Genomic DNA, 144,179 nt, shown 5'->3' on the forward strand with positions numbered 1-144,179 from the left:
CGACAATGGGATAATCTACTAATATCCCATCGACATAGGCTGCAACCCTTGGGCAATGCTTCTCAGCATGCTTGAACCAGTCATCACCAACTCGCGCAATACCCAAAGGTTCTACGATATACCCGGTACGCAGGATCTTTCTAAATTCCTTGCATACTCCTGGGGAAAGCTTAATAAGCTGTAAAAGGTTCACATCCGGCTTGAGTTCGCAAAGAGAGCTCGCCAAATCGAATTCATGATATTCGGTAGAGTTCGCTTTTCACGCCAAACCATCCGCTCTTTAGGTCGTCGTCGCTGAACCGGCTTTATTGCCTCTTTTTTAACATTCACCTTCTTCCTTGGTGGGTCTTTATCCATCTTAACATCGGCTTTACTCTCCACGGGCTTCAGAGGTCCCCCTTCCATGGCAGGATCCAGGACTTGTGTTCCTTTGTCGCCCTGTTTAGGGTTTCTGTCGATAGGCTTATCCTTGTCAGCCTCTCTACCCTTTTGACCTCTTGTAAGGACAGCTCGCAGATTACAGGTTTCAGCGTCATAAATGCGCACAGCCTCAATCAAACTAACCCCACTACCACTAGGCAGCTCCTCCACTATAGTCTTTCGTCATTGGAGTATCTGCTTAGGCCCGTCTTCTCGCTGGGAATCATTTCCTTGCGCACGATGATTAACAGGCCCTGGTTGCCGGTTCCCTCGCTGGAGGGAACTAATCTTACTCCAGCAAGTGGCTGCTAAATGGCTGGATTTTCCACAAATGTCGCACTTGACATTTGGACAATTTCGTGGATAATGTTGCCCACCACACCATTTGCAGCTAAACCTCAAAGCTGCACCCTCATCCGGGTATCTACTTCCTATCAAATTTTGTTGTTTTTTAAGGAAGTTGACATCAACGGCTATTTGTCGATACTGCTCCGTAATCATGTCGGTATAATGCTTCATCATGTCCTTAACCTCGCCAAGAACATTGGAAGCACTCGACTCGTAGCCTTGATCATTACCCTGTCGTTCCATCGGCCTAACAATTCGATTAGGCACTGGTTGTTGAACCACAGGCATGGTATTAGGATTAACTGGCTGGCCTCCACCATTTGGAGCCATTTGACTGCTCGTAGGCATCGACATGCTAGGGGGAGCTGGTAATAAAGGCACATTCTGCATCATGTTCCCTCTCCCGTTAGGATTAGCCATCTCTATCCCTTGGCTACTACTGCCATTGGCCGTCGCCATATTATTTCCCAATGCTAGACCCATATTCGAATTGCCTCGAGAAGCATAGGCTGCTTGTAGTTGGGATTCCACTTCTTGTGCTCGTGTAATGGCAGTATCTATATCCCCCAAAGGGACACTACTCAACTGCAACTGGATATTAAAGTCCAAACCATGCAGAAAATATTGCAATTGGGCAGTTGCAAGGATAGGAATAGAGGTGTCCAATTTACGGAAAACCTCTTTTAGTTTATTCGCATAAGCACGAATATCCTCGTGTGGTGCTTGGCGGGTCACGTTGAGTACATGCAACCAATATTGCCCACCCCTTTCAGGGGCAAAATCCCTTCGAAAAGCTCCATAAAATGCATCAATATTCAATATAGTTCCAGCTTCTAAACCATGATACCATATGGCAGCTCTTCCTTTGAGAGTCATATTGAAGAACATCATTAAATGTCCTTCTTCTTGGATGCGACAGTTAAACATCAGCTTTTGAAACTCCCTGATGTGGAGTTCCGCATCTTCCTCAACTAGCCCATTAAAAATGGGTAGCGGCTAACCTAGAGCCGGCAAATCCGTAGTTCCCGTAGGAATTGCAATAGGCTACGCCATGACAGAAATTGGATTTGCACTAGGAATAGGGGACGATGGGGTTACACCTCCCGCCCTTGATGTAGGCTGGCTTATGGAAGGAAGGGGAGCACTAGAGCTTCCACCTTCTCCTAACTTACTGCTTGTGGCACCAAGACCACTAGATCCACTCCCTCGTAAGGGTTCAGCACCACTACGCTTAGGGGAATACCTCCTAAAAATTTCAGCATGTCGCCTAGCTCTTTCGTCTCTCTCTTGTTTTTGGATTTCTGCTAGACGATGCTTATCGATGAATAACGGGTCAATCTGAGTATCCTTTGGCATAAACTGCTAACTGGTCCCTAGACAACCAGGATTCGAGGACCACCACTTCTAAGTGGCTCCCGGCAGACGCACCACTGATGGGGCCTAAAACGGGCTGGCACTGGCTCATGCACTAGCCGGACCTCTATCATGCGCTCAACAACCCCACGGCCTCGCGGCCAGGAGCATGGATGACACATACATCATCTTCCTAAACATATTGCGTTTGTATCATGTCTCGTAGTCCAACTCTAACCCAATTAACACTCCTTAGAGGGAGTCCCTAGCACATTGCCAAATAGCACGAAGTACAAAAATAGGAGGTCCTCCCACGGCTGACTGCCGCTACCTCACTGCGACTCTCCTACATCTTGGGGATTGGCCCCTCGATGCGTCGCTAAACATATATAACACAATATCGCACACATTTCCACTCAAGGTACCGATTGATCGTATCCAGGATTGTATCTTACCTCACTTTCTTTCCCCTTAGACCCAATGCCTAGCCTACAGCTTGGACAACCTTACTCACTCAACGTTGGTCATATTCCTCTAGAAAGCAATTGCCATGTATCCAGGAGGTATTGTCTGACACCTTTTATCATTTTATGCTTCATGCAAATTGTGAATGTGCACGTGCTCAAACGATTAAGAAAATTAGCATTTGTGTTTAGTGTAAAAGTATTATTTCAATGATTTTAACTATCGCTCGTATGCAGCGTTGCATGAACCTAGCACCGAGAAACCCTCGTGCTACTAGGTTCTTAATTTAAATTAACGATGATCTAAATGGTATGCATAAAAACCAGCAAGCTTTTCATCATTTCATTCAGCATTTAAACACATTTTATACACTCTACCCCCTCACCCGTTTAGGTTGTGCATCGTGCATAGGTTTAGGGTTCATTTCCATGTTTTTATTGTATAAAAAGCCATAAAAACTCACTAAAACATAAAGGTAGGGCTGTACTGAGGCTAAACCTCATATTTCAGACCCCCCATACATCCACAAACATGAATCTTATTTTTCCTTAATTTTTGGCACTCAAAATCCATTTTTTTCCTATTTTTTCCCTATTTTACCTATTTTTCTTGTATTTTTATGCAATATTAAATGACTGAAAATAAAAAATGAGTTGTGGGCTGTGGCCCTTAGGTTCATTTGCAGAAAAAACACAAGTTTAGTTTGTGTGTCTTATTATATTTTCCATTTAAATTTAAAAAACACCCACTTTTCCCATATTTCACGTATTTTACGAGTTTTACACTATTAAAATTCATCCACAACACTTATGATTTTTTGATTTTTTGAGTATAAACAATTGAAAGACATTGCAGACAACATTATAATGCATAATCATCCCATGGGAACAAGTATTCATGAAGCACATTGCATAAAACATCAATTTCCTTTGTAAAAATGGGATTACCGTTCTTTGCGGGTTGCGGGTTTTTATTTGCCATATCTCGGGACTGATTTCCAGCCACCATTAATGCTCATGACAGTCCACAATCAGCAATCTTCCTTCCTCTTGAACCACGAAGCAATCCGGTCTTCATTGGACAAGCATCCGTCATTCATCCTTCTTCTTCTTCTTCACGACATGAATCTGCCTTTAGGGGAGAGAGAGAGGAGAGAGAAAGACTGAAATCAGAATTCTTCATAGAGACCACCATTTGACGAGCGAGAGGCGGCGATATGATCAGTAGGGAGAAGGTAGACAAGGCCAATAATCATTTGCATTGGTTGTGTGCCGTAGGCAAGTTGCCTCCTCCCATCCCATGGCGTGATTTTTGGTGCCATCTGTTCCTCACGTTTTTTCATCTCTCTCATCCCACGATTCCTCATTTGCATGTCTTTTGGTTGGGGGGGTTAAATTTCCCCCAAAGGGCACCCCCTTTTGGTCCATGTTGTGGCCACCCTTTTAAATCTTGACCATTTCTTGGCCATTTCCCCGTCCGGACTCGAAATTGAGGTCCGAAAAATCCTGGGCGTCCGGTTTGGCATCCCGCATTGGCCGGTAACTCTTGTCGACCCACACGACTATCTGAAAAATTATGAAAAATCAACAAGTGTCGCTCGGGCGCCTTTAAAGCACTTTGGCGCTTAAAATCGTCCTAGATCGAGCCGCTGCCTTCGATGTTGAATAATTTTCCCTTGATATTCATAATTTTTAGCTATTTTTAAGCACTTGGAGATATTGTCTGACACATTTTATCATTTTATGCTTCATGCAAATTGTGAATGTCCATGTGCTCAAACAATTAAGAAAATCATCATTTGTGTTTAGTGCAAAAGCATTCTTTCAATGATTTTAAGTATCGCTTGTATGCGGCGTTGCATGAACCTAGCACCGAGAAACCCTCGTGCTACTAGGTTCTTAATTTAAATTAACGATCGATCTAAATGGTATGCATAAAAACTAGCAAGCTTTTCATCATTTCATTCAGCATTTAAACACCTTTTATACACTCTACCCCCTCACCCGTTTAGGTTGTGCATCGTGCATAGGTTTAGGGTTCATTTCCATGTTTTTATCGCATAAAAAGCCAAAAAAACTCACTAAAACATAAAGGTAGGGCTGAACTTAGGCTAAACCTCATACTTCAGACCCCCCATACATCCACAAACATGAATCTTATTTTTCCTTAATTTTCGGCACTCAAAATCTATTTTTTCCCTATTTTCCCTATTTTTCTTGTATTTTTTTGCAATATTAAATGACTGAAAATACAAAATGAGTTGTGGGCTGTGGCCCTTAGGTTCATTTGCAGAAAAATTACAAGTTTAGTTGGTGTGTCTTATTATATTTTCCATTTATATCTCAAAAACATCCACTTTTCCCATATTTCACGTATTTTATTGGTTTTACACTATTAATTTCATCCACAACACTTATGATTTTCTGATTTTCTGAGCATAAACAGTTGAAAGACATTGCAAACAACATTATAATGCATAATCATCCCATGGGAACAAGTATTCATGAAGCACATTGCATAAAACATCAATTTCCTTTGTAAAAATGGAATTACTGTTCTTTGCGGGTTGCAGGTTTTTATTTGCCATATCTCGGGACTGATTTACAGCCACCATTAATCCTCATGACAGTCCACAATCAGCAATCTTCCTTCCTCTTGAACCACGAAGCAATCCGGTCTTCATTGGACAAGCATCCGTCATCCATCCTTCTTCTTCTTCTTCACCACATGAATCTGCCTTTAGGGGAGAGAGAGAGGAGAGAGAAAGACTGAAATCAGAATTCTTCATAGAGACCACCATTTGATGGGTGAGAGGTGGCGATATGATTAGCAGGGAGAAGGTAGACAAGGCCAATGATCATTTGCATAGGTTGTGTGCAGCAGGCAAGTTGCCTCCTCCCATCCCATGGCGTGATTTTCGACGCCATTTGTTCCTCACATTTCTTCATCTCTCTCATCCCATGATTCCTCATTTGCATACCTTTTGGTTGGGGGGGTTAAAATTCCCCCAAAGGGCACCCCCCCTTTGGTCCATGTTGTGGCCACCCTTTCAAATCTTGACCATTTCTTGGCCATTTCCCCGTCCGGACTTGAAATTGAGCTCTGAAAAATCCTGGACGTCCAGCTTGGCATCCCGCATTGCCCGGTAACTCTTATCAACCCGCACGACTGTCTAAAAAATTATGAAAAATCAACAAGTGTCGCTCGGGCGCCTTTAAAGCACTTTGGCACTTAAAATCGTCCTAGATCGAGCCGCCGCCTTCGATGTTGATTAATTTTCCCTTGATATTCATAATTTTTAGCTATTTTTAAGCACTTCTCGGCACCAAAATTCCGCTCTCATTGCCTAAGCTTAGAGTCACATGGGTGGTCACCAGTGTATTCAGGAGGTTGCTGGTTGCTTGCCTTTCTCCTAATTTTGCGGTTCTTGCCTAATAGCCTTGATTGGTTTGCTAGCTTGGAGCATTTAGACTTTGTCTAGATGGCCCTGTTTGTGGTGCCATTGGTTCCCTTGATTTTGGGCGTGGGAGAGAGATTAGCGTGCTTATGCTTGAGAGATCATCGATCTTGTCCTCTAGTATGGTTTCAATGCCTTTTAGGTGCTCCTGGGTCTCCTTCACCCACTCTTTCACCTTCTTGATGGCTTTGAGTTGGCGCTTCGGGTTGGGGTACTTCCCAACCTTAACACTTTCCTTTTCAGCCGTCCATGGAGCCGACGTTTCTTTGTCTGCATCAACAACTTTCCTCCCCCCACAGCCAATGTTGTGGCACTTTCGATTTTGAGGGTGACTTTAGCATCTAGCCTTTTCTTCTTTTGTCTCCGACTCTTCTTTCCAAATGAGATTGCATCAAGGTTGCTAGGCCCGGGCAATGATATGCCAGCGTGCTTTGTTTGCACATGGGTCATGACATGCAACGGGATAGGCATGGCCTCCCCATCGAGTGTCTCGACACGAAACAACCCCAATGGAACTGATGGCTTGTTTCCTAAACTAGAGGATGGCCTCTGCCTAGGGCAATTAACAAAGAGACGAGTGATTCCATACTCAACGCATCATAGGTCAGCTTTATCTCTATTTTCTTGCTCCCTCTCGGGGTAGCATAAAGAAATGTGTCTTGGGTACACACGATTGGCTCTTGGGTCTATGCTCCTAGGTCTCTACCTCTCCCTCTTCCTAATGCCCACTGGTATTGGTTGGTAATCCATAAGGATTGCATTGCCTTCCTCATTGTACGACACATATGGGTTTACATAAGGCTCGCCGTTGCTAGGCTCGTCCACATAGTGGATTGGAGTATCACTCGGTGGGTGGGTCATGTAGAGTCCAGGTGGTCTAGGGATATATGTATGATTTATTTCCATCCTAGGGATGGAAGGCTTTGTAGAGCTCTTCACTTTGTATTCTGCTGATGAATACTGTGGATACTGCTCTTTTGGTTGGGCTCTCGCCCATTGGGATTCTCCTGAAGAGGCTCCTCACATGGGTCACATAATCCCGAATATCCTCCTTCTTTCTTCACTTGACATTCATGAGTTGCACTAGCAAGTTATCGCGGAGTACCCAGGTTTGAAAAATCTCTTAATGAATAGATTTTTTAGGCCATTGAAATTGGCACGCTCTACAGCATCCAAACTTGTGTACCAAGGGCCCTTGTCACCTAAGCATAGTCCAAAAGCTTGTGAGCATTGCATGGGGTCAGTGAGGCCATTGGCCTTGTGGACCTACTCAAACTGCTCCACGAAGCTGTAGAGTCATTGTTTTCTTGGTATTTGTTCCAATTGCTTCACCACCACAAGAATTCTCAATTGGCTCTTAGAGCCTTAGTTGACTCCTAACCTTGCTAGTAATGATGTTGCTAATGTTGCAGTGCTTTACCCTACTGTCATATTATCTAGTAGTCGCTTCTCGTCATAAGCTTGCTCAGTGTGAGGTCTCTCTCTAGTGCTCTCTCTCCGATCGATTTTTTCTTGCTAGGGCTAGCACTCTCTGGATCTCTCCTATTTACATGCTCTGGCGCAAGCCCCTCGTTTGCTGATCCTACGGGATGGATTGCTAGATGGTTGACTAGTGTCACCTCTATGCCTGTGTCTTGCTGATTCCTTTCTTCCTTGTGCTAGAAAGGTGTCTCAAGCATCTGTATGGTCTTCAATGTTCATACGGCCGATGTCTAGGTGGTCTGGTCTAAGTTTCAAACATTCTGGGGAAAATAAGATTCAGTCCAATAGGTTCAAATTGCAGGGGTTGAGTGACTGATTCAGACGGGGCTGAGCCACAGAAGGCTTAGTTCGTAATGTCCGAATGTGTCAGGGCCAAATTGGGCTAGGCCGAGTGCAAGTTGGTTGTTTGAGTGGATGATTCAAATAAGCCAAGTGCAAGTTGGTTTGAGTGGATGATTTGGATGGGCTGAGCGGTGGGCGTTTGAGTCGAGTGGGCCAAGGGCCGAATTTCCAAGGATCCAAGTCAAGTGACCGAATGGCTGAATACCTGAAGACTCAGGGCTGATTCTAGGACTCTGCCCAGAGTTGCAGATGGGCTAAGCACGATGCGTTTTTCTCGAAGCAACAAAAAATTTGTCACACTGAGCGATTGTGGGCTTCACACTAGCTGAGCACTTGCAGATCCTACCTATGTATGAAGGAGAAGGTGTGGGTATACCTGGAGTGGGCAAGAAACTTGTCAATGACGAGATTGAAGCGGATCCACGCAATGGAGCTCACTCACTCACTCTCTTTCTCTCTCAACCAGGGTTTCAAATGAGCTCCCCCTTGGTCTCCTGGCTATTAAACCCCTCCTTTGCAAGATTCTTGCAACTCGTAACCCCTTGCTTGTCGACCTCAACCCCCTTTTAGCACTCCTTCTTGTTTTTCCTAGATTTATGCCTTGCTTGGCCTATTTTATAGCAACAAACACTACGCTTTTCCAACCAATATCTTAACCTTAACCTCCTCTAAATGCAACAAGAATCAAACGCAAAGTACTGAATTGATTTCTCCTACCCAACTAACCATTAAAAACCAAAAATACTTACTTGTAGCATGGATTAAAGGCCCAAAACCTCCTATCTATCTCAAGCTCTGGTTGGGAATGAAACCCTACTTCGATGCTCGATTTGAAGCACGCAAGCGCTCAAGCTTGAATCTGTTGGTCCCGGAAATGGAACCAAAATGTAGAGGCGACAACTACCAAGACCCATTGATTGCTTATTGGTCAATAATTTCAAGCAAGCACTAATGGCTACCTCTCACATAGCCGACACTCTATCCCTCTCTACGAGTGTAGTGAGCTTACCTTGATGCCCAATTGAGTTGCTTCCTCTCTCAAGCACTCCGATAGCTCCACAATTTGTGATGCAAGCTCAAGCATCCTCAAGCCTCTTCCTTCAAGCTCCATCCTCCATTTCCATGTGCGAGACGAGAGAATAGAAGAGAAGAAGAAGAGAGGAAGGCTTCACCTTCAAGATCCCTCACCCTCACACACTCACTCCCTCACTCACTCACACTCCCTTCCTCAAGCACTCTCAAGCAAGCACGCAAGAGAAGAGAAGAAGAAGAGTCCACTTTGCCTTTGCCACACACCAAAGAATGAGCTCTCATTCACTTTTTGAACTTTATATACAAAACCATAAATCCCTTTTGAGTGGTCATCCCCTTATCCCCTTTTTCTTACATGGCTGCTCGTGGCCTAGGCCCTTTTTTCCCATTGTCCTCCTCTCTTTCTAGCTTAGTCCTACCGCCCGTTCAGGATTACACATTGCACAGAGGGAGCTTGGCACTCTTTTAGAGAGGTTTTGGCTACACCTTTATATTTAAAGGTGTGCCTTCTTGCTTTTGGCTTCTTGCGATTTCCATGGTTGCGTGTTGTACTCCTGGTGGTTGTTCCCATGCTGTTAGATTTCTTCCGAGCCCACTCTCTTGTAGGGCACCTTTTTTTTTTTGCCTTGTGGTTTTCCTCTTGATGCCTTGTTTTCTACTTCCTTCACTTTTGCAGTAAACAACTAATCATGGAATCAGCCTAGTTGATATTCTTGACCCCATTATCGGACTACAATAAAAAATGGTCCACACTCTTTTCTCAAGCCAGAGATATAATACTCTCATGAATAGAATAGGCGTACCATTGCTGGAGAGCATTGTGCCAAACGCCGTAGACGAGATGAATTGGAATGCCTATGTCTAGAAGACAATACATGCATTGACAAAGGTACTATCCATAGCACCAAGGGTGGCAAGAGGGGAGTCTGGACCACCACAGTGAAGTTCAAGAGAAAAAAACTTGCCTCCAAGGCTTCAATTGTAGGATTTGGAGGAGTATTAATGACCATCATTTAGGAAGCTCTGGGGGAGGTGGAAAGAGAAGTAGTGGAGGAGACCTTGATACTATCACCTACCCAAGAGGATCATTGCTCCCCCACCCATCAAGCCCGACCATCTTGCTTTTAGCAAGAGAATAGGGGGAAGATGAATTCTGCAAGGATTAACATGACAATACAGAAAGGGCTACCAATGAAAAGAATGATTGACCCTCTCAACAGCAAGAAGCCTCGAGCGAGAGGACAGTCTATGAGAAGAAAGGCTTAGAGTTGTCAAGTCAAGGGGGAAGGAAAAAGATCACTCTTAAAATCCCTACAAGAAAAACTTAGTCCACCTTCGAGGAAAAGAGAGAGTTGCAAAGGGTAGAGGAGGAATCAAAAAGACTAAAAGAAGAGTGTAGGAAGAGGTAAGAAGAGGAGGAAGAATGACTGAGGCAACAAGAGGAGGAGGAAAGTGCCTTGGCCATTTGGAAATCAGTGGAGCAACCCTCATGATCCCGAAAATTGGCAATGATGAGCCCAGCACAAGAGGACATGCCAAGCACGAGCGGGTAGCTAAAGAGGTAGGACCGCTGGAAAAAGGTAAGGGCAAAGCATCTCTACACCCAATCCCACTAGTCATGGCCACACCAAAAATCACTCCAGCATAAGAAACTATGGAATGGTTGGTCAACAAAAGCAAAATCATGGCCTGGGTACAATACTTAGTTAGAAAAGTACAAGAACTTGTACCTGCACCCAATGAAGGAGCTACACGTGCAACAAAGAGGCTAGCAGTAGTAGCAGCTAACACAGAATCACGCCAAGGTCCAAAGGCATCCCGCTTAGAAGTGTCAACCACTTATGTGCCTTCGACCATGTGCAACAATGAAGATAAGGACAAGCTGATAACAGAGATTCAAAGCCAACTCAATAAGGCAACATAGGAGAAAAAAGTCTTGCTTTTAGATCTCAAAGAAGAAAGATTGCTTTGTAGCTTGAAGGCTGAAGCAAGCAAGAGTAATGACCGTCATAAATAGGGAGGTAATCACATAAAAGAGACCTCAAACAAAACGAAGGGAGAAGAGAGTCTAAAGGAGTTGTATGATGAAGAAAGAGAGAACCATATCTCCCTAGAAAACATGTATGCCTTCAACTCTAGGGAAAAAAAACCCCTAGAGCAAGAAATAAAGGATTTGAAGAGACAAAGAGAAGAGGCAATGACTAACCTGCACGTGGCATGGAACCAAAGAGATGAGGAGACCACAAATAGACTGACAGAGCTGTACAATCATCTTCAATAAGCTCTCCATGAGCAAGCCATATTGAGTGAACATGTAGAATGAAAAAACTAGGAGCAAGAACAAATGCACACATTATGGCGGGAATAGGAGCAGGTGATCGCTACCCTAGCCTGATAGCAAGATCAAGGCCTAGAGCAGATGAAGGAGAAAGTAGAGAAATGTGCATTCGGGAATAAAGGTAGAATCAAAGACTTAGCTTATAAGCTTGTCCATTCTAAGAGAGAATGCCACCAAGAAGAAATGAAAGCTATGGCTATTGAGAGAGGAATACTGGAGTAATAATGTGCATTTTTTAGCATAATATTGAATATAACATAGTCCAGAGGAGAAGAGACATTGAACAACTAAAAAGGAAACTAAAACTAATAAGGAGGGTGTTGCAACATGGACTCAATGCCAAGACACCCAAGCCTAGCACCAGTTTGGAGTAGAGGACCAATGCATTTAACTAATTTCAGCTAACTTAACCTCACAAGAACTTGCTTGGCTAGGGCTTGGGGAGCTAGAACAGTAAGTGCAGCCACCTCAACAAGAGCCGGGTCTATGAAGAAGGCCTTGACTTTGAACCGAACTAACAAGAGGAAGAATGAGTGCAAGAACCAAGCTCCCCTCTGCAACCACAAGTACAACCAAAAGAGCAAGGGGAGGAATCTGGGCCACTTGAATGGATGGTGGAGATGAGGCACAAATGTAGAGAGAAAGTTTAACACATCCGCAGTAGTAAGTTTTAAGCCAAGACACTACACGTTTCACAAGTGGCCATTCCTTAAAGTGTGGAGTGCGATCTTGTCAATTGGGACCAGGAACTTGCAATGTGGGAAAAATGGGAAAACCATGGTCATCCCTTCGAATTCTCATTTTCCTTCCCTTGTACATTGGATATAGTACTATCTCCTAGGATATCTTTGCCCTTCCTCACCATCTTGCCCAATCACCCATCTAATCCCGATTGGACCTGTATCAACAGTAATAATGATAGGCTTTCCATGTGAATAGTCAGCCTTTCTCAACATAGGAGTAGATTTTAAGAGTTACTTCAATTTCTTCATTGCTTTTTGATGCTTCCTTTCCCAATGAAATTTCTGACCTTTCCTTAGAAGCTGATAAAGAGCATCAGCTACATATGCAAAGTGAGGAATCCATATCAAATAGAACACACATGCACCCAAGAATCTAGGCACCTCTGATACATTCGTGTATACATCTCGCATTCTATCAATCCCATCTATTTTTTCTAGTGATGGCCTTCTCCCATAAGGCCCACACATATGCCCAACAATCAAAACCTCTTCAACTCCAAAGACAGACTTTTGTCCAAAAAGAGTTAAATGCACCTCTTCTAGACATGTCAAAATCCTCTCACAATCCACAATATGGTCTGCAACAAACTGTCTACATCCATGAGCATACATCCCTTCATTCTTTTCATCCACTGCACACCCTTTGATTGGAACATCATCCAAGAAGGGCATAGTCAATTGTGGTATAAAATCCCTGAGTACCCTATTCATAGCATTTATCATGTGTGCCACTGAGTTTGTTGCACCCTGTGGGAGAGTACACATCCGTACTAACCCCAAAGGAGTCTTCATGGTTGTGATATCCCTACTTTCAATTGCAAGCTGAAATTGATCATAAACCAAGTAAAGATCACCCAAAGATCAGATCGCTCTGCTGCCTGCAAAAGCCTCTGCAAATTCATCAACCACAGGACTTGCACCCACATTTCTTATGGTCACTTTATTGACCGGTTGCATGTCTTGAATAAATCTCAAAGCCCCATTCTTTTTGGGCACAGTAAACCAACGATTTGAGTACAAGGCTGAAGAAGGCTCCAAGATCTTCATGCGAATCTTTTCATTTAGCAAATCCATCAGCTTTGGCAAGTAAGCTTTAGGCACTGGAATAGGCCTCAAGTTCCATTGTACATGTGGCACAGTAAATATGACCATAGGAGAGATAACATTTGGATCCACACAACCTATTTCACTTGGCTAAAAAGCAAATGCCTTCCCATGTCTAGCCAACATCCGCATAAAACAGTCTCTCTCAGCAGACAAAAGAAATCCTTCTACACCAACTTTCAATTCATGTAATGTTTCAGATGTAAACTGATAACCTATATCTTTAGGATCCCGTAAGCTTGGCTGCCTTGACACTTTTTCATACATACCCTCAGTCTCTAGTGGAAGTGGCAAAGCAATTGGTTTCACCTTTTTGTCAACTATCTTGTACTTTGTCTCCACAAGTGCTTCAGCCCATTGTAATCCTTCCTGCTAAGCAAACAATGCTATAACATCATACATATCCAAAGAACATACTGACAACACTCTGTTTTCAACCTCATTTTCTGCATGTATAGTTGCTAAAATTTCAGCCATAGTGTCAGTAATATTCAGCCCATAAAAGATGCCTAAAATGCCATCATTTTTAGCTAACTGGCCCAATGCTCTCAGTTTCTTAATAACCCATTTCATAGATATGTGTTCAGCCCTACACATATATTCCATAGGCTTAAACCAACATGAACTATTTGCTGTAAATTGAGAATTACCAATAGTAAATACATGCTTCATTTCATCAAGAGGCGAGTACACCCTCTAAACAGCACTACTGTAGCCCTGCATTACAGTAATGCTTAATGAAAATCCAGGTCTTTGAATTCCCTTGCATTTGAAACCAAAGGATACTCTCGAAGCATATCACGATTTCTAGGATGATTAATACAAACAGTAAGAAATTGGACTGCTTTTCTCCCATCCTTGCTTCTAACTCTTGCATAAGCAAAACCATCATCAAGCACCTTTGTTTCCATACGCACACTTGTAATATAGGGCTATCCCAAAATCACTGCATATGAGGAATTATCTTGCACAAAGGAGTGTTGCTCTTCCTGTACATCACCAATCGTCACTTTTACATTAGGACATGTAGCATAGAGCTCCCCTTGAAGAATTATTTGCAGCCCTCATACACCAACCATGATCAGTGTCCACAGGCCATGCATCATTTTCATACAATTCCTGCTCAATGACATTTATCTCAGACCCATGGTCAAGTAAAGAAACACGAGGAGTTTCACGTTCCCCTTTTTTCACTACCATTTCAGTGGTAGCTCTAGCCCAATGATTTCTTATGTAGTAACTTTGAGGAATAAATCCTAGAGTCTCTTCTCCATATTGTTGCATTTGCCTTACTCCACCATGCATATTGCTACAAGACAGTGCATTTTCAGCCACTTTTTTCTCTTTTCCACATGCTGTCCATTGATTAGTAGCATCCTGTATAGATAATCCAATACTTACTTTATGCTCATATTCAGCCCGAATACCCAACAAACTAGATTTCTCTTCAAATTGCAGCAATGCACTAGTGGTATCACCAAGAAACTGATGCTTCCTTTTAATTATGTCAATGATCTCTTCATGAAATTCTCGCTTGGCAATGCCAAGCATCTCTCCCAAGGTAAATTCCACCGGACTGTTTAAGATCCGTTCTTCAAGAACCTTCTTAAGATCTGTGGCTGTCTCAATGTCAGATTGCAACTTATATCCTGGCTGCTTGCCCTTCTTTTTGCCCTCTTATTTGTTATCCTATTTTTGCTCTTGACTGACCTCTTCCATAACATGCTCGGGAGGTGGCTGATTTGCAGCTTTAGGTTGATCCGTACTTCTTCTTGTCATTCTTTTAGATGTCCATGCAATATCTTCATCTCTTTTTTGTTTTTCTTCCACAAGTACATCCGTGTTTTGTACCTTTGCTAAATATGCATACACTGAATATGCATCTATACCGGTGATTCCCAACCAGTTATGCCATGAATGTCTTGCCCTGTATGAGACATTTCACTACCAGTGGCCTTTCTCTTTCAGCTGCATGTAAAGCATGTGTCCATTTTTTTAACCTTTGGACCAACCATCACTTGGCCATGCACTCTATCCAATTGTAGACCAAAAGTAGAAGCATGTACCGCCGCATAAGCATTTCAGATAGCCAAGTCTTCCAACAACTTCTCCATATCTCCCTTTCCAAAATTCAAAGCAAGAAGCAATCACGTTTCTTGTGCATGGATCTTGCCATCTTTCCAAAAGATAAGCTGACGTGCCAAGGTCTCCTAATAGGCAGCACAATCCTTTCTCTCATACTGCAAACTCACACCACATACATCTTTTTCCAGGCTTAGGGATTGATGCCCATCCCCTTTCCTCTTGTCTTTTTTCGTCCAATTTTGCAACCTTCAATTGAAGATCACGCATGCCTTTGACCAATTCATCTAAGACATCTTCCCTAACAGAGGGATTAATAGCAAGTACAGCCATAGGGTTAGCCATAGAAGTAGGTGGCTTACTAGATACATCAACTGTCTTTCGTGTAACAGTGGGCAAGCTAGAGACATGCAATCTTTCTCTTCTTCTATGCTTCTTCACAAGTGTAGTAACCGCTTCCTTGACATGTCTCCACTCTGTTTTCAAACCTGTCTCTGTAGTCTGATCCTCCAACAAATCATCAAGCTTCTCTTGAAGCTCAGGATTAGCTGTCTGTAGAAACAATTCAATTTTTTGACTTGAAAGAGCTTGCTATTCTACAAGATCCAACTACTCAAATCGACTTTCAAATTGTCTTAACAATTCCGTAGCCACAAGACCCTTATTGGGTTGTAAAACCCACTCTTGAAAATTCTTGCGTATAATCAAACTGGTGTCCTCAATGTAAAATTCTTCCCTGAGTGTCTTCTTGAAGGCTACCCAGTCAGCATCCTGCAAGTATAATTCAGTAATCCGTGCTTTCAGTTCATGAACAATAACATGTACAAAATACCGGCTCCATATAGATTGAGCCACTCCAAAGAATTCCATCTTCTGAGCATAGGTATGTACATATGCAGATACATTCCTGCCATTGAATAACTTCACCTCACGCTCAACTGCTTGCAAAGCATTCATTACAACACTTTTTGTTTGAGCTAAAGCTTGCATCACATATTGTTGTTGTTGTACCTGCATAAGCATATTCATATTTTGCACCAACTGTTGCAAAACATCACTGGAGAATGTATTCAAAGATTCTCCGATCTTGTCTTTCCTTCTTCTGACAACCTTTCACGTCAGGTTCACCAATGTCATTGGGGTTTTTGTCGAAAGGTCGAATCCACAAGGGATCAAAAGTAGAAGGATGTAGAGATAAGAGATGGAAGAGAAGATAGAGAATACCCAAGTGATAAACACTACAAAGACAAAGCACAATGAATTGAATCAATAAGTATTGAAAGAACCTAGAATCTTCGCACTACTTAGAAGCAATCTCTAGGCATTAGATCTCCTTGAGCTTCTTTGTAGGACAAAACGTGCATCAAAATTACAGCTCCTTCTCTACTGCTCGGAACCCAAATCTGATGGCTTCGTTGGCTCCGAAAGGGGAGTAAAACCCTAGAATACCTGCTCACGGATCTCCCATATCACTCCTTCTTCTTCTTTCAGTTCAATCTACAGTTTTTAGCCTGTTTACAGCGATCGCAACACGCACGATTTCGTCAATCTGATTTTTTTATGAAAAATCTCCTAACTAACTGAAAAAGTAACTTGCTTGTTGAATGCCATCCTAATCTAGAAGCTTTCTTAACTTTTTCAAAATCTCCTAACTGACTGAAAAAGCAACTTGCTTGTTGCATGCAATCCTAATCTAGAAGCTTTCTTAACTTTTTCAAAATTTTACAATAAATAATATCAAATATAAGCTAAAATTATCCAAAAATCTAGTATTTTTGGATAATCCATGCAACTCACACTAATACTAATGACTTAGATCACATTGACTCTCTCGGATGATGATGCATTCCATACTTTTTCACACTACTGTGCCCTCATAACATCACGACAGCACCCAAAGAGGAGTAGGACATGTATAAAAAAGTAAAAAGTGAATGAAGAAGCTTATTCTTGTGTGTGGCCAAAACTAGCTTTTTTCTTCTTCCTCTTTTTGTTTTTACTTGTGCTTGAGAGGAGTGTGAGGGAGTAAGGGACCATGGTGAAGAAGCACTCCATCTTTGCATCTCTTCTTCTTCTCTTCTTCTTATCTTCTTTTCTCTTTTCTTGTCTCGTGTGCAGCAATGAAGCTTAGAGCTTGGAGCTTGGATCTTAAGGATCGAGTTTTTTTTAGCATGCACCATGGATTGTGGAGCTATCAGAGAGCTTGAGAGAGGAGGCAACTTGATCGGGCATGAAGGTAAGCTTATTACATTCATAGGTATGAGAGCATGCATGGCTATGTGAGAGGTAGCCATTGCACTTGGCTTAAAACGAAATAATAAGCGGTCCATGGGTATTGGTAGTTGAGCAAGAAGCTCCCACAACCATTAGGATTGATAGCAAGTACCTTCTTGTAGAGGTCCAATCCAATAATATTGGAGCTTGCTTGGAAGCTTGCCAAAGCATGAATAATATTCTAGGAGAAGATCACCTTCCTTGAATTCTTTGTGCTTGAAGAAGTTATCATGGTAAGCTTTGAGATGGGCCTATGTAGCTTTTGTGCACTGTAGGGCCACCCATCCATCAAATCTCATCCAAGTATTCCAAGTAAAGAAGATGTCACTACATAGACTCATCATCTCCTAAGCACTCCTTAACATCCACATGCAAAGAGAAAAGTTTGAGCTCAACAAGAAAGACAGATTCTATACCATATCCCAATTGAAAAAGGGGTCTATCCTGTTGTGGCCTTGTGAGAGGCTTTGTATGCCGAGAGAGCCTTTGTAAGCTAATAATCCCAATCACAATCATGGGGGTAGCAATTTTCCTTGTTAAAATTGAGTATAGAATATGATTGATGACTTTGACTTGGTTGTTGACTTTGGTGTAGTAAGATAGTAAGATATGGACTTATGATACCTGATCTTATAGATATATGATAACTCTTCCATGATCTTATATGGCAAGTGGGTGCCATGATCACTTACCAACTTATTAATGGTATTTTGAGAAGGATATGAAAATTATGTCTTAGCTACTATTTTGGATTATAGACATCATCAAAATATCATGGATGCATTATTTTGTGAGAGCTTGGGCTCATTCCCGTGCACATTGTATTTTTCTCATGTAGTTGTATTTGTCGCACCTGCAATTGTTGCATGGATTGCATACATGGAATTGTGATTAGATTAGCATAGGCTTGGTCTATTTAGGCTAAGGTTGAAGCATGTAATGATGTTTGACCAACCTAGAGCCCACTAAGTGGGTAGGATGCCCAAGAGAGGGTGCAAACCCTAATTCACAGTTGTGGAAACCCTTAACACAAAAAGGACACAAACCCTAAGCACAAAAGGGATGCAAACCGAAAATGCAAAATGCAAACCCTAACCCTAATTCTTGGTCTATAAAAGGGTGGGAGGTCTCGATTGTATTCACCCTTTTGTAACATCCATGGTGCTGAATCTCTATTAGTGTGACTACTCAAGCTTTCTATTCTATCTTTCCATTATTTTACCTTGCTTCCATTGTGTTAAGAGTGACTGAGAGGGAGAAAGTGAGAGGTGTGTTGAGCAAGGAACTGAGGGAAGATGAAGCTCTTCTTCATCTTCTTACTTTTCTCTTCATCTCTACTAGCTCTTTGACTCATTGGTGTGCTTGGTGGTGGATGCAAAGGAGCAACGGTATTGGATCGTGTTGATCGCGTGTTCATTGTATTGAGGTTGGAATAGGTTAGAGTAGAAGAAAAACATAGAAATACAAACTCAAAAACACAAAAACACAAAACTTAAAACTCATTGGATATCTTTTGTGGTAATGCTAGGTGTGAAAGGTTCATCTTGTGTGGCTTTGTCATTGGTTGTATGCATTCATGATCACAACCTAGCCCAATGTATAGCTTGCATTGCACTCTTCTTGGTTGTTAAGCTTGTAGCTATCGAGAAGGATGGTCAAAAGAAGGACAAGATGAAGGTAATGAAGAAGTAGAAGGGATTAAGGAGTAGATGGAGAAATAGAGGAAAAGAGAAGAAGCATAGAAATAAGAGTATGAAGAGAAGAAGAACAAGTGTTAGTGGAAGAAGAAGGGAGAGGAAAGAGACAAGTGAAAGAAGAAGGAAAGAAGTGTAGGAAGGTGAAGAGAGAAATGGAAGAAAAAGAGAAGGAGAAGTGAAGAAAAGAAGAAGAAGAAGAGGAAGAGTAAGTTGGTGAAGGGCAAAGAGAGAGAGAGTGAGAGAGAGATATATATATATATGCTAGCGATGTTTATCAGCTCGTTTTGCATTGTGTTGTGGGAGGTGACGTAGTTGCTGGTGCCATCATCATCACGACTGTGTAGCAACTGTAGCCACATTGGCTACATTTTGGCTAGCATTGCATTGTCGTACTTGTTGTGGCGACTCATAACAGGTGGTGCTGTTGGCGGGAGGTACGTGTTTTTGTACCCTTCGTTTTCTATTCTGTTTTGACGTCTCTTTTCTTTTTTGCCTTGATTCACACCGCTTAGCCCACATTCATGCTTACTTAACACACACTTAACACATTATTTGCACTCTTATCATGTCTCACAATTGTACTCCCACATGAACCCTCTCGTCCACCTTCTATCCCACATCACCATAACACATCCATAACTGTGCAAACACACAAAAACACATACATTCTCACAAAAAAAACTACACCACCACATTCATACACACATTCACTTGCTTGCATTCACACACCTATCTAGGCATCCCCCACACCCTACATCTACCCACATACTCACTACACACACTCATTTACTCACCATACTCACACACACACCTTCTTTTTGCACACAATTACACACATGTGCACCACATACCACACACCCACACAAATACATACACAAAAACCTTTACACACAAAACACATACATCACACGCTTCTTTCACACACTAACACACAATATCCACTTACACATAAAAACCCTTGTTCCCACATACAAAGCACACAGTCACACTCATCTAAACACACATGCTCTACTAAACCCATTTTCCCCATATACGATCACACATAAACCTACTCCCCCAAAGACCCTAACTCCCACACATCAACCCACTTGTCTGCTCTCACTCCCAAACATCAATCCTTATTCCCACACAATAAATAAACCACTTCCTCATACACTCACACACTCCACACCACCTCACTACTCACTCACACCACTTAGGTCACACTAACTCACACCACTCATTCACACACTCACTCAAACCAGCTTGGCCCTAGCCACCCTAGCTAACTCACTCGCATCACCTAGGTCACACCCACCTCACTACTTACTCACACCACCTAGGTCACACTCACTCGCACAACTCATTCACACACTCACTCACACCACCTAGGTCACACTCACTCGCACCACTAATTCACACACTCACTTGCACCATCTTGACTCTAGCCCATTGACTCTAGACCACTCACTCGTATCACCTAGGTCACACCCACCTCACTACTCACTCGCACCACCTAGGTCACACTCATTGCACCACTCATTACTCCCTTACACCACCTAGGTTATACTCACTCACACCACTCATTCACACATAATTGAACCACCTTGACCCCACCACCTCACTCACTCGTACCACCTCACTTGCACCATCTCTCTCACTTGCACCACTTCCTTTGAACCACCTCGCTCATTCTTCGAACCACCTTGCTCGCACCATCTCACTCATTTGAACCACCGTGACCCTACCTCACTCACTTGGATCACCTACACCCTACTCCTTCGAACCATTGCACTCACTCACACCACCCCAACCCTAACCCCTCATAGACCCTAATTATAACTCGAACAACTCAAACCTTACTCGCACCACCACACCTCACTCATACTCCTCTCTCACTAATCCCCACTTACTCATCCACACTCATCTCACACTCACCCCTACTCACTCATCCTCTCTCAACTCTCACTTATCACTCACTCACACTCTCACCTACACTCACACCCATAGTCACTTAAACTATGCCTCAAGATTCACTCCCACTTGTCTTACTCACATTCTAAATTTGAACCTTTTGCTTTATGTATTTGCATCAATGTGCCATTCTTACTTGCCAGATTGTTAGCATGACATGGTTGTGATACTTTGAGGAATTGCTTGCACCTATGCAAATTGAATTGGAAAGGAAAGCCTGAATTTACACACCTCAATCTTGTGAGCTTTTGAATCAAAGTGTTGAAAAGTGCCATAATAACTTGTAGGGTTTTAAGTCAAGCATTTGAAATAAATATCTTAATGACTTAAGAAATCAACAAAGAGCTTTTTCAACTAAGTAACCACCTCATCATATTGCAAGGACCTGGCACACATTGCACTTAGCTCCTAGGCAACCTTGGCAATGCACACTGGGTTGACATTACCTTAGGTCATTTAGGACCATAATACACATCCACAAGATTTACTTTCACATCTACATATAGGACACACTATAAGTCCTTAGAGGGGGGGGGGAATCGTCCAACCAAGCTGCCATCATCATGTACTCCATTCCAATCATTACAATGGCTCAATGAGTAAAATATTGTCAACTAAGCTACAATAAGTTCTAAGTCCCCTTTGAATAATTTTGAACCACATTCAAGAAAGTGCCAAGACCACAGCAATTGAGAGGAGAAGCCAGCCATTGTGCCCATAATTTCACCACTTGCACTTAGTGCAGATCGCAAGACCAATTGACCAACAAGAGAAAAATTTGAAGGATAGAACTCCAAGCAACGATGTTGCAAAATCCAAGAAGAATTGACAAGCCTAGAGAGTTGAATGAGAACACCCACACCAAGAACCACACAAGACCATTGCAAGAAGAGTTGAAGAGTTTGTCATCTAGCTTTTAAGAGCCTTACACTCTATTGACGTGCCTCATAGTGGACTCAAGCTTAGGTCTCAAAGTCCTAAAACGTGATGAGTCAACACAACTGAGTGATATATCCCCATCCATCTATCCATTCACATGTTGCTAGAGCTAGCAACATAGGAGCCTAGGCCAAAGCTAGCGGACCAGATGGTACTACTAGATAAATTTCCAAGGGCTAACCTTAGATGCATTGAGTGTAGTATCACTTACATGTATCATGATTTTCCAACATGCAAGGTTTCATGTAGTATGCTAACTAGGTCTACCATGCCTAATATATAAAAGGTCCAAGCCACAAACACTGAGTACAGTATCACCCACAAGTATCACTCACAAGTATCACTCACATGTATCATGATGAGTGCAGTATCACTCACATATATCATGATTGTCCAACATGCAAGGTTTCATGTAGTACCCTAACTAGGTCTACCATGCCTAATATATGAAAGGTAGAAGCCACAAACACTAACCCACAGAAGATGAAGAGCTAATTCCTCCTGCATATCTTAGGGTTAAACTAACTTCCAAGTGAGAGTTCATCATTGACGCTCTCATAGATGAAGGTTTAGATTACAACATCTTGACCTATGAGGTGTGGACTAAGATCAGACAACTTGAACTTGTCCTAACCAATGCAGCTATCAAGTCGTATGGAGGATCAACCTATTCCCTCTTAGGATGATGCAAAATTCTCTTGACTGTTGAGACTAAAAACATGTCCATAGTGTTTTATGTACTCCCAAATCGAGAAGATATGAGAAAGAAATTCTTGCTTCGAAGACCTTTCAAGCGTGCAACCACATGCATTATGGACTAGAAGCACACTACATACACCTAAGCTTACAAGACGTGGAGATTGTCAGTATTTTGAACAAAGGGGACCTTGTCTCTTCTCTAGAGAAGGGCAAGAAGGAGAGGATAGCCACCCAGAGAGTTCTTAATGATCTACTCAAGGCACACGAGAACAAGAGAGAACTGCTCAATAGGAAGCCTCCTCGAACTAAAGGAAAGACCATATCTACTAGAAACACTACCCTAGCTTCTCAAGCTATTGGGAGAAGAACTACATCTAAAAGGGGAAAGAGATTTAGGGCAAGTAATTGAAAGCATCGATGGAGAGCTAGCACAGGGCCGTGATGGGTGCCCAAAGAGTTGCTCTGTGCTTAAGGGTTTTTTGCGTGAAATTGCTCGATTTGGTTACCAAAACCACTTGCAAAGCCACCTCCCATGATCACAGACTAAGTCCCATCCAAATCCTAGAGAAAGCAAAAGATACCCACACAAAGATCTAGGTCATGGACCAAGACACTTGAGGAGACAACACCAGATAAGTTAGTGACTGATGAGCTAGTTCATGTGACACTTGAGTCCACAATTCCAAAAGAGAAACCACTTGAAGTTGTTTCTACTCCACAAGAGGAACTGGTAGTGTCCAAAAAGTCCTAAAGTAAGGGGGAAAAGCTAGAGCCAAAGTAGCCACTTCCATGTGAGGCTACTCAAGCTGAAAGAAAAAGTCCAAGGATAGATGAGATAAAGCCCTCAAGTGTTGATAAGCAACAACCCCATGTTGTTGCTAGTTCTTCAAAACCACAAAAATCTCCTCGAAACTAAGAACCTTTGTCACCCAAACAAAAATAAAAAATTTGGCAACAGTAGCCTAGTGTAGCTGCTCAATCTAAGGAAAAGGATCCACAAGGGACATCTTCAAAAACATCAAAAGAGCGATGACCTTACCATTGACCACTCCACTGAATCAAAAGTTACTACTTCCAATTCTGAGATGGAACCCATAAAATCACAACCCTTGGCTATGACTAAGACTATCACTTTAGCTGAAGAACAAGTCTCTAGTGCTTCAGTCTCACACAAGGATATAGAATCTAGTGCAGAGAGCATAATGAGCCCATTGGTTCACAAGTAATATTATTCTTGGATCAAAGGCTCCAATACACTTGAAACCAACTAAACGATCGATCATGGAGATGTTAGAAAAGAGGGGACAACACGGATATCAATTAGAAGCTATGAGTTCTCAAGAACTTGATGAAACACCCTTGACTTCACTTGCTTGTACATATGTTCATGCCAACCTTGAAATTTAGACTATTGAGCATTAAAAACTCTTAGAAACACCTTTGACATGGTTAGAGAAATCACAAAATTGCTAGATTTACCCAGCTTTCATGGGAGAAGTTATAAATCAAATGACCAAGGTAGAGCAGCAAAAGCATTGCTTAATTCTTGTGTTTTACATTGGGAAGTACACATCAAGTTGGGAAGATGTTGCAGCATTGGCCAAGAAAGAAAAAGGAAAAAGTGAGTTCAAACAAAAATGGTATTCTAGTTGAGGGTTAGCTACACGATATGATAGCCACCTAATGACAATTGTTAAGCAAAGAAAGGCACTTTGGAATTCATTGCATGATCCTACATATGTTGCTCCTATAACTCTTTGAGTGCTTGCACTTGTCCATGGTGTCAACATTTGTAAATTGGCTAAACTTGATCCCTTGTGTGACAAACTCCTTTCAGAGGAAGAGCTACATATTGCAAGTGGATTAGGACAATGAGACACGATAACTGATGCCACTAGATATATCTTTTGTCTCACCCATGACCCACAACTTCTTGAAGAGCATGCTTCATTAGAATACAATCCTAATTTCTATGAATGGTTTATCCCACGGCATCATGACACAATAGCAAATCTTACCTCTACTTCTAGTACTACAATGACTAAATCTTCCTCCAATGATGTGAAGTAGAGTGATGTACACAAACTTTTCTCCTAACCCCCCAGACACAGTGATAGGAAGAGGTATGCTTGTGACTCGAGATCCTAGGACCAACACCATTGATGCCCCTACTAACTCACCCCACCAGTTAGTCCCGATTGAGCCGGTTGAACCTTGAGATACTTCTGAGGAGGTTGCTCAGATGCATCTTCAGATCAACCCTACTAAATGTGACCCTCCTTCTAGCATCAAGCCTTTGCTAGTATGTCGAGCATTGAATACCATATATGCTCATTTGGCAAAGAAATTCAATTCCTTTGAAACATAATGCCTACTCCAATTTGAGGCCATATACATTACTTATGCCAAGTTGTTTGCAATGATTGATTTAGGCCTTACTGATGATGAGGCAATTTAGGTTGCTTCTCAATGGCATTCCACTTGGAAGGACAATGAACATCTTTTTTATAAAAGCTTGTTGATTATAGGGGGAATGTGTTAGGACTCTCCCTTCAAGAGCACTTGCTATCATGCCGATTTATTCCGTCTTATGCTTATGTGACCAAAATCGAAGACCAATTAGTACTTGATGAGCTTGAGCAGAATTGTCATTCCTCAAGTCCATTCTTGTAGAAGTGGTTTTCTAATTGACTGAGATTTCTTGTGATGGCAATCATCTTATGACCACAGCTGAGCAATGCCATATAGTCAGTATACTTCAAGCTGACCCAACTTTCTATGAGACCATTTCAATGCGCTCTATCATCCTAGCTTAGAATCTTGCCTTGCTACGAAAGTTGATATATCACCCATTGCTTGACAAGATTTTGATCAAAGAGGAACTACACATTTCTAGTGGCTTTGCAGGACCCTCTTTGCTTACTGATTTGATTACCCTCCTTTGTGGATTGGTTGCCAAACCACTTCACTTGGATGCTTTTGCTGAATGGGAATACAATCTAAATTTCTATGACTGGTGGATCCCAAAAATTGTAGATTACTAACTCCTTTTTCTTTTTAGTCAGCTTCTTTGTATCTATATTTTTAAAGCTCAATTTGTTACATTGACAATAGTAAAATCCCTCGGACTTGAGAAACAACACTACATCTTATGCGAGGGAAAAAAATAAAAACAAGTACAAGCTCAAACCTTTTTTCTCCTCGTGTGATGGTGACATTCAAAGAATAAAAAATTTGTTCATAATTCTTTCTATCTATTTCCCTTGAATCCACTACATGGTACTCTCAAAGTTTCACCAAGTGAATGCAGGAAATAAATAGGTGACAAAGCAACGCAATGAGCCTCAAGGCACTTGAAGATAATCACAGGGGATTCACTAGTAGTAATAAGGAGACGTCACCTACGTGTAAGAAATATATGAAAATACCCCTTATCTACCCCCTATTTATGGGACCTTACCTTATAAAATGTACCTTCCTTCCCTTAAATAACCCCCCTCCCTTACACTCATGTGGTACCATATGGTAAACCCTAGTGGACCCCCCGGGAAGACAATATCATAGGCAATAGAAGCTTCCTATGAATATCCTACGCTACAACAACATTAATGACTTGAAGCTAACACTAGCATCAGAACCTTCCTAAAGATCTCAAGCTTGAGAGGTATCACATCAAGACATCAAAGGCCAACCAAGACAACAAGTTTATCTTGGTGCCTCACTGAAGAAACACGTAACTTAAAGAACTCAACAATGAGGCTCCCATTTCTTCAATGACAATATACCTTGATTACAACATCCAATGGTCGTCTACTTCCTTCAGAGCCGTTACAAATATTTTCATCAAAATGAGCATACTAGTCTTCATTGCCAAGTTTAGGTTCTTCTTCAATAACAACTTCATCAACCATGTGCTTCAATGTGCAGGCTCAATATTCAAATCTTCATTGTACGCACCTTAGTGCACCAATCATCTTATGCGCCAAGTTTTATTCTTTGCAGTCAGCCTTTTGATCTCATACTTCCATTTCTCATTGTAAGGAAGCATGCCTTATTGTATATCACTATTGGTACTTGACTTTCCAGAAGAAAAAAAAGAGTGAAAAAAACAAGCGACAAAAAAAGAAAAATATACTCACATGCATTTCACCGCACCTAGGGGTCCTCAAGTTAGATGCGTCTAGTGGCTTTAGTTGGTTGGCTCTGCCTCTAAACCCCTAGCCCTTTTTCCATTTTTTCACAAATTTGGTTAGGGCATATCAAGTTCATGACATGCCTAGAAAGTCTTGACTCGTCTAGCTTAGACCCATCTCCCTGACTCATCTGCATATTTCATCCCTTCATTTTATTTATCCAGTGTCCTCAATCCTCACTTCCCACAAAAACACAATATTAGTTAGTTTGGGAATCTCCCAATTCTCATTTTTTGAATCCTAAAAAGGTGGCACCCGGATAACATGCCCATAAGTTTCTCAAAACCATATGATGTGACATATCATTGGAAAGCGCTTGAAAAATGGAATCTATTGAGCTACAGAGTGCTCGATTTGGAGTTATAGTGTTCAAATTATGACAAATCCAAAGATTTGACCATGTGTCCCAAACTTATGGAAAATTTCCATATTCTCCAATATGGCGTTAAAAGGTGAAAAAGATTCTTCAATATAAATCTAATCATTGCATCAATTACCATGTGTGGTTGATCCTGCAGGGACCACTACAAGGATTTAAGCCTATAGCGATGGCGGGTAGCGGCGTCGCGACACAAATAGCGACGCAAATAGCGATGCCCCACAGGAAAAAAAAACAGGCCGAAATCGAGCGTGGGTTTATTTCATGTTTTTTCATCTACTATTTTGAGAGCGAGAGCGAGAGAGAGAGAGCGACCGTCGTGTGAGAGAGGGAGAGGAAGAAGGCTTGCCGCGCTGCTGTCATTCGCGAAGGAGAGGAGGAGCCTTCATCACGAAGAGGAGCCACCAAACCCTCGCCATATCTCATCGATGAGTCTATTCTCTCCTTCTTTTTATTGTTTAGGGTTTAATTCTCTTTCTGTTTTGCTTGTTTAGTAGAGGAAATGAGAGAGAAAGAGAGGGAGAGGGAGAGGGAGAGGGAGGGAGAGAAAGAGAAAGAGAGAGAAAGAGAAAGAGAAAGAGAAAGAGAGGGAGGGGGAGGGGGAGGAAATGAGAGAGGGAGAGAAAGAGAAAGAGAGGGAGAGGGAGAGGGAGAGGGAGAGGGAGTGCATTCTCTCTCTCCCTCTCCCTTTTGCTTTAAATATATATAATTTGTGTATATATATTGAGAGAGGGAGAGGAAATGAGAGAGAAAGAGAGGGAGAGGGAGAGGGAGAGGGAGGGGGAGGGAGGGAGAGGGAGAGGGAGAGGGAGAGAGAGGGAGGAAATGGAAGAGGTTGTGGGCAAAACTCTCTATTCACTTTTTTGAAGTGTTCAAATTAACATAGGATGCATGCATAGATCATTCTTGTGTGTGCAAACTTGAGAGCTCTCTTCTCTCTCCTTGTATCCTATCTTCTTATGCTTCACATTGAGGGCGAGGGCGAGGGTGAGGGTGAGAGTGAGGGAGAGTGAGAGAGGAATTAAGTGAGGAACTAGAAGAGTGAAGCTTCTCTCCTATCTTGCATTCTTCTCTTCTTCCCCTTCTTCTTCTACAATTTGGAGGGTGAGAGGTGGAGTTGAGATGAGGTTGGGATATCCCTCTTTCTTTTCTATGCTTCCTCTCTTTGTTGGAGTACTTGAGGAGTGGATGGATTGCAAAATGGAGTGGCATAACCAATTGAGGGAGCCATGCTTGGATTGTGAGGCTGAATTGATTTGAGATGATGATTTGATTGGTTGAGTATATTAGAGTAGATAGAAATCAACAACTCAAATTTTTATAAAAAAAACTCTCTAATTATTTGTAGTAGAGATTCAAATTGCATTGATTGATGATTGCTATGGAGGATTAGTTATGTCCAATGTTTATCAATTGCATTAGGAAAGAAATTAGTTACGTCTACTGTTATGTCTAATGATTGCTATGGAGGATTAGTTATGTCTAATGTTTATCAATTGTATTAGGAAAGAAATTAGTGAATTTTTTTTGCTTACGACATGAAATTAGTTCTTTAGATAAAACACCCTATGGGTTGCATTCAAATTGAACTCACAATGTAACTCATCTAAATGCAACTCATTGGAGAGTGTTAGGAGCATTTGAATGGAAGGACCTCTTGAGTGAAAGCTAGCAGGAAGAGAGGGAGATATTTTCCAAATAAAACATTTAAGGAAGAAAATGAAATGAGAGAGGGAGAGGAAGAGAGAAAACGAAATGAGAGAGGGAGAGGAGAGAGAAAAAATGAGAGAGAGAGAGAGAGGAGAGAGAAAAGGAAATGAGAGAGGGCACTAAGGCTCAATACATAACCTAGAAGCATATAAATACTATTGACAATACTATGACAGATATAAGTACTAGGTCCAAGACAAAACATCCAACCATCCTACGATAGGGGTACTGCATCCAATGAGTATCAAGAGAGCATGTGCATGTCACAATTAGTCCTATTGTCTCACTATAATATATCTAACAAATGGCTCATGTATCATCCAATGATAAGAGGCATGAAGTGTCTTAAATTAATGCTTGATGTGAGAAGTGACAGTCAAACTCAATGAGACTAAGCTTCAATCTCAATCCAAGTGTATTCTAGAAGCATGGCCAAGTATATGGCATCAACCATAGACATTAGTGTAGCATGCAAAGTAATCAATAAGCATCAACAAGCAATAAGCATGAAGTTTCTCTGATAAAATAGCATTCAACCTACTTATTACAGAAGTGAAAACCTCTATAAAATTGAGTAAATGAGTGCTCAAATTAGTCCAATAGCATGCCAAGACATTGACATAGCATCCCAAGTGATCTCACATCAAATAGACATCTCGAGAAGCATAAGTGACCTCTAATAAACACTGAGTGAAGGGTTTTCCCAAATTGTATTACAAGTCATTAAATTCTTTGTTGTAACGTAGACAAGATGGAAAATGAAGAAGGTCCTGTTGTCCAAGATCGCGAGGCGTATCTTAATTAGCGTGTCTCATGTCCTTGCTCTCAATGCAAGTTGGCAATTAGACGAAAATGCCGATTGTCTATAGAACACGTACGACGATTTGGCGAGTTTCAATCTGAGATCATTGATCAGGCGATTGCGGATTTTCAGCAAACGGTAATTTGAAGTTAATATCAATCATGCATTGTAATCGCAAGCTAATTGAATACCATACACAATAAGATTGGGTCTTGTTGGAAAATTTTCTATCCAGGGAGGTGATGTCTCATCCCAAGGGGGAGTGCAACCTTTGCGGCCAATTAGAAGAGTACATGGGCGTGCGATGGATGGAGTGCAGGAGCCAATCCACCACTCGCAAGGCCAATCTATACCGTCAATGCTAGAGGAGACATGCAACCTTCCAGACCTACCTAAAATCTTGGAGCCTGAGATGGAGGCAATGATCGATGCATTGATTCCCATGGATGTCGAGACTTTTAATCTGCTTAGAGAGGAAGCATCCATACCATTATATGATGGGTGCCGAGTATCTCGGCTGAAGACACTGCTTGCACTCTTAAGTGTGCAAGCAAAATACGTGGAGCGATACGAGTGTGACAGAGTTGTTTAGGTACCTTGTACATATGCTTCATTGATTTTTTTTTTGGGCACTATTATTACAAACATTTGTGTTTTTTCAAGGTGTTTTATAATTTTTTTCAGGTTTTTGAAATATCATATATTACCACCTGCAAATACCATGCCTGAGTCTCGTGATGATGCACGACATGTTTTACAGAAGCTTGGCATGGACTACAATAACATCCATGCATGTATCAACGATTGCTGTCTGTTTCGAGGAGAATACGAGACTATGGAGACATGTCCAAAGTGTGGTGCTCACAGGTATCGACAGGACTTGCAAGGGCAAACCATCCCTCAAAAAGTTCTCAGACACTTTCCGCTTATCCCCTGCATAAACCACATGTTTCGTATGTCTGGCATGGCGAGCTTGACAACGTAGCATGTGTAGAATAGGTCCACGGATGGAGTTCAATGAATATCAGCGGATTCACGCGCATGGAGCCACATTGACTCTACCTTCCCAGGCTTTGCCCGAGAGCCAAGGAATCTTCGGCTCGGTCTCGCAATGGATGGTGTGAACCCATTTGATATACACTCAACTTCTTACAGTGTGTGGCCTATAGTCCTTGTCAACTACAATATCCCTCCATGGCTTTCTACGAAGAAAGGACATCTCATCCTTAGCTTGCTCGTCCCAGGCCACTACAAAGTAAAAAATATGGACGTGTATCTTCGTCCATTAGTCGATGACAGGAATTGAGATGGTGTTTCCGCTTGTGACTATTCCAAAAAATGTTGTAGAGGTGTCAAAGAGCTTGAAGGTGAGAGGATTGATGAAAAATTTGTAGGACATAAGGTAAACATGCATGGTATATGTGATGAGGTTGAGTTGCAATAGCAAGAAGAGGATAATATTGAGCTTATGCATATGCAACTATTGGATGCAGTCTCAAAATACCTATATGACAAAGATGGTTTTCAAGGTGGTTTCCTAGTCCTAAAGGTATGTCATAGAGTTGCTTGATCTATTATTGCATAGTGAGGATTCCAAAGCTAGCAAAGGTGAATCTACTTACACCAATACTTCTACTTCTGTTGTAGGGAAAAAGCACAAGTCAATGCTAGATAGTGAGCAAGTATGCTTCTACACCCATGATGATGAAGTTGATGTTTTTGCATACCATGGTATGTTTCACAAGTATTCTCAATTACTAGGTGGTTCTATGAATTTCTTGGAGTGGAATACATATGGATATATGGTATATGAGCTACATGATCTTTTGATGCTATATAATTTGAGAGCCAAAAATTGGTTTGGTTGCATGCTTATGTGAATGATAGAGCTTTGGGTTTTTATCTTAGAGGTAACATTATGTTTATATGTGTGATTCATCTGGAGACCAGAAATAGGGTTTTTAATCTAGGAGGAAGATGGTTTGTGTACTTGGATGTATGGGAGATTTTGATGTAGCCTTATGATCCACATGGATATTTAATAGATAATGTAGATGATGAAGAGATTTGGCACAAACCAAACAATGTGCATCTTTAGAAGGGGTGGATATCGTATGGCTTGGTGGTCAATGCATAAAAACACAAATTTGTTCTAGGACGATGTGAAAATAACTCTAAAGGCTTTAAATGAACAAAAGTATCAATTTCTTATATGAAGTTTCTAGAAAGTTCATTTTTCAAGGTGAAGATCCTAGGGTACAAAGGAGTGCCCAAGGTTCGTACAATTTGGAAAGAAGGAAAATATTTATTTATTTCATATATACAAAAAGAGTGTTGCAAGGTTGAAAAAGAATATTGGATAAACTAAGGCTATGATAGCCTCTACATTAGAAATAAAAAAAGAAGGGGACTATTGAGGTTGGGAGCTCTAGGGGTGGTCTTTAGGCTTATTGGGAACTCTCATTATGAGAAAGGATGGCGAGGGAAGGAGCACGTTGTCAAGCGCTTTTGTATAAACTGAAAACCCCTAGAAAAACATTAGATAGGTAGGATATTTTGTAGCTTAGTTGTTGGTACAACTATTTGTTTCATTATTTCGTAGTTGAAATTTTTGTCTTTATCTAAGTCAAGAATTGTTTTTTGTCATTTTATTTGGATTTTTGAGCTAGAAAACTTGATGGCTTTGGTCGAGATTGGCGTTTTCCTAGATAGATTGGAGCAACATTACGATGGTAGCTACTGAACATCCTGAAATAGGTATATTTTGCTTATCAATATCCTTGCACAACATGGGGATTATGGGTTCTCGAGCACTTCACAATGCACTTATTGGATACATTGCACTCGAGGGTTGTCTCCTGATTTTATAAATTACTTCCATGCCATGGGTTGGATTGATGAACTTTTGCACCATCGTTGAGCACTAGCACGACATGATGCCCATTGCAACTATATGCAATAAATCTTAGATGCACGTGCACTCAAGAAAGCACCTTCATTGTGCACAACCAATTTCTTGCACACACAAGAGTTTGGGATTTTTACCACCAAATTAGGAACTCTAGGATGAGTGGGAAAGGTGGTTGGTTGAGTTTGAGGGTCTTGAAAGATACCTACAGTTGTGAGATGGGTTGTTTTATTTGGTCAACATCATGAAGTCCATATTTTTGTTGAGTGATTGTGAGATTTTGGGTAGGTGGAGCGAAGCACAACATTTCTTCTTTGCTAAGTGATGAAAGGTGAGGTTAAGGATCTTAAAGTAATCAAGAAATTGTGGTTTCACCTTGCATAACGCACAGCACTAGGCACAAATTTTGTCAATGCATCCATATCTTTGTGTGTGGCAATGTTTGTATGCTTGCACGGTATGGATCTGACTTTACATTTCTTCTCAAAATATGAGCAATTGAGCATAGAGTTTATCTTTGAAAGCATATTTTTGCTAGGACACATTGCATTGAGACAAAAGCAGGTTCATATGGGAAAATTTTCTCTATCGAAACTTGGAAGTTACTATTCTTTGCAACTTTGGAGGACAAGTTCGAAACACTTTCAAGGAGTTCGGGACTCGTCGAATGCAAGAGGGTTCTTACTATATACTTTTTATGAGGGCTACAAAATAACCGCTTTGGAACTTGGCAACGAGCTATTTGCCAAGGTGTTGGGATAAAAATAGATGCACAACAATATGTAAAAGTGAAGAAGTGAATATATTAATTCACAATCACTACAAGATATAGGCCTTATATAGACGTTAGAAGTGACGAAAATTTAAATAACAAAATTTGCCCCCATCGTCGCAAAAAGCATTGTTATTGGCGACGCCATAGAACAGTCGGTATCAGCGTCGCTATTTGCGTTGGTATCAGCGTCGCAAATGCGATGCTAATACTGACGCAAATAACGATGCTGATAATGACGCTCTGCGACACTAATAACGATGCAAATAACGATGCGTACAGGTAAATTTGTGACACTAATAGTGATGGTAATAAGGAAAAAAAATTGTGGTATGGCTACAAAATAGTTTCTGCACTGTGTACAATGCTCATGTAAACAAAAATAAAGTGTACTTAAATCATAACACTGATACATGAAATAAATACATGATCGCATAATGAAAGTGACTAGTACAATCATGACAAGATATCACTACTACATAGAAAATGTCTACACAAATTAGGCGACCAAAAAAAAGGGTGTGTGAGCTCCAGGGATCCAAGGGTGAGCTATATATCCTCCCCATCTAAAAGCTCTTCGTCTTGCCGCAAAGGAGCATCAAACGGACTCTACAAAAAAAGAAACAATTACACATCAGTCCACCATACAATAATGCATTCTAATTAAACATGGTAACTACGGACAAGAAAGATGAGTGACTTACATGGCCGTCACATCTATACAATCGGTCGATCAATGCAGTGAGACCGTGCCTCTCTACATATCGAGTCTCAAGGCCGATCGGATCGTGATTTGTAATAGAGTGCTGCAAAGAAAACAAAATACTAACTGTTAGAAACATGATTGTCAGTACAAAGGATATTGCAAAAAAATAAGCAAGCAAAATAAAAGAAAAACTTACAAAGTCCTCCAGATATGTCCTGTGGCCACCACTCCCAAGATGATGGACCACTCTGGCCTCTAGCCATGCCCTCGCCGCCTCGCGCTATTGACTCCAACATCCTGGAGAATCTGTACCCTCCTCCCTCAGTCACCGCCAGTCATCCGCGTCTAGCCACTCAGGCTTTGCAGCCCCACTCTTGAGTGCCTTACATGCGTCCGATCGTCTGTGTGACATATATGTATGCATGCAATCCATCATCCAGCCCGTAGAAAATCTATCTGCTGTGGCTAGAACCGAAAACTCCTCATGCAAGGATGCTACTATGTAGTCCTTGCTCCCCTCCGATATGTCTTTCCAATGATCTAAGACGTTGTGCCGAAAAACTTGTTGGCACAACTCTCTCATGTGAGCCATCACCCTCCTCCCCTCATCATTCATGATGATGGCTCCTAACCTATCATTGACAAGATAGGCATATCCCTTTGGGGTATGCCTAATATGGGTCCTCTACCACCTGCGTCCACGCTCCTGGGCATATCCAGGAGACCCTTGTACATCCGATGTACCGACCGGGGTAGTATCTATCAGTGTGGCACCCATAGGGGTGCCACTTGTAGACGGTTGAGCAAAAGCTGGAGTAACTGGAGTAGACGTCTCCACAGGTGTGACAAACCCTGGAGGTGATGCAACTCCAACAGAACGACAAGATAGAGACACCGCGTCCGTGCCTCCACAGCAACCGCCTGAGCCACGCTCCTTGGAACCGCCATGAGAGCGAGGAGTTGCACCTGTATCCCGTGCCGACCATGGGCTCACTGCCTCCGTATCTCTACAGCATCCCCTTGACCCTGAAGCACTCCCTCACTCTGGCCCAAGTCTGGAGCGTCGACCTCGTTTGCTCGAAGCTGAAGCATCTGATCGCGCTGAAGTAGATCTAATAGAGCGGCCTGACAATGTCCGAGACAGCTCCTGGTCCGCCGTGTCTCTGAATCTCGCCATCTGATCTAGAGACATGTACGTGAAGATATCCTGCATCTCCTCATCGCTCATCCCTCGACTCATCCTAAAAAGGTCACCTGCACAGACAAAAAATGATGTTAGCATAATCAATTTAAATCATACAAAGCACGGTAATATAAATCCTAAAAAAATGATGTTAGCATAATCAATTTAAATCATACAAAGCACGGTAATATAAAATGATGTTGGCAAGGCATGGGAAAGCCTTTGCGTTTCAGCCATATAAAATTGGATGTGTTGATCTGACCATAGTTGCATCTATGGTGATCTTTACAGTACCTCATGTGCCATGGAATTTAAAGCCTATTCTTGTACCTCGGGTATATTTGCCTAAGTTGTTGGATCTTTTGAACGAGAAGATCGGGATGCAGATTTTGGAGCCCTCTTCAGCTCCATATTCAAATCGGTGGTTTATTGTTCTAAAGAAGAATGGTTCTTTGAGGTTTATACATGATTTACAACCAATTAATAAAGTCACCATAAGGAATGTTGGATCAGGCCCGATAGTGTATGAATTTGCAAAAGCATTTGCAAGCAAGGCAATTTACTCTATGGGAGATTTATATTCACGATATGATCAGTTCTAGCTTGCATTAGAAAGCCAGGATATCACTACCATGAAGACACCACTTGGATTGGTTAGGATGTGTACGCTTCCACAGGGAGCAACCAATTCAATGGCACATATGACGAATGCTATGCATAAAGCTTTGAGGGAGTATATTCCTCAGTTGACCTTACCCTTTCTTGATGATGTGTTGATCAAAGGATGTGATGTTTATGAGAAGAATGAAGAGTTGAATGAGCATGGGTATAGAAGATTTGTGACTAATCATATTGTTGATTGTGATAGGATTTTGAGCCGTCTTGAAGAAGTGCATTTGACTCTATTAGGATAAAAGTCGGTTTTTGGAGTGGAGGAAGTATTAGTTGTTAGGCACATGTGTGGACCATATGGAAGAAAACCCTCACTAGTAAAGATTGATACCATAAGCAAGTTGCAGGAGACATGTTCGAATGTATCCAAGGTAAGAAGATTTTTGTTTGCATGTGTCTTTTACTTGATATGGATTCCGCATTTTGCTCATGTGGCTGAAAGTTTATATCAACTCTTGAGAAAAGGGCAAAAGTATTGGTGGGATAAACAACATATAAAGGCTATTCAAAAGTTAAAGAGCTTATTGATTTCAGCCCCAACACTAAAGAGAGCAAATTATGAGAATGAGCAGCCTATCATTCTCACCGTGGATACAAGTCCAATTGGCATTGGTTGGGCAATGGGTCATGATGATGCTAATGGGAATAGGTATGCCATTCGGTTTAGAGCAAAGGTCCTCAATGAATGGCAATGACGATGTTCTCACATCAAAAGAGAGCTTTGGGATGTAGTGACAGTCCTTAAGTGTGATAGGGAGTATTTTATGGGAGCTCATGTAGTGGTAGAGATAGATTATATACCTCTATTGGGCATGATAGTAAATTGTCAACTCCCGATATTGCCATGTTACGGTAGATTGCATATATAAAGTCACTTAACCCTGATTTTTAGCATATTGCAGGTAGAGAAAACCCCGTGGTTGACATGCTTTCACGAGCAAGGTTTGAAGATGAAGAGGAGCTGATGGAAGATGAAGAGGATGATGTGATAGGTGCTAAAAATGACTTTATGATAGTAGGAAATGAGTATGCAGTTGTTGTTATTACATGTACAACTGTTGTAACAGGGATTTTAGCAGTAAAAAAAGAGCTTACAACCATGGATAAGAGATGGGCAGTAGAGAGAAAGCATCATCAATGTTATGCTTAAGTAAGAACACAATTTTTAGAAGAGTTGTATGAGGATGATTGGCTGAAAATAGACTAATATCTCAGTGTCATGACAAAGAAGACTGAGTGGTTTGAAGCTAAATTCAAAAGGATTGAAAGAAAAGCTTATGGGTTTTTCTTGAAAGACCGATATTTGTGGAAGCATGCAAAGAAAAAGAGAGGAGCTCTAGTATGTGTATTGGGAGATATGGCTTCTCAACAACAGGTGATGCAAGAGTTTCATGAAAGTTTATGGGCTGGACATAGTGGAGTTTGGGGTATATTTGCCAAGATCAAAGAGAAGTATTGGTGGCAGAACATGTATAAAGATGTGGAGCATTATGTGGAATCATGCAGTGACTGTCAGATGTATTCCATGGTAAAGCATAGAGATGGGTTGTAATCGACCTATCCATTATCTATGCATTACAAATGGGTAGTTCATTTGGTTACCATGCCTATAGGTTTATGGAATATGAGATATCTTGTGCTTGCACGAGAAGGCTTGACAAATTAAGTGGAAGGTTGAGCTCTTAGTACAAAGATTACTCAAGCAGTTTGTAGGTTCTTATTGGAAGAAGTCTTTTGTAGGTATGGTTGTGTTGGTAAAGTGGTTGTAGATAGAGGAGAATTGGATGCGAATGAGGCTCGTGACTTCTTTTCACGATTGGGTATCAAGCTGGCTTTAACTTCAGCCTACAATCTTGAAGCAATGACAAAAGTGAAAGAGGTCATTAGTCTATTATTAAGGCATTAGCAAAGTCATGTAACGGCAGGATGAAAGAGTGGCCAAGAATGTTACCCTTTGCTTTATGGGCGATAGGACCACTCATAGTGCAGTTAGAGGGTATATGCCTATTGAATTAATGTATGGACAATAGCCAATCATGCCTATTAAGGAGATTATTGCTACTTGGAGTGTTCTACCATGGGAAGAGGGTTTGAATAGAGAAGAGTTGCTGGTCCTACACATTGGATAGTTAGAAAGAAGGCCTAAAGACATTGAGATAACCATGAAAAAGCTAAATACTGCAAGGATCAAGAACAAGAAGAGGTTTGACAAATGACACAGACTTTGACGACAAGCTATACAGGAAGGGGACTGGGTGTTGGTTTATGATAGAAGCTTGGAAAATCAACATAGTGCCAGTCAGAAGACGGCAAAGCGATGGTTTGTCCATATGTGGTAAGGTTTGTTTTTGACAATGGTACCTATGCATTAAATGAGATGGATGGGATAGCTCTAAGGATTCCAATGGTTGGAAAACGTATCAAGCTCTTTAAACATAGGGAGTCTTCTGCATATGAGTTCAAGGAGTTGGATACCGAGCATGAACATGAGAATATGGAAGAAGAAGAGGTAGAAGATGAAGACATTGACATGATAGATGACACTTCTTTTGACACTGCAGACTCCTAAGACTTTGGCACATGCCGGAGGATGTGCAAGTTAGGAGGGGGTGGATGTTGTGTCACTACGTGGATACAATGTGAAAAACTCTAGAGTGCATCATCATTCATCTTTCTTATTGATCTAGAGAGCCAATGCCATATTAGTCATTAAGGTAAGTGTCTGTAATGTAGATGGTTCAAAAGTACTAGATTTTTGGACAAGTTTAGCAATTTTTTGATATTTTAGATATTATCTCTTGTAAATATCCAAAAACTGTAGACAATTTCTAGAATAGGATGATATGTAAAAAAAAGCAAGTAGCTTTAAGCCATTTTTTGGGGATTTTATGCAAAAAGAAAGATTGGCGAAATCGTGCGACACGCGATCGTAGTTTTTAGGTAACACTCCAAATTAGGAGAAGAAAAATGAACGATTTGGGAGAAATCTGGCCATGGGTCTTGTATTTTACCCCTCTTTTGGAGCCAATGGAAGCATTAGATTGACAGTCTGAGCAGTAGAGAGGAAGCTATTGTTTTACGTATGTATTTTTTTGTCTACAAGAGATTTATCTTCTCAGGATGTAGAAATAAATTGACTCGCTTCACCTCTATGAGTATTCTTCTACATCTTCTATTTCTTTAAACCCTTCTCTTCTGTCTACTCCTCTCATTGAATCTCCCTTTACCCTATTGTCTCTTATCCCCGTGGTAGACTTTTGACCCCAAACGCTCTGACAACACATGTGTACACACCACATAAACAAATAGACATAATACATGGAGAGAAGCATAGATATGCATACACACTACACAAACAAATAGACATAATACAGGCTGCTACAAAGCGGCAAACATTAGTTTGTATTAATTGAATATCTTGGGCTTACATCAATACTTGTAATCAAGGGCCACCCAAACCCATAATTACTAACTCATGTGTTTCCATTACAAGGGCCAACTTGGTGACCAACTAAGTGGAGTCAAATCACTTTTCACATCATACATGGTGTCTTACTACAACCCCCAAGAATGGAACCCTTAACTTTAGGTTTCTTACACCATTTTGCTTCCACTTAAGCTATTGGTCTTGGACAAAAATACAAACTTTTAACTCAAGAAAGGGATTTTTGAATTAAAACAAATACTTACCATTTTTACAACTAAAGATTTTGTAAGTTGAAGGCTTCAAATCTTCTTCTTTAAATTTTAAATATTTTATTAAATTAAAAAGTTTACAATTCATTTACGTTAAACCTTAGTTGTTCGATAACAAGTAACCTTGCCTAGGGATGCATAAGATCTCCACTCACATTTTACCATCTAAAACTGAGTGAGTTTTCTAAGATTTAGTCTCTCTTTGTGTAAGAAAATTTTCAAACCATGAAGAGAATGGGTAACAATCCGGCATAAAGCATTGTACTGTTGTAATTTTGTGGATTCCCGATTCCCAATGAATAGAATGAATAAATAAGTAAATAATCATGAGGTGGCGGCATGGCAGCATAACAAACAGACACATGGAAACCTTTCAATCGTCCCAGAGAGAGTGGAGCTCTAACGCCAGGAGCACGACGATTCAGGGATAGAAGAACAGAAGACAGAGAGGCGCGCGAGACAGAGAGAGAGTGTGTGCGCGCGCGCATCAGTGAATTCCTCTCAGATCTATTTTCCACAGAGAGAGAGAGAGAGAGAGAGAGAGAGAGAGAGAGAGAGAGCATTGCGATCTATTGTAGCCATGGATTCCTCGTGTGTGTCCGCCTCCCTGCGACATTACCAATTTCCGCCTGCAGATTGCTTGTTCCCCCTGCTCTCGAAGCTCGTCGGCTATTCCATCATAGCCTCCTCAACTATCTGCAAGGTTCCCCAGGTATCAATCGCATCTCTTTCTTCGTTTTTCTTTTTTTTATTCCTCCTGAAAAGGGCATTGATTAACTAATGCCGGTCGAGCCATCCTTGTAACATGAATATGCAAATATGTGGGTTTCCTCTATAACCCGAAAAGACGTTGATCTCCAGTAGGTGTAATTTTGTCTGTTGGACAATCTGTAGTCTCCAGTAGATGCATCTTTCCCGTCATTTGAGCAAATTGTACTCTCCCATAGGTGCATTTTGTTCCGTGGTTCCATGTTTGACCATGTCATAGACATCTTAATCCCTTAATGGCAACTGTTGAAATCCTTTCCTGCAACATAGATAGAGTATTTGTTGGGGACAATCCTGTGCAGTAGTCCCACAGTAGGTGAGGTCAGCTATACCACAGCCAGCATCTCATCTCATGCATGGGTTCATGCGGCTGTTGTTGACCCTGGGCCAATCTTTGAAAGGGGATTTAACACCCTTTCTGTGAAGTAAGAAAAGACTATAAATGGATGAAGGTTGCAGCCAACGCATAGTGGAACTTCTTAAAGGCACATTTTTACTTGGACCCATATTCTGTAGAGATGCAGGAATGGAAATAGCTATTCGTCATGACTCGTTGCAGAGGGATCAATGTTCTGAAGTGCCTTGTCTAATATGCGAATATCCACATGAGTTATTTTTATCTTTATTTTGCTAATGATAAGCAGTCCCACATTGAACCAAGATATCCTGGTCTGAGACACTAAGTAATATTTTTACATGAGCAAAATTCTGTTATGTTCATGATTTAAATTTTATCAAATGATGGACCTTGCAATTTGTGGCTTTGTATGTTTTGTTAATGAGATAGTTACCATCTCTGTTTTTTATTGGCAGATATATTTAATATTGAAGAATAAAAGCATAAAGGGACTCAGTGCTGCTGCTTTCGAGTTGGAAGTTGTTGGTCTAACAATTGCCCTAGCATACTGCATGTTTAAGCAGCTACCATTTTCAGCATATGGTGAACTTGTTTTTATACTGTTACAGTGTAAGGAGTCATATCACGTACTAACGTTCTGACTTTCTCTTCGCCTCAGTTGGTTTTGGTTAAGCATAGGGGCTTCAAGACATATCTGACTCTTACTTTTTCTGGTCTTTGCAGCTCTCATACAGATTGCACTTATGTACTGCTACTCTCCTTTGTGTGTTGGCACATGGTTAAAAACTGGCATGTATCCTTGAAGAAGCAGGCAGTTAATTTAACTTTTTTAAGAAGATGGTCTAAATCTATCACTTGTGCACACATACCTGGTTTCAATGGAAAGACAGGTTCCTTTACTAATTGTGTAAAGAATCAATGTGAGTTGCTCAGAAGAAGCTGCAGCTTATTGTTTGTTTGCTTTACGGCCTTGTAATTTCCTGAAAGAGAAGTACAGAAGTAGTAGGTACAAGAGTGCCAGCTGTCTTTATCTTGCTGTGTCTTGTGGTTTTCAATGAACTTAGGTATGGTCTACTTCTTCTTGTCTAACCAAAACAGAAAGATCTTCAATTCTCTGAAACACTATGGAGACTGACCAGTTTGATTAGGGCATGGTATATTGGTGAACTCCATTCCATTTCTTGGTGATACAGGAGAACTTTGCACTAGAAAGAGCCAGACCTGATTGATTTATGAGCTCTTGCACTATGGGTCTATGCATGGACGGGATAGACCTAGAATTTGATTGATGCTTAGTACCAAAAGCTGAAGACCCTAGGCCTTGTTACAACATTCCATCCACATGACCCTGGCCTTGGCAGTGAGTACAATATCTATTCTTTTAGACAAATGCTGCCAAATAGGTTTCATTTCTTTGGTTTCCTTTGAAAAAGGGGTGTCACACCTTTTCAGAACTTGCCTTCACTTTTTGAGAGAGTTCTTGCCACCTCAAGATATCCCATTCAAAGAAGAGGATATGAGAGTCCCCTTTAAAATAGGCAATGGGGAGGTGGTCTTTTTGTTGACTTGGTCATGCAGTTGAGCATAATGCAACAACAGACATTCAAACTTGCATAAGGCTGGCAATTGGGCAACAAGATTATTTGCTGCATGAAGTGAAAGTATTTTGAGGACAGGTTGTTTAGAAATAGTGTAACTTGATTGTTATCTTGACTTCAGTGTGCTAGTAGCAGCAAACGCGGTGAGTAACTGCCTATATTTAGCCAACTTGACTTTTTGATTATCCCCTTCTTTAACGGGGAACTCTTTTAGCTCATGATTGAGATTGATATGCATAGTGGTCAAGAGGATGACTTTAATGATTAAATGCTAGGGAAAAGTACTGTAATTGAGAATCTCAAGAAGTAACCCATGCATCAACTTGACATTCACTGTGGCATTGCCAGCCTTACATTGATGGATATTATTGTGGTGGGCAAGTGGAGGGTCTGACATAGGCTATAGATGAACTATTAGGTTTCAATGACCTTGAGATTGAAGCACTCATTGTATGAGGTTTGACCAAGTTGTAAAATTCAATTTGTTAACATGAGTCTTGTCACTCAAGCCATAACAATAGGAGTGTTCTTAGTGGTGAGTAGGGAGAATAAGATGGATTGGAGTACACTTGGGGATTTACTCCAAAGTGTGCATTGATGAGGTATGCACCATGGATCCAAATGTGTGATTGGGCATAGACATGGTCATTGTATAAATAGCCTAGGGAGGATAAATAAGTGCACTATAAGCATGGGATGGATATCCCTATGTTAGAGTGGCCCATTGAATATGTGAAGGGACATCATAAGCAGAGAACCAATAATCCTTGTGTTATGGGGGCAAAAAGAACTTGGCAAGAACAAGGATTATTATCTTTTAACTTTCAAGGAATTAACTTGAAGAAGAAGAATAACTTGATTCTTTATTGCAAGAAGAGGAATTACAACAATATACTTCTTGATACAAGATTGATACAATGGTGTTTACAACAAAGCTAGATTCTTGATGCAAGACTAGATCAAAGATAAGATAAGACAAAACTGGAGTTATATGGCTTGGATTGAAACTAGAGAGGACTTACCTCGCAGGAGTCTCACAATTGGCATTGGTAAGACTAAAGGGCTTGCAGCCCAAGACCCCTATTTATATACGAGTTGAGGTGATCAAGGAGAAGCGTTCTATATGATGACATCATTGCTGACATAAGCGATAACATAAGCAATGTTGGTGTAAGTGTCGATGCAAGCACTCTTCTAGAACCTTAAATTTTAGGATCACCTAGAACTTTCCAGAAGATATATGTTTCTTGGTATCCATGACATTATTCTCTCCTTTAGTGATGAGTTCCATGAGGAGTGGTGGGGTTTCTTGGTGGTAAGACTCTTGGCTTCAATGGATGTCGTTGATGAAACTCCTTTACTTTAGCAATTGCTCAACAAAGATGGGAGGTTGGTTTCCATGTTCCCTCACTAGCATCATAGCCCTCTTAATGAATAAGGTGTTTAAGCCTTCAGTGAGAAATTTTGGAATTAAAAATAGTCTCGACTTTGTACTCTGGGCGACCTTCAATTTCAATAGGTGATGGTGGTTGTAAGTTTCTTTTCCTTATTGAGGATGTATAGCAAGGTTCCAAGATCAAGACATGGAATGTTGGGTGAATTCTCATGGACTGTTACTAGAGACAATAAGTGACTTGATTCACTTGGCCAATGATCTTGAATGGCCCAAGTCTTTGATAATCTAGCTTTTGGGATGGGCGAAAAGAGCATCAATCTTGTCATAAAAACCAAACTCGATCTCCAATATTGTAAGTTGGATGTTGCATCCATTGCCAATTGGCATTGTCTTTATGTCTTTCTTGGGCTTGTCAAATACATGACTTTAACTCCTTATGGATCTTTGATAAGTGTTTAGCTAGATCTATAGCTGCATGATTTTTTATTGGGTGACTTATACAAATGTCCATTTTAGGGTGACTTTCATAGTTGGCAAAGAATGGAGTTTGCCCATTAGAGCTACAACTAGTGTTATTATAGGTGAATTTAGTCAATGAAAATAAATCCATCCAATTATCTTGATGATAGTTGATTGTACCTTGGAGAGATTACTCCAAGACTTGATTTAGTCTCTTTATTTCTCCTTTCATTTAAGGGTGGTTGACCAAAGAGAGGTTGGTTTGGACATCTAGGGACTTGAGGAGACTTTTCCAAAAAACTTGACACAAATTGTGGTCCTTGATATGAAACAATGACATTTGGTAACCCATGATAATGGTGGATATGTTCAAGGCTAGTAATTGTCTTGTGGTGGGTAGGGATAAAATGTGCCATCTTGGTAAATCTGTTAGCCACCACAAGAATGGAATTGAACCCGTTGGAAAAAGGTAGATTAGTGATGAAGTCCATTGACATAGATGACCAAGGGTGATTAGGAATAGGCAAGGGGTGGAGCAATCTATGAGGTCGATGGTGAGAGACTTTGGCTTTGTTGTATGTATAACATGTGTGAGCAAAATCTTTGACTAAATTCCACATTTGAGGCCACCAATAGTCTTGAGAGATGAGCTTCTATTGTTTTATTGATCCCAAAATGTCCTACAGTTGGAAGGTCATGCCTTGTTTGAAGTATATGTAATTGAAGCGATCAAGGTGATACATACAATAGTCCTTGATAATAGAGCATGTCTTCTGTTAGAAGAGTAAAACATGCAGCAGTATAATCTAAGACACAAGATGGAGGAAAGAGACAATGCACAAGATGTAACTAGGAGAAGGAATCCACTATGACAAGAGCCCTTCCTCTAGTTTCACCCCCCACATTGCCATACAATTCACCTCCCCCACAGCCCCCAGTGGCTGCCCAAACTGCTTCCGTTCTGTGTTCGAGGCAGCATCAATGTGCTGTGCTTGTAGGAAAAAACCCAGATCCAACGATGTCATCTGCTGCAGCCCGCCCCTACCTCTACTTTGGTCTGCCACCCCCAATGCAACCAGCACCTGCGCACAGTTCGTCGCTTGCTTCTGCTTATATGACTTGTACTACACTAGGGACTGAATGGTATCGGGGTCGATCTTATGCAGCTGTGCTGGACCAGCATGGTGCCACCAGTTGTGCCATCCCCAAAAGCTTGAAACGAAGCAATGGGATAAGGTTTAGGCACTACCCCACTTAGGCACTTCGGATACAGCTTGTAAGATCTTTACTAGCTTTTGAAAAATTTCTGAGACCAGCAACACGTTCTTACATAAATTGCATGCCATCCTAGGTATGAACTATTAGGAGTTAGGAAACTAGCAATGCTAGAAATAGCATCAGCCCTCGTTGACTCACATAGCACCTTCACCTGCACTTTGCCTCTCAGCCACTTTTGTATTTCTGATTCCCAATTGCTCACAAGACATGGTGTCACTATCAATACCCTTTTTGCTATTGGAGAGTCATTAAAGCCTTGCTTCAGCAGCGTCCAGAGCAATGTGATGGACTGCAATGTTTTGCCCAGGCACATATCATCAGCAAGTATACAGCCTGCAAGATCTTTACCTTTCCTTCTAAACCACATACTGCCAAATGTTCCTGAGTTCTTCCATCCTTACAGGCTTGATCAGATAATCACAAGCTCCATGGGTTATGCCTTTCATGACCTTTGTCCTCTTCGAACGTATAGGTAAGTCCTGTTGTGGTGGTGTCCAATGACCCAATATCAGTCAGCGGTAGTATTTCAGAATTGCCAAATTTACTTTCATATTCTTCTCCTGTCAAGGGCAACTGCCCACAAGTGACCCATACACAATGGCATTGATTGGTTCAATGATAGTCATCTTTGTCATGATTCATGCAGTCTAAATGTCTCTCCAAAATTTTGAAAGTGTTCTTTTGCCCGTACCTCAATTAAGATCAATAAAAGTAGGTTCCTTGATACCCTTTTCCCATGCTAATTCTCAAGAAAACCAAAACTTCTTCACCCTTGAGTCTTCAAATGTTGTTGTTTTTTATAGTTACTTGCTTTTAATTCAATGCAATTGTGTCCTATTCAAAAAAACATGCTTTGAGAATGTTTTTCATAGTTATTGCTTTTGATTTAGTGCAATTGTGTCCTATTCGAAAAAACATGCTTCGAGAATGTACTCAAATGCTTAGTCACGTGTTGAGAAAAAAATGCAAAGATTGGAACCCATGCCATACAATCATACAAGCAATGCTTCACACGAAAAGATGGATGGACTAAATAAATAGTGCCTAGCTTATCTACATGTGCTTGTGTGTTATGCAAAATGCAAACAGAATTCCTTAATTATTTTACGATCCTTAACCTCGCCTCTCATCACTTAGCAAGACAAATATTGTACTTCTCTCCATCCCCCAAAATCTCACAATCTCTCAAGAAAATAATGGTCCTCAAGATGTTGACCACAAAAACAATCCATCTCACAATTGAAAGCGTCCTTCACAACCCTCAATTTGACCCATCTACCTTTCCCACTCATCCAACATGTAGCCGTCACCCGATAGGAATAGTTGCAAGTGCTTTGGGAGTCAATGAAGGCCATTGGACAAGGTCACTTGCCACAAAAGTGGATTCCAAAATGAAGCAATGCGAGTGCATCACATGAGGTAGCAAATGCAAAGACTTCAAATGGCTAGTCTAGTGGCAATGTGAGCAGAATAGGACACGAATCCTATGAATGAAACAAGGAAGTCAAGCAATAAACAACCTTGAAAGCATCAATTATACGTAGGGATGCACACATGGTACAACAAAATGCAAATCTACATGCACTGTTCAAAACAACATCGACAAGCATATTTCTATCAACAAACCTTAAAGATTTGATACCATGTTAGAAGAGTAAAACATGCAACGAAATAATGAAAGACACAAGATTGATGAAAGAGATAATGTGTAAGTTGTAACCGGGAAAAGGAATCCACTATGAAAATAGTACAATGGTTGAGTGCTAGCTCATATACTCCACAAGCTCCCTCTCTCCACATCAAGAATTTGCAAGTGAATGGATAATGGACTGTATCCACACTCCCTTCTTCTATAGACAAAATTAAAGGAGTTGTCGTATCACAAAATAGGTTGCCCAAGTACCAAATAAAGAATAAAGAGTGTGCCCATAAGTTAGGCCATGGATGCTTATAAACCTGTGATGTGACCACTTCTAATGTCTTCAACTTTTTGGAAACCTTCAACACTTGAACAACCTTTTTGAAAATTTTGCTTGATATTCTGGCAAATCATGTTGAGAAACCCATTCATTCAGTTCATTTCTTTTTCTTAATTTCTTTTGGTTTCATGTTTACATCCCCAAAAAGGGTTGGGCACCCACATTTTGGGGTGCCACTTAAGACTGTGCAATGCCTGTCACATGTTGCATTGACTCTCTTCATCTATCATTCTTCTCTTTGCTCCTTAGGCTCTTTGCTGCTATTCTCACCCCACCTTGGAGGACATTACAGTTCGTGGACTATTCTTTCTTACTACCTGCTGCTAGGTACCTTGTCTTTTCATCTGCAGGCTGCATTTTGGAGCAATGCAGGTTGTCTAGCTGTCCACATTCTTCAAGTTGGTTGGCAACAAATTTTCCAATATCGGCAACCAGATTATGTGCAAATTAGACCTGCGTATTGGTAGTTGGTTTGTCACCAGGTGGTGATACTTTTTGTAATTGCTTTTCTTATTTACTTATATAAATATTTTATTTTTCTTTTCTTTAGTTGCTGTTGCTTTTTACCCCCAGAGTTCTCTTGAATTAAGCCAGGATCTTTGCATGGCTAGAAGAGGCAGCCTTTGGCACAAATAGGACTAATGGTTTGTGTGAGCCTCGGGACCAGTTCCATATTGAATAGGCACTGAAGAATAGAATGCCAGTGTTTGGGATTCTGTGCTTAGCCACTGGAGATAGTGCATGACAATGAGCCTGGCCAAGATAGAAGATGCACATGTGAGAATACTCATGGAATAAAAGTCACCGTAGTTGAGCCACATTACACTTTTTGATGTGGTTGCAATGATAAAAATTGCTCAGAACAACTTGAGGAATGCAGGGGTCACCATTCCTAAAATTTAGGGAGTTACTATTTTTGGACCCCAGAATCTGTTCTCGTCATTATCTTTGTTTTTGCACGAGGATTAATTCTCTGGTCTATGTCAAGGTCAAATTTTGCATCGATCATGAAGAATTTTAGACCAGAAGGTTTAAACAGAAAAATTGTTACATGTATGCCATGTGTCACAATTTGGGTACAAATTCTCAAAAGAGAGAGAGAGTATTAAAAAAAAAAAGTAATAGGCATGAGGGACAGATCTGAGAGTGAAGTTTTCAAGGTTTGAGGGCAGATTGTTGCAAGTATATCAGCTATGGAGAGTACTTCTTTGTCTCTGACTCATGTACGGAGGTAGAGCTTACTCCCTCTGGTCAACTCTCTCTCTATTCTTAGAGGAAATGCTTTGCATGATGGGTTGATTCCATTGAATGTACAGTTCTGTGTTTTCTTTGCTCTTTTGGTGAGGCAAGAGCCTCACTGTTCAGGTTCAGGAGCAGCTGATTGCTCCTCCAATGCAGGAACTAAAGAAAGTGTTGATCACGCCACACAAGAACAAGGTTTTCAGCTCTGATTTAGTGCTGTTTGTGGGACTGTTTTACTGTTGGAATGATGCAGGGTTAAAGGGATTGTAGTCCAACTGGTATGGAACAGATCTGGAATGGAATAAGACTGAGAACAGGTCAAGAAACAGGTGAAAAACAATAAATACAGAGTTATGCAGATTGCAATTCTACACTTGAATTCTTGAGTTATGCTCACAGAAAATGTTTTCCTACTTGGGATGTTGTTATGGATATGTTGTACTGTCCTTATGCAACTGAAATTTACTCAGAAAAGATAAAAGCCAACAGTTCACAGGTTTTGTACTTTGGAATATCTCATTTGTAACTTTCCATTTCGGGGCCAATCTGGTGGAGCGAGGGAGTGAGGTCTCTGTTTGTGTGTGTATGTGAAAAGACCAGGTATTAATTGAAGGGACTACTGCTTTATGTGAGTCATAGACCAGTTTCATGGTCCCTTTTCCAGCGACACGTGGCTTTTGGACCTGCATTTTGCAGCTGGTGATTATCTTGACATTGCATTTTCAGCTTGTTGCAGGCTGTCCTGTCGTCCTACATTATGTGGAGCCGGTGGTTGCTGATTTCTTTCTTTCTCCATTGTGATAGCACTTGAGGACTAGTTCCGCTCCCTCTACAGCTGTCCTTTACCATTCAACATTTACCTCGATACCCTACTTCTCGGACGACTACGTTTTGCTCCCTTGATTGTGTAGATTCCCTTTAGTTGCTACTGTTTGATTAGCCGAGACAGTGCATTCATCTTAGAGCTTTCCTCCATTGTATTAGCATGATTCAGTGTTCACATTCTTCACTTTTCTTTTGAGTTTTCTTCTCTCGGCGTTTGTCGTATACTCTGTTTCTCTCCATAAATCCTACTCTCTCTGATATGGTACCAGTCCCTACTGTCTTGTCACTTTTCTTGACATGGTTATCAGAGCAAAGGTGTTGAGAGAGCTAAAGATCTTCTTCATTGGTGAAGACAAATGTTGTGGGATTGACAATGCTTTCAGATTCCCTCTTATATCCATTGCCTCATTGGGGGAATACCATTATTTTCTCCCTCTCACTCTCCCTTTATAGGTTGGACACACTAGTTTTACAACTTTTCCATAAATAGGACAGACCACTGGGTGCTCCTCTTGTGGCAAGAATGGTTATATCACTGAAGATTCTCGACATCGACCTTTGTTTCCTACTCCATCGGAGTATGTGCGTCTTTCCTTGGCACTCCTTGTGCCACCTTACACTTCTATGCGACATAGATCATTTTGTATTGGCTTAAAAATTTCTATCCTCAAGGCAACAAGATAGACACAATGCGAACTAAGCCCTTGCAAGCAAAAGGAGGCCCTAAGACCCCATTGAAACTAACCTTCCTTCCGTGGATGGGCAGTAATTCCCTAATTACAACTTAGTTACAACAATAATATTTATTACAAAACTGAGAAATGCAAATTAACTTATAATCTTGGACAATGGATATCCTTTTGGCCTTAAAATTGACGCCCCTTTCGGTATTTATTTAACTTAATTGAAGAAGAAGTTGATGTACAATGGAATTCTCCCAATCCCTTTTGATATGCTAACTCCCCTTACTGTCCAAAATGGCTAGCAAGTCTTTAATCTGATTTGCCCCTTGATTCAGATAGTCAATTGGCCTTCACCCGCTTTGATGGAGATGGAAAATGCCCCAAATTCATTGATTTGTTGGTCCCTCCACTTGAATTTGACTAAAAACAGCTTTAGCTCTGTTGAATCCAAGTCTTGGAGCTTTCAATTTTTGGCACGCTTCTCGAGACTGCTGCTAAACCCTAATTTTTGCTTTGCAGATTAGGGTTTTCTGCTTTGCAGATTAGGGTTTTCTGCTTTGCAGATTAGGGTTTACAATAGAGAAACTTGAAACTTCTTAGCCTATGGTAATCTCAATGTTGTAATCTTCGAAGCAAGGTTGGAAGATGAGAGAGAATGCTGAGGAGAGAGAAAAATCAGACTTTTTTCGCGAAGAATTGAAGAAAATTTGTTATTTTTTGTTATTGCCGTATCTCAACTGCTTGTAGATGCAAAGAACTGAAGAAAATGAGCCACTTACTGTTGTTGCCTTGCCTCAACAGCCTATAGATGCTGTCACCTGTTGTTGATTTGTCTTCTCCTACCCTTGGCTGCCTCAAAAGGTCCTCCAATGACTGCGAATCAGATCAACATCTCCTTTCTCTCTCTTGCAAGCTGAATATACTAATATGCCTCTCTCTAGTCTTTAAAGACGTTTTCAGTCTCGCATTGGCATTTTTGACAAATGATAGCCTTTCCAAATGGTTTTCCCTAGCATTATCCATAATTAAATATTAATTTTCAGTCTTCAAATACTGAAAATTAATTTGATAATTATTTCGGTGCCCTGAAAAATAATCTGACAGGCCAATAATTAAATTGGCTAGGCAACTTCCATTTTCGAATGTCTCTGTGCCATCTTTGACCATCAGATTGGCGTTAGGTACCATTAAACACCACTTCTCTAGTGTCGCCAACTGACACCTATGGCCAAATGAATGACCTAGGTTAACAACTGGCACCAAATACTACCAAGTACTTGTGCGGTATAACTTATAGCAACTTTTGCCTTTGACATCTCGTGATTTCCTCGTGTCTTGGGCTTGTAAATTTACTCTAACCCTAGTTACACCTCACATGTGCAATGTTTACTTAACTATGTGATTAAAAAGTAATCCACATGTTAAGTAAGGTTTCAAAAATACACGTTCTCATGACACCCCACAAGGCGATAAGTCCTCTTGGAGACCATTACCATGTGTTACAGAGGTTTGCCCCACCTATTTTTGGGTCCAGTGGCTTCCACGGCCTGCAGTTCTGTAGTTTGCTCCTTCAAGAGATGGTGGTTGTTTGACTCCTTTGACTTCCTTGGCTTGCGGTTCTGCAGTTTGCTCCTTCGAGAGATAGTGGTTGTTTGACTAATTTGACTTCCTTGGCTTGGCAGTTTGCTCCATGGAGAGTTAGAGGCTGCTGCCCACATGTGGCTCCATAGAAGCTACCTATTTTTCTTGCTTTCTTAAATGGCTCCATAGACACAGACTTTGATGTGGGCATTGAGGAGTTTGTGTGATGTCCATCTCTCCCATCCCTCTTCTACTCAATTTCTAGAGGCCATCTTTTGGTGTCATTTGGCTTCTAGTTCCTTGGAGCCCCAGATACCTTCTTCAGCAATGTTGGTGGCATTTTCTTCGTCCTTAGACGCTTCGGAGGCCGTGATTCAAGAGTTTGTAGATTCCCTCTCTCTCTTAGAGGGGGAGTTAAGAGGGGGATCATCTTTCTTTGCCTTGGGAGGAGGGGGGGGATTGCGTTTTTGCAGCTGGTCCCTTCTCTAGGGACACATGGCTTCTAGTTGAGGGCTGACCTGCGTTTTGCAGCTGGTGATCATCTTGAGGCTGTGTTTTCAGCCTATTGCAGGCCGCCTTGCTGTCCTACATCATCTGGAGCCAATGGTTGCTGATTTTCTTCTTCCTCCACTTTGACGGCAGTTGAGGATTGTGTTTTGTTTCCTCTATAGCTGTCCTTCACCATTCATCATTTACCTTGATACCCTATTACTCGGAGAATTACATTTTGCTCTTTTCACTGTGGAGATTCCCTTCAAGTGTTTTGCTTGATCAGCCAAGAGAGTGTAGTCATCTTAGAGCTTCGCTTCATGGTGGTAGTATGATTTATTCAACTCAATTCAATGTTCATCATTCTTCACTCTTCTTTTGAGTTTTCTTCTCTTAGTGTTTGCTGTACACTTTGTATTTCTCTCCACAAATCTTACTGTCTCTTTGATTTGGTATAAATGCACACCCTCTTGTTACTTTTCTTAGCAAAGTGATCATTGGAAAGTTTTTTCTTGAATTATAGAAGGAAGGTTGGATCTTTTGGAGCATTGCTTGTTATTAGCAAAGTTGGAATTGTTTTGGTTTCAAAAGAACACAATCTTGTTGGTCATGAATTGCATCTTCTTTCTTAGGTACAATATGGGGGCATCAAGATAATGCATCTAGTTTTCCTTATTGGTTGCCAGGTAATGTAGATCTTCGTACTTGTAGCTTCTTATTAGGACAATAGTGAGCAGTATGCCTAGATCCTCCATGATACAAATACAATACAAGAGCACATCATTGTTGCTTCTCTTGTGGTGACAATGGCTTGAATCAAGTCGAAATAATTTGCATCGTCTCAATATTGGTTTCTTGTTTTCCTTGGGAGATCATTGAGTCGTGGTATCTAGACTTAATGAAGCCCCATGGAGCTTCTCTTGAGGTTTCTCAAATTGTCGATTATCACACTCTATTACTCGAGAAACGGAGTTACTTAATGTGTGAACCTTTGGCATTGTCAATAAAACACCTTTTACATTATCATTTAGTCCCTAACGAAGTTGGCTAGTAAAATAGGCCTCTGCCAAGTCAAATCACAAGTGAGTTGTCGGAATTCAGACACATAATGGTATAGATTCTTGACATAGACTTCTTATTCTGATCTCAACAACTCTAGCTCTATTAGTCTCTTCGAAGGTATCGGGGAATTCTTAAACAAAAGCTTTGGAATCATAAAGTAGATAAAAATGAACCAATAGCTCAATTGTAATGAAATATAATCAATTATTACTTAGAATTGACCTCAAAATGTTTAAAGCTATGAAATTACATGAACCAATTCAAACTACACAATGCATAGAAAATAATACATGAAACAAATTGTACTTGATTTCATCCTACACACACACCAGAAGACTAGCCTGCACCTATGAGCATAAATATATAAAAGGCACAATCATTCAAAAATTACCTCAAAGAGATGGGCAAGGCTGTCCCAGATGCTTAAGTTCTAATATGTTTAGATATGTAGCTAATTGTTGCAAGATGCTTATATTCTAATTTGTTTGTATATGTAGCTAAGTATTGTAAGAAACCAGGACAACTAGCTTCCAAAATATACAAATTGGGACTCATAACTCTGGAACTCTTGGAGCAATGCTGGGAAACAAGTGAATGAGTGGTTAACTGAGGAAACCCCGCCCACAAGCTCAACCCTCCTTAATATCACAAAATAGTCAAATGATATATTTAGTAAAACTTGAGATTAAAGATCATATGTTTGACCACATTAATTCATATAGGAATAGCTTCTTACCCATTAATAGGGCAATACTTCAAGGACTAAGATTAAACATTAAAACGATATCTAAAGCCTTAGTTTTATTTGGAGATAGCATATATTTATATACTTCAAAAGAAGTAGCTATTGCCAAGCTTGATATACAACATACTAGTTACTTTCATGAGGGTTATGTGCTTTCTAGTTAACTTTTTTCCCTAACTTTGGGATGTCATTGGCTAGATTAAGTCAAAGGAAAGATTGAATTCAAGGACAAGAGGTTTCAACATCAAGGCAAAAAGTGGATAGAAATCTAGAACACAAATAAGGATCTTAGTTACTTTCAATTAGTACAAATTCTTTCAGTAGAAATAAGGGTAAAATATATCAGTATTTTACATTTTAAATATCACAAGGAACTCTCTCTCTCTCTCTCTCTCTCTCTCTCTCTCTCTCTCTCTCCCCTTCCACAACTTCTTACACTACTCGATTATTATATTAGTCCATCAAACCTTGCATGAATAAATATGGCTCAAAGAAGACAATTTCAAAAAGAAAATGAACTATTGGAACAAGTTCTCTAAGAGATGTTCATTAAGGGGGTAATTTAGCCACTTAAATGTCCTTGGGCTACTGAACCACATTTAGTTAAAAAAGATTCAAGAGTATCATTTCTATATTGATTACTATTCCTCACACAAAATAACTGAGCATGACATCTATCCTATGCTTGGAATATATGCTTTATTAGATGAATAAGGACAATCAAAATATTTGCATCTCTTGATTTAGCTTCTGGATATTGGTAAATCTCTATTAATAAGCAAGACTTAAAAAATCAATTTTTTGCATAACATAAGAGTGATGTGAACTTAGTAATGGGGACTTTGGACTTTTACATACACTAGGCTCCTTCTAACTTCTAGTAGATAAAGTGTCTACATTAGGAAAGTCTTAGTAGTTTATATGGATGATATTTTGTGTCACACAAAAACCTGGGAGGTGGATCTAAAAATGATGTAGTTTATTTAGATGATGTTCTGGGTTACACAAAAACCTAGGAGTGATAGCTAAAGGTTATAGAAGAAGTATTACAAATCTTGGATTTATATAATCTGAAATTACAACTTGAAAAGATTAGGTCGAATCAAGCACAATTAAATTATTAAGAAAATATGAACCCCAAAAGGGTCCTTTAGCTCAATATTTAATCTCCTTTCTAGTTAATGGATATTTAAGGTGGACAAACAATAAGGGACAGCATGCACTTCTTATCTAGTTTTTTTGAGGAGGTGAGGGGTCTTCTAAGGTGAAGTAGTTTCAACAAGGACCCCCTTTTCTCATGAATTTCCATGTCTAAAGGTGTGCCTTGAGCATGTAAGCTAACTTTGTCATGGTCAACATAGACCTTGACCAAGAAAGGGCTGTACTTGAGAGGAGCATGCCGACAAGCCCTACTTGAGAAGCATCATCAGGATAGCATTTGGGTTGCATGTAGATGAACAATTGTGCCTATTGCAAAAAGCCTCTGAACTTTGATTTGGTCACATCAAGCTTTTCACGTAGGCTAACCTCTAGCTCCTTCCTATAACTAGGAGGACAATTATAAGATGTCAAAGGACCTTCTTGATGTTGACTTGCCTCTTGGAGTTCTTTGAGATGAATTTGAAGGTCTTGGATGGCTAACCCCAAAGCTTAGGGTTCCTTCGTTTGTAATTGTGTATTATTCTTACGAAGTTCTTGAATTTTTTCTTTAACATTCTTTCCATCACTGTATCCATCATAATGAGGCAAGATCAAGTAGGAGTCTTGCGAAATTGATTCTTTATGTGCAAGAAGAGGTATTACAACAATATACTTTTTGGTACAAGATTGACACAATGGCGTTTACAACAAGGTTAGATTCTTGATACAAGACAAGATCTTGATACAAGACTAGATCAAAGATATGATAACACAAGAACTAGAGATACATGGCTTGAACTAGAACTAGAGAGGACTTACCTCATAGGAGCCTCATAAACGGCATTAGTAAGACTATAGGGCTTGTAGTCCAAGACCCTTGTTTATACTAGAGTTGAGGAGGTTAAGGAGAAGCTTCTAGATGATGATGTCATTGATGACATAAGCGATGACATAAGGACCAGAACTAGAGATAACTTACTATTGAGCTTAATATGCATTATATGTTGCCCCTTGAATAGCCCCAAAAATGCTCATTCAATGAAAAAACCCTAGAACAGGGAGCGGTTCGAGAGAGTTAAAAGAGGGAGAGATTCTAGATTGTTGAGGACTCCAAACTTGCTATAAATAAGCATGTTGTCCTCCATCCTGTCTTAATCTCATTTTTGTAGGTTTCAGGTGATCTAGCTTTACTGCCCACACCTTGTTTGTGGAGGATATCTTAGTTGAGGCTGCCCGACATTGTTTCCATCCATCTGGCACTTGTTTCTAGCTTCCATCATGTAGTCTACATTGATTTTTCTTGTGTTTGCTGATTAGCCACATCGTCTACAGTTGGGGACTTGTTGAATTGTTATGTTTATAATGCTGTTGCTATACGGACTTCCATATCATCATACCTACGTTTTTTGCTGCTGTCAGCTTGCCACGTCATCGAACCTGTGTTTTGCTGTCATCAGCGTGCCATGTCATTATTAGCTGGCTGCATTTGCTGGTTTTCTCTCTCCTTTACTTGCCTGATATTGATCCAATATCTCCATTGCTGTGTTTCCTATTGTCCGACATCTTGGAGGTTGCCTTGCTGTGTTTTGAGATCCATCAAGAGTACGATACATCATACACTCTCTAGCTCATTACCTTTGACTCGTTCCTTGAGACACCAGAGTTCAAGGCTAAGTGTTCATTCCTTGTATGGTTTGTTTGCTGCATGAGCATTGTATATTCAATATTCATTCACTTTTTCATTTAGTGTATCATTGTCTTTGAGTTATCCTTAACCCAACAGTTTTCTATATTGAGATTATGCTTTGTTGTATGCTTTTATTTGTGTTTTTGTGTTAGAATATTTCTTTACATGGTATCAAAGCTGAGTACTCTTAAAGAAATCTTGGCCTTGATTTGAAAGCTTATCGCAAAAGCTAGAACCATAGAATAAAAGATGACTTCGGATACATCTTCACCACATCACAATGCCTCCAAGCCTAACACATCGAGATTCGAGCTAGAGTGGGTTACACAGTCTGCTCCGTAAAGATCCAACATAGTTGGAGAGTCATCGTCATGGAGTCCCTCTATCTTATGAGATTACGCAAGCTGACTATGATAATATCTTGATGTATCTTGGAGCTCAATTGCAGATTGAAGGTAAATCTGAGTTTTCCCCTTTAGATTTGGTACATTAGTCTAACGATTTTGTAGGAAGGATGGAAGCTCCACAAAGGCTGGCCATCTTGACGTGCCAAATTGACATGGAGTAGAAACCTCTCATTTCTCTACTATTTTCATCTCCATCTCTACCTCTTTCATCTCTTCCATACTTATCTCCACTTTCATTGGTGATTGCTCCTTTATATTTTCCTTTCACTTTTATATGTCATGGTCAATTTGATTTTGGTGAATCATCTTTTTCATCATTTGCATTTAATGGAAAAGGGGAACCTAACTTATTTCCCATTGCTACACCAATTACAAACTCATTTAATCTCCCACCCATCCCTCCCTCATCTTCCATCGTACACTTCTTTTAGTATCCGTTAAGTGCATTCCATTACACTTCACATACCACACCCGGGGGACTCCTCACACTTAGGTACAACCTATCCAAGCCGTATATTCGTGATAGAGGCTCGTTCTCCCCCCACACACTTTCGGGCTATCCCTCCATAGGAATAGCTTTGAGTATGGAGCATTTGGTACCACAATTTGCCAACATGGCTTTACCTTGCGAACCACTTGCTCATTCTGTAATACCCCAACCGACATTTGGACAGGGTTTACATGTCTCGGTGCTTTCCACCTCCACTGACACCTTATGAAAACATTCATGTTCTAGTGAAACACTCATTGGATACCCATAATCTATTTTTGCCTATCCACCTCTGCCTCGTGTTTCTTTATCTTCTCCACCTTCACTAGCTTTTATACACTATACGTATCCATCTTCTTAGACATCTCACGATTCGTCTTCATTAGCCAAGTATGCATTTAATGATAATAGTTGTTTTAGTGGGTCTAACTATACTACTTGGTTAAATTTGACAAAGCATGTCCTTGACTTCCATAACATATGGGATATTGTGTAGGGGTTGGAACCCCAACCTGATCCTGCACTTGTTCCATTTGAGGTGGTTTGCTCATGGAAGGTTAGCAACGCCTTCGCTATTGTTGAGCTAATGCAAGGCTTATTGCCTTACATTTTGAACTTTAGTACTTTGACTTACATCTGAGCATTGGAAACACTTGACTAATCACTATATGGCTCAAGATAGGACCCATCGCATAAACTTGGACCACGAGTTTCAGAACTTCAAAATCAATGCTTTCACATTCTATGAATTTGAGTGTTAGCTACTGTGTTACACTTAGCTGTTCGATCGATTTCATGGGACATCTCTTGTAGGAGGGCTCTTGTTACTTCTTTTCTGAAGGGGCAACAAGGGGAGGGCTAGCAAACTCAAAATTCTACTCAGTCTCAAAATCATCTAGTGAGACCCAAGGGAACGTCTAGTCATCTCTCAAACCCGGGCGGTAGAATGTATCGAAGAAAAATTAGTATTGTTAACATTGTCAAAATGTTGGCAATTTTGATGACAAGTGTCGATCAAAGGCTCGAGGCACATAACCAAAACCAAAGTCCTAGACCATCGCCTCTCAAATAGCTAACACCAACAGGGGAGGTAGGGTGGTGGCAACCAATCTGAGGGGCAGTGGAGAGGTCAAACTCACATTGCCATTGATCAACTATCACAGTTGACAATGTTATCAATGCGAGAGGGTCTATTGGACTGGATTGTAGAGGCCCAAATTGTCTCCATAGAGACATTTGAAGATGCGAGTCTCATCCACATTTGCGAATTACCTCTCGACGAGGTGACTGCAAAGGCCCACTCGTCATAGCCGAGTACTTCACCTACTCCTTTGATTGTGGACAGTGGAGCTACTCATCATATGACCCCCATAGAGGACATTTTCATCTCGCAAGGGCCACAGTCGGGAGGATCCGAGTTGATAATAACTCCACAATGAAGATTTAGGCCTCATAGTCAGGTTAGTTTTGCCGCTGACTAGGGCCCAAATTGTCCTACATTGGATGATGTTGTTAGATCCATTTATCCTCAGTGTGCGAACGCACATTATTGTATGTAAAGTGCATGCTTAGGTGTAAACACCTTTTACACCACTTAACGTTTAATAAGGATTAAAGGTGTAGTGGATACCTCAGCCTATATATTCGGACCCTATCACTTTTCATCACAAACTATCACATCAATCTATTCAGCTTGTTGTGTACTTGCAAGAGTTGTTTCTTTCTCTCTCTCTCTCTCTCTCTCTCTCTACCATGGAGCTTCACCCTCCATAGCTTGGTGGTCCATCTTCATGAACTCCATACCCTATAGTGGTATTAGAGTGGGTCTTATTTGTCAAATAGAATAGGCAGCTTGCTTGTGTATTGAAGAAGAAGACAAGAAGAAAGAGGAGGTCTGCAGCCCACGATTGTCACTGCAACAACAAAAGAAGAAGAAGAAGAAGAATAAGAATGAGAAGGCTGTCTCGTACTAGTCGTAAGCTCATAGCTGCACTTGTCACTTCTACCTGACACGTGTTGCTACTTGCCCATGTGAAGGAAACTGCTAGGGTTTGCACTGAGGACACATAGAGTGTACGACCACGATAGAAACACAAAGAGACAGACACAGACACAGAGGGCAAAACTCATAACTCAAACACAAACAGAAGAAGGAAGAGAGAGAACACAACTCTGAAGTGAATGAATGCTGTAAATGAATGTAAGAGTGTACAGTGTGCTCAAGGGCAAAGCAATGCTGGAGTGTGACGTCCACCGAAGACGGATCCCAAGTTTGTGACCACCAGTCAGAGCGTAAGAGTGCTGAATAATGAATGGCAGCAGGCTGGTCACCAAAACGCAGTAGTTTGGAGATTAGAAACTAGTAAATGCAGCAATGCACCACTGATCAGAGGCTGGAAACTATGCACAATCTGTTGTAAACCGCAGGCTGAAACAATGTCTGAGAGTGTCAGGGCTTGCAATGCTGAAAATGTGGGCTAGTTGACCCTGGAGATGATGGACATCAGGTTGAATAGCAGTCTGGAGCAGTTGCCAGCAGTTGAGAGCTGTCGCCTACAGCAATGGACAGGCTAAAGATAATGTGGTTGCAGTTGATGATGGCTGGACAGCAGATGGAGGCGGGCTGTAAGCTGGAAATTGAGTGCCAACAGCAGCAGAGGGTGTGCGGGCAGGTGTAACCTGCAAACATGGATAATTGCTGAATGGGGGTAGCCTATCTATTTATAGATGTGGAAGGGCGCCCCAAAAATTAGGGTTTCCACTAAACTCTCTCGAACTGCTCCCCGTTTTAGGGCTTTACTCTAAAAGAGCATTTTTAGTGTGTTTTGGGGTTGTTTAAGAGGCTAATCAGCAAGTAATGCATATTTTAGCTCAACACCCCCTCTCAGGCCTAAAACTGAGCTGAAAGGTTAGGCCAACCATTGTGATGTTTATGTAACCCAAGGCGTCCCACCCCAAAGCAGCCAAGGCATCGGACAAAGGGTGCACGTCGGTTGTCTAGTGGTCTACCAAGACTACAGAGGTGATGGTTATCGTACCAAGGGAATCCAAGTAGTCACCCCAGAGAGGACAGGGCATCGGACAAAGGGTGCACGTCGGCTGCCCAGTGGCCTACCAAGCCCTACAAAGGCGGATGGAACTATATGATTTTTTTTTTTTTTTTGGTTTTTGAATAAGTGAAGGAAATTTGATGGATGCGGCCGATTGAGTAAAAGTGACCCAGAAGACAGGAGTAGGGAGGGTACACCCAACACATCACAAAACAGTACAAGCTAACCCATCCACTCAGTGTGTCGATGACGAGGAAAAATATGTGATGAGGTATCCATATGATAAAGAAGGATGGTGGTGTGGTAACAACAGCCACTGGTGGAAACAGCTTAGGATCCGCGCAAGTGGTGCTCTACACAATGAGATGCAAAGTATGCTACATGCTGAAGAATGCTCATGCAGCAGGTGCCACTTGGACAGTATCCCTTGTGGAGAAATTGTTCACTTGCCCAAGCGCCCTAGTACAAGGATTATGTAATCATGCAATGCAAAGGGTAAGGTACAACAGGGGGAAGAAGCCGATGTCGAAGACAAAGTGCTAAAGCTTGTAGAATACCAAGAAGGGTAGGAACCTCCTCTCAACCTAGATGTAGATGTCGAAGAAGGAAGAGGAGCCTGATATCAGTCTTCATATGGTGCCGAGAACCATAAGGAATGAAAGAAGATGAAGTGGATAAAGCACCTCGCTAGAAGAGCAAGGTAGAAGTCACCATCATGATAGCATCGAGAGAGATGCTGCATGATCCGCTTTGGGAGGGGAAACCACCATGCTGGAAGAAAAGCAAGCACTCCTAGGATGATGAAACCATGAAAGGAATGGTGCGCATCCCCACATCTCTAGCCCAGGGAGGACCAAAGCAATCTGCAAGTTAGCCCTACACTGAAAGACAAAACCGTGCAAAAGAGATGAGAATCTATAAACACAGAGGTTAGTGGTGAGATGTTCCAAAGCAAAACAGAACATAAAGAAAATCTAACTCAAAATAAATGCAATGAATGTGTATGTGTGCGAGTAAATGCAGCGGAAGACAAAAAAATAGAAAAACTAAGGATAATGAATCTTATGGGCCCGACTCTAAGAGTGCGAAAAATGAATGCTAGACTGACCTAGGATATCCGAGAGGACCTAGAGGCATGCGAGTCGAAGAAGGTGGCTACCATCGCGTATGTCCAGTAGTAGGGCTCTGCCAAGGGAATGCTTGACGAGATGAAGAGAAAGGTGAGATGGATGCATGAAGTGCAACGGGATTGGAACCTGCAGACCAATCAGCCAATCCCTCAGGGGTAGTGAAAGAGAGGGGCCGTTGAGGTTGTACTCAAGCCACATGTCCAACAACAACAACAACGGGTGCTGAAGGAGCAAATGAAGCAAGAGCGGAGGGCATAGCCTCATTGGACTGTGCAGTCGCAGCGGTCTACTGAGGCTTTTTAGGTGGAAGACGTTGGGCCTTGGAGCGACACTTCTCGCCCATATGGCCTGCTCTCTGGCAATGTGTGCAAAACCGGTTTTTCTTAGGGAGTTGTTGCCAGATAGGTCTAGATTCTTTGGTTTCATCTGAGGAAGAGGAGTCACCCTTTGATTGGCTTGCCTTCGCATCTAGCGAGTTCTTGCCACTAGTGGTTGTCCCTCCCAAAGCAGAGGGAACCAACCCCCTCTGCTTTGAATAAGACAGTGATGAGGATTTTTTATGGACTTGAGTATACAGCCTCGCGTAACGCAAGAACTCGCATCAAACTCATAGAAGGTTGGCAATCTAGGTTGGGAGATGATATGTTGAATGAAATTGAAGTACTTGTCGGGCAACTTATTCAAGAAGAATGTAACTTGATCGTCATCTGACTTTGAAGAGCTAGTAGTGGTGAACTCGGCAAGTAATCGCCTATATTTAGCCAGCTTGACTTTCAAATCATCCCCTTCTTTAAGAGAGAACTCTTGAAGCTCAAAGTCGAGATTGATGCGCCGAGTACGATCACGAGCTGCATAGCGGTCGAGAAGGTGACCCCAACGCTCTGACGCGAGTGGGAAGTGCTGCAACTAAAAGTGAAACTCAGGAAGCAATCCTTGCATCAGCTCAACATTGGCTGTGGCATTGCGGTCTCTCCATTGACAGATGTAATTAGGGTGAGCTAGTCGAGGGTTCGGCATAGGCTCGAGAGCAATGACGAGGTCCCAAAGACCCTGAGACTCAAGCACTTGTTGCATGAAATTAGACCAAGTGGTGAAATTTGACCCGTTAAAACGTGTCTTATCCGTGAAGGCATTCTTGGCCGTTGCAACAGGAGTGGTAGTGCTCGGAGATGGATAGTGTGAAAAAGTGTAGTGTGGGTAGGATGGGGGAGTGGAGTACAATTGGGAATGGGCCCCAGAGTGCCCACCAGGCATGTAGGTAGTGTGCAAGGTGGATCCATAGGTAGGGATGTGTTGACTAGGTATAGGCATGGTAGCCACATGAGGAACCCAAGGAGGTGGGACGGGGACACGAGAAGCAGATGGGAATCCTTGCGCAGGTGTAACCCAAGGAGAGTGTGAAGACGCACCATAAGCTGAGGATGGAAACCCTTGCGTATGAGTGGTCATGGGAGATGTGAAGCTGGGGATAGTGAGGGGGATACCCATCTCAATCGTCCCAGGAGTTATGATTGTGCTCCTTTGTTGAAAGGTGAGAGGCACTGTGTTAAAGGGTGGCATTCCCCCTAACGAAGTACCATGGTGCAAAGAGGTAGAGAATGGGGTGGAGAAGGAAAATGTGCTAGGAGCGGAGATGAAAGATCCAACCCCTAGGGTGTGTGATGCAGATGTGGAGTGTAATCCAAGGTTTTGGAAATATGATGAGAGGTGTGATATAGAAGAGGGTGGGATGGGAGGGAAGTGAGAAGTGTGCGTGATATGCTCAAATGAAACAGAAGTTGTAGATGTACCTGAATTTCGTTTGCTTCGTGAGCCCCCTCTATTGAAGTTCACATACGCAAAGCCATCCGGATCCTGTACCTCAAAAGAAGAAACATGCGAGGGTTTTGATTCATGCAACACAAAAAAATTGTACAAACCTGCCTCGCACAAAGACTAGCTCTCCACAATATCCGCAGGTTACTCTTTACAAGAGCACCGGCTTTAATACCATGTGAAGGAAACTGCTAGGGTTTGCACTGAGGACACACAGAGTGTACAACCATGACAGAAACACAAAGAGACAGACACAAACACAGAGGGCAAAACTCAAACCCTAAATGCAAAACTCAAAACTCAAACACAAACAGAAGAAGGGAGAGAGAGAACACAACTTTGAAGTGAATGAATGCCATAAATGAATGTAAGAGTGTACAATGTGCTCAAGGGCAGAGCAATGTCGGAGTGTGACATCCACCGAAGACAGATCCCAAGTCAGTGACCACCAGTCGGAGTGTAGGAGTGCTGAATAGTGAATGGCAGTAGGCTGGTCACCAAAACACAGCAGTCTGGAGGCTGGAAATTGGTAAATGCAGCAGTGTACCACCGATCGGAGGCTGGAAACTGTGCACAGTCTGCTGTAAACAGCAGGCTGAAACGGTGTCTGGAGTGTCAGGGCCTGCAATGCTGAAAACGCAGGCTGGCTGACCTTGGAGATGATGGACAGCAGGCTGAACAGCAGTCTGGGACAGTCTGGAGCAGTTGCCAGCAGTTGAGAGCTGTCACCTACAACAATGGACAGGCTGAAGATAATGTGGCTGCAGTTGATGATGGCTGGACAGCAGATGGAGGTAGGCTGTAGGCTGGAAACTAGGTGCCAACAGTAGCAGAGGGTGTGTGGGCTGGTGTAGCCTGCAAACAAGGATAATCGCTGAATGGGGGCAGCTTGTCTATTTATAGATGTGGAAGGGTGTCCCAAAAATTAGGGTTTTCACTAAACTCTCTCGAACCACTCCTTGTTTTAGGGTTTCCACTGAACTCTCTCGAACCGCACCCCATTTTAGGTTTTTACTCTAAAAGAGCATTTTTAGTGTGTTTTGGGGCTATTTAAGAGGATAATCGCTGAATGGGGACAGCAGATGGAGGTAGGCTGTAGGCTGGAAACTAGGTGCCAACAGTAGCAGAGGGTGTGTGGGCTGGTGTAACCTGCAAACAAGGATAATCGCTGAATGGGGGCAGCTTGTCTATTTATAGATGTGGAAGGGTGTCCCAAAAATTAGGGTTTCCACTAAACTCTCTCGAACCGCTCCTTGTTTTAGGGTTTCCACTGAACTCTCTCGAACCGCACCCCATTTTAGGTTTTTACTCTAAAAGAGCATTTTTAGTGTGTTTTGGGGCTATTTAAGAGGCTAATCAGCAAGTAATGCATATTTTAGCTCAACAGTCCAATGTCTAGGCGTTGCTCCACTTCTGCTCAATCAGCTATGGCTCTTCTAGAGGTGTCGATCTGCCCCATTGTGGTTCGTCGCTCTCTATCTATTGCGCAATCTCAATTTGCTGCACTTGTTGACCTGTCATGTCTCGGTGCCACATCGATGATAGCTCCTGCCCCATCAGATTCAATTTGTCCTGTCACCAGTATGGCTCGTCATTCAAAGTTAGCTCAAAATACAAAGCTTCAACTTTAATTGATTAAATTGAAACATTGGCTTGTTAGGGACAGTTCACATGAAATTAGGGATTTTTTATTTTAACAAAATTACTCGTCATTTATCCAATAAAAATTGAGGCTTTTCGGAGTGTGCTTTCTTCAAATTTCTTCATCAAAATTTTGTCCTTTTTCAATTTGAGCTCTCTCCGTGGCATTTACCATTGGGATGTCAAGATATGGCATCACAATTAAAAAATTCTTGGTCATCGGCTTCTCCATCTAGAAGACAAAGATCCATCTCATACTCATGCGAGAAGGTGCATGAAGATTCGTCTCCTCCAGTGAACTAGAGCACAATTCCATGAAATCGTGACGGCTTTCAAGGTGGCTCCAGAGATGAAATATGAGGAAATGGTCGCCATCCTTTTGGATGATGAAACGTGCAACAAAGATGTTGACATTGCACGTGTAGCCTTCTACACCAAGAAACAATTGCCTAAGTGTCGATATTGCAAGCATGTTGTTCACACTATTGATCAATGCTACAAGAAGAAAGATGCCCAACATGGTGCTTTTAATACCTTATCTGATAGTGAATTTGACGAGCTACCTGCCACTGTTGATAAGGTCCTTGATGTATCCATTCAGTCATTGCCTCTTGGCGATGATGAACCATATTAGTATGCTTTTTGAATCAAATCCTAAATAAATAAATAATGTGTTTTGGAAGTAGACACTAACCACGCCAATGTATATGTTAAGACCTTTCCAAACACTTACTATGTCGGGTACTTTGCCTAGATTTTTTATCGAGAAAGATTTGTACTTTCCTTTTATCATTCTATTAGGAGCTATATTTAAGGAAGGGATTGTAATCACTTACTGCATGACCTGTGAGTTGATCCTGAAAGATATACCCATGTATTTGACCTTTGGTCATGTGCCTAGTGCCTTTGAGCCATGCTGGCTTTTGATTAGCCTTTGAGCCGTGTACATGCACCTCTAAACCATGTCTTACTTCGGGTCATTGAGCTTTTTGGTAGACCATGTCATGATCTTCCTCACGGTGCATTGCTCTCACTTACGTATCTCATTTCCAAAATCATTGTATGGATTAGACACTGCCTCTTAGATGTAAGACCATTTCTTTTTCTTTTTCATATGTTTCATGTCATGGGTTCAGCTACCCATGATTTGAAGGGGGGATTTGTTAGATTTACTAATCCTTGGGTGTGAACACACATTATTGTGTATAAAAGTGTGTTCAAGTATGAATACCTTTCCACTTATCGTTTAATACGGGTCAAAGGTGTAGGACCTAGGTGGATACCTCAGTCTGTAAATTCAGGCCCTATCACTTGTACTTTCATCACAAACTATTACATCAATCTTTTCAGCTTGTGTACTTTCAAGAGTTCTCTCTCTCTCTACCATGGAGCTTCACCCTCCATAGTGTGTTGGTCCATCTTCATGAGCTCCATATCCAATAGATGTATACAATGTGCTGCAACTTGGGTTGAACTTGTTAACCGTCCATTAGCTTTGCTAGTTGAGATGAGTAGTCATCTTCACAGCGACCACAGTCAAGGTCCTTGATTTTCAAATTGGTTTAGTGATTGCTTGTGATGAGGGACGACCTAGTTGCTTGTATCACATGACAATTTTTTTTCGAGCTGACAGCCGAGGGCTCTAAGTTCTATCGTTTCTAGACTTAAGCCATTGTACGGGAGCCTATTGAGATTGAGCATCTCTAGCATTTTTGCTTAGAACATCTCAAGTATGATTCTCTTTATGAGCTATCATGGCAACAAATGGTGAAGGGCCTTCCATGCCTGAAGCTATCCCAAGATATCTATAAAGCTTGTCAACTTGGGAAACAACATTATACCCCATTTCCTTAGTAGTCTACACATAGAGTTGAGACTCCTTTGAGATTGATTCACGATGATCTTTGTGAACCAACGCCCATTGTCGCCTTAAATGACACACATTATTTCTTTTTGATTGTGGATGACTTCTCTAGATACATGTGGATGTACTTTCTCAAACATAAGTATATGCTTTCACATATTTTTTTTCTTGGGTGTTATTGGTTCATAACTAGACTGTTACACTTCTAGTGTTCCTTTTTAAGTTTTGGTGTGAATGCTCCCATATCTCATGGGCACTTTTTACCTTCTAGCTGGAGAGGGGTTTTTTTCTTGTGTGAACACCTGTCAGTGGGTGTGGTACTTAGTATCTTAGGGATTGTACTTTCATTCATTCTCACATAGTGGATGTGACCTTCTAGCACTCTCTTCTCTCTTGTTGTTCACTGTGAGTGTGTGCATGCATGTTGTTGAACCCTAACCTAACAATGGTATTAGAGCCATACCTTTCAATCGCTACCTTGCTTGTGTGCTGCCATAGCTAAAATTGAGTCTGGAGCTCGTCTGTTCTCTTTCACCTACCTGCTATGCGTCTTCATCGACGGCCTGCACATTGTTTGCCTCCTACCCGTTGTCATGATGCTGCGAGTCCACCGCTGCAAACCTAAGGGCGGAGTTTTTCGCCAAGAATTTGATCACATTAGTCAACGCCATTAGGAATTTATTTTCCGTTGTGTGTGTCTCTTTGCTTGCATTTGCATGACGCATGAGCACCTATAGTTAGGCTAGGCATAATTTTTTCAGTGCATTCATAAAATTTTTTATAGCATCGTTTGAATGATTGCATTACATGTTTTCTCATTACAAATTGCACGAATGATTGAGCATTAAATTCTCTTTTAGAAGCATATTTTTGATAGGGCACATTGCATGGAAAAACATGTAATTGTTTTGAAGGCTGGTTTTGAACTTTCCTCATGCGATAGAGCTTTGGAGAGGCTGAACTCATTGACCAATAACTTGGGTGCTCAAGGGCTTGCTTACAAACTTGGAATAACCATCATAGGGTATGGAAACACAAATACATGTGGTTTAATGGAGGTGCTAAGGGGCCGTGTGTGGACACTACAATTGCTGATGCATGCTCGAGTTTTATCACAAGCATTGTCTATAATGATGAATTCTCATCAAGGTTGTTAGTTCTTCCATTAAGCGTCTTTGTGTTGTTGCCATTAAAGCATTAGCATCAGAGACTATTGAATCCAATTCTATAACTGCTACATGACTAGCGAGATAGTTATTTGGCTCAGAACGAATGGATGACCATGTTGAAATAACAAGAACAGAAGTCACTGCATTCAATGGTCAAAACAAGCATAAGTGCTCAATTATTGAACCCGGTGGGGAATGTGAAGGCTATGCATTGCGGAAAAGAAGGAGCTTTTGACTAAGGAGAGTGTCAAGTTCTGGGTTGTGGATTGCATTATATTTCGTAGAGGCAATGAAGCAGGCGAATTATAGAAGAAATAAAACTAATGATACCCAAGCTGTGGATGTTGACGAAGTACTATTAATCTGATGAATGCGCCGGGGAGGGGAAAGATGATGAACCTTAATCCCAACGTTTGTCATAAGCTCATAGGCAATTTGGCATTGGTGCTTGTTATATTGGCCATTGCGTCCCATTATTGTATCGCAGGGGCGACGGGCAATCATAGATCAGGACTGGGAATAGCCCACGAGGTTGCAACTGTGCGAGTTAGTAGCGTCGCCAGGCCACTTGGTGGCAGCCATGTATTGGTAGACCTTGGCATGCGAGATGGGTCGAGAGTGCGGGTGGCTTTGGAGTCGTGGAATTTCTGCAACAAAGTTGACAATAAAGGCGCTGGCCTGCTGAGCCCACGTTATGCTGATTGTGCCAACCTTCAACACGATGTTTACACAGATGACCCAGATGAGTATGCAATCCGGAAGGAGCTCCACTTGGGCTCAATATGTGAGGTATCCCTGAAATATGGACCTTGGAACTTGTGGATGGTTCAGCATATGGCTCAACGGTTACCATTTGTGAAAAGAGGGAACATTGTTTTGGGACTGCTGCCCACTTCTTTTGCGAATACTATTCAACAACACAATGACGTAATCTCTGATGTCAATTAGAGACGAATTAAAGAATGCTTTTTTTAAAATCTTTTCGTTGGTGCCTCAAACAGAAGAAGTAGAACGATATTATGAACAATGCTTTTTTGAAGCTTTTTCTAAAGCTTTACGAGGTGGCAGACGATTATAAAAGGCAAGGAGGAGGCCGCTGAAAACGGCATCGACGAGCTTTGCAGAACAAGCACCGCACATTCCAATTTGTCAAGCAATAGGTGGCCTTGACTAGTGCGGATGAGATCAAGTAGCGGAGGACGACATTGCTGTGATGGAGAGGCAAAAGAAGGACAAGATGACAACGAAGATGGAGAAGCAGATTGTCTTCTGGGCAATTACACTTCAAAACTAGCTGACTGCAATTTCCAAGTGGTGTTCAATAGGTGACTTCTTTGATTTTGTGTGGCGCTAATCAGTGAGTACTCAAGTCGTGGTGGAGCTTGCACTTTTGCCAACGTTGTACGGCTATTGGAGCCATCATCTTCTCAGAAAAGCCTCTCGGTATATTTATATTTGCCATCATCTTCTCTGACAGACCATTTGGGATGATTATGCTCACAGTACCGGTTGAGTCTTGCGATTGACATGGGAAATACAATGAGTATTAAAGATAGATCTATCACAAATTTTTCCTTCTCTAAATTATATTGCAAGGTGGTGACATCAAGAGACTTATCTCTGAAGGAGTTCTAAAGAAAAGTTGTGATCAATTTGTCTTCAGGGAAAAGGCTTTATCTCTTCTTTCTTTGGGACCTTATTTGGAAGTTCCATCACTTCAATTGTCCCTCTTCCATGCTTAACCATGACAAATTACCCTCTCTTGTAAGCAAGAATCTTTGAATATCTTTTGTGAAAGATACGTGAAACTTATTCTTTGAATGCATCAAATCAAGAATTGGTGAATTGGATCTTGTGTTTTAAAATATTGTGAAGTTGGAAATTCTTGTTTCACCTTTTCATCTGTATGAGATCGAATGTGCATTCTAGCTATTCTTTACTTCAAATATTTATCTTGAATTGAGTACTCAACATCATCTTGCTCCCATCTTGCAAGTGTCCTTGCGGTGAGCGACTTTCATGAACCCCTCGTGCGATTCCCGTGCGACACCATGGCCTCTTGTCTGACGAGGTTTCAGCAGTTCATCTGATTGTCCTATCATGTAGCATACTCCTCATCATGTTTTGTCCTGTCAACCTGTCCAACAGTCTGTTTGTTGTTGACTTTGCCATGATAGCCCATTTTCCTTGTGACAGGTCTCGACAACCTGGTTTTCCCTGCTACAAGTTGTCGATTGCTTCCGCAAAGTCTAATAGGTTGCGCAAAATCATGCTTGCCTCATCAAAACCACCAATAGCCTGCATATGTTGGTAAATGCACCAATTTACTGCGCATGTGGTTGTGTTTGTGCTCAACACTATTTTTCATCAAAATATTTAGCTTCCAAAACTTAATCAGTAGTTACTTAAAATTGCACCTGTTTGTGTGCAGTGCCCTTGTCAAGCACAAAATTTGGGGATTTTGCAGCAAATCTAATTTCCCCCCAAATTTCTTTCTGAATTCTGGGGCTTTTGCTTGAAAACCCTGAATCTCACACAAATTTCGGGGATTTTGCACTTAATGCTTGGTCTTGTGTTAAAATTTGGGGCTTTTCACATTGGAGCTCCAATTTCACTAAATTTCATTGACTAAATTTGGGGTTTTGGTCAAATTTTCCCGAATTCATCAACATTGAGGCCAATTATACCTTCTACATCAACATTCACACACATTGGAGCCCTTTTGGTTGACAATGCTTTATCCATGCTATCAAATTTTTGAAAAATTGTGAGTTTTTGGTCTTTTCATTGCTTTATTTTTATGTTGCAATTGCATTTGTACTTTGGACAGCAGCTGGTTACGAAAAAAAAAACCTAGCAATTTTAGCAAGCAATGGCTGGGCATAATGATTCGCTCAACATGTTTGGGGACTCAGAAAAGTTAGATGGCTCTAATCATCCCATGTGGGCATACATGATGAAGCATGTACTTGTTGCCAAGCAGCTTTGGGGTTATGTATGTGGTTTAGAAGTTAGATGGCACTAATTATCCCATGTGGGCATACATGATGAAGCATGTACTTGTTGCCAAGCAGATTTGGGGTTATATATGTGGTTTAGAAGTTAGGCGTGCAAGCCCTGCTACGTAGAATGTACTTGTTGCCAAGCAGCTTTGGGGTTATGTATGTGATTCAGAAGTTAGGCTTGTAGGCCCTGCTACATAGAATGCCACAGTTTCTTTTGGCTTACCCACAATCACTAGTGGATCTTCAGCTCTAGCTCCTCTCGCACCTTCGACAACAAATCAATTGAAATGGGATGGGTGTGATGCCCGAGCTCACGGTTTGATTGCACTTTTAAGAAAAAGGCAGATTATCCTACATATTCGGTTGTGCACAACGGCTAAGGATACTTGGGATAAGCTTGCTTCTTTGTATTAGGTGTGAAATGGGACTCGTGTAGCTTATTTGCATAAGCAGCTTGAGATGAAACACATGATAGAGGGTGATTATGCCTAGATTAGATGTCAAGGACATTATGGAGGAGCTTGCCAATATTAATGAAATCATTCTTGATGTATCTCTTGTATCTACGGTCTTGGTCGGTCTACTTGATACTTATCAGAGTTTTGCTACTACACTCCCTTTACTTGTAAAGGGAGATGCTAATGCTTACAAATTTGATGCGTTGGTATCACTATTGTTGTAAGAAGAGCAATCAAGGATGAATTGCTTTAATATAACTATGGATAATCAAGCATTTGCAGCCAGCCATTGTAACAAAGGGAAGTCATGGCAGCCCTCAAACTCCAAAGGAAAAGGCAAAACAACTTTTTCTATGGACTCCAAAAGTACCAAGGATGATGGTGCTAAGAAAAAGAGGTGCAATTATTGTAGAAAGAAGAGGCATGTAATTGAAGAATGCAGAAAGAGGATGGCAAGTGAAAAGAAAAAACAATCGGGTATGTGTTGCTGAAAATTCAGCAAATGCAAAGGATGGAACCACACATTTGGCAAGCTTGGACATTAGTCACAGTCTTATGCCTTTGTTATGCTTTGTTCGTATGATCCTTCTTCACATGAGCATGGTCTTTTAGTTGCTGAAAATTGCAGAACATGGTATTTTGACAGTTACGCTTCTAAGAACATAACATCCTTTTGTGACTTGTTTGTATCATATGTAAATGTACAAAAGGGGGGATCAGTTGTATTGGCAAACAATGCTTCGTATGCCATTCAAGGCATTGGTTAGATTTCTATTATTGTAGTGGATGGGGAAACTATCATGCTTGAAAAGGTGTTGTATGTGCCAAGCATAAAGAAAAACTTGCTTTTCAGGTTTAGCCATTGCATGTGCTGGTTTTGTGGTCAAATTCCACATGGATTGATATAGTGTCTATGATTGTAGTGATGGGGATGCCATCATTGTTATGGGTGCTTTGTACAATGAACTCTTTTCAGCTTGATTTATATGAGAGGAGAGCATTAGAGGATGCATTACCAAGGGTGGTGCTATGCGTGCTGATCTGAAATTACAGCTTGTGCATAGTGATGTTTGTGGGCCCATGCATATCAAATCCATCAAAGTATACTTGTACTTTATTACCTTCATTGATGACGACTTCTCATTGTTGGGCATATGCTTTGAAGCACAAATCCAAAGTGTTTGCATGCTTTAAAACTTTCTTGGTCTTGGCTGAAAATAGCAGTGGATGCAAGAGGATTACACTACGTACTGATTGAGGGAGGGAATATATGTCATAGGAGTTCAACTTCTTGGTTGAAAGGGGTATTATCTGTCAATGTACTACGCCTTGCACACCTCAACAAAACGATATGACTGAAAGAAAAAAGTACACTTTGATGGAAATGGCACGTTATATGTTGTCACACAATAAGTTGCCCCCAAAGTTTTGGCTTGATGCTATCATGTGTACAGTGTATGTGCTGAATTGTAGTGCAACTGAAGCATTGGTTGATTGTACACCTTATGAGTGGTGTCTTTGGTTGTTTGGCATATGGTTTAGTGGCACAACCACAAAGACATAACTTGGAAGACAAGGCTGTCAAATGCATCTTTTTGGTTTTAGTGTAGAAAGTAAAGGGTACGCTTGTACCAACCCTTCGCCAACAAGATTTTTGTTAGTTGAGATGTGGTGTTTGCTGAACATGCTGGTCAACCCTTCATGGATTGCAAAAATCTGCCCAATGTGGGGCCTATGGTATGTTTGACAATTTGCTGCCTTTCTTTTAGCAAAGTGAACTTGATTTTGGTCAATTTCAGCAACCTATTGAGTGTTTACAGTAGCAAAATCAGCAGCAAACACATGCTGAACACCAGCTTGATTTTCAGCCCATTGATCGAGGCATTGCTGGTTATGAAGTGGCCGATGAGAGGGCTACTATTCATGAAGCTAAAACAGTCCCTAGATGGCTATTAGATACATTATGGGACAACAAACAACCTGTTCTTCTTCCCAGTAGAACTAGAGCAGCCACTCACTATGCATAGGGTATCTTGGTTGTGCAAGCACTTGTAGCTACTGCATGCAATGAAGAACTTGTTTCTTTACATGATGCTTTATAAAGCGAACACTAGGTGGAAGCTATGTAATCATAGCAAAAATCTAGTAATAAAAATGACACATGGGAGTTATGTGACTTGCCTATAGACAAGCGTGCTATAGGCACTAAGTTGATTTACAAATTAAAATTCAGATTTGATGGTAGCATCGATCGCTACAAGGCACGTCTTTTTCCAAAGGGTATGCCCAACAACATGGGATTGACTATGATAAGATGTTTGCACCCGCTTCATGTATGACCACCATTTGTAGTGTCATTACTTTGACTGCTCATTATGATTGGCATGTGCTTTAGTTGGATGGGAAGATTACTTTTCTAAATGGTCTTCTTCATGAGGAGATTCATGTCACTCAACCTTGTGGCTTTGTTCAGAAAGGGTCAAAAAGCAAAGTGTGCCATTTACATAAGACCCTCTATGGTTTAAAGCAGGCACCTAGGTCATGGTATGAGAGGATACATGCATACTTGATTCCTCTTGGCTTTAGTAATTCACCCCTGAGAGCACACTTTATGTCCACAAAGATGGGGATAGCCTCTTGATTCTCATTCTTTATGTGGATGATATGTTGTTGATTGGACCTCATGAGACATATATTTCAGCTTTAAAAGTTGAATTGCAGCATGCTTTTGATGTGACAAATCTTGGCCACTTGCACTACTATCTTGGCTTATAGTTTATTGCAATTGAGGAGAGCATTATTTTGCAGGAGTCTACGTGTATTGGGCAGCTCCTTGAGCATTTTCAGATGCAAGTTTGCAAGCCTATCTCTACTCCTATTGAGATAGGCCACAGATTTACATGTGAGGATGCAAGAGAATCTTTTGATGATTCTCTTTATTAGTAGGTTGTTGGCTGTTTATTGTACGTGTGTAATACACGGCTAGATATTCAGTTTGGGGTCTCTTAGTTTGCACACTTTATGCACAACCCTAGTACTATACACTAACAAGTAGTCAAATATGTATTTCGTTATCTCTAAGGTACACAAATATTGAGCCTTCTCTATCCTAAAGGCACTATGCTTTGCTTGCATGCATTTACAGACAGTGATTGGGCTGGTTGTTTTGACACGTGGATGTCCACTAATGGCAATGGTTTCATGCTTGGTGATTCATGCATTTCTTGGCTAAGCAAGAAGCAGTCTACAGTGACCACATCTAGCTATGAAGTTGGATACAAGGCAACATTTATAGCTACATTGGAATGTGTATGGCTCAGATGCCTTTTGGTCGATCCTAGTGTGGGACAGTAGTCACCTACTCCTATCTACATTAGCTGGATATCAAGTTGGTTGCACGAGGAATGATAGCAGTGGTGAGTTTACCTCCCACGAGTTTTGTAAGTTTCTTCACGAGCATCGCATCTCTAGTCAACTTACCTCTACCAACTCCCCCTCATAGAATGGAGTCGTACAGTGTAGAAAATGGACAATTATAAACATAATCCGCTCTATTCTGCTAGCATTAGAGTTCCCTAATAGTCTATGGATTGAGGCTATTAACACCTTGGTGCATGTCCTCAACCACCTCAATGGACTCCCAATGAGGCATTCTTCGATAATTGGCCTATAGTATCCATCTTTAGAGTTTTCGGGTGTTACGTCTACACGCACACTCTTGATGATCACATAGGAAAGCTCACTCCTTGAGCTATAGCGTTGGTTTATGTTTACAAGGCTATACTAAATCATGTTAGACAGGAGACCTCGACACCTAGTGTTCCCACGATGGCTATCTCTTTATCTTGGGTACAACTCTCATTTCTTGGTCAAGTCGTAAGCCGGAGATAGTGGTGGCTTGCACTGCCAAGGTTGAGTATCGGGGATTGTTTGATGGTATCACTAAGGCCATCTACTTGAGGAGTCTACTGGCGGTGCTTCATTTCTCGTGTGACTCTCCCACTGTTGTCTATTGTGACAACCAGAGTGCCATTGCCCTTGTGGGCAATTTGATCATCACACTATGGATGCCACATGTGGAAGTCCACTTCCACTTAACTAGAAAGTAGGTTGAGCTAGACAATATATGTCTAGAGTTTGTGCCATCAGCCAACAAATGTGTAAACATATTGACCAAAGCAGTCAATCGGCCGGTGTTGCAGTATATTCGACCCAGGATCGGCTTGGGTATACCCTCCCCTCCCTCTTTGGCTTGACGGAGAGGGTCCGGCCCTCCAGCTTTCCCTTCCAATTTGAGAGGGGGCAGATTTCTTCTCTTGGTGGTGATAAGATGGTTTTACATTTTTTGCCTTAAACATTCTATATTTTTATACTCCTCTATTATCATCCATACTATCAGGATGATGTGATTGTGAAAGGACATTGGACAAGTGAACAATTTTCTTGCGAGGGCACTATCTAATGGCACTATTGCATAGCATTTTACATGAGTATGCATCCTCTTGCATAACTCCAGTGCATTAGCATTCTGCTTGTGTAAACATGCATATGTGCGCATTTATTCCTTTTCGGTCTTGTGAGTGGTTGACTTCGGATCCACCATATTCATGGTAGTGTACATGGCAGTCTCTGAGAGGCAATCTCCCTGGCTTGCTTAGCTCGTCTAGCTTGCTACGCGCACATCTTTTTTGCCTCTCCACATACCCATCATATTTGCTTCACTTACCCTTAGCCCATTTCTTCTTCCTTGACACCGAGTAATCGTAGGTTAGCTTGCTTGTTTTGTGAAGGGCTTGGATCCTGATTCTTTTTGTTATTAGTCTCCCATCAGTTACTTAATTGATTGCAACCCATATTTTCTACATAAACACTTTAAAAAAAAAGTTTATTGTGGTTCCATCTGCTTTTGTTAGTCGACGTGCACCCTTTGTTAGATGCTTTGGCCTTTCTGGGGTGACCACTTGGACTCCCTTGGTAAGATAACCATCGCCTTTGTAGTCTTGGTAGGCCATTGGGCAGCCAATGTGTATTCTTTGTCCGATGCCTTGGTTGCTTGTGGGGTGGGACACCTTACGGTAACAACAATATAAATAAACTTTGGGTTGGCATTCTTTTCTAGGTCATTTTTGGGTCTATAGGGGGTATTGAGCTAAAACATGCATTACATGTTGATTAGCCTCTTCTTGAACATCCCCACAAATGCTCATTTAATGGAAAAACCCTAAAACAGGAAGCAATTTAAGAGAGTTAAAATAGGAGAGATTGTAGATTGTTGAGGATTTGAAACATTCTATAAATAGGCATGTTGCCCTCTATTCAATATTAGTCTCGTTTTTGTAGGTTTTAGGTGATCTAGCTTCGTTGCCAATACCCCTTCGTGGAGGACATCTTAGTCGAGGCCGCTCAACATTGTCTTCGTCCATCCGTCACTTGTTTCTAGTCTCCACCATGCAGTCTACATCAATTTCAGCCGTGTTCGCTGATCAGCCACATTGTCTATAGTTGGCAACTTGCTAAATTGCTACGTTTATGATCTGCTGGTGTATAGATTGCCACATCATCTCCTCCTATTCTTCATCATTCTTGGACTCCGATTCCAACTTTGGCCATGCTGCGAAGGTCGCAATAGCCTTGGAAGCGTTTTTCTAGCCCTAGTAGTGCCATAGTCCCTCAGAACTCTCCAATACCAAAAGCTTTTTACATGCACCGACTAAGTTTGGCAAATTCAATTCATGGAGATGGTTTTTCTTTTAGGTTGATGACGGGATGTTTGACAAAGAGCGATCTTTACTTCTAATTTATTTCCACATTAAGGGACACTTTGGTAGTCTAGTTGGAGGAGGGGAATCCATGGTGATGATAGTACTTTTGTGGAGTTGGCTCGTGACAGGCATGGAGATTTAACTATTTCTATCCTTTGTGGTCTCGGTCTTCTCAAGGCACCTTGGTGGTGGCTTGATCACAAATAGCTTGGTTATCCATTGTTCTATCTTGATTGTCATGGTTGTATATACTCGTTATATATTTTATTATACTTTTTAGCCATGATTTGAGAGAGGGTGCTAGCAATGTACACATTTTTGGTCTAGAACTCATAGGTAGAGTGCATTTTATTTTTGAGACACTAAGGTTGTTCAGCTAGTAGGCATCATCACTCTACACAATGAGAGATTTATCATTAATGGTGAGTAGGCAATCCTTCACTTCATTGTATCCGATATATGTAGGTTAGGATTCAGCAACAGGTACATACTTGCACACATACTTAGTGACAAAGTGAATGAATAGCAAGGGAGAAGATAGTTGTTGAAAGGTCACATCCACTATATGAGAATGATAATGAAAGTACAATCTGTGAGGTACTAAAGTATCATATCCATTGATGGGTGCTCACATGGAAAAAAAATCTCTAACTAGAAGGTAAAAAGTGCTCGTGGGTAAGTTTACACTAGAGCTACAGAGGAACACGATAAGTGTAACAAATCCCTCTTGGTCGAACGATGTGAATGTATATAGAGAATTGGAAAATCAATCCTCAAATGGTAGTAAGCCTAAAGCCTTGTGAAAGGCTTTAAACTTCTCTCTAGAAAGAGCTTTTATAAACACATCTGCTAAGTTGTCGTGTATATAGACATCAACCAAGTCAATCTCCCTTGTATGAAGCCCCTCTTTGACATAATGATAATGCACCTCAATGTGCTTAGTGCGAGCATGGAAAACTGGATTTCTTGCAACTACTATCGCACTTTGACTATTAGTATACATAGGAGTGGGTAATTGCTGTTCCACACAATGATTGACCAACAGGTGTCTAAGCCATACACATTCTAATGTAGTTGTATGTGTAGCCTTGTATTTAGCTTCACAACTAGATGTGGCCAATGTAGATTGCTTCTTGCTTAGCCAAGAGATACATGAATCACCAAGCATGAAACTATTACCACTAGTGGAGACCCATGTGTCAAAACATCTAGCCTAGTCATTGTCAGTGAATGTATGCAAGCAAAGAGAAGTGCCATTAGGATATAAAAGGCCCAATGTCCAAGTGTCTTTGAGATAATGAAAGGCATGCTTGATTGCTTGCCAATGTGTAGTACCAGGGCTGTGCATAAAGCTGGCAACTGTGAGACCCCAAATTAAATATTTGATCGTGTATTACACATATATAATAAACATCCAATAGCTTGCTGATAGAGAGAAGCATCAAAGGAATCTCCTGCATCCTCAATAGGTTTGTTATCTTGCTTTTCAAAACTCAAGGAGCTGCCCGATGTACTTAAACTATTACAAAACAATGCCCTCTCAATTGCAATAAACTATATGCCAATATAGTAGTGTAAGTAGCCAAGATTTGTGACATCAAATACCGGCTGCAATTCAGTCTTTAAGGCTGCAATTTGTGTCTCATGAGGTCCAGTCAACAGCATATCATCCACATGAACAATGAGAATTAAGAGATTATCCCCATCTTTGTAGACATAAAGCGTGCTTGTGTGAATTATTGAAACCAAGAGCAATCCAATATGCATGTATCTTCTTGTACCATGCTCTAGGTGCTTATTTCAAACCATAGAGGGTCTTATGTGATTGGCACACTTTGTTCTTTGGGCCTTTTTGAACAAAGCCAAGAGGTTTAGTGACATAAACCTCCTCATGAAGATCACCATTTAGAAAAGTAGTCTTCACATCCATCTGATGCATATGCCGACTAAAATGGGTAGCCAAAGCAATGACACTACAAATGGTAGCCATACGTGAAGTGGGTGCAAATGTCTAATCATAGTCAATCCCATATTGTTGGGCATATCCTTTGGCAATAAGACATGCCTTGTAGTGATCAATGCTACCATTGGATCTATATTTTAATTTATAAACCTACTTTGTTCCTATAGCACACTTGCAAGGAGGCAAGTCACATGTGCCATTTTTATGTATAGAGTCCAACTCTAATTGCATAGCTATCATCCAATGCTCATCCCCTAAAGCATTCTGGAAATAAACATACTCCTCATTGCATGCTATAGTTATGAGTGCTTGTGTGACTAAGTGACCTTGTGCATGGTAAGTGGCTCCTCTAGGCTCTTGTTCTACTAGCAAGTGGAATAGGTTGTTTGCTGTCCTATAATGTATCCAATAGCCATCTAGGGACTGTTTTAGCCTCCCGAATAGCAGCCCTCTCATTGGCCACTTTATCATCAGCAGTGGCTAGATCAATGGGATGAAAGTAATGTTGCTGTTAAGCATGTTTTTGCCGCTGATTTTTCTGCTGTAATCCCTTAATAGGCTGTTGAAATCGACCAAAGTTGGGTGTATTTTGCTGAAACAATGGCAGTTGATTTTCAAATATATCCATCGATTCCACATTGGGATGATTTTTGTAGTCTATGAAGGTCTGATTAGCATGTTTAATGAATACAACATTTGTACTCACAAAAACTTTGTTTGTAGAGGGCTAATACGAGGAATAACCCTTTCTTTTTACATTGCAACCAATGAAAATATATTTGCTATTATAACTTGTCCTTGTGGCTGTTGCACCAAAGCGTATCCCAAACAACCAAAGACATGAATGTGTGATACCATTGGCTTCCAATAATTCTAGGCCTCATAAGGCGTCCATTCAACAAATGCTTTAGTGGGGTTGCTATTCAACACATATATTGCACATATAGCATCAAGCAAAAGCTTTGGGGGCAGCTTATTGTGTGAAAGCATACAACATGTCATCTCCATCAAAGTCTGATTCTGTCAGTCATATTGTTTTTTTGAGGTGTGTAAGGCATACTACACTAATGTTCAATGCCCCTTTCAACCAAAAAAGAGTTAAACTCATGTGGCATGTATTTTCCCTTTTGATCTATATAGCAAGAAATCAGCTTGCACCCAATGCCATTTTCAGCCAAGAGCAAGAAGGTTTTAAAGCATGCAAACGCTTCTAATCTATGTCTCAAAGCACATTCTCAACAATGATGGGTCATATCATCAATGAAGGTAACAAAATAGACATATTTTTTGATGGATTTGGCCATGCATTGGTAAACAAACATCACTATGCACAAGTGTAATTTTTGATTAGCATACATAGGTCTCTTTTTTGGAAACAAAGCATGATGCATTTTGCTAGGAATGCAACTCTTTCATACTTAGCAGCAAATAACATGTTTCTTTGAGTTCAAAACTTACAAAATGTTTCTTGAGATAAGAAACATTTCTGATAGTAAAAAATGTGAGGTTAAAAAAAAAAGGGTGGGTGGTGGACCAAAAAACGTGGCTTTTTTTGACAAAAACCATTGGGCAATGTTAAAACATGATCATGATGATGATGATGATGAGTAGTGACTTGTGAGGGCTCAAGATTTTGGATGAGAGACTTAATTTTTTGGGATTTTGTTTAGTTATTGGACATTACCAATCTAGATAGTGATATGCTTATTCTTTGCCATTTGATTTATCCTAGACGTTTTGGCATGTTTCATTTCTTAATACCCATCACTACAAAGTAGACAAAAGGTCAATTACTTTCTTTTTCTTAATGGATTGAAACAAATACAGTCCTATTGGAAATGAGCAAAATCTTTATTAACTTTGGCTTCAAACGTTAAAGAAAAGAGTTGAACATGAATCCCAATAAGATAGTTTTCCATTGAAGGCATAAGCCATGGAAATATGTTATCTAATTAAATTTAAGAGTTGATTATTATACGTCTTTAGTCTCATTTATGAGTTATTTATGATATATTATGATTCATTTTGGATTTTGACATTTTGTTAGTTTGTTTTGGAATAATAATCATGACCTTGCAACTTGACTTAGTCCATATTGTATATGGGCTATGTACTTATTTATTTCAATTTTCTTTGTGTGATATATATGTATCATAGTGTTTGAGGTTTGAACCATAGTATAGCTTAAGCTTGTCCAAAGACCAAGTCCAAAGACTAACTTTGACATAAGTTAATAATGGATCATGGATGTGTAACGTATTATTCTTAATTGACTCTCATGTATTATCACCCAAGCTTAATTGGATTTTTTGTTTAAGAGAGAGTCCCATAGAGGTTCAAAATCTCTTTCCCTAGTTAAAACTATAAAGAATCCCTATATGAAAAAACCCACATTTCTTATTTTAATCCCTCTTAAAGGAATCTTACAAAACACATTTTTGACGTTTCATTTCTAAACGTTTTTGACGTTTTTGGCTGCTATGCTCTCATATATTTTTAGTAGGTACTTTCAAAGGAGAAAGATGAAGAACTACTTTTTTGCTTCTCAAAAGGAAGCGAATTGCCATAGTTGAAACACCAAATTGAGCATGCCACAACTTGATGTCCTCCATAATAGTGGCATCAACATGTAATGCATTGTGTGATGCTCTCCTCTTATATATATCATGTTGATATATGCCATTGTACAATGTGTCAATGACAATGAGGGTATCCCCATCACTACAATCATAGACATTGCATCAATCTATGTGGAATTTAACTACAAAACCGGCACATGCAATGGTTGAAACTAAAAGCAAGTTCTTCTTTATACCAAGGACACAAAAACCTTCTCAAGTATGATAATTTTTCTATCCAGTGGAACAATGGGAATCTTTCATATGCCTTGGATTGCATACAAAGCAATATTAGCATATACAATTGATCCCCTCTTTTGTATATCTTCATATGATATAAATAAGTCATGAAAGAATGTTATGTACTTGGAGGTACCACTATTAAAATACCATGCCTAAAACAGAATGGACCAAAATGTTTCGGTCTCGAAACACATTTCAAGATAAGTTAGGGTAAAGTCGTGTTTCGGGTTGCTTATTCTCTTCCCAAGATGCATGTGTTGTTTTTGTTTATTCTCCTGAGCTCTTCAACCTCTTTCACCTGTGCTTGTTCTCTTTATTTGCTGTTCGCTTCTCCTACTGTAAATCTATTGTTGTTTTCCCTCAGATTTGCAACTATTTTTCATTTTTCTTGCAAGCTTTTCCTCTCCTCTCTTTGTTCTTCATTGTCTAGACTCATTAGAGCTGTTTTTTCCCTTTCGATGTTGGATTTCTCTCTTTCCAGCAAGCTACAACCATGGTGAGGGACAGTTAAAATTTTGGAGCCACACTTGCATCATCAACAACTATGGAGGTAGCAATATGTATGCTTGTCAGATCTCTTTTAATGTTACATGTATAGTCTAGACCATCGAAGAATTTACGTACTTTTGTGTAGAGGCTCAAGTTACAAATGGTATTATCTCTTCCTATATATGTAATATTAACATAATTCTAGAAATTCACATGAAATCTGTTTCCCCATTTCGTCGTTTTTGGCCTTGGGCCAAAGCTCCATTTCGCGACTTTAAAATGTATTTTTATTTTTCGGTTTTCGAAACTCCAGGCAACTACGATGATAGGAAAGATCATAGGAACAATGCAGAATAAAGACTTTAAGATTTTTGACCACTGTCCAAACTTAGTAAATGTGGTGCCACATCCTTCACACTTGTTTGAATTTTTCCCAATAGTCATACTTGTTCGATTGTTGCTTTCACTAGCAATCCTTTTTCTACATTCCTTAATAACATGCCCCTTTTTCTTGTAATAATTACTTCTCTTTTTCTTGGCACTCTCATCCTTGGTGCTTGAAGAGTTTGTAGAAGAGGTGGATTTGCCTTTGCCCTTTGAGTTTGATGGTTGCCATGAGTTTCCTTTGTTCTTATGACTGGCTGCTGCAAATGATCGATTTTCCATACTTATGTTGAAGCAATTCCATAGTTGCTCTTCTTGCAACAATAATGATATCAATGCATCAAATGTGTATGCAATAGCATCTTCTTTTGCAAGCAAGGGAAATATAATGGCAAAACTCTGATATAACTCAAGTAGGCCAGCCAAGGCCATAGAAACAATAGAATATTAAGAATTATCTCCTTGATATTTGCAAGCTATTGTGTTATATCCTTTACGTGTGTGATATAGGCATCCACTGAATCACTCTCTGTCATGTGCTCTAGTGCAAGTTACTTACATAAGTAGGCTATACAAGCCTCATCGCACACCTAATACAAAGAGAAAGTTTATCCCGTATCCTTGGCCATTGTGTATGCCCGAATGTGTGGAATTACGTCTCTTCTCAACAATGCAATCAAAGCATGTGTTGGGGCATCTCCTCCATCTCTGAATTGATCAACTGTGGGAGGTGTAGTAGGAATTGGAAGATCCACTTGTGACAACGGATGAATTGGATGAGCTTGCAACATTCTATGTAATAGGGCCTACATGCCTAACTTCAAAACTAGATGCATAACCCCAAAGATGTTTGGCAACCAAGACATGCTTTATGTAATGCCCACACTGGATAATTTGTGGCATCCGATTTGTTTGAGTCTCCAAATATATTTAGCAAGTCATCTTGTCTTGCCATTGCTTGTTGACAGTTTTGTATAATTGAATTTTTAAGATGGTTGTAAAATGTGTCCTTGAAGGTGAAGCAATATAGAAAAGCAGGAAAAAGCTAAAAAAACTTACAATTTTATTCACAATTGACAATGTCGAAGGAAACTCAGCATCTAAAAAGGCTCTAGTGTCCACAAATATTGATGAAGATGATGGAATTTGCCTCAATTTGGATGAATTGAGATAAATTTCACAAAAGCCTGGAGTGTTTTGACAAAATTTGGTGAAATTTTGGCTCAAATATGAAAAGCTCAAATTTCTGATGTGAAATCAGACAAACTTAAAATATTAATGAAATATCCACAAAATTTTAGTGAAGTTTGGAGGTTTTGGATAAAAAGTCCCAATTTTCTTTTGAAGAAATTCAACGGAAATTGATGTCTGTTGCAAAAATCCCCAAAATTTGTGCTTATGAAGGAGGTGCTGAGTGAATAGGAGTTTATTTTGTGGGATTAAAACTGATTAAGCTTGAGAAGTTAACAATAATTTGATATTGTAGGCTCTCAAGGCTGAATTGACATGGTTGAGGCAATGTTGTTAAATGTGCAAATTGTCGGCAGAAAAAGACGCGCGCAGCAAGCGGAAGGTCTAATGACATGCATGCAACTCTTGGGGTCAGCTGGTGATACATAGATAGCTATTGGGGCAGGCTGATGACAGGTAGGTGTGGTGTATTTTAGCAATCATCATAGGAGGGATGACAAGCAATAGTGTCTGATCTAGAATAGGCAGGTGACTTTAGAGACAGGTGACGTGGCTGTAGCCAGCATTCAAGATGGACTTATTGCGAAGTGGACCAGGCCTGTAGACAAAATGGGCAGATGACAATAGGGTTGTAGCAGGTGCAAACAGGTTCCAATTGTTGGGAATTGACGAGCAAATGGCAAGAAGGCTGACATAAGCATGAATAGGCTGTGCAAGGTGTGGAAGCTTCACGCATAGACTGTGCAAGCAAATTTCCAATGCAGATACATCGCAAATAGCAGTGGCTTGGTCCAAGACTTGATGGCAGCTAAGGCGATGACAGCTTGTGAGCAAAGTGGCTAGAAAGAAGTATGGCTTTGATACTAGTGTTAGGTTAGGATTCAATAGCATGCATGTGCACAAACACATGCATAGCAAACAAGCAAACAACAAGAGAGAAGAGAGTTGTTGGAAGGTCACATCCACTGTGTGAGAATGATAATGAAAGTACAATTCCTAAGGTACTAAAGTATCACACTCATTAAGGGGTGTTCACACAAGATAAAAACTATGCTCTAGCTAGAAGGTAAAAAGTGCTCGTGGATAAGGAAATGTTCACAGCAAAGCTATGGAAGAACATAATAATTGTAACAATATGAGCACATCGCATCCTATTGGAGAGAGGGTAGGGACACTTTGGTTGGTTGGCTACATCGTGTGCCTTTGTACACGCTGTTGTACCTTTGTATTTGAATTTTGTTTCTTGAGTTTGTTATCTTTGAGTTCATGTGCCCTTGTATTTTTGTTCAGTTCTTTGTATTTGCAACAGCTCTATCTTTTTGCTTGTGTTGCTTCACATGATTCTGATAGAAACAATAGCAAAACAAGTTGCTTGCTTGTAAAAGAGCTAGAATGAGCAGCTGAATAGGTCTTTTGATGAAGACGAGTGATGTGGATGCTGGTAACCAGGTTCTAGCAGCTAAAATAGGGTAAAAATATCTCCAAACAGTAGTAGATTGGTAGTGGATGTTGTTAATGATGATGTAGTAGTAGTGGATGCAAAGTGTGGGCAAAGGGATGAAAGAGGAGTGCGTACACATAGTCCCTTTTATAAGAGAATCTAAAAGATGTCTCGTGTTGCACAAGTGTTTAGAGTGTTGCACAAAATGGTACAAGTGCCTTTTTGGGGCTGTTTTAATGAGCCAAAAAATGCCTTAAAAACAAGGTAATTTAGGGCAAGCTTTGGTAGATTAACACCCTCTCTCAAACCCAATAAGGAAGGCTAAGGAGAGTGAAGAGATAGCTTAGCCTTGATCGAAAAGGTTCCACCCCAAAGAGACCAAGGCATTGGGTCAAGGGTGTCACTTTGGATTGCTGAAGGATCTACCAAGATCAAAGAGGTAATGGATATCTTCCTTTGAGTCAACCAATTGAATGAGACTTTTTTTTTGGATTGACAGTGGCTCCTTAAGCACATCATGCAGGGGGGGCTCATTCGGTTGGTTGATTTTTCGGGACTAGATTCTTCTGACGAATATGCATTTACGAGCTCATTGTTAGATGATGATGAGTCTACTCTCTTGAAGAAGTCCAGAAGAAGGTGCATTGGATGCAAGGCATGTGAGAAGAATTGGATCCTATTGCCACCAACATACATGGGATGGTGTTGACTTGCCCCATGGGAAGAAAGCCATTGGAACCAAATGAGTCTATAAACTAAAGCGCAAGGTTGATGGTACTATAGACAAGTACAAAGCACGGTTGGTAGCCAAGGGATATGCATGGAAAAAGGGCATCGATTATGACGAGACATTTGGTTCTACATCTCATATGAGTATAGTTAGGTGTGTTATTGCAATGGTTGCAAATTATGGATGGAAGGTATATCAATTGGACATCGAGATGGCGTTCTTGGATGGTGACCTACATGAGGATGTTTATGTGTCACAACCTCAAGGGTTTGTGGAGAAAGGCAAAGAGCACATGGCTTGCAAGTTGCACAAGGCTCTTTATGGTTGGTTTAAAACAAGTTCCTCATGCATGATATGCTAGGATTGATGCTTATTTGGCCAGCATTGGGTTCACAAATATAGTCTAGTTGTACCCACTCTCTACACTAAGAATGAAGGGAAGGGACTTGCTGGTTATCATTCTATATGTAGATGATATGCTGCTCATCAGACCAAGAGAGCATAAAATTACAGATTTCAAGGCTGAATTAAAACGTACTTTTGATATGCCAAATATGGGCTGTTTATACTACTATTTGGCATTATCATGTCTCAATCATAGTATGCAGATAAGCTTTTGCATAGGTTTAATATGCAAGATTGCATGCCTATATGTATTCCTATGGAGCCAACACTCAAGCTGTCCATGCGTGATGGTGAAGAGATGTTTGATATTGCAATTTACAGTAAATAGACTGTTGGTTGTTTTATTTACCTCTGCAACATACGTCTTAACATACAGTATATAGGTGAGCAGGTTTATGCACAGCCCATTGACAGTACATTGGCAAGCTGTAAAGCGGATCTTCAAATATTTGCAGGGTACTCAATCATATGCTTTATCATTTCTTGGGGTGAGACTTGCACTTATAGGCTTACAGTGATTCAAATTGGACTGGTGATTCACACACTAGGCAATCTACTATTTGACACTATTTCTTTCTAGGCTATTCATGCATTTCATGGCTAAGTAAAAAACAACCTACAGTGGCTACCTTGTCTTGTGAGGGAGGCTAAGTACAGGGCAATGTTCATCGCTATAGTGAAATGTGTACGGTTGCATAGATTATTGGCTGATCTACAAATTTCTTTGGATGGTTCTACACCCATTCTTTCTGACAGTCAGAGTACTATTGTAGTGGCACAGAATCCTGTGTTTCATACTCACGTGAAACACGTTGAGATACACTACCATTATGTCAGAGAGAGATGCTATGCAAGAGAGATCAATTTGATATATGTCCCTACATAGGAGAATGTTGCAACCGTTTTCACCAAAGCATCACCTTGTGAGAAGTTTGAGGCTTTTCGAAAGTCCTTGAACTTGCTATCCTTTGGTGATTGATCTTCTTGTACTTCCACAACATTGGCATTGCAAGGGGGTGTTAGAATTTGCCAATTCTATGGGTAGTGCCCAATGTTTTCGATCGTTGGTTTGTAGTGTAAGCACAACTATGTTAATAAGTTGTATCATCACTTCTAGAGTTAGTTCTAGAGTTCGCTAACTTGAGTTAAGTTAGGGGTTTGGTCTACCTTAGACCTAAGGTTGTACTTTATCACTTTTAGTTCAGCAAAGTACAATCTATCGCTTTCAGCTCACACTTTGTACTCACTGTCTACTCTCACTCTCTGGTTTCTCTCTCATCGATAGTTGGTCAGATCCAACGCAAAGTGGCATCCCTTGAAATATTTCCTTAAGTTGTATTCCAAAATCTTGTAGTGCAGCTGAGAATAGGTTCGAATTGGTGGAAGATGGAAGGCCTTGCCACAAGCTCAAGAGATATGCCCTTGAATCTCCACTTCCTTTATTGATCGAGCCAATTGTCCTACTAAGTTTGGAAATGTGACCGTCCAAGATGATCACCAGCAAAATCACCTAATTTTGTCTCGATTTGATGCACTTGAGAGCTCAAATTGGGTCTTCTTCACTTGCATGCAAGTCACACTTACTATATATGAGGAATTCTTTGAATATCTGCTGTAATTCCTTAGATTGCCAGCAAATCCCCTCCATGCATGGCTGAGATTTGGTGGCATGCAATCCAACGCAGCTGAGAAACCTTAATTATTGCTGTGATAAGTCTGTAACAGCAAATTTTGGGGCAGAGAATCTTTGAATGGATGGAGGAAAGAGAGAATAGCAGTAGATGAGAAAAAGATCTTTAGTGTCAGGTCGGGAGGAGTCAACAGCAGCTGCTGCCTGCTGATTAGCCCGTCTTTGCACAATGGATACAATCCTAACAAGATACAAAATGCTGTCATCTACAGCTTGGGAGTCATGAGATCAGGTTGCCTTCAGAGGAATGATGATCAGCAGCCTCAAGAACCTCCAGATCATGGCTGAGAATGATGTTTCTCCACTGTCCAAAACCCTTCAATAGCAACCATGCCCAGCAAGATTGCACCTTCTCTCCCCTCCAGCCAGCCTAAAGTGGCTCTCCCCAACTGCCCCCCTCTTCGCATCAGCTTTGCCTTACATTGCCTTGCATGGCTTCTATTTATGGTGGATGAATTTATTTCCCTTTTATTGTCAATTAAAAGCCATTTAAAAAAACTAAAGAAGGGAAGAGAAGAAAAGAGAAATTCAAGACGCCTAAAATAGTGTTATTTGAAAGAAGATATTTGTCACCTTTGTGTCTTGCATAGTACCCTGAAACGGTGTTTCGGGGCTGTCAAAACGGCCCAGCTGTTTTGGACCGAAATGGAAACAACAAATCAGTATTTCAGCGTCTTGCAGTCCAAAACGGACAGCGTATAGCGCGTTATCTAGGGAGAAAACACACTTGACATTCTTCGTTCGGCGCGAATCACAATCGTCTCGACTCTTCTCAGTCCTATAGGTTGCACTCTAGCTCTTGAGCCGCCGCTACCGCTGTCGCTGCCGTTGCCGCTGCCGTGGCCATCTCCTCTATTTCCTCTTTTTCTTCCTCTTCTCTTTCTTCTTGCACTCAATTGGAGCCCTTGAAGGAGATATGGGCGAAATATAAATGTATAATATTATGTGATGGATGGTCAGATATATGCCGAAGGAATGTTTACAATGTTTTGGTGTCTTCATATAAAAACACCATGTTCATTAAGGCTATCGATGCCTCTGTCTTAGGTCTTACCATCACAGGAGCTTTCAGTTGGGAGCACATGTGATAGGTCATTATGGATATAGGAGTCTATAATGTGGTACATGTGTTGTGGTTTACAAATAATGGAAGCAATTGTGTGTCTATGGGATATATGCTTAAGGAGTTTTCTAGCATAGTATAGACTCTTTGTATATCCCATTGCCTTGACTTGCTTATTGAAGATGTTGGGCAAATATCTTGGGCTTGTGACATTTCAAGATAACAAGCATATGAAGAAGAGGCCATCCTTCATAAGTATGTTTCGAGCCAATAGCACACTTGAGCTATTGAAGCTTTCTTCATAGATTTTCTTATATGTTTATTGTATTGGAGAGGTTGATATGGGTTTGTCCAAATTTGATATGCACCATTGCATGCCAGGAATGGCTCACATGGAGTGAGAGAGAGTCTTCAAAGGCTCTTGCTTTTAGGCACAATATTTTAAATGAGAGTTGGTGGATTGAGGCAGAGATATTGGTGAAAAGTCTCACTTCTATTTACATTGTATTGCGCATCACTGATATGGAGGGAAGTACTTTGGGTCTTCTATACAAGTATAGAGATAGATTTGGTGACGCCTTGTTTCGCAACAGCTTTTTGTCCCAAGACAAAAAAGTTTTTGTTTAACTTTTATATATGTAATTATTTAGTGTTAACGACTTTTTGATGATTGATCATTATTTTAAGTTTTTAACTTGATTCGTGGAGTATGGAATGTATGATGAGATTAGTCCTACAAACCAATCTATCTTGCATCTCCTTTGGTGTAGCGAGGAGTAGTACACTAGGGAGGAGTTAGAGAAGGGCTTCATGGAGTATATGAGACGTCTTACAGGGGACGATATAGATATGATGAGGAGAGTAGAGGATGATTTGCTGGAATTCCGTAATCATTCTATTCATTTTGGCTGATCCACAACTAGGCTTCGAGAGATATAGCTTCAACTTGTCGCTTAGTAGGAGAAATACGACAATTGTGCTTCTACTTTGGTATGTGACTGGTGACTTTATATTTTGAATCTTGATAATCTAATGCATTATGCAACTTAGATAACAGATTCTATAATCTATTTGCCCACTTAAATGTTAATTTTGTGGCTTGTCTATTAGCAATTGCCAAATACTTAATCTCAATCTCTTGAATTTGAATAGAAACGTATTGCCATTCATGTCCTCTCGCAAGATTGTAGTTCAAGGCCTATTAAGAGGAATTGGAGCACATTGGCGCTCTTCCACACCAAAAAGAGAAACAAGCTCATAATTGCCCAGCTGGAGTGTTTAGTGTTTTGCCATTGCAATCTCCAGCTTCTTAAGAGGACCGCTCTGCCCCTTAAGCTTTCACATATAAATTGATAATGATTAGTATTATGTATAATTAACTTTTTATCCTTGACACTTGACATTGCTTGGAAGTTGGATTGTAAATTGTGATATGTATAAACATTGAACATGTTGAATCTTCTCTCATATGATACATCTTTGTCTCATTTACCTTTACAAGTGAATATTGATATAGAGAAGATATGTGACATCCCGCAGATACCACAGGAGGAGCGGAATATCTATTCCATGCTCTATGAGGATCTATTAGTAGCGGTGTATAAGACTGGTGCACTGAGGAGGGTTAGAGCCACTAGAGCGAGGGCCACATGTGGTCGCGCATCACAGGCAAAGTCAGAGCTAGAGTTTGAGGTTGAGACTGCTTTATCAACTTTTTGATTAGGGTTCTTGGAGTCGGACGAGGAGATGGTACACAGATCCTCAGAGTCTGGATGAGTCATGAGTCATGACTCCTGATATACAAGAATTAGTTTAGCATTGCAGAGTCCAGACTATAGTTGCCAGTTGTTCATTGTTGTTGATACTTATTACTCAATAGTTACTAGAGTCTAGAGACTAGTACACAGTGCTCAATGCTCACTAGACTTTGAAGTTTTGATAGATTATTCACATGACATAGTTACATGTATCATCGTATCTTGATTGCACTTATTATGCATCTTGATTTTTATTCCATTATTCTTGATGGCAGTCTCCACTGTTCTTGATGTCAGTCTTCATTGCTCTTTAGATCATAGATGATTCATGAGTCATAAATTATAATTCATTTTGTTGCCTTCGGTTTTGAAAATTAAGTCTTAATTGTGTTACGCTGTCTTAAGTTTCAACCATTGAGTCGTGACTCCTGAATCTTCACTCGTGAGTCGTGACATGTGTAATGAATCATAATTTCAATCATATGACATGAATACTCACTTCAACCGGGAGTATGTCGGGATTCGTGAAAAGCAACACCTTATGATGCTTATGACTAATCTGATTTTGACAAAGTTTTGATACATGTTGTTGTAGGCATTAATATATTTACATACCCACATAATACTATATTTATTTTAGTGTACGATCCAAAAAGCAGTTTCGGTGTTTCCAAAATTTGGTTGAAACTCCGAAACTCCAGTTTTTCTTGTTTCTGTTTCCTCTGTTTTTGAAACTCCCCCGTACTATGGTTTCTTGGTAGGTTCATGGGCAGCCCCAATGATCACCCTTGCATTGATGTCTTGGCTGCTTTGGGGTGGCACCTTTTAGGTATCGAAAAGGGGGTAGAAATTGACAGGGATGTGAGAACTTTATGATCCATTGCCTTATTTTTGATGGCCTATGATAGGGATGTGAGAACCTTATGATCCATTGCCTTATTTGGGATGGATGGCGTAGCTCTTACTCCTTGACTCATTCTCTCTCACACATTACACTTCCATATAGACATATGTCCACTATTAATGGACATGGAAGTAATGCAAGTGTAGCAAGGCTACACCCACAAAGTGGTGAGAGAGACCCCAAAGGAAGGGAAATATGCTCTACAACAAAGAGTGCAATGGAACTTTGATAGGAACTTGCTGGTGTGACTCATACTGAATAATATTTGCCCACCTTCACTCTTCAAAGGGCTTCCTTCAAATCTTCTTACTATGTTGCCATTGGTGGGCTCTTCCTTAAGATGGTGGTTGATGCTTTTGTTTAGCCATTTGAAGACCCCATTGTCCTTGCTGACTCTTCTTAATTTTGTGACCTTTCAAACAATCACTCCTTAGTAAGGGCCCCAAGGGGCATTTGAAGATGTTGGTATTTGCAGCCACACTTTGATTCAACCACCAGAATTGGATGGCTATTGCCAGCAACCTACGCAAAGAAGTTAGAGAGGTAATGTCATTTTGTTTTGGAGTGTATCCTTGATAGGGAGGTGGAGCTTGTCTCTTGTCTAAAAGAACTTGAAGTCTTGACTGCCTCCCCTTGAGCCATGAGCTAGAGCATCATCACCTCCAGAACTGCACACCATTGGATTAAAGAGAAGTAACATCCCAACTCGCATCTGAGCTCCTACTCTTGAGCTCTCTGCACTCCTGGATGAGCTCTTGAGAGAATGCTCAAGAGGATTGGTTCCCTCTTTTGTTAATGGAAAACGCCTTGGAAAAGGTAATTTCAAAAAAGGTAGTGTTGTGCTACAATCTGACAAAACCCTACCTTATCAAATGTTGCCTGATAGCACAGGTTGCTACTAAGGAGTATCTTGGTCTGGTTTGGCATCGCCTTGAGTTATTGGATCAGATGTATCTACTCTCTTGGATTGACAGATTTATAATTCACAATCATTCCCCATTGGGTTACAAAATTCAGCACTAGGCAGAAATTTTTGCATCTCTCTACCTTGTAAGCATGGCAAAGGCTATGAGGATTTAGTGAACTTCCATGTATGTTGACTTAGAGGTAACTGAGTTCTGGACATTTGGAAGCATGACAATGATGTGCCTCTGATGGTCACCCCATGAACTAATTAACTAGGAAATATGTTGATACCTGTGGGCATTCCGACAGAAAGGCTGCAGTGTCACATGTTAGTTCTGTAAGTCTGCAATTCCTCTCTTCTTGTTCCTAACCATCTACATCCTGTATAAAATCTTTGATTGAGCCAGTTGACATATACTGAGGCGGTATAGCTGTCAGGTCCAACTGGAAGGACTTTAGCTGGTTTTTATTTTTCAAATAACCTGCTGAAATGTTACATAGTTTGTCTTGTTGAAGCTGACGGTAGTGTATAGAAAGATGTCTCTGTCTATCCTTCACATAATTGGAGATCCTTTGTTGTTTTTACTGAATTATAATTCTTGCATATTTTATAAGTGCAACTGCATGCCTTTATAATTTTGAATGACCTTATGTAATTGATGAAGTCACCTGAGTTAATCCTTTACTCTAGCTAGCTACTGTGCTGTTACTCCTATCCTTCTGGCTGGCCATTTGGATCCGATCCTATTTGAAGCACTCTATGTAAGCTGAATCTTACATTTAGTGTTTTGTTTTGGTCTCCTCTGTAATTCAGAAGTGTAATGATTCTGGTGCTTTTATCTCTTGCAGGCTTCACAACATGCAATTTTCATTGTATCAAAGATTCCACAGATCACTGAGAATTTTCAGGTGTGTTATGAATTTTGCCTTATGCATAACTCAGAGACACATGTCACCTTTCGAGCTCTGTACATCTCTCTATGATGTGGTGATTGTGCTTTTTCATGTGTTGTTTCAGAACAAGAGCACAGGACAGTTGAGTTTTACCACAAATTTCTTGAATTTTGGAGGCTGTATTGGTGAGTGAGGAACTTAATTAACCCCTTTTGTAAACAAATTTCTATGCCATTAACCTCCACCTTTTTCAGCTCGATTATTCACGAGCCTTCAAGAGAGGGCACCTTTGAGCAGTATCCTTTGGTCTGTCTCATTTCTCAGAGTAAGGTTTTAGTTTTGATTTTAAGATTTGTTATGTACATAGCTTGTACCTATCAACTCTGGAGTCCTTAACAACACGGTAGTGGTGGTGGGTGCTCTTCTTGGTATCCTCACCAATGGAATTGTGGTATATCAAATACTGGCATATAATGGTGGTGCCCAAGCAAGGAAACAGAAGAAGGTCACATAACTGTGCTACACAAAATTATGCTCCTACATGAGTACATACACATTCTTTGTACAGATATGAACAATTCTGACATAACAGATGAAATCTTGAACCATCTTTTGATATAAAGATGGAAGTCCATTCTTTCAAGAATTATTTGCTACTCTAGCAGATTATTTATTGGCTGCAGCAATTGATAGCTATCAAAGTTACCACTTTAGCACAATATGTTTTGGCTGCAGAAATGGATAGCTACGAAAACTTTATCCATGTTTAAATAGTTGCATTTCAGCTGTAATTGTGTTTAGTCCAACGGTAAATGAAGATGAAATTTAAGAGGTAAGAATTGGCTTTTGTACACATGAAATGCATCAAGGAGGCTTGATTGAGGATGCTAGAAACCACATCGCAGACGCACCTTAATTGCATCGTTAGTATGGCCGCATCAACAACCACAGAAGAACCTGAATAGCTCCATGTTAAAGACTGCATAGCTGATCAGTATGCATCCATTGCATAAAGATGCATCAGCTGATGCTTGTGCATATGAGAGCTCACAAAAACACCAGCAGCTTGAAGGGAAAACCAAGGCTTTTTGCATGTAACACTCAGCTACTTTTGCCTTTAATAGCTGTGAAGGAGGAATGTGACCGTTTACTGCCATATCCCCAATTTTCTTGAAAACCAGCCAATGAATTCATCTAATAGTCTCTAATTATAGTAAATTGCCTATCCAATTCAGTCTCATGCAATTGAAATGGCAACAGCAATGCCCAATGATGTTGTAATGCAAACGACTAAAGATTGAGTAATGAAAATGGCTGGGAAACTGGTAGAAAATGACTAGAAAGAGTTACACATGCCTGCTTTTTCTCTTCAAAATGTGAAACAAATGCACACTTATATAATTTCCAAAGATAGCGAGAACAAGCACCACATGAAAGAAGCCATTGGTTGATCCTTGGGCTAAACATGTTAAGGAATTGGTGAAATGGAAATGGCAACAAAATCTCATTGGGATTAGTGAGAAAAATCTAGGAAATGGCAGTTTCTTTTGTGACTAAGATCTAGTTATTACAAAGATTGCTGAAGAAGTGAAAGCAAGAGCTAGAAAGGCATCATGAAGAAGTGAAGATTTGGATTGCAAAAAGATTCGTGCTTACATGATCATATATTCAAGAGTAGCTTGAAAAGAGTTGGGGACATAATGGACTCATGTATTCACAATTATTTTTATGATGTACTAAAAATGTTCCTAAGAGTATATGATTTTACAATCACATTAAACATCTCTAGTTTTAATCAAGAGAAAATCTTGGAAAATTGGAAAAAAGCATGTAATACAAGCTCTATGAAGAAAGAGCTAATTGCTACTTTGGTAGGGATTCATCCCTCTCTTATCTCAAAGTTCAATTTTACCAAGAAGTACCACCGTATTGAATATACATGATGATATGAGTTAAGGATAGATCCTTAGTTTCACGCAGTATACCTTAGTCTTGTCCTAAGAATCTTTCCTTGAATTGCGCAAATGCCGTGCACTTTGAGGATAAGAGGTGTCCATGTAAAGGAGAGTTTTGCCCTTCTTCAAAGATCCTTGGCAAGCTATCCTTCATACACGCACATCTTATTCTCAAAGTGGATAGCAAATGCATGACTAATGGAAAGATCCTTAGTCTAATTGTGCAAAGTCAATGCCTAGGCACTTCTTGGTAAATTTGATCCGTGAGATAAGAGGGATGAATTTCTGTAGAGATGTGAATTTGTATAAAAGTCTCAATTAGGTTTTTCCTCATAGAGCTTGCAATATATACTTTTCCCACTATTCTAAGATTTTCACTTGATTGAAAGAAATCTATAATATGTTGCAAAATCATTTATTATTGGGAGTCTTTTCAACATATCACCAAAATAATGATGAAAAAATGAGTTCATGATGTCTTTGAACTTTTTCAGAGTACTCTTGAATTCAACATTATCTAAGCATAAATCTTCTTGTAACTAAGGCCCTATCTTTGCCGAAAAGGTATTTTTTTGTCTTGCTCTTGATTGAAACATTTGATCACACCAAAGACCAACCTTATTAGGTAGATTTAATATATGAATGTATTTGCATAAGAGATATGGCCAAATCTTTAATACATGGTTGGCTTTTTTATTCCAATAGTTTTTCTAAGTGTATCCAAATTTCTTGCAATTCTTGCAAACGGTTTCATATTCTTCAATGTCTTTACCAATAGTAGACAATTGAACCTAACTTTATTTGTCAATGGGATCAAGGAGTCATAATCGTCTTTACCAATAGTCAATAATTGCATATTATAATTTTAATTTATTTATCAATGAGATCAATGAGTCCTAATTTTCTTTATCAATAATATACAATTATGCCTTCAAGCAATGACTGTCTTCTTTGATGCCTTTACTAATAGTGAGCAGCATGTAGATTTGAAGTAGAAAATTGCACCTTCAAGCTTTTAAATCCATTAGATCAAGGAGATCCCAATGTCAAAGAAGCTTGAAAAGAAATCCCATCTTGAAGTACCTTAAAGACTACATATCTATTGCTTAAATCACCCCAACCATAGCTCCATATCTCTATCTTACATTGAGGTTCCTTTGAATTCTACCTTCCCTAAATTTAAACATTATCCCGAAACACTACTTTGATCAATTTCACCCCCATCCCCTCATCTTTTTTCATTAGCACACCCATGAACCTTACTAATGTGGCTTTAGTTGTTGCCTTTTTCCTCTCTATCTCTTTGCTTATTGTTGACAAGGGTCTTGATTTTTAGTATCTTGTGTCTCAAATGTAAGAGCCTTTGTTACATCATGGATGTTCTTTATGACAAAAGAATTGAGGTTTTTATTATTCATTGCATGTGTAGCCATGCTTTCCAACATCGCTACTTGGATCTTTTTTATCATAGAATTATACATATTGCCAAAAAATAAAGTACAAATCAACTTAGCTTGAATTTTTACTATAGCAATTGGGATGTCCTCTAAGCTATGCCATTATTGGTAAACACTTTCTATTTTCCCATCGTAAGCATTGCATAAATAAAAATGGAATTTGCTTTAAGGAAAGTAATCAATTTTGCAATGTAAAAATTTTTAATCAAAGAAGCATTGAGCTTTAGCTTGCATAGTGTATCTATACTCTTAAGATTGTATTCATGATTACCCCACTTAGAGAGAGAGGATTCTACCATGGCCATAGAGGGGGCATAGAGGAGTGTTTGAGAGTTCCATTTGTAATAAGAAGCATTCAGAACATATAGATAATGCTATTTTTACCTTGAAAACCATAGGCGCAACCTATTCTATATTTAATGTAGGTCAATCAACAACTCTTATTGTCAAGCTTTCTTGGACGTCCCATTAGTATTTTTCACTTATCTCCTTGGACTACCTACCACATCATATATAGTCTACATGCATTCTAGAGGTACATATGCTTGTGTTGCTAATTGCTTTGGCACAACAACTAAACCTTCAAGTGTATTTCTTAGGTAGCATCATATCCTCTTCTTTTATGTTATAACGTAGGCTCCATATGGTAATGCTCAGACTTAATAAAAGGTAGACCTCATAAGGCACGTCTCTTTGTAGGATGGGATACTAGGTTGTTATTAGCAACTTCATTACAATTGTAACGGTTATAAATGTTGGGACTATTCCAAAATAATCTTGAAAAAATATCACTCTTGATCTAAATAATGTGAGGATTTATTTTTCTTGATGCACTTGATGTTTTTGGTCGAGATTGGTATTTGTTGAGATTCAAGCTCAGTATCTACACCGACTTAGTTGTATAATTATAGTTGGCTATTACTATCTTGTGTACTATAATAATGAGTCAGTCACTCTTAACTCAAGTTAGAGGTGTCTGGTCAATTAGTGATCTATTTTCATACATTGCATGTGTGACTTAGTATCTTTTGTGTGTTACACATAGTGAATGAATAATGAAAGAAAAGAGAGCACATTGCTCTTTGTTTATGGCTCCCATTCTTGTTTGTCTCGAGATGGGCAATGAGGCTACATTCATTGGCTTGTCGTCAATACTTCCAGGATGGATATGATTAGAAAATCAATATTTCCAGGAAGGATCTGACTAAATCAATATTTCCAAGAAGGAATTGACTAGAAAGGGGACCTTGAGTCACTACAGAGGGCGTCAAAGAAGGCTTTTGTTACTAGCTTGTTCTCAGCTTTTATTTTTGCCTTCTCTCTTCTCACATACCTATGGACTCATTCTACTGCTTGCCTCTTGATCACGTCATTTATTAGGGAGTTAACCCCACACTGTCTATACTCAAAAAAATATCAGCGGCATCTTTATGTGCATGCCGAGGTATTGTGTTGGCATTGTCGACATTATGGTAGCACTGCAATGCAGCAAGCTATTGGGTACACTTATCAGCGCCACGATTACGCTAGTGTATTTTCTTGTGAGCGTGGTATTGCCTAGTATAGGGTGGATACATAGAAACAGGAGTTTACTTGTTATCAGGCTGTTGTTTATCATTTTACTCCCTCTTATCTTGATCTTGAGTTGGATGATAGCTATCCATACTAGGATTATATTTGTGCTCACATGAACTTGGTTGAGGGTTGTACCTTAGGAAATTTGCATGTGGCACCTATGCCACCTTACAGTGTGGTAGTTGATGCTCCCCTCCATGAGACGATGGAGAATTCTAGTGATGCGCCTAATGATGCTTTTGATATATCTGATGTGAGGGTGCTAGGGATTCTTCAGGATCATCTTGTATGTTGTGATTTGCCTGATAGATTTGATATTGATAGTTTAGATGATTTCAGGTTACATTTACTGTTTGTTTTAGGGGATTTATGGGATTGTGATGATTTTTGTTTAGATTCTTTGTTTTTTGAGTTTGCTTAGTTTGTGTTTTGCTTTACATGAATTTTAAATAAAAACCAAACCAAAATAGCAACAAAACATAAAAAAATAATCCTAAAAACCAATTCACTTTTAATGTAAGGTTTTCTTTGTTGTTTTTAGTTTTTCACACATTAGCTTAGTTAACTTTCACTTAGTTCAGTAGGTAGACGCACACATGATTGGGTTTACCTTTCAGTGTAGGTTTTCTTTTCAATTGGCTGTATGCACTACGAAGTTATGACACATTATTACCAGGGGTTTCATTTTCTTGTTTTGTTTTGAATTTTTTGCTACTACATTTTTACTTTTTAGTTGTTTTGAACTATTATGACAAGAACGCTGTACTTATGAATGTTACGTTCTAAAAGGGGGGGAGGGGTTCCTGACTCATGTATGACTGTGTATTTTTTCAGTTTGAACTGACTGACTAGAAACTCAATAGAGAATATCCCCTATGGATTTGTTTCATTTCTTGTTTGGATTTGCTGAGTCACAAACCATCTCTTCGTGAAATTTTGACTAGTTTTTCTGTGATGAAGTTATTGTTGTTGAGTCTTGTGAGATTAGCCTAGTTGTTACATGACTAGTTAGTATAGCTTTCTTGATTAAGTTTATCGAGGAGGGTTGTTGAGCTAAAATGTTTGTAGGTTCAACGCTGAATAGTGATTGCATAAATACTGTTAAAAAAAAACTCTTAAATATATTTAACCCCCTAAATTAAGACTTGAAAAAAAAAACCATGACAAGAAAGAAAAAAAAAAGGGAAAAAAACTCTCAAAAGAAGATATCCATCGCCTTTGAGGTTCTAGTAGACTATAGGGACCTCCTTGACGAGTGCCCTGCGTTTGATGCCTTGCATCTCTTTGGGGTGGAACCTTTTGAGAATGGCTGAAAACAAGTCTTTGAAAAAAAAAAAAACCTATGATAAAAGAAGACAGAGGTGTACTAATACTTATATTCTATATTATAACCAATTAGTAGTTAGACACATTGTCCCTTATTTCTTGGAGGGTTAGCAGTTATGCCCTAGAGACTCTATCTTGCGGAGTGTCCTATATCAGTTTTGCTGAGGTTTAGTGTTGGTCTTGCAAGAGTAAGCAAAGTCTTTGTTATGGATATCTGGAAAGAGAGTAGCATAGCATTTCTTTGCTTCGAGAGGTTTTGTTTCTTAGCAACTCTTATGGTTTTCTTTTTGGTTGGATTCTTGCTTGGGAATTGCAATGTCATGCACGTCAGGGGACAGAGTGGTTTGGGGACTAGTTTTATTGTCACATTAAGCTAGTTCTTAATTGAAGACGATAGAGATTATTATTTGTTGGAATATACTTCTTTCCTTTGTGTTCCTTGTAGGATTGTTACATATGTAGTTGTGCTCGCAGGGACACTCGTAGTTTGGAGAGGGAGAATAATTATTTTTTCACATGACCCATTGAAGCTTTCTTGGATATAGTTGCTATTAAAGTTGTTTTTGAATATTGGAATAGTTGTCCTTTTGTTAGTTTGTGGGAGCTCACTCAAGCTAGTGAGGGAGGAATGATAGTTGCTTATTTTGTGCCATTTTACACTATTTTTTGGCAAATTGAAGGGCTTTGGCTCTATATTATGCATTATTTTTCATAAAATTTAATTTAAAATAAGGTTGAAAATCCGTATTTGAGTTATGCTGAGGTAGAATTAGAAGTTGAGAGTCCATGTATTTTTAGATGAAGAATTTAGGGAGTGAAAAAATAATAAGTGATAGAACGCGGTTGCGGGAAAATTTTTAGTGAAAAGTGTAGATATTTTGGAGATGGGTAGAAATAAGGGTATAATTTAGCATGCATACATGGAGTTTGCGTCAAGAAGTTGTGGGCAGGGACAAATTAGGTCCATAGATGTCAAAGAAACCGGTTTAGGTGGAAAAAATGTTATTTTTGAAAAGAGGTTATTCAAGAAGTTGGGGGGGGATGTCATGTGAAGAAGGGAGTTGAAGAGAGAGAAAGAACACAAGGAAAAATGGGTGCCATCATTGGGGAGTGTGTTGCTGATTTTGTTGCAGATGTTGTCTCATTTCTGGCATGGATTGGCTACTTTTGATAATATCTTACATCTCCTCCAGCCTCATACCATTCTTGATCATGATTTTTGAGTGTAGAGAGAAATTTTCAGCCTTATACCATTATGTATAATGTTGATAAGAAGTAAATTAAAATAGAGTTATAATTCATTGAAAGGAAGCTAAAAATGAAGTTTTATATGTTGGAGATGAATCTACTAAAAGATATATACATTCAGTATAAGGAATGCCTGGTTAATAGGGTTTGATGTATTACGATCCGATGTAATTATTATAATTTATTTTTCTAGGTAGTAGTAATGAAAAATCAATTACTTTTGATAATGAGTGAGTTAGAAGAAAGATTGAAGAAAGACTATAGTTTATTTATTGTTCAAAATCTTCTCATAATTTTTTATTAAGAATGAAATTCATTTGTATATACTTTCTCTGCTAAATATAATTCAAGGCTGAAACAATGATTAGTAAATATTAGTGATAATATTAAGGTACTAGCAAAAATTAAGTATGAATTAAGAGTTTTTAAGTAATTTCTTGCTCTGGTAGAAATCTTGAAGATAATGGAATTTATTTGTTATAGGTTGTAGTCCAAAATGAAAGTTAAATAGCGATGTTTAGTGAAATGTAAGTATGCAAAGAAGGTTATTAGTTGGACTACTAAGAAAGAGGATAATATGACTTTTATGATGATAATTTAAAGATGAAAAATATATAAATATCCACCTTAAACCTTATTAATTAATGCAATGGCTTTACACAGCCATTTTGCCTGCATATTTGGGGACTTTTTAGGGGGCCGTTAGTTCTAGGAAGTAGAAGAAATGTTGGCAAGAGAATCCTCTAAAGACTGAAGCCCTTCTGATTTTGCTCTGTTGAGTACATACAAATTGGGTGGAGCTAACTCCTTGATGAATGATGGGATCAAGAGGCAAGCATTATAACAAGTCCAGAGGTATGGAGAAGAGAGAATGCAAAAATCAGCTGAGAACAAGCTAGTAGTAGAAGCCTCCTTTGACACCCTAGCATTACTCTTTACAGAAGTCCCCATGGCAAGTCAAGGTCCCCTTCCTGGTCAGATCCATCCTGGAAATATTGATGCAGGCCAACGAATGTAGTCCCATTGCCTATCCCTAAGGAGAGTACAATGAAGACCTTGATCTTCATGTAGTTGAGTTCATGGTAGCATGTGCAGCCAACAATGCCATAACCCCTGAGCATTGATTGGTGATATTCCATGCCACTTTCAAAGGTGTGACATCTCAGTGGTATGAGAGACAAGCAGAAGTAGGAAATTTTGGCACATGAGATGACTTGAAGTCGGCCTTCCTCACTAAATGTAGGCGTGAAGGATTTGAAGTGCGGATGTGAGAGGAGTTCACGAACTTAAGTCAGGTCCTTTGGTGAACGGGTGGAAGCATATGTCTCTAGAATGGAATCCATACTGAAGAGATGGACCAACCATCACTTGGATGAAGGCATCCTTAAGGGAGTTTTTCTTAGAGGCCTACAACTAGAAATTCATAAGTTTGTGGAATTGAGAAGACTAGTCAACCTGCAAGCTGTAGTGGAAGGTACAAGGCTGTATGATGAAGTTGAAGCAAGACTATCAATGACCTCAGGAAGAGGAGTCTTATCTCCTCCCATGTGAGGAATGGTATAACCAACAAATGTAATCCTAGAAATAGTTCCCTATCCCTACCCTTAGATGCAAACAATGCAACAATATAGTAAGTGTACCGAATCCACAGTGGCGCAGATCATAGTACCTCAAATGATGGTTCAACCACAACAACAGTGGCCTCAAACAAACAATTTCCCCAATGGAAACTCAACAACAACAATGGAACCCTGCCAACTAGAACCAACAACTCCCACTCTCAACAGGAGCTCAAAATCAGAATCAGAATAGAGGACCCTTTGGATCAACCCAACCAGTCTATGCAGTGATTATAGAAGCTTCCTAAAACCCTACTATAAGTACTCTAGGAGGAGAAAATTAGAAGGACCATCTGTCCAATTCAGTTGCAAACATCAAGAAGGAGTTGATGGATGTGATTACAAAACAACTACAGATGATGTTAAAGATGAATACTACTGACATATCCAGTCCTGCAGGAGGTGGAAGATATATGATGCAATATAATACATGGGGTGGAAAGTGCCATCAAGTGGGACATTTAGCCACCAAATGTACATGAAAACCAACCATCCATGGAGCCTTTTGCTCATATTGTTTAAGGAAGAACCATACAGAGGATATCTGCTCTCTGAAGGAGATGCATGAAAGAAGGAACAAAGATGAAGAAGCAAGATTCAACTTGTTGGAATAGAAGATGACAACTCAGGATATTGGACCAAAGCCTAGAGAGTTTGGCCCTAGTCTCGGCCCAAGGAGGTTTCCCTCTCAAAGTTATAGAGGACGACAGTCTGACAGTGTGGCCAAAGATCAGAAAGTGGAGTCTTATAGATGTGGAGAAAATGGTCATTTCTCACCAAATTGCCCAAACCCTAGAAGGTCTATGGACTACAAACCTTTATGCAATTGATGCAAAGGAGAAGTCCACATTGCAAAAGATTGTTCTAGTCAAGCTCCTATTAAAGCTACCCCTAATACCCAATAGAAGATCCAAGAACCTGCCTCCAATTTGGTGGAATTGAAAGTTTCTACAATAACACGTGTCAAGAAAAGAAAACCATAGTTCCAAAAGAGAATATTCCCTCTACAAAAAATGTGAAGTTTAATCTTTCCTAGGAGAAACAGAACATTACAAAATAGAACGGTATAGTATAGAGGCGTCCAGTAGTACAGAAGGATACAAAGACACTTGTGTAGAGATAAGAACTGAGGTCCAAGAGATAGAGGATGCCAAAGTATATTTTGTAGTAGAAGAAGTGCATATATTGCTACTTCTAGAGGAAAGAGGAAAGATAAAAGTGGGCGTTGCCCCATTGCCTAGCCAATTGGAGAAGCCTATGGATCCTATTAAAGAATATGGCTTGCTCAAAGACCTAGACACATTTAAAACAAACCTAACATTCCGACAATTGTTGATGTTATCTCCTATTTGTTGGAATAAATTCAAAAGCATTCTAACAAGAAGAAGATGTCTAAAAGGATTGCTCCTACTATTGCGTCTAAGTCTAACAAAGCAACCTCAGAGCCTGTGAAAGAAGTGGATGTGGCTAATGCCTTCTTGGATGTTGGCACCCTAGAGATTGGCGTGTGGATTGAAGAATGCTTTATTCCAGATACATTGATTGATGGAGGTTCATCAGCGACATGAACATAATGACGGATGTGACAATGAAGGATTTAGGCGGCTTGCAAGATATGCAGCCTACATAGTGGCTTATCCAACTAGTAGACCAAAGTAGAATTAAGCCTTTGGGCATTCTCCCATATTTTAAGAAAACCCTCACAGGAAGAGACTATTGGTTGACCTACATGGTGGTATAACCAAATTCCTATGGGACCTCTTACCCTCTACTGCTGTGCTATTGGGAAGACCATAGCTTTTTGAAGTAAGGGCATGGACGAATTGGTTCAAAGGAACCTTAATCCTAGGCAGTAGAGGACCCAACAAAGTGGTGCTGAAGTTGTATGGATCGCAAAAAGGTAATGGATCCACTTCCATTGAAGTTATCACAGACTCTTCTAATGAGATAACAGATGGCACATCAAGAGACGAAGAAGTTGTCAAACAGATCTTTCCCAAGAAAATAGAGGCACAATCCCTGATAGTGGGCACTATAAGCCAACTCTCGAAAGAGGTAAAGTCTTTGTCAATGGGGACGAATACGTCTTGCCTGAACTTGAAATGACTTTTGAAGTCACCTTTGATAGTGAGATAGAGGCATGGATATACCGTTCTCCCTGTTACATGGCCGTAGCAGCAGAGACAGAAGTAGGGTCAGTGCCAGAAATAGAAACAAAGACAGAGACATAGACATAAATAGAAGTAGAGATAGATGCAAAAGCAGATGCAGAGGATACAACATAGAATCTGTTCTTCTCTTACAGAGTCTCTACAAAGGCAGAGAGAGAGTCCAAAGAGGACAAAGATGATAGAGCATAATAAGACTATGAAAGCAAGCTAGAAGAATCTATCCTACTTGCATGAGGCACACATGAGAAAGAAGTTTCACAGACTATAGAATCTGAAGATTCCATGCTATTAGACAGAATGGCTCTGGTACCCTTTGGACTGGCTAATGAAATGCAACATATGAAGAATATCTATAAGAAATGGATTAAGCAGAATAAACCTTCTTTTAGCACTAGCTCTTGTCACCTGAAGTTATCCTTCTCAAGAGAGGATGATGACGATGCACCTTGCCAACGACCAATAGTTCTACAATCCAAACAGATCTATGAAGGTTCTTGTCGTGTGACGTTCCTAGATGCATCCTCAGAAGATGTCCTTAAGCCAAGAGGTAACTAATTTCCAAACCAAAACTGAAACAACCCTGATACCCTTTCCACATCCCAAGGAGTTAGCCAAACCCTCATTGACAGAGGAAGTCTGTTCCAATGGAGCATCAAAAGAGGAGGCCACTCCTTTGAATGAGTGAGATCTCTACCTAGAAGTAGTTCGTGGGACCTTCATCCATGAAGTGAAAGGTGAAAAGAAATTACCTTTCATGGATGTAGATGGTATTGAATGTCATCTGAAGTTGGGTATCAGTCTTCTAGAAGAAGAGCTGTCAGTCCTGCATGACCTTCTGAAAGAGAACTTGGATGTGTTTGCATGGTCCTAAAAAGATCTAAAGGGGATTGATCTTACCATATGTCAACAGCACATTGACCTAGAGCCTAATGCCAAGCCTATGAGGCAAAGGCAGAGATGCATGAATCCAAATTGTTTCGCTTTAGTGAAAGTCAAATTGCTGAAGCTCCTTGAAGCTGACTTTATCTATCTAGTGGCCAATAGAGAATGGATCTTTCCCATCGTGGTAGTACCCAAGAAGAATCGAAAGTTGCAAATATGTGTGGACTTTTGAAAGTTGAATTCCAAGACTAAGAAGGATCATTTTCCTATCCCTTCCACACAGACCAACTGTTGGACACAATGGCCATGAGCTCTATCCCTCTTGGATGGATTCAGTGGGATACAACCAGTTCAGATTGCAGAAGAGGATCAATCCAAAAAAACCTTCAAAACATAATGGAAAACCTATGCTTATAGAGTGATGTTGTTTGGGCTTTGTAATGCTCCTGCTACCTTCCAACGAGTGATGATGGCCACATTCCAAAATCATCTACATGATTTCATTGAAGTGTACCTAGATGACTTCTATGTCTAAAGACTAATTTGTGAGCATTGGGGATAGCTAGAGCTGTGCTTTGAAAGATGTTGAGAGTATGGAATCTCTCTAAATATCGACAAATGTGACTTTGGAGTCTCATCAAGAGTTCTTTTGGGCCACATTGTCTCTGCGCAACGGATATCACAACAGACCCGACCAAGATTGAGAAGATTATAGCAATAACAATGCCAACCAATCTTAAAAATTGAGGGGATTCCTTGGCCATGTAGACTATTATAGAAGGTTTATTGTACACTTTGAGACAAAGGTAGCCCCCTTGCATAAGATCTTGAAGAAAGATATAGAGTTTATGTGGACCACTGATTATGATGAAGCGTTCAATACCCTGAAGCAGTGCTGAAGCACCTATCCTGCAACCTCTGATTGGACAAAGAAATTCAATGTGCACAACTGATGCATCAGTCGAAGGCCTAGGTGTAGTCTTATGCCAAAAAGGCCCCTTGAAGTTGGATCAACCCATCTATTATGCAAGCCAAAAAATAATTGATAGAGAACAGAACTATACAGTGACAAAGCTTGAACGCTTGGCCATGGTGTTTACCCTGGAGAAGTTTTGACACTATCTACTATTGACTCACTTCAAATTCTATGTGGATCATGAGGTCCTATCCTTCTTGATGAACAAAGTAGATGTGAAGGGAAGAATGATGAGATGGCTCCTTTTGTTTCAGGAGTTCGACTTTGAAGTGGTTACTAAGCCTGGTCACTCCCATGCCGCCCTAGGGCTGATCATCTATCACGGATCCTCAGAGCGATGAAGAGGAGAAGGATGACCCTGACCTTCGTAATGCTATCGTCTTTCTAGTTGAAACTGTAATACCATGGTATGTAGATATAGCCAACCTCTTGGCTACTCAACAGTATCCCCCTGGTATCTCCAGATGTGAGAAGAAAAAGCTTCTATTGGAATTAGCCCCCTACACTCTGTTAGGTGGCACTCTGTACAAGAAAGGCAAGGATGAAGTACTGAGAAGGTGTATTACAGGAAATGAGATTGGGATAGTTTTGAAAGCATGCCATGACGAGCCTTGTGGAGGACACTTTGCAAGAGAAGCGACATCTACTAGGAAGGCCTTGCTGCTTGCAGGATACTAGTGGTTGGCCAAACCTCCACAAGGATGTCTATGACTACTGCAAATGTTGTGATGCTTGTCAATGGATGGGAAAGCCTACCAAATCTAGCACTATGCCACTGCAACACATCCTTCCCCTAAAGCCGTTTGAGAAGTGGGGAATTGACTTTGTTAGTCCCATTGATTCACCAACTAGAAGGAATCACAAAATATACATTTTGGTTTGTACGAACTATGTGACGAAGTGTGTCTGTCAGAGAGAGAACTAGGGAGAGAGAAAGAGGAGAGAGAAAGACTGCAGAGGAGAGAGAAAGACTGCAGGAAGAGAGAGAAATAGAGTGACGAGGAGAGAGAAAGACTAGAATTGGAGAGAGAAAGACAGGAAAGATGAAGAAGCCATGGAAGCTTGGAGCAAGAAGGGAGAGAAAGATTGTAATTGTATTGATATGTCAAAAAGATGTGAAAAATTACAACTTCTCTCCTTATATACCAGTGTCAATGTGACATGGCATATCATTAGCATTCTAAGTATTCCCAGCTTCTTACAATCCATCCCTTCCCAAAAGTTTTTGTCCCCAAAAACAAAACTAGAAAGAGCTAAAGAAAAGATGGATGGAACAAAGTACTACTTTGTTTTACAGCTTTACAAATAGGGAATGAGTGAAGAATTATCATTACAAGGGCTGAATTTGAAGTACGGAAAGTGGACCCTGCTATATACATGATTTGAAGAACCTTAGAAGCCATTGGAGCCATAGAATCTTCAACAAATAGTTCCAGAAGAAAGTAGACAGCTTGCTGAAATAACAGTCCCTGCTGGACCAAATCAGCCATAACTTTTGATAGAAGTGTCCAAATGAGGTGTACCACATATCAAAACGAAGCTCTTGAAGAGTACTTTAAGCTCATGTAGATAGCTCAATTCTGAAAATGAAGTACGATAAAAACTGTTCTAAAACAGCGTACTGTCCTGAACCAGTCTGCACCAATACTAGCTCCATAAGCAATAGGCTTCAGCCACCAATGTATCCTTCAAGTATGGATACTCATCCAATATTGAATCAGGTCTCCAAGAAGCCTCTTCAGAGGGTAAACCTCTCCATTTAATCAAATATTCCACAATAGAACATGATCGAAGCTTCTTCTCACGCTGACCTATAACAGCCTCTGGGATGTACTGAACGATACCATCTTCATCAATAGGTGGCAGCTCATCAACTAAATCCACTGGATCACCATAATAGGGCTTGAGCTGACTAACATGGAAGACGTTATGAATCTTTGTAGAAGAGGGAAGCTCTAGTCTGTATGCCAAATCTCCAATCCGCTTAAGGATCCTGTAAGGGCCATAGAATCTGTGGGCAAGCTTATTACTGGATCCATCTTTCAATGTAGAATACTTGGATTTGGGCACCTTCAACAAAACCAGCTCTCCTTCCTGGAACTCTAAAGGCCTCCTCTTCTCATCAGCATACATCTTCATCTGATCTTGAGCCTTCCTTAGATTCACCTTGCATTGCTGAAGAAGGGTCTGCATTCTATCCAACTCTTCCTTCCCATGAGGGTTGATCTTTTCGTTAAAAATGACTGTGGGTAGGGGCACCTTGTAACCATACAAAGCCTCAAAGGGTGAAACTCCTATGCTCGCATGAGTGGAATTATTATAAGCAAACTCAGCCAGGTGTAACCAAGAATCCCATGAGGTTTGGACATCATAACAAAAATGGCGAAGATAAGTCTCCAACCATTTATTAACTCTCTCTGTCTGTCCATCAGTTTGGGGATGATAAGCCGTAGATGGAGCCAACTTGGTACCCATAGATGTAAATACCGCTTGCCAAAAGTTACTCATAAACTTTGAGTCCCTATCATGGACAATCACCTGCGGTAATCCATGCAATCTGAAAATATGCTCCATAAACTGGTTGGGCACCTGAGAAGCAGTAAACTGAATTTTTGTTGGGATAAAATGAGCTGCTTTGGTGAGTCTGTCAACCACCACATAAATACTATTCCACCCCTTCTTGGTAGTAGGTAAGCCAGTGATAAAGTCCATAGTAATATGAGTCCATTTACCCGTAGGAATAGGCAATGGCTGCAATAAACCCCCTGGCTTATGGGTGCTATCCTTATTTTGCTGACAAGGCATACACTTCATAACGAAGTCCTTGACATCTTTCCATAGTCCTTTCCAATAAAAGCTCTTGCTGATCCTGTCATAAGTCTTGAAAACTCCCAAGTGTCCAGCTAAAGGCGAAGAATGCATCTCCTCCATAATTTTTCGCTTGAAAGAAGAAGTAGAGGGAATAACAATCTTGCCCTTCCACCAAATAAGACCATTTTTAAGCTGGTAATGTGAGTTTTCTTCCATGAGACCTTGCTGTAATTTCTGAAAGATTTGGCTGAATTCCTCATCTAAGAGATATGCCTCTTGTAGCTCTTCAATCCAATCACTATGTAATTCCGTCATGGCTGATACTTTGCAGGCCCACATACGAGAGAGAGAATCATCCACTATGTTATCTTTGCCCCTTGTATGAGTGATGTCAAAGTCATAATTTTGTAATGTTGCTACCCATCGTCGTTGCTTTGGAGTAAGATTTGACTGAGTAAGGAAATACTTGAGTACGCGATGATCACTATGCACTCTGAATCGGCTGCCATATAAGTAATGGTGCCCTTTATTGATTGCATGCAGAATAGCCAACATTTCCTGATCATAAACATTCATGGCCATCTCCCTATCAGTAAGCTTACGGCTTTCAAATGCAATTACTCCATGCTCCTGAAGCAAAACAGCCCCAATGCCACGGCCACTAGCATCACATTGTATAGTAAACTCTTTAGAGAAATCCGGGCATACAAGAATATGAGCGGAGGTAAGTAATTCCTTTAACTGGTTGAAGCTGCTATCTGCAAGAGAATCCCAAAAGAAAGCCTCTTTCTTCAACCTGTCAGTTAAAGGGGCTGCAATTGCCGCATAATGCTTTATAAATCTGCGATAGAATGAAGAGAGACCAAGAAATCCTCTAAGAGAGGTAGTAGTAGTAGGCGTTGGCCAATCTTTTATGCATTGCACCTTCTTGGGATCAGCCTGTATTCCTTTTTCACTGACTATATGTCCCAAGTATTCCACTTCAGTCTGCATGAAAGAACACTTCTTCTCCTTAGCAAAAAGCCTATGATGTCTCAACACATCAAAAACCTTCCTCATATGCGACAAATGATCCTGAAAAGTCTTGCTGTAGATCAAAATGTCGTCGAAGAACACCAAGACAAACTGAAAGAGGAAAGGTTGTAGAATCTTATTCATCAGGCTTTGAAAGGTAGCTGGAGCGTTTGTAAGGCCGAATGGCATCACCAAGAAATGATAAAGCCCTCGATCAGTCCTAAAAGCAGTCTTGACCTCATCACCCTCTCTCATGCGAATCTGATGATACCCTGATCTCAAATCAATCTTCGTGAAGAATCGAGCCCCCTTAAGTTCATCAAGCAAATCATCTATCCTGGGTATAGGATACCTGTTCTTCACTGTTATCTTATTGAGATCCCTGTAGTCAATGCACATTCTGAAAGATCCATCTTTCTTTTTGACTAACAGGACTGGGGATGCATACGGTGAAGAACTTGGTTCAATGAATCCCATTTTAAGAAGCTCTTTGATTTGCTTGGCTACTTCCTCTCGTTCACATTTTGATAATCTGTAAGGTGGCTTATTGATCGTCTTTGAGTTGGGTTCCAAATCAATGGGGTGATCCACCGCTCTCTTAGGAGGCAATGAAGTAGGTACTTCAAATAGATCTCTGTACTCCTCAAGAAGAGCTGTCAAGGCTGGATGGTTTGCTGAATTATTGGGCTGATCCTGTGTTTCTTTGTTCAAATGCAATACAAATATCTGTGAGCGCTTCTTGTACTCTTTCTTGAGTTGTTGAATGGTGATAAGCTGAAAATCAGATTTACTAGGGATCCCCTGTAAACGGATGAGCTGTCCATTGGAGAAAAACTCCATATATAATTGTGAGAAATCCATAGTAATCCTGCCTAAGGTCATCAACCAATCACAACCAAGTACAATATCTATGGGCCCCATTTCCAAAGTGATCAGGTTTACTTTGACTTCAAAATTTTCAGCCATTTGCAAAGAAACCTGTGGACAAATCTGTGTGCTGATTTCCTCTTCACCATTAGCCACTTGTACTCTAATGGGCTGCTGTAAGTCGGTGGGAACACAATTCAACTTGTACATAATGGATTTATTGACAAAACTGTGGGTACTGCCACTATCTATCAGGATGAACACTGGCTTTCCACATATGCTCCCCTTCATACGAAGTGTGTTAGGGTTCTTAGATCCCGTCCAAGCATCCATAGAGATAGAACAATTAGTGGCAGCAGGCAACTCATTACAAAATCCACCAGGATCAAATGGGATATCACCGCCTGGATCAAAAGGAAAAGAGTCAGATGGATCATAGAAGTACTCCTGTCCACCATCATCCTCGAAATCTTCATTTTCAGCATTGATTGGGACTGCATTAACTTCATCTATGTCATTTTCAAGGTCCTCAAGAACTAGCATACTCTGAATTTTTGGCTTGGCATTTTTGTATACACACTTTGAAGCATGGTCAGGAGGATACTTTTCTCCACACTTGAAGCATAAGCCTTTGTCCTTTCTTTCCTTGTAAAGATCCATGGGAATATTTCTGGAATTTGTATTGGCTGAAGTAGACTTAGGCTTATTGTCACCTTGCTTAAATTCAACCTTTGGACTGTTTGCTGTCCTGAAATTGCCTTGAAGCCTAGAAGCATTAAATGGAGGATAAGTTGGTATCCGTAAGCTCCCACTAGGCATATGGTTGCTGCCATAATTGTTACCAACTTGTACTTGCTTTAAAACAGTCCTTGGCTGTCCATAACTTGGCTGAAATGAAGACTCTTTCCTATACTTCCTTCCAAAGCGCTCTACAAGCTCAATAGCCTTGAAAAGTGAAGTAGGATTCTGCACCATAACATCAGCTGACAAGGATGGTTCTAAACCATACATGAACTTGTGTAACTTGGCCTCATCACTGATGTTTTCCACATACATGGTCAAGTTGAGGAATTGGTTTGTATATTCTCTTACACTTAGGCTCCTTTGTTCCAAGTTATACCATCTTCGTTCTAACTTCTCTTTTTCAAGAGGTGAAACAAAGACTTCAGCCATAAGTGCCTTGAAAACTTCCCAATTCTCAATAAGTACATTCTCTTTCTTAATATACCTCCACCAAGTGTGAGCAAATCCTTCTAAGTGGAGGGAGGCAAAATGTATCTTCATGTCATCAGTTTTAGGAAATATGTCGAAATAAGACTCCATCTTAGAAGTCCATTCCTCTAATTCTGATGGTGAAGATGACTGGCCATTGAATTTGGATAAAACAATTTTATCCTTGAATTCTTTATCATGGAAAGGTTGCTGTCCCAAAACTGGCTGATCGGAATTTCTAAGTACAGAACCCCCAAAATGAGATTGAAATCTTCCAACAGGTGGCTGAGAATTACCCTGTAATCTTCCTGTTGGTAAAGCACCCCTAGAATGCTGAGTATGCAGTCCAAAAGCTTGAGTATTGGCGCCGTTCAAACTGCCCAAATAGTCATCATGCCTTTCTGAAGCTTCTCCTATTTCATACTGACTATTGGGAATACCTCTTCTTCCAATGATTCCATCTCCATAACCATTTTGGTTGGATGGCTGAAGTGGGACTGAAGGGTCATTGTTTGAACAAGCCTTCTCATTAGCTTCTTTTGATCCTGTTTGCGATGGCATCAATTGAGAAAATTTTGCCATAAGCTGAGCATTGGATTCTACTAATTTATCAATGGAAGCCTTGGTTTGGGTAGTTGATTCCATCAACTTATCAAGCGTAGACTTCGTTTGTCCATGAGATAAAACCATTTGCTCCATTGTAGACTTTGTTTGACCAAATGATAAAATCATATGCTCCATTGCTGACAAAATAGCTTCATGACGTTCCTTATGTCTTAGTTCATGGGCACATAAAGCGTCATTGAGAATACTAATCTCTCCTTGTTGATGCTCTTCAGGGTTCTCTTGAAGTGTGCTTTCCATCATAGAATCCCTGATTTGCTATGCATAGTCCTCCTGGACCTTATTTTTGCCTTTATGCCCTGCCATACTAGTGCAGTCCTGCAGTACCCCCTGTCAGTAAAACGGCTATAACTTTGGCTAGAAAACTCCGATTGCAAAACTTTTTTGTGCGAATCGAAGCTTACAATGCCCTCTTCGAGATGAGCTATAGCACGCTATAACAGGTTTAGGACAGAAAATTCTGTAACTGAATTTCAGAGTCTGAACTGTCCAGTCCTGCACCCTGTTTAGACCTGTAAGTGCCCTGTTTTGACCCTGTAATGCAAGAAAGTAACCTCCAATGGCTACCAAACCCTGCAAAGGGGTATATGGGACCTGTGGGTTACCCTGTAGTACCTGCATCTGTACTTTAGTATCAAAGGGTGTACCTGTATCCACCTGCAAAGGGGTATATGGGACCTGTGGGTACCCTGTAGTACCTGCATCTGTACTTCAGTATCAAAGGGTGTACCTGTGTCAGAGTCTGAACTGTCCAGTCCTGCACCCTGTTTAGACCTGTAAGTGCCCTGTTTTGACCCTGTAATGCAAGAAAGTAACCTCCAATGGCTACCAAACCCTGCAAAGGGGTATATGGGACCTGTGGGTACCCTGTAGTACCTGCATCTGTACTTCAGTATCAAAGGGTGTACCTGTATCCACCTGTAAATACCCTGTGGGTAACCTGAAAATGCCCTGTTTTACCCTGTTTTACTCCAGTAGGTACTTGAGTCGTTGGAAAGTCTTCAATCTTCAATTCTCCACTCGCTGTACCTGTGTGAGGGATAAAACAGCAGGACGGGCTTCCTACACGGGCTCCGAATCACCGGGAGGTGGGCAAAGTTCCCCCCGGGTCGGTTGGTTGCACCCCTTCGGGATCTTCGATAGTGAGGGAGGGTCACCTCTCTTTTGTCCCACTATCTCCCCCGGCATCCACCTTTTTCCTCGGTGGGAATATCAACATGGCAGAGGCTAGTGTACTAAGCAATCAGCATGATATGCATTTGAAAAATATTCATTCAGCCTTTCATGAGATGCAATTGATTGAGATAAAAGAACTTGAGATGGGAGAAGGGTTTTACCTATGCAATTCAGTGACTCACTGATTGCTAGTACTTACCCTTTACAATTTTCCAATTTAGGCAAAAGAGAATAAACCAATCAATTGGATTAGAGTAAGCAAAGGAATCAATCAATGTATTCAGTCCATAGGATTCAAATGTTATGCTGAAATCTCAGATTAAGGCCCTTCATTCACTGATTGAAGCTAATATGCATTAGGCAAGCATTGCATTCATGAATAGATGAATTCAAGCAAAGGTTGGCTGAGAATTTGATGAAAATGTTCAATTCTTTAATCTCTCAGTCAAATGGCTTAAGCTCAGCAATTGGATTAATGAGAGAGATTAAAAATTGAAGAGAAATACCTTGACATGGCTAAAAATAACTTGCCAAATGCTTGATAGGGCTCCCGGTTGTCCAATGTTAGCAAAATAATCCATGAAGCTTGCTTATCTGATGGTAGAGACCAATCTTGAAGCTTCAAATGCTTGAAATTGAAGCATTAAACCCGTTTCCCCCAAATTTTTGCTCCATAGAAGCTCTTGATATTCAATCTTAAGCCATCCCGTGCTTAATCCTTGCAATTTGTTGAAGAATCCTTGCTGAAATGATTCCACGGGCCAAAAGGATGAAGAATCTTCAAGAAATTGTCAAGAAATGGAAGCTTGGGCTGAAGCTTTCATGGCTGCCCATGGACTGTTCACCTAGGGTTCAAGGGAGCTGAGGAATCTTCAAATGTTGCTGAGAATCTCAATGTGGCTGAAGATTTATGCCTGGAATGGATGAAGAAGAGTGCCAATGCTGAGAGGAAGCAAGCTTGGAGCAGGGCAGGGCTGGAATCAGCCCGAAAATTGCGCCGCAATTTTCGGGGCTGTTTCTGGCCTGTATGCTGCCCAATCTTGAGCAATCTTATGCTCAATCTGAAGCTCTTGAAGTCAGGGATCTATTCCAAGTAGATTTTGGTCAAGAAGATCTGAGGTAAGAGAGATATGAGTAGATCTTGGGGCTGAACCTCCATGAAACCTGCAGGAATTTCCAGGAAAGGGGAAAGAGAAACCCCTCTTTTCAAAGTAACCACAGTTTGTTCTCAAACTAAGCCCGGTTAACCATCCTTTACCCTAGTTACCTCCATTTTTGCATAAAATTTGATGACGTCCAGCCATTTAAGCCTTTACCCGCCATATCTGACCTTGGATATCTCCAGATGTAGTCATTGCTAACTGTAGTTGTCCTGTAGCACTCCACTAGTCACTGTCTTGTACCATTTTTGTCTGAAATTGGTTTTGAAATAGGAAAATGAGAGTGAAAATGGGAAGAAAATAATGGATCAAAGACTGAAGCTCTGATACCACTTGTTAGAGAGAGAACTAGGGAGAGAGAAAGAGGAGAGAGAAAGACTGCAGAGGAGAGAGAAAGACTGCAGAGGAGAGAGAAAGACTGCAGGAAGAGAGAGAAATAGAGTGACGAGGAGAGAGAAAGACTAGAATTGGAGAGAGAAAGACAGGAAAGATGAAGAAGCCATGGAAGCTTGGAGCAAGAAGGGAGAGAAAGATTGTAATTGTATTGATATGTCAAAAAGATGTGAAAAATTACAACTTCTCTCCTTATATACCAGTGTCAATGTGACATGGCATATCATTAGCATTCTAAGTATTCCCAGCTTCTTACAGTGTTAAGCCAAAGCTCTCAAGTGGGATGATGATAACAACATGGCTTTGTTCTTGTATGAGAATATCATAACCCGCTTTGGCAATCCCCTAAAGTTGGTAAGTGATAGAGGTACTCACTTCCTCAACAAGATTATGGAAGAAATGACAGAGCTGTACAAGATCCGCCATTGCAAGTCCATGCCTTACTATTCCAGAGCCAACACCTAAGTTGAAGTTACCAATCACATTCTCTGCTCGATCATGAAAAGGACGACTGCTGCACATCACTGTGATTGGGACGATCCACTTACAGATACCCTTTGGGCATACAGAACCTCCCATAAGGCTGCTATAGGACAGACACATTTTTAGCTAGTGTATGGCACAGATGTTGTATTCCCTATTGAATTAGAGCTACCCTCTCTGTGCATAGCTATCAAAGAGTGCTTGGGAGATGACAAGTCCTTGCAGCCTTGTCTCTTGCACTTGGAATGTCTGAATGAGACTCGCAGGATGGCCCTAAAGTATATGGATAGCCATGCAAGCTCGATGAAAGGTCTATCATGATAGCTTCATCAAGCAAAAGGATTTTAAGGAAGGTGACTTAGTCCTGGCCTATGATTCATGTTTTGGCAAGTTTCCAAGTAAGCTTCAACAATGATGGATGGGCCCCTATAAGGTACTTGTTGTCAACCCTAATGGCTTTGTCCAAGTGTAGACATTCGATGCCTCTAATGATCCCTTTTTAATTAATGGCTATCACCTAAAGAAGTACTACCCCCCCTGGGGATCCTGACAATTACTATCGATAGTCCCTTCATCCCTTGTGCATCGATTGGTAAGGCTTTGCCTATTGCTCCTGATAGCCCTCCTTGCTTATCTTGATGTGGTGGCCTTGTTCTTCTAGTCCCTCACAGCCACTTCCACCCCTCCTTTGCTTCCTTTTCGTTTGATCCAATAGGATGTGGTGAGGATGGTTTTGATACATGGTACTCTTATCATTCTCCTCTTTGAAAACAAAAAAAAGAAGAGAAAATATATTGGTAATGGGAGAAAAGGACTTCGGTTCTATCATGCTGACCTATTTTTCGAAAAAATGTGAAAACACCCTCGGGAGTAGAAAATTAAAAAAAATAAAAAAAAGAAAAAAAAGAAAAAAAAGGAAAAAAATCAAAGCTGCTATGGGAGAAAAAGAAGAAATTCCTTGTCATAGTAGGCCTCATTCCAAGAAAAGGTGGCAAACACCCTTGGGTGGGGAAGCTGGTTGTGGAAAATGTGGTAACACCTCACAGAGTTCCAATGCGACCTCCCTTGGTGTTCTGTATCTTGTAACCCCATTAATGCTTGTGACTGCTACAACAAACGATATTTTCAACTGCAATCCAAGTACCAGACTTATTGGCTACCTCCCTGGGTATGCCTCTTTATCAACAGATCCAAGTTGACATACAATCCCTTGAGTGATGTGAGTTCATCCTAACTAGATGGGGATGTGAGTATGGGCTTCCCTCCGTATTTATTAGAAAAGTGTGAGAGAGAGGGTGGGTTGAGTGACCAGTCTCAATTGGTGTGAGAAACTTGGTTGCTCTCTTGTATTCATCAACAGAGAGTGAGACAGAGGGGGGACTGAGTGTGATTGATTTCCCTTTTATCAACTGAGAGGTGAGGATTGAGGAACGCTATGACAATTGGAGTCAGGTATGTTCTCATTTCCCTATGCACACACGAAATGGTCGGGCCTTCTCCATCATCACTATATACCTCACTCTGTTTAGTGCACTACATTACAAGGCTCCTTGGCCTTCCTTCTTCTTGCACTTATGCCAGATGGGTTGGGACGCACCGATGCACCGTCAAATTGTGCACGTTGGCATACTCCCTCTAAACCATTCCTTTTGTTGATTTCTAAACTGGGTGTGAGATATGGGTGTCAATTATTATCCATCGAGTGACGTGAGTTATGAGGCGAGTGCCTGATCTATCATCTTCACATGAGTGATTGTTGAGATGAGTGATGTATACTTTGCCATCGACAATTTAACTAGCTCTTCATCAACAATGCTACCTCCCTGGGTGCTATTGCATGGTCCCTGCCATGCTAGATGAGTGCGATGTGGCGAGTTGTGGTTCCTCTTGCCGAGATTATGATCCTTCATGTGTCAGCGAGGCGATGGTTCACACCCACCATTTGCAAATCGGGCCAAGTTTGTCTAACTCTACTCCTTTTGTTTACAAGAGTCGATCATGTTTTAAGTGTGGGGACGTACCGGTATGGGTCATGGTCAAGTGTTGGGCCTCTGTTGATTAGTCAACCCAATCTATTAAGGTCTTAAGTGTGGTGACACGTCTTTGCGCTTATGTTTTGCATATCCTCATGGAAATGCCCCTATCGGATCATTCATGTATACCATGTTCTAATTTTGCCTTGATAGGGTCCCCTCCCCACCCACCCGTCTTATTTTCACACCGTCCTCGGGGCTGTTCCTTGTCCGTTTGTCTTTATTCTTTGTTTTACTGTTTTCCCATGCGAATGCATCCTATATTCATCGAAATTGAAATTTGATCTTAAACCATATTATTTCCTTTTGAATTGGCCATGTTTTCTTTTTACGTCCCCTATTGTGAGCCATGACTCACAAGTTATTAAATTTTAAAAAATTTTCTGCCAATTTGATGTATTTCCATGAAAAAGTGTATTTTTTGCTTCAGAACAGTGATTTGATGTGATAGCCCCGACCTATATCTTCCCCTTTAGATTTTTCCTTTTTATTGCTTATTATTTCGATGTATCCTTTGTTCGTCATTCATTTTTTCATATTTTTGTGAATTCTCGTGTGTGATTTTTTGCTCTTTTTCCATGTGAACCTGCCCTAATCTCCTTGGAATTCAACTTTGATTTACTAGTCTTGTCTGGTCTACTCCTCTACACAATTTTTGTTTTTTCTCCATCATGCTCTGGCCCACTAGTTTTGTGTTATTAATTATTGTTCACACGTAGCAAAACATAATCCGTACTTGGGTATCCTATTCTCGACATTTTTTTTAAATTTCAAAAAACCATGAACACATTAAAAAATTATCTGAAAACTATTAAAAATTTAAATAAAATGAAAAATTTACAAAAAATAAAAAGAAAAATACAAAAATTTATTGAGAAATTCAATAATTCTATTAATTAAAAAATTACCAATAAAAATATAAAAATACAAATAAAAAAGTTTTAAAAAAAACTGTAATATATCATTCAAATTCAATAAAATCCTAAAAAAATAATTAGAAAAGAGAAAAAGTTCCAAAAAATTTCAAACATATTTCCATCATGATTATGATCAATTAAAAATACATAAGAATTAGAAAACATATTGAAAATTATTTATTTGAAAAAAAAACAACTTAAACTATGAGAAAATGCTTGGAAAATTTGAGAAAATCTACAAAATAAACTATTTTAATGCATAAAAATTCCTATAAAATTCTTTTTCATATTTCCAATATTTGTGTTGCCATTTGATTATTCATATTTATTTAAAATAAAATAAAAATAAAAAAATTACAAAAAAAAACCCAACTTGAAATATATCAACATAAATAGACGAAAAAAAAAAACAAAACCCTAACACATAATCACCCAACCAACAAACTCTTCCTTGTCATTGTTCTTTTTATTTTAGTATTAGTATTTGGCTTTTCGTACCTTACAAGAGGCCGACTACCACTTAGTCGATCTGTTGTTTCCGTACAAGGATTTTTGTATTCCATTGCTTGTTTGCAAGTGGGATTTTGCGCATGAGACCTTGTGGGGGTCCACACATTGCCATGTTTTTTTTCTTTTTCCCTCCTTCACATGCATTGTAACACACATATAATTGTAATTAAAAATCAAATTACCGTTGCATCCACCAAACAAATAGAATGTATCTCATAAATTTTTAATTAAAAATAATCGATCGTTAATTTATAAAAGAAACCCCATGGTGGGTTGCTTGAGCACATAGCACCATACCCCACTTAATTTGGTAATTTAAAATCCATTCACAGTGCACGTGCACATGCGCTATACACACACTCAAAATTACACATATATATGCTTTGTGCCACATATCATCTACTTTTTAAAAATAAATTACATTTTTAGAGACTCCTAGTCCAGTCCAATTAGTCAATCTAAGTAGGGTTTGGGATGTGAATAAAACTCACCATGCATTATTGGAATAATTTAAAAATGAATTGTGATTAATTGGTCATCTAATAACGATGAGTCATGCAGTTTTCACTCACCCACTTTATTATATCATAGGTATATACCATACACTTACGGTATCTGTCGTTACTACGCAGATACTGCATGAAAAACTTTACAATGCATCCTCATTCAGCTTTCTTATTGATCTAGAGAGTCAATGGTGCGCAAATCGGATGTTGTATGCGTGCGTAGTGAATGCTAGAAGGTCCCCAAGAACAAAGAACTCTACAAATCTTCATAATTTCAAGTAAAAAGCAAAATGGAATTTGCATGACATGAGACAAAAAGACCAATTGGGTGCAATCTCTCCCCATGCCTTGTATGAGCGCTTCACAAGGCATGTATTTATAGATTTATTTATCTTAAAGCTAAAAAATAGCTCACTTTACAAATAGCATGCTTTTGCTTTTGCATTTGCGTTTGTCCAAATATAAAGTAAGGCATTTGAGTGTCCATGTATCCAATACAAATATCAAATAATGAAATATTTAACCGAGCACCTATGCACATATAACATAATAAATGTTTTGTCAAGCACTTTAATAATATAAGCGCGCTTAAATAAATATTGACGCCACACCTTTAGCTCACCTTTAGTGATAAGGCGCACACCCATCAAAAATAGTAATTCTTCTAGGCATTTGGATTCACATCATTGTTCAGTGCTACCCAATGCCACCGCCGCCTACTCTACACATCAATTGAAGCATTCACAATTGTTAAAAAATAATTAAATAAAACCCAACAAAAGTGAATACCTAGTAGTCTTTAGCTATAAAATAATTAAATAGGTTGAAATTCTGACTTGACCTTAATTTAATTCGAGTGCGCACTCTAAACTCGTAAACGTCTATTAATTTAATATGTATTTTATAGAATCACCAGCTATGGAATCACACATGTGCACATTAAATTAATATGATGCCCGAAAAGGACATGCATCCCTGTCAGCTTCTCGCACAAGGAATCCACATTGTGTACGATATAATATATAATTTTACAGAATCCACCGTGGTCATGGAATCCACTGTGAAATATGCCTCCTGGCATCATATCCCCGGGGTGGGATAGGAATTGTTCTCAATTGCTATTAGCTCAATGTGAAGTAAGTAGTGAGGGGTAAGCACTTACCTCACGAGCGTGCATCCATTGGGCCTCTTCAACAATATGATTTTTAAACATAACCAAATATCTAGAATATCTACGGCCAGTTCTATTGGTCATAAAGTCAGTGTTTAGAATAGTTTCAAGTTCAAGGATTTCAGTTTCTTCTTCTAACAAAGGAGGATTTTCATAGAAAGGGTGGACATGTAATTCGCCTATAAAAGGTCATAACAAACCGATATGAAAAGTATTATGGATTTTCCAATGTTTGGGTAGTTCTAATTTAAATGCATTGCCATTGATCTTGTGAATTATTTTGAAAGGTCCATAAAACCTAGGTGCTAATTTAACAATAGGGTGTTTCTCAACACTTTTCAATCTTCTCTTTTCAATGCATAACAAAAAAAATTACCAACATTGAAACTCATGGCTTGTCTTTTCTTATTAGCTTGTTTAGTGTATGATTGTTGGGCTTTCACAATCATATCTTTAACTTAAGCAAAAATAGTAGCATGCATATTGGCAATATCATCAGTAGCTTTAACTTTATTAGACAATGATGTAACAAGTGTAGGCAATCTATGTCCATAAATGATTTCAAAAGGTGCTTTATGCGTAGCTATGTGTGGTGTATTATTGTATGAAAATTGAAGTAGATGTAAATGTCCATCCCACGTTTGTCATTTTCTCGAGGGGTCCACTAGGGTTTACTGTATGGTACCACGTGAGTGTAAGGGAGGGGGGTTATTTAAGGAAAGGAATGTACATTTTATAAGGTAAGGTCCCATAAATAGGGGGTAGATAAGGGGTATTTTCATATATTTCTTGCACGAAGGTGATGTCTCCTTATTACTACTAGTGAATTCCCCGTGGTCGTTTTGAAATTGTGTATGCATGAAAAAGATCTAGAATTGTACTATTAGTAGCTTCTATTTGTCCATTGGTTTCAAGATGGAATAATACAGATGAGAAATCAATCTTAGTACCCAAATTAGCAAATAAGTAGTCCAAAAATTATTACAAAATCTAGAATCACGATCAGAAATAATAACCTTTGGCAAACCATGATTAGTGAAAAAAATCTTAAAAAACAATTGTGCAGCTTGAGATGCACTTAATGTTTTTTTATATAGTAGAAAATATGCTTTTTTACTAAAATCAATCTACTATAGTCCAAATCATATCATGATTAGCTTATGTATTAGGCAAACCAGTTATAAAATCCATTGAAATATGTTCCCATGGATGGTCAGGAATTGGTAAAGGCATTAACATACCATATTGCTTACCATGGTATCACTTGACTCTTTGGAAAATTAAACACTCAGAAACAAAGTTAGAAATATCAGATTCCATTTGCGATCAATAAAAATCTTCAACCAACATTCTTAAAGTGGAAATAATACCTCTATGACCTTGATATGGAGAGCAATGAATTTCGTGCAGCACAAATGATCTAAATTGAACAATGACACACAATCTTTTCTCATAAAACATAAATCCATTAGATAATGACAAGAATAAATTGGAATCCAGTTATTAGTAACTAATTTGTTCCAATCAGCTTGAAAACTGGGATCATGGTCATAGGTATCCTTCATAGGAATAAGGGAATCAAATGATATAACTGAAATATTGTGGATACTTAGTCTTCTACTCAATGAATCGGCAACAACATTTTGTCTTCCTGGTTGATATTGGATAAGTGGATGAAAACTTTGAATGAAAGAAGCTCATTTAATATGGCGATCGAAAATCTGTGCTGACTAAGGAGATGTTTGATACTTTGCTAGTTAGTTTTAATCATAAATTCAGATCCCATCAGATAATGTTTCCATTGATGTAAGGCTTGAACTACAACTAACAATTCTTTATCATAGGTGGAATACTTCAACTTAGAAGGTTTAAGTTTGCAACTAGAATAGGCTATCAGATGTGAATCTTGCATGAGGAAATCTCATATTCCTCAACCGCTAGCATCAGCGACTACTAGGAAGAATGGTCGATTAAAATCAGGTAATTGCAAGACAGGTGCATGTGTTAAAGCATGTTTTAACAAATCAAAAGACTTTTGCTGGTTGTTAGACCAATGATACACAACACCTTTCTTTAACAATTTCGTCAAAGGCAATGCAAGCAATGAAAAATTTCTCACAAATTTTCTATAAAAGCTGGCAAGAGCTAAGAAAGAACGTAACTCATGCACATTTTTAGGGATTGGCCAATTCGAAATTGCCTCTATCTTTTTAGGATCAACGCGAATACCATCAGAAGAAACAATGTGACCTAAGAATTCAATCTAAGTTTGGAAAAATTCACTCTTGTTATTAGGGTTAGCATACAATTGATTCTCTTTCAAAAATTTGAAAAATAAAGATAGATGTTTACAATGCTCATTCTCATCCTTACTAAAAATCAATATATCATCAAAGAAAACAATCACACAATTTTGATACTTTAAAAATATACGATTCATCATTCGATTGAATGTAGCTGGTACATTTGTCAAACTGAAAGGCATAACAAGAAATTCATAATGACCAAACTGAGTTCTAAAAGCAGTCTTAAAAATATCAAGTGTATCCATGCATACTTGATAATATCCAGACTTGAGATCTATCTTGCTAAAAACAGTGGCCCCTTGTAGTTTATCCATGAGGTCGTCTACCTTAGGGATCAGATATCTATTCTCAATAGTAATTTTGTTTAGGGCGCACGATAGTCAGTGCATATCCTATAGGTATTATTTGTTGGGGGTAAAAGGCCTCTCGCCTACCCGTATATATTGTGACCACCCATTCTTTATTTATATATAATATGATAGTGCAATAAGGCTGTGAGTTCAGTTGGACATCACCTACATTGTGTCTGCTCTTCTCTCCTGCGTCTTCCTCTTCTCCTTCTCCACTGCCATTGCATCCCCTTCAATTGGTATCAGAGCTTTGGATTAGGGCTTGATCGTGGAGCTTGGCCCGGTATTACTTCAGCCCGAATTGAAGACCTAGAGCTTGGAGCTTCAATGCCATCCATGGCTTTTTCCCCTCGAGGTAAGATTTCATCTCCACCCTCTCCTCGGCCCTCATAGGCTCTTTGCAAGTGTTTCTTGGCTTTATTGGGTACCTTGTATGCCCCCTTTTTTCCCCTTATCCTCAACATAACCAGCATACCCCACAATAGCAGCTTATATTTTTTGCTCTTGTTTCAAAATTTGGCTCAAAAATCCCAATTTTTCTCATATCTTGGGCATCCGGAACCCGATTTAGGTAAGGTAAGAGTCCAACTTGGGGTTTTGACACGCTCCGGACCTAATGATAATGTCAAATCTGCCAAATTTAGATCAATTTTTTTTGTAACAGTTCTGAGTTGATTTACAGCAAGAAAATGTCATGCTCTTAGCTTATCTGATGCTCCCCAGGCTTGGTATTTGATGCCCAAATGCTTTGGGAATGTTTGCCCAATGTTTTGAGATGATTTGGGAATTGGTTTGAGCTTCCATATCTCAATTTATGTAGGGATTTACTACTGTACATTGTTTAGGCATCAATGCTTTATTAGGGATGGCTTATGCATAATGCTCTTTGTTGACATTCGGGTGTCATGTTGGATGTATTGATGTTTGGTCATCATGGTTTATGCCTAGATATGCTATTTGAGAGCTATTGAGCCTTGATTTGGATGCGGACACTTCGTTGTTAGTTGGGATTTATGCTACCTTGTTTGATAGGCTATTTTATCTCCAGTTTGGTTATGCCTATGGTCTATGGGTGCTCCCGACTACTCGGGATAAAATGCTAATGTATTTGGATGATGCCACTTTGATGTTTATGCTCCAGAATGCTTCTTGAGCAAAGAGTAGAGCTCAATTCTTGGTTCACTATCATTTTCTTTGTAGCTAGCATTTCACTTGACAAGGTTTATGCCACGTGCTACCCATTATGGGATTGATGTCTGACGTGGATGCTTTTGGGTTTTGCTGCAGTATGGCAGATGTTTAGGCTTGAATCGACTTGCATTTGAGAATTTTGTGGAGAAATTTGCATTTTGTTGGCTTATCACTAATGTAGCTTGGATGCTATTTGGTCCTTAATGCCCTGATTATGGATCTTGGATTTACTTGGATGTAGATACATGTTTGAGCAATGCTTGCTCCATAGTCTTGAGCTGTGTCCCCAACTCATGTCGAGTCAAACACACATGAAACTAGCTGTGTCCAGCTCATGTCGGTCAAACACACATGAAAGAGCTTGATATTCTAACACTCCCCCTCAAGCTCAAGACAGCATATGTACTCCAAGCAGCTGTCTAAAACCACAGAACTTATCTTTACCCAAGGACTTGGTAAAGATATCCGCAACCTGGTCATCTGTCTTTACATGCATAAGAGCAACTCGTCCTGCATGAACCATCTCTTTGATGAAATGGTAGTGTACCTCTATGTGTTTCATCCTGGTATGATAGACTAGATTCATAGCAAGGAGTACACTACTCAGATTATCACATAGTAACTTCACTGGAGCATCTACCTGTATATCCAAATCAGCCATAAGTTTGAGCAACCATGAAATCTCGCATGCTGCCAATGCAGCACCCCTGTACTCTGCCTCAGTACTCGACAAAGCAACCGTAGGCTGCTTCTTGCTGCCCCAGCTAATCATACCGCTACCAAATCCAAATGCATATCCACTCGTAGATCTACGGTCATATGAGCAACCTGCCCAATCTGCATCCGTGTATCCAGTCAATATCAAGGGCTTATCTCTGACATAGAACATCTCATACTCTACAGTGGACTTAACATATCTCAGAATACGTCTAACTGCATCCAAGTGCGGCTTTCTAGGCTTCTGCATAAACCAGCTTATGAGCCCTACATCATAGCTCAAGTTAGGACTAGTAATGGTCAGGTAAATCAAGCTGCCAACCATCTGCCTGTACATAGTCACATCCTCTACTTCAGCCCCAGTGTTCATGTCTAGCTTGACATTCTGATCAAGAGGTGTATCCAACGGTTTGCATTCAGCCATGCCATACTTCTTCAGCATCTCCATGGCATAGTGCTTCTGAATCAGCCATAAACCATTTTCAGGAACTACCTCGATGCCCAAGAAATACTTCAGTTCTCCTAGGTCTTTCATGTCAAATTCAAATTTCAGCATCTTCATAACATACTGTATGCCCAAGTCATCATCACTAGTGATTATTAAATCATCAACGTATATGACCAGCACTACCAAGCCACTGTCAGTCTTCTTTGTAAATAGGCTGTGATCAGCCCTGCCAATAGCAAAACCCAATCTCTCTGCAAGTAGTTATAATGATCCTAGCATGCCAAGCTCTCGGAGCCTGCTTCAACCCGTACAATGCCTTTTTCAGTCTGCATACATAATGCTGAAAATCAGGGTGAACATACCCTTTTGGCTGAACCATATAGACATCCTCTGCTAGGTCACCGTTAAGAAATGTATTCTTAATGTCCATCTGCTGCAATTTCCAGCCTTCAGCAGCAGCCAAGGCAATCACAGTGTGTATGGTTACCATCTTGGCAACAGGGCTGAATGTTTCCTCATAATCAAGTCCATATTGTTGGGCATACCCCTTTGTGACCAGCCTGGCTTTGTATCTCTCCACACTGCCATTTGACTTGCATTTGATTTTGTAGACCCATTTTGCGGCCAATGGTCTTTTTCCCTTCAGGTAGTGGCACTAAATCCCATGTTTTATTTTCAGCCAAGGCATTCATTTCTTCGTCCATGGCTATACACCAGTTCTCATCTTTCACTGCTTTAGCATATGTACCTGGTTCTTTAATCTCCATCACTTTTGTCATGTAAGCATAATGCTTTGCAGAGTAGCCACTGTATGTCAACCTGTCAACAGGGTATCTGACCCTCTGAGTGTCTAAGCTGTGGTGCACTACTCGATTCCCCTCTCTCATGAGGCAGAATATACCTGCTCTACCTTGTGCCAGGTGTATAGACAGTCGGAATACCAAGTTCACTGTCCAAAGTATCAGCAAACTCATAGCCAGAAGTCATTCTGTCAGGTGTCATTATACCAGATGCATCATCAGTAGCTTTCTCTTTTCCTTTGCTGTCCAAGACATCATGTCTCCTCCTCACTGACATACTGGTGTCAGTGGACGGTGAGCTTCTCAATCTCCCTCTCCATGGGGATATTGTCTGACTACTAGGTCTTGTCATAGTAGTGCTCTACTGCAAATCAACTGTAGATACATGAATGCAAGGCATATCCGATGGCACTGCAACTGGTGATCCATACCAAGAGCCCATCTCATCAAAGATGACATCCCTGCTCACCAAAGTCTCCCTGGTAGAGGGATCATAGCATTTGTATGTCTTCTTCTCTTGCGAATACCCAATGAAAACACACTTATGCACTTTTGGATCTAGCTTCTTCCTTTTCTCATTTGGGATATGCACATAAGCAAGACAGCCAAAGACTTTCATGTGACTTACATCCAGCTTATAGCTATACATCCTCTCAAACGGTGTCATCTCATGAATACCTGCAGTGGGAGTCCTGTTCAGAATGTATACGGCTGTCATAACAGCCTCTGCCCAATAATAAAGCGGCATATGCTTTTCGTTCATCATGGCCCTAGCAGCTTCCATCAGAACCCTATTTTTCCTTTCAGCTACTCCATTCTGCTGTGGAGTGTAACTGCAGGTGAGCTGCCTACGAATGCCATTTTCAGCCAAGAAATCATCAAATTCATTTGATACATACTCTTGACCACTATCAGATCTCAAGCAAGAGATGTAGCATTCAAACTCCTTCTCAACCTGTGCTTTAAATTGCTGAAAAATAGCAAAGACCTCATCTTTTGTTTTCAATATGTAAAGCTAGGTATAGCGAATGTAGTCGTCAATGAAAGATACATAATATCTGGAACCTCCCATAGATACATTATGAGTTGGCCCCCAAACATTAGAGTGCACTAACTGCAATGGACGTGTACTCTATCCTACATGCCTGACAAACGGCAATCGTGATTGCTTACTGAACTAGCAAGCCTCGCATACATGGCCAATATCTAAATATTGGAACTTGGGTAAACCTGTAACCAGCTGTTTCTTTTGCATAATTTGCAGCCTTTGCAAATTGACATGTCCCACTCTCTTGTGCCACATTTCCAAATCCCTAACAATGCCAGAACCATGGGCAAACATAGTTGAAGTCAGCTCTGGCAAAGAAGCATCAAGAGTAAACATTTTGCCATTCCTGTGACCACGAGCTATCAACTTGCAGCCATTGCCAAACTCTTCAATAAAGCAGCCATGCTTATTGAATCTAACCTGCAAGTTCTGCTCAATAAGTTCTTCGTAATTGAAGGGACATGCAAATTTTTCTTCCTGCCATCATGAACCACAAGAGGCACTTTGCCTTTATGCTCAATGCTATGCTGCGTGTCATCACCTGTGCATACATAGCCATGCTTTTCAGCCACTATATCAATGAACCAGTCACCGTGAGGGGTCATGTGGTTCGATGCCCCTGAATCAATGTACCACACTACATTATCAGATGATTTTTCAGCAGCCTTATCTTTGACATATTGCATGGCAAACAGTCTATCACCAGAGTTATCTGCCTGACTGGACGTAGCATAGTGTCCATGCTGTTTACCTTTCTAGTTTCCCTGCTTCTTCCAGCAGTCCTTTGCAATATGCCCATACTTTCTGCAGTAATGACAATCCTTATCCTTATTTGGATTATCTGACTGACACTGTTGCTTCCATGAGCCTTTGCCACGGGAGTTAGATCTCCCCCTGCCTCAAAAATTTCCACCACCTCTTGCATTTGATGACTGTTGATTGCTATTACCATAGGATGCATTCTGCTGGCCTCCTCTGCCAGATCCATAACCCCTACCACGGCTGCCACGGCCGCGCTGATTCGAGTAAAAAACTGTATCCTTATTCTTTGAATTGCTTGACCCTGTAGCTAAGCCAAGCTTCACCTCTTCATGAATCAATAATGCAACCAGCTCATTAAAGTCAGGCATTTCAGCCCGCACAGACACTGAAGTGTCAAAAGACTTGTACTTAGGACCCAAGCCATTTAAGGTCATTGCAACCATATCTTCATCTTCAACCTGTGAACCAACAGATGCCAGCTGATCTGCTATGGTCTTAACCTCTGTGACATAATCCTGTATGGATCTGCTCTTTCTCTCCATGTTGTTGAATTTCTGCTTCAACTGTATCTTCCTGGCACTTGTGATTGTGCCATAGTATTTGACCAATATGTTCCATGCATCTGTTGGGCTCTTACAATTCATGATCTGCATCACCATAGCATCCGAGATACATAATGACAACAAATGTAAAACTCTGCGAGCTCTTTCCGTCCAAGCTCGATGCGCTCGTCTTTGATCAGTTGTAGGGTTCCTTTTTGGAACTTCAGGTTCAGCCTCAACACCTGTCACTAAGTCCCAGTATCCCTTGCCTATCAGAAAGTTCTCCATGCGGAACTTTCATATTGCATAATTGTTGCTATCAAGCTTTTCTCCAACAATCTGGGTTATGTTATCAATTCTATCTGCATTTGCTATTTTATAGACACTGCATGACTACCTGCAAACCAATAAGTCAACTTGACTGACTTCAGCCCGCAACTGTTTATGATAGTTTTCTACAATTAATTGCAGTAAAAAAATAGGGTATTTCAGCCCACTGACAATCCAAAAGAGCCCACAACCAAGTGGCCTAACCTGTAGGCAAAACAATCAATACAGATGCAATGTATTTACTTCAGTTGAAACTCTTCCAACCTCACTGCCAGGATACATACATGCAGTCTGAAAACTGTAATTCTGTGAATGACCAGCAGTGATTTCAAGCCCAAAACTGAGTGATATACATGTCATACATGTCCCAAACCTTCATAGACATTTGCTAGTACATGTAGCAGTCCAAGCATAACCAACGGGGCACAAGTCAGCGCATAGATAGCAGGTATAAGTGTCAAACCTTCTGCTTACAGATTGCAATCAGCAACTTCTCAGTAAAACAAAGTCTATCCAGTTCCAAAACAGCCTCAAATCATGTCAGACATTCACTTTGAAGTGTTAAGTTCAATACATGAGCATTCAAGTAATTATAGGCATCCTGTCTTCATGAATCCAAGTCATAGATTGCATTTACTGCTTGCAACCACTAAGACAATGTCACTGCAGTAATTACCAGCCTTAGACTTCAACTTCCATGATCACTTAATGCTCAACTCAATCCATAAAACCTCCAGCAGACATATCCCATGTCATACATATGACAAATGCCAGCCAAGTGTTATGTAATGCTTCAATGGAAGCTAATACTTGCTGCCCACTGTTTTGAGATAGGTTTTACACTTCCAGATCTGAGTATTTTCTTCAAGGAATTTCAGCTCAAAGGCATGAGAACTGATACATATGTCTTCCAGAGTGCTCCTAGGCTCCAATGAGGTCCATAAAGCATGTCAGAGAGCTTCAAGGCTCTTCCATAGTGTTGCATATGCTATGTATACTCTATATACATGAGCTCAACCTTCTGTCCCAGGTCTGTGTACTCTGATTTTAGCTCATAACAGAGCTCCAACACAAGCAATGGCTTCTTGTAACCTTGAACTACCTTCCAATGTATGCTCACAAGCATTTGATGACTTCTTATATAGCACTCATGTCGATTTGGCTTCAGCAGGAGTCATGCCTTCATCAGGCACAAACACACAGGTCTGTCAGGAGTGTACACCAGGACCATTCGATGATAATGATCATGATAGGGCCCACACTAATACTCAATCAAGCCTTGGAAGGCTCCTCAGCAAGCCACAACTCCTCCTTCAAGCAATAGGAATCCAATGCACAACAATGCATACCTCTGTGTGACCATTGATGGAAATGATAGTCAGCCCTCTTCTTTTTCCAGCCCTTCAAGTCAGTCTTCAAGTCTTCTTCTTTAGTGCATTCCACTAGTGAGCCCATTCATGGCTCTGATACCATGTTCATTTTCATGGATGCAGAAAAGAGAGCAACCTAGAGTGAAGCAACATGCTTCCTCTCTCAATTCATCTCATTATTCATTCAACACACACTTTAGTGCATATACAACCTAAGGTCATAAAGACTATTCACACCAGAAGTAGAACCGACTTACTTAATGTACCTAACTGATCTAGCCAGACTAGCTGTGTCCAGCTCATGTTGGTCAAACACACATGAAAGAGCTTGATATTCTAACATTCCTCCTCTCTTCAACCTTCATGGAATAGTGTTGGACTGTTGTTTCTCTGTCTAACTCTAGCCTCTCTAGATTTTTTCCTCTCTAGATCCAAGATCCTTTCCTCTAACTTCTTATATTGATTTTTCTCTCGACTGGCTACTAAAACACGTAAGCTGGCCAGTTCTACCTCTATAGGAAGCAAAGACTCTTGGCCATAAATGAGGTGAAATGGAGTATAGCCAAGTGAGTTCTTGAATGAAGTCCTGTAGGCCCCAAGAGCTGCACTCAAATTTTTATCCCAGTTATTGGGATGCATGTGTACTTGCTTGGTAATTATCTTACAAATCAGCCCATTCACCTTCTTGACCAAACCATTACACTGTGGGTAGTAGGGATTAGAATGCCTGCGCTTGATTTTTAGCCTTTTCATTAGCTCCTCCACTAGATTGGCCCTAAAACCAAGACCTCGATTAGACATAATTTCTAAAGGTGTGCCAAACCTACAACAAATGTTTTCAAACACAAAATTTCCCACTTCTTGGGGTGTGATCCTACTAGTTGCTGAAGCCTCTTCCCACCTCCTCATGTAGTCCACACCCATTATGATGTATACCTTGCCAGATTACGTTCGTTGGAGTGGCCCTATTATATCAATCCCCCATTTCTCAAATGGGCCATATGTAGTTATGGGATTTTGTTCCTCATGCACTAGCTTTGTTGGTCCAACCTTTTAGCAAGCATCACAAGTGCGGCACCAATGTTGCACATCTTGATGTAGACTAGGCCACACAAAATCGGCTTGGAGAATCTTTTGGCTAGTTATTTCTTGAGCAAAATGTCCGCCACAAACCCTCTCATGAAAGCTCTTAATCGTATCCATAATCTCCTTTGCTATTGGCTCTAAGCATTGCATCCTTTCCTTTGCAATACAACACATCATTTATCAAGCAGTATTTAGTGGCCTTAGTAGCCAACTGCCTTTTCTCACTCTTACTCATATGTGTAGGTGCCTCACCATGCTCAAGAAAATAAAGCACATCTTGTAGTTGAAACTTACCCTGAAACAAGGAGAGATTTACTACAATGATACCCACCATTACCTCTTTCAATTTTTCAGCTGCTAGAGCATTTGCATTTCCGTTTGTGCACCTTGGCACAAAATAACTCTAGGCTTTTTGTAGCTTCCTCATGAGAGTTTTAGCAAGGTTTTAGTTTCTCTTATTTTCATGGCTAAGTTATCATTTGTACAAGCCCATATTCCTTTCATTTTCTTAAGAATTAGCATAGAATCCCCAAAAACATTAAGTTGAGTAACACCATGTAAGAGACACCACCTCAAACCTAAAAGCAAGGCTTGATATTCTGTCTCATTGTTAGAATGGACATCCTCCAAGATTATACCTTCTCCATAAAGTTTGTCACCTTTGGGACTGAACACCACTATTCCTGCTGCCGCTCTATCTTTAATAAGCTTGTAGGCCTCATTGAAGTAGAGGGCATGGGCATTCTCCACTCGTGGCAGGTCCTCAAGAGGAGATGTCTTATAGTTTACCTTTCCCTTCTCTTTTTCCTTAATTTGATGGCATCTACGGGTTAATAAATAAACTAGGCATGCCCAAGTAGGGTCCTCCACCTTGAAGGTGTAGTCAAACTCTTGGAGTTGTATCACTCACTTAGCGATTCTGGCTGAAACATCCATGTGATGTAAGGCATCTCCATGGGCTCCTTATATAGCTTCTATGAGGGATTATATTAAGCTAATATTTTTTATTAACATAGTCTTAGATGATGTATGGTATCTTTGAAAATATGGAGAATAGTGGATGGGACAAGTTCCCACCTTGGTCATCATGCAAGAAGCCAAGGGTGGTGGTAGACAAGCTAGAGAAAAGGAGATAGATTACAAGAGGTGGGTGCCCAAAGCACATTATTATAATATATTTACAAGAAGGATAAAATAGGAAGCTGATGTGGTGAAAGAGAGAAGAAAATTGCATGTAGCCAGGAGTCTACGTCTTCATAACTTCAAATCGGTGAAGAATCTGAAAAAAGTTTCTTCTGCAACTTTGTAGACCAAGTCGAAACCGATCATATAACACAAAAATTTTCTTGAAATTTCCTTTACTTTGAGATTTGTTGAAATGATAAAAAACAGCTTCCAAAAGCTGCTTTGACTTTAGTTCCTCATATATATATAAATACATATAAGCATGTGACAGAGGGGATCCATGCTTGTAAGCTTTTGTGTAAGATCCAAATGATACCATGATGTGGATATTGACTTGTGTACAAGGGTGAGGTGTCCTCTAATGATAGTGATAGATTTCAAATCTTGGTGATGCAAGTGGAACCCATGTGTTGTTGAAGGACAGTCCTTTGAAAAAATCTATGCACTCACTCAACCCCTAGGTATAATCCATTTTCATCTTCACTAAGATAGCCCATCCCTTTTACCCTTTACATTGACATCTCTCTAAGAACTTTTTCCTCAACTTGCTAGAGTTATCATAACCAAGAAGCAATAATGTAGCATACCTAGTGCTTGAAGAGTAAACCCAAGGTGATATAGCAAGGCTCTTGATAGGGGTTTTGGCCAAATTTTGTGGTAGAAATCCGGTTTGTAAAAAACCCGGATCAGTGTCATTTGGATCTTACACAAAAGCTTACAAGCATGGACTCCCTCTATCACATGCTCGAGTAAGTTACTCATGAATACATGTGTGTGTCACGTGGATTCAAAGTAAGGTATTTTTAAATTACAATTTTTATACATTTTTTACATACAAAAGGGTATAATATAAAGAGTTTATTTACAGATTGAATATAAAAGGATTATGTTTTATTCAAGAAAAAATCACAGATAAGGATATTTATAAATAGGCCTTGAACGCATGTGATGTAGAAGATATACATATAGTAACTTCCCTGAGATCACATGCTTATATATATATATATGAGAAACTAAAGTCAAAGCAGCTTTCGGATGCCATTTTTTTAAATTTCAATAAATCTCAATGAAAAGAAAATTTCAAGAAAATTCGTGCGCTGCCTCATTGGTTTCAACCTAGTCTACAAAGTTACAGAAGAAACTTTTTTGAGATTATTCACCGATTTGAAGTTATGAAGGTGCAGACTCTTGGCTACATACAATTTTCTTCTCTCTTTCACCATATCAGCTTTCCATTTTATCCTTCTTGTAAATATATTATAATAATATGCTTTGGGTATCCACCTCTTGTAATCTGGCTTCCTTTCTCTAGCTTGTTTACCACCACCCTTGGCTTCTTGCATGATGACTAAGGTGGAGACTTGTTCCATCCACTATTCTCCATATTTTCAAAGATACCATATACTATCTAGGATTATGTTAATAAAAAAGATTAACTTAATCTAATCCCTCATGGAGGCTATATAAGAAGCCCATGGAGATGTAAAGAAACACAATGACAATGACAATGACAATGACAAGCACATGAGAGCACTCTAGAATACCCTCATGCTAGTCCATCTCTTTGAGGTAAGGTATGAGTGATTTTCTTTTATTATGTAGCATAATGGCAAGCTTCCTCTACCTCTTCTCCTCTTGTCTTTCTCTCTTCTCATCTTCTCATTCCATGAATACATAATGACAAGCTTCCTCTACCTCTTCTTCTCTTGTCTCCCTCTCTTTTCATGTCTCGCTCTCTCTCTCTCTCTCTCTCTCTCTCTCTCTCATATTCTAATATGTTGTCTAAATCATATGTACTCTCTTTTAACTCCCTCTACATTCATACCTAAACTTATTAAGCAAGACTTACTATATGCTCTATTTGTGGGAAATCCTTATTTTCTTATGTTATATATATATTCATGAGAGAATTTAGGAGCCATCACCTCTCTTAACCTTCCATTATGTTCATTTCCATTAAGATGGGCTACAAATTCTCTCTCATAAAGTTGTGTTTTTGGTTCTTTCCATTCTCTTTGAGGAAAGGGATGTCCTAGCCCATCCTCCCTTTGGCTAGGTGGTGCCCCTCTTTAGCTCTCTTAGTGAGTATTGGAGGTTGGGTGGGTAAGAGGCAACCCATTCATCTTTTCAGGTCTCATTTTTGGTGCCCCCATTGAGGAGTTCTCAAGCTATACTCTACAATTTCTATGAAGAAAGAAAAATCTAAGGAATTATCATCTTCTTCAACGAGTGTTTGTCAAGGGATCACTAAGAAGGAATCATCATCAAACCTTTTTCAAGGGATTCATTGCTCAAGAGTACCACTATGGTTTCCAAAATAAGTTCAAGAGAAGAATCTTTATTGATAAACGGCATGTATGTGGGTAAAGAAAGTTAATTACACACACCCTTCTTTGCTTCAAGAGAAATCTTGCTCTCATCAAGTCTCTATGTCAAGGCATTGTGTTAAGTGCTTGGTGTCTAGTGTACAGACACTCCTTTAGGAGCCTTGTCTTCAACTGGTGAAGGCACTTTCAAATTCGAGGATTAGCAAGTTTTTGGAGGGAGAGTTACACATCAATTGTGTGCGGTATTGGCAAGAGGCTACATATGGTGATGCACTTCAATTACTACTAGCAAGAAGGCTCAAAGTAACTGAGAAGGTAGCTATAAAAGCCTATGAACTTTACAAGGTTGATAATGGTCACACCAAAGCTAGGCTAATCAGTGGTGAGAAAATCCTTTGTATGTCTCGAATGGTGGGATCTAAGAGACCAAAGCTTCAACAACACGCTTCATGAAAGTTTATGGTGAAAAATTGTAATTATTGCATAAATGAATACTCCTATTTTCTACAACTTTCAATCGATTCAAAACATTAGGGTGGATGTACGCATTAGTAGAAAGATACATTTTCAACAAAGGTTGAGGTTTTCTATTTTGGAGGTGAGAGGTTGAGAGAGATCTTGTTGTCCCATAATCCCATAATATTCTCTATTTTGGATTATAACATCTCCTTTAATGTGCATATATTCATTCTACTCTAAGTGTATTCTATGAACCATAGGGATTTGTATGGACTTATCCATCCTCTTCCTAGGAAAACTGTGCATATAATAGTTAGCACAAAGCTTAGGTTCCAAAATGTCATAAGGGGCTTATTGGGCCCTTGTCATCTTGCTAAAATTAATGCATCTGTGAATCCATTTATTCTACCCTTAATAAGATATGACATGGGCCTAAACGTGGTCATCTTTGTTTTGTATTGAGCTAGATCAACATCTTCTTATCATGGCTTTTCTAAGCTTTTTTGGGCACAAAGGGAAGAAAGCTCTAGACTTTTTGAATGACTTAGAAATGGCCTTCCTAGTCACAGGTTGGGATGATGAAGCAACCAAAGTATGGGCATTCTCTTTAGTTCTAAAGGATGATGATTGAGTGTGGTATCAAGCTCTCCCGAAGGCTATAAGGGGTAACTAGGAGGATCTCAAGATCGCATTCTCGCACGAGCACCAAGATACAAAGCCTCCTGAAGATATTTGGAGAAAACTCTTAGATCTTTGCCAAACCTTACTAGGGGAGTACCAAGCATATGAATGCATGTTTATAAAATTGTGGGATAAATGGACAGCCTCCTTAGCCGAGGGAGAGAGAGTACCTGATTGCCTTAAGAAAGATTTTTTTTTGGTAGGACTCCACCCTCTACTAAGGGAGAAAGTCAAAGGAAAGTTTTTCACATCCTATGAAGAATCAATCACTTATGCTAGGGAGAAAGATACGCAACTGAAGTATCAAGCCCAGTTGACGGGGGGATTTGGGCCCATGCAGGTTTTACCAACCATGCGAAGGCCTAGAGAAATAGCAGAGGCCCCACCTGAACTAGAGATTCCACAGTAAGAGCTCCTACAATGCATTACTAATAAACTTGAAAGCCTTTCGTTGATTTTAGTGCAAGGAGTATGGCCCTCTCCCCTCACAAATGAAGGCAATCGAGGTCCAAGGAGACAAGAAAGAGAGTATGTTTGCTATACTTGTAGGGAGACTGGCCATGGTATGTACTTTTGCCCTCATCCGAGGCATCTGCTAGGAAATGGGTTCCAACCAAGGAGGGGACAATAAGTGACACCACCTAGGGAGAGTCTTGTTCCACAGAATCCAGGGTCTCCACCGCCGGTTCAAGTTCTCTAGCATCCTCAACCACTTGCAGAGGTGTCGCCCTTGCCTATCCAACAGCTAGAGAATCGTGACGTCAAGATGATTAGTTTAGATGAGAGTGATTTTAAAGGGAAGGCCAAAGTAGCAAAGTTTGAAGCAATGCCGATGAAGAAAACCCGTAGAATTGAGAGGATGGAGCCTACACCACCAGAGGAGATTGAAAATATGGAAAAAGAGGCAGAGTCTTCAAAGGAAGTAAAGACACACAGCAGTAAAAAGAGGAGAGCTCACTCACACCAATGCATTGAGCCAGATGATTTTTCCTTGGGTAAAGGTACTAGAGCTTGTGATTTGCTTGTTGATGTGAGGGATCAAGGGCCAAAAATTTCATGGCCACAATTACTACATCTATCTCCAACAGTGCTGTAACAATGGTAAAAGATGGTAAGTGTTAGACCCATGAAGAATACACATGTGAATGCAATCCAGGCTAGAAACACGAAAGATATTGTGCCTCTAGTGGAAGCTAAAATCAAAGGGCAGAGAGTATCAAAGATATATGTGGATGGAGGTGCAGAGATTTGTGTCATGATGAAAAAGTTCATGTATCGTTTGGGATTAGAGGTAAATGAAACTATTGAATTTGGGGTCAAAATGGCTAACAATGTAGTAGTAAATTGTTTAGGAGTTATAAAGAAAGTCAAGGTAAAGGTGTGTGGAGTACAATTGGAGCTTGACATGTATGTGATGCTAGTGAAGGGGGACAGATATCCACTCATTCTTGGGCAACCATGGCTAATGGGAATGAAAGACAGACAAGATTGGGAGACAAGGGCTTTAGAACCAAGGCCATGGAAGGCACTAAAAAAAAATGGAAGAGCACTATCTACAACATGAAGGAGGGCCGACAAGAGGATCTTATATTAGAGACTACCACTGATGAATGGAGTTCCAGCAAGGAATGGTCATCTATGACAGAGGGAGAGTCTTCTAATGAGGAGGAAGAAAGCTCTCTAGAAGTGATGGGGATTACATTGAAAGGGCCTTCTAGTAGTGAGATTCCGTAGCAGCTTTCAAAGGTCGAGAAGGAGGGGTTAGAAAAAATGTTGGCTAAGGATCTATGAGCTGAGGAGAGGGCAGCCTATATGGAAGTGGTGATAAACCACTCCACATTTTTTATTTCTGATTATGAACACATCACAGGTGTGACGACAGTACAACATCACATTAATCTAAAAGATGGAGCAAGGCTAGTGGTGCAGGGACTACACCGATTGGGTGTAGTTCAACAAAATGCTCTACTCACTGAGGAGTAGCGACTTTTGAAGGCATGTCTCATCTATCCAGTAGGGGACTCAGAGTGGGTTTCACCTATAGTAGTGACACCCAAGAAGAACAAAAAATGGCGGATTTCTGTGGACTACAAACCGGTAAATGCCGCAACAAAGAGAGAGATCACTTTTCTTTTCCCTTTTAGGATGAAATACTCAACGAGGTGGCCGTGCATGAGTGATACACTATTTGTGATGGGTATTCAGGTTATTTCTAGATCTGAATAGCTGAGGAGGATTAATAGAAAACCACCTTCATCATGCCTTGAGGGTGTCTTGCTTACAAAGTAATGCCATTTGGATTAACAAATGCCTCAGCTACCTTATAGCGATTCATGAATTATGTTTTCTAGTCATATTTTGGGAAGTCCATCAGGGCCTTTATTGATGATTTTGTATTTATAGTTCTAAGACTCTACATCTAGGGAAGGTGGATGAAGGTTTCAATCACCTCCACGAATGGGGGGGCATCTAAACCATGAGAAGTGTTGTATTGGCGAAAGTAGTGTAACTTTGTTAGGGCATGTCGTAAGTGAGAGGGGCATTGAAGCGGATCTAAACAAAATTAAGGCCCTATTGGCGGTACCATCACCATCTTTTGTGAAGCAACTAACCTCTTTCATTCAAAAGGTGCGATATATGGGGAGGTTTATTCATATCCTCTCCCAATTAGTGTTTCCACTGCAACAGTTGACCCACTCTAAGGAGCTTCTATGGAGTGACGAAATTGAAAGGTGCTTTTATGAGGTGAAGAAGGCTCTCAGCACCCTTCCCATAATTTTACAGCCTTGTTGGGATCAAGAGTTTTTTGTCAACCCAAGTTTTGGGGAAGATATTCTAGGGGCAGCACTAATACAAAAGGATGCTAAAACTGGCCTGATGAGACCGGTTTACTTTTCTAGCAGAGTAACGACAGCATCAAAATGAGGCTACAAGATGGTGGAGGTGATGGTTTTGTCTCTAATGTTTGCTGTAAGAAAGTTTCGTCCTTATCTTCTCCCTAGGCCATTCACAATGATCACGACAGAAGAGCATTTTTCCTATGCCTTATAGCACATGGATTTTTTAGCCAAAATTGCTAAGTGGGTGATATAACTCCAAGACTTTGAGTACACCTTCAAGGTGGGGACTCTACTCGGGTGTGCCTAGCTGATTGTTGACCCATAGATGCCATCAAAAGAAGGAAAAAGAGAAGGGAAAGGTAAACGAGGAGACATCTCCTCTTGAGGATCTACCACGGGTGGAGAATGCCCATGCCCTCTACTTCGATGGGGCCTACAAGAGTATTAAAGATAGAGCGGCAGCAGGAATAGTGGTGTTCAATCCCGAAGATGACAAAATTTATGGAGAAGGTATCAACTTGGAGGATGTCCATTCTAACAATGAGGTAGAATATCAAGCCTTGCTTTAAGGTTTGAGGTGGTGTCTCTCACATGGTGTCACTAGACTTAATATTTTTGGGGATTCTATGCTAATTGTTAAGAAAATGAAAGGAATTTGGGCTTGTAAAAATGATAACTTAGCTGCAAAAATGAGAGAAGCTAAAACTCTCATGAGGAAGCTACAGAAAGCCTAGATTTATTTTGTGCCAAGGTACACAAACGGGGACACAGATGCTCTAGCAGCTTAAAAATTGAAAGAGGTAATGGTGGGCATCATTGTAGTAAAGCTACCCTTGTTTCATGGTAAGTTTCAACTGCAAGATGTGCTTTATTTTCTTGAGCATGAGGAGGCACCTACACATATGAGTAAGAGTGAGAAAAGATGGTTGGCTACTAAGGCCACTAAATACCGCTTGATAAATGATGTGTTATATTACAAAGGGAAGGATGCAATGCTTAGAAGGGTGCCAATAGCAAAGGAGATTATGGATGTGATTAAGAGCTACCATGAGGAGGTTTGTGGTAGACATTTTGATCAAGAAATAACCAACAAAAAGATTCTCCAAGCTAGTTTTATGTGGCCTAGTCTCCATCGAGATGTGCAACATTGGTGCCGCACTTGTGATGCTTTCCAAAAGGCTGGACCAAGGAAGCTAGTGCATGAGTAACAAAATCCCATAACTACATATGGCCCATTTGAGAAATGGGAGATTGATGCAATAGGGCCACTCCCACGAACTTAGTTTGGCAATCAATACATCATAATGGGTGTGGACTACATGATGAGGTGGGCAAAGGCTTTAGCAACTAGTAGGATCATAGCCCAAGAAGTGGAAAAATTTATGTTTGAAAATATTTTTTGTAGGTTTGGCACACCTTTAGAAATTATCTCTCACCGGGGTCCTGGTTTTAGGGCCAATCTAGTGGACGAGCTAATGGAGAGGCTTAAAATCAAGCGCATGCATTCTACTCCCTACTACCCACAGTGTAATGGTTTGGTCGAAAATGTGAATGGGTTGATTTGTAAGATAATTACCAAGAAAGTACACATGCATCCCAAGAACTAGGATAAAAAATTGAGTGCAGCTCTTTGGGCCTATAGGACTTCATTTAGAACCTCACTTGGCTATACTCCATTTCATCAGGTTTATGGCCAAGAGGCTTTACTTCCTATAGAGGTAGAACTAGCCAGCTTACATATTTTAGTAGCCGGTCAAGAGAAGAGTCCAGATAAAAAGTTAGAGGAAAGGATCTTGGATCTAGAGAGGCTCGAGTTAGACAGAGAAGCAGTAGTCCAACACTATTCTATGTAGGATGAAGAGAGGAGGAAGACATTTAATAAGAAGTTGGCTAGCAAACACATAAGGGAAGGATCACTTGTGCTATGCTATGATACCTGCTTTGATAATAGAAAGGATGATAAACTTGTATTCAAGTGGGAACAGCCATTCATGGTCATAAGGAGATATCCAAATGGCACCTATAAGCTAGGTGACATAGATGGGAGGGTTCACAAGACAAGGGTAAATGGATGGTGATTCAAGCCTTATTTTCAAAGAAATAGGGACATTTTGGAGTAATCACTCAACGAAGAGCCAGTAATGAGGGGATGTAGTCCTGCCTGCTCTATTGGACCATCATTAGTAAGCTAGAGGCATCAATGCCTCTAGCCTAAGGGGAGGGCTAATGATCTAGGTTTTTTACAAACCAGATTTCTACCACAAAATCTGGCCAAAACCTCTGTCAAGAGCCTTACCATATCACTTTGGGTTTACTCTTCAAGCATTAGGTATGCTACATTATTGCTTTTCGGTTATGATAACTCTAGAAAGTGGGGGAACAAGTTCTCCATATTTTCAAAGATGCCATACATAATCTAGGATTATGTTAATAAGAAAGATTAGCTTAATCTAATCCCTCATGGAGGCTATATAAGGAGCCCACGGAGATGTAAAGAAACACAATGACAATGACAATGACAAGCACATGAGAGCACTCTAGAATACCCTCATGCTAATCCATCTCTTTGAGGTAAGCTATGAGTGAGTCTCTTTTATTATGTCGCATAATGGAAATCTTCCTCTATCTCTTTTCCTCTTATTTCACTCTCTTCTCATCTTCTCATTCCATGAATACATAATGGCAAGCTTCCTCTACCTCTTCTCCTTTTGTCTCCCTCTTTTCTCATCTCTCTTTCTCCCACCTCTTCTATATGATACTCAGGCTCCCACTTACACCCTCTCTCTCTCTGAGAGGAACAGAGTCATCAGACAAGAGATATGGCATATTTATATATACAAAGGACATGGGTCAGCCATGCACAGCCACTGCCACCGAAGATGGCACATTATTATACACAGTTCTTGAGCATATCAGAGCAGGGATTCATAGAGATTCCAAGATATATGCAGATCTATATGCCACATCGATTGAGAGTTCTTATTGGATAGCTCAGGGTATCATCACATTAGCTTATGATTGAGAGTGGCAGAGCCAGTGGCATCCCACGGGAGGAGAGGATATGCCCCCTTTGCAGATCAGAGGTGGAGAGTGAGGAGCATTTTATTCTCAGATGCCCGACATACTCAGAGTTGAGATCTAGA

At 40.3% G+C, this 144,179-nt stretch overlaps 1 protein-coding gene across 2 annotated transcripts; it reads left to right on the top strand.

The window, feature by feature from the left end:
• Positions 1–40,075: 40,075 nt before the first annotated feature.
• On the top strand, positions 40,076–95,306 carry LOC148024694 (mannose-P-dolichol utilization defect 1 protein homolog 2-like). 2 transcript variants are annotated; one of them, XM_087694348.1, is made up of 8 exons: positions 40,077–40,461; positions 41,331–41,484; positions 41,599–41,668; positions 94,310–94,376; positions 94,464–94,523; positions 94,633–94,693; positions 94,763–94,804; positions 94,916–95,306. In XM_087694348.1, exons 1-8 carry the CDS (start codon positions 40,330–40,332, stop codon positions 95,020–95,022), a joined length of 693 nt encoding a protein of 230 aa, XP_087550474.1. In that variant the 5' UTR covers positions 40,077–40,329; the 3' UTR covers positions 95,023–95,306. The 2 variants fall into 2 exon arrangements, with proteins under 2 accessions (XP_087550475.1, XP_087550474.1); XM_087694349.1 differs by lacking the exon at positions 94,763–94,804 and having other exon boundaries at positions 40,076–40,461; positions 94,876–94,968.
• The last annotated feature ends 48,873 nt before the right edge of the window (positions 95,307–144,179 follow it).

Source organism: Lygodium microphyllum, chromosome 15, assembly GCF_053477565.2.
Source record: "Lygodium microphyllum isolate KBCC chromosome 15, Lygodium_microphyllum_v1.1.10, whole genome shotgun sequence".
NCBI lineage: Eukaryota > Viridiplantae > Streptophyta > Polypodiopsida > Schizaeales > Lygodiaceae > Lygodium > Lygodium microphyllum.

Bases quoted from the DNA above. Each gene is read 5' to 3' on its own strand.
- LOC148024694 (XM_087694348.1), top strand. From the start codon at position 40,330: ATGGATTCCTCGTGTGTGTCCGCCTCCCTGCGACATTACCAATTTCCG. The intron at 94,694-94,762 runs GTGAGTGAGGAA...CACCTTTTTCAG, and splicing joins GAATTTTGGAGGCTGTATTG to CTCGATTATTCACGAGCCTT. The intron at 94,805-94,915 runs GTATCCTTTGGT...ACAACACGGTAG, and splicing joins AGAGAGGGCACCTTTGAGCA to TGGTGGTGGGTGCTCTTCTT.